This window comes from Vigna unguiculata, chromosome 2 (genome assembly GCF_037176805.1).
Source record: "Vigna unguiculata cultivar grain cowpea cultivar isolate G323 ecotype 2 chromosome 2, ASM3717680v1, whole genome shotgun sequence".
NCBI classification, from domain to species: domain Eukaryota; kingdom Viridiplantae; phylum Streptophyta; class Magnoliopsida; order Fabales; family Fabaceae; genus Vigna; species Vigna unguiculata.
In genome coordinates this window covers 8839529-8983707 of record NC_140793.1, presented here as the reverse complement: position 1 = coordinate 8983707, position 144179 = coordinate 8839529, and the positions used below count along the sequence as shown (strand labels likewise).

Genomic DNA, 144179 nt, shown 5'->3' with positions numbered 1-144179 from the left:
TATGAAATATATTTGCAGATGAATTGAATGAAAAAGAAAATGGTAAAACAAAACAATCATAAAAAAACAAAAGTTTAACTTACTATGACGGATTTTGCATTAGTTGTCATAGTAACTTTAAACGTACTATAACTGACCCAATTATACCTTTCATAGTAGGTTCACTTAAGCACAACATAAAATATAAGATAATAGTTAGAATCAATCAATACATTCAAATTATTGTTCACTATCATATTGTAATAATGATTTTGTTCTGAGTTGTTTTTTATGAATTAAAAAAAGAATGTGCTTATAAAGACTTTTGGAATAATATGTGAAAGCATATCTCTATTTTCTTAGCTCACTCTCTTTGTGCACTACCATTCACACTCAAGCTTTCTTTCCCATCATCCTAAAATGGAAGAAAGCATTCAAAAACAAGACCTAATAGAGAAAAAAATAATAAGGCTCAAACTCAAGTATTAATAGACTGAAGGAGAAATTTTTTTAGCAAAAAGATGAAGAGAGTAAATGCTTTGTTTGATAATGTAGTGATGTGCTATATCCTTAAAAACAATAGGTAAATAAAAAGAAACTTATTAAAACTCTTACAACTCAATTGAACACATAGTTAAGCTGAAGTTGTCTCTTACTATATGATGATAACCGAAGTAAAGATAATGAAAACTAACCACACCATATATATATATTTCTCATGATTGACAAATGCTAGGGACAAACAACATAGTAGTCCTCGTCTTGGAATGAAGATTTGTTGTCTTTGTAAGGACTAAGATTATTGTGACATTGAGAGGGACCAGAAGGTGGCACTGGCCCTTTTGCCAATTGGCTTTCAAACGTGCTTTTGAAGTCTCTTAAGTCTCTCATGCACTCACCTCTACTTGAAGCCCCCATGAGTACCAAAACTGCCACAAGAAAGAGACTCCAACAAGATCTCCCCAAACATGGCATAGCTAGATTCCTTTGCTTTCTTCCAATTCTCCTGAACAAGACAATGGCATATCTACCTATGTTTTGTGGAGGACAATATATATATAGAGAGAGAGAATAATATGTATGCACTATTGATTAGAAAACGGTGGAGATGGGGCATTGAATTTTTGTCCAACAAAGAAAACAATTTTCAACGCCCACACATCATAAAACATCAAAAGAAGCCTTTCAGGTATATTTAAATAACATTAAACATGAATTCATTCATAAATAAAAAATAAAAAATAAAAAAATTATAAAAAAAATTACAAATTAATTTAAATAAAGTGTCTTTTCTACGAGAGTTTGAAAACGTTGCGGTGATTGGAATATTTTAATGGCTTGATTGCAGCAGCCGATTTAGAAAACATGGCGATAGTTTATAAAAATGGAACTTTTGAAATTAATGTTCACCAAACGTAAACCATAGAGTGTGTGCTCTGGTATTCAATTTGAACATATTCAACATTTTTGTGACAAAAGTCCAAAATGATTATGTGATAAAGTTGCTTTTTTTTTTTATTATGATTTTTCAGAAAGTGAGGTGTCTTTAACTAAGATGTTGGAAAAGTGGAAAGGTGAAATTTTTGTTTAAAAATATGAATAATTTCAAATGATGTCGTTTAAATTGCAATGAATATTTATACAAAAATTTTGATACTCAAGTCAATAAGATATCAAAGAATGATGAGAAAAGAGTGACAATGAATTGTGAAATATAATAATCTCTTTAGTAGAAATGTTTTTCTATAGATTTTTGAGTTTCTATAAATAAAGATAAATAGCAAAATATAACTAGGTTGGGATTGAGATACTTTTTTCGTTAGTTATATACATATTGTTATTCATAATAATTTATTATAAAACTACTGATAGACTCTGAGAACTTATCCATAGATATTTATGGAAATGCTTATAAATAGAGATAAATTCCCCAAATTTAGATTATTAATAAATGTTATTCAGAGATGGAATCACTTCGTTAATTCCATTTTAAATAAATTATTTATTTTTTCATTTTATAACATTTTTAGCTTATATGTACATTAGGATGACTTTGTTGGTCGGATTGTCCTATTTTGATCCATAAAAAATGGGTCAACTTGTTTCGTATAAGAAATGTAGGTTAATTTTTCTATCCTATCTTATATAATGTTTAGTTTATGGGTTTGCGAGTCGATTTACAAGTTTGTCGGTTAGTCGTGGCCCACGTATGAATTTTAATAATTTTATTTTTATTTAATTAAATTATTAGAAATAATAATTTATGTAGGCCTAATTCTTAAAATAAGTAATATTCATAATTCTACAATTTATAATTTTTAAGTACAAACCTATTAAAAATAGAAATGACTTTGAAGTAGACTAAGACAAGAGAAGAAATGTGAATGAGTAAGTTACTTAGAATAAACACAACATTTTGTGCTAGAGTTGGTAGATTTTAGAAATTTAATTGGGCCAAATGTAGGCCAACAAGTCATTGGTCTGCTCGGACTACAAGTTATGCAAGGCAGGCCTAAGCAGACCAAAAGGCTAAAATACTTAGTCTACCTCGTACTTTTTCTTGCCAGCTTACGAGACGGTCCACATAGTCCATTCCGCGTTGTTATCCCTAGTCTACATAACCGAATTTTGCCCAAATTAGAACTCAAACTATAACTTTCATAATTCATTTTTGTTCTTTTACTTATACTCACTAAAGTATCTATTCTTCTCCAATTTTACAACTCTAACACAAGGGTTCACCTTTTTAATTGTATGTCCATAAATATTCTACTTTTAGTAAAACTATGTTTCATATAATACATGATAAAACTATGATTTGATAAAAATAAATAGGACAATACACTACAAGAATTTTTGGCGCTAGTTGTAACTAAATAGTGTTGGCTAAAAAAGAGACGTTATAAAGTTGATCAACCTTACACTACCGGAAGTCGACTTTCAAAATTGTCCAATTCCATGAATTAAGCCACTAGATGTCGACTTCCGGTGAATTAAACCTCCCGGATCTCGAGTTTCGTTGAATGAACCCCCCATTAGATCTTGATTTTTGGTGATTGGGTCCTGCATCTCCACTTCTGGTGAATGAAGAGGTTGTGAAAGCAATAGAAAACTTCAACCCCAAAAGGGTTGTAGAGAAAGGAAGCCATGGAATGGTGTAAAAAGGCGTTCTTCAACTCAAAGAAAACAACAACTTCAGGTTGGTCGTCGTAAAGAAGATATCACAAGGCCTCCTATCTCTTCACGATAACTCAAAACTTGAAAACAAAATATGAGTTCTATCTTCTCTACTGGGAAAATTCCTCTTTTGGTTCTCAACTTTTGGAAATCAATTGAAAAAATCTTCTTTTGGATCTCGACTTCCAAAATTCAATGAAAAAATTCCTCTTCCAAATCTCGACTTCCGGAAGTCACTCAAAAAATTTCTCTTCCAGATCTCGACTTATGAAAGTCAATAGAAAAATTCCTTTTCCGAATTTTAACTTTTGGAATTCAATTCAAAAATTCATCTTCTGGATCTCAACATTCAGAAGTTAATGGAAAAATTCCTCTTCTAGATCTTGATTTTCGGAAGTCACTCAAAATATTTCTCTTACAAAACTCGACTTCCGAAAGTGTATAGCCCAGATCTCAAACATTTAAAATCCTTTTTCGAATCTCGACTTCCAAAAGTCAATAAAAAAATTTATCTTCCGAATGTTGATTTTCGGAAGTCAATTGAAAAAATTCTCTTCATGATCTTGACTTCTGGAAGTCAATAAAAGAATTCCTTTTCTGAATCTCGACTTTCAGAAGTCACTCAAAAAATTCCTCTTCTGAAATTTGACTTTCGAAAGTGTATAGCTTGGATCTCAAACATTCAAAATACTCTTCTGAATCTATACTTCTAGAAGTCAATAGAAAAACTCCTCTTCCGAATCTCAACTTCTAGAAGTCAATTGAAAAAATGTTCTTCCGAAAGTCAATGAAAAAATCCTCTTCCGGAGCTTGACTTCTGAAATTCATTTCAGGGTGCATGAGTCGATAATAATCACCAAAGCACATTAAATAAGTTTGTTGACCCACCAAAAGCTCATAATTACATCATAATTATTGTCACCAAATACACTTTTTAATTTACATTTATTTTTTGAAAGGGCACTAATGAAATAGTGAAAAACTTTGTAGATGTGGAAGAAATCTTGCAGGTGCAAGAAGAAACCACCTAACAAAATTCATATACAAACATCTTGCCCCCAAACAACATTCGGTCCTCCAATATCATCATTTGAGCTTGGAAGGCCTTTAAGTGACTCTCTAGGCCCCTAACCTTGAGAATAGACTAAGTTTAGGAGTCATATGGTGTGATGGGACCAACTCATTCATCATTCTTTCATATTGCAAGTCGACCTTGGAATGACTTGCTCTTGACATGACCCACGATTGTGCATCATTTGTCAAAGCTCCTCATTAACCATTTGTCATGTATCTTATACTTTGACTACCTTTTCCTTTTTGGCGACGAAAGACTTCTACTTGGGGGCTTCTTCCTGCACTTCCAAACATTTCTTCTCTACCTCAAAAACCTTTTTAACTTCCCACTTTAACCTTTACTAAATATATATTTTATCTCTCTTATTTAATGCATGCTAACTTACCTCACCCCCAAATTTTTTCTCTTACGAACGTTGATATCCGATTCTTTCTTTTGTTCTACGAATGTCGACATTTGGTATGTTTATTTTTTCATTATGGATGTGGACATCCGGTAGTTTTTTTGTTACAGATGTCGACATTCAATTCTTCATTCTACGGATGTCAATTTTTTTTGTTACGGATGTTGACATTCGATTCTTCATTCTACGAATGTCATTGTTTTTTTTTGTTAATTGTTCTTCGCATCTAGTATTACACTTTTATATTTTTTTTATTTAGAACCAGATCTCCACATCCGGTTAGATTTTACTTTTTTTTAAATTGGACACTCATCTCACACATATATTAACACTTTAGTGAGGGATGAAAGGATTTTTATCCTCTTCAAGATAAAATTGAACAAGTTCAAAATTACACCACACATTAAATTAAATTCTTCTTCCCAAAATTCTTCAACTTAAAATTTATATATATATATAATAGTTTTGTAAATTTTATTTTTTTATAATTATTAAAATAGTTAAAAGATTAATAAAAAAAAAAACAAACAATTTCGATATTTAAAATTAGAAAAGGCATGTGAATATATACTTACGGATGTCAAAATCGGTTCTGAAAAATGGTTTTCGACAATGAATTTCGATATCCAATTCTTGTTAAACAAAATAAATTTGTAAACATTTTTATTTTTATTTTTATTTTAAAATATTTATTATTATGTTTAAGTTATATTTAAAAATAAAAAAATATTTATACATTTTAAATTTTTGTTTTTATTTGGTTTTTTATTGTTTATTAATTATCTTTAATATATCAAATATTTTAAAAAAAATAATATATAAAAACCATCAAATATTAGAATTTATTTAACAATAATCGGATTTCGAAATCCGTTTAACACAATTTACGGATTTTTACATATGTAAGTATAATATACATATATATATATATATATATATATATATATATATATATATATATATATATATATATATATATATATATATATATATATATATATATTCTTAATAATTTAATTGTATTTTTAATTTTTTTAAATACATTATTATTTTGTTAATATTTTCAATTTTATTTATATTTTAAATATTTTAGTAATTATGAAAAATAAAATAAAATTAATAATGTATATATTTTGGGATAAAAAGTTTTGAAGAGAAGAAATAAAACTTAAAATGACATAGAGATCCAATTCTAAATAAAAAAAAGTTAAAAGTATATCGAACCTAGAGATGTGATAAGAGAAAAAAAAACATATTGGATGTTGACATCTGTAGAACAAATCAAAAAATCGGATGTCGACATTGGTAAGCGAAAATAATTGGGGATGAGGTTAGTTAACGTGCATTAAATAGGAGAGAAAAAAAATGTATTTAGTGAAGGATAAAATAGGAAGTTAAAAGAATTTTGGAGATAGAGGAGAAATGTTTGGAGGTAAGGGAGAAGCCCTTTCTACTTCTTCTCGGCCTTTCTTGTTCAAATTGGGCTTCCTCTTATGGAGCTTGGGCTTTTTCTATGTACTTCCTAGCTTATTCATTATCTTGCATTAATTCCTAGATAGTTTTCAGGGGTCTTCTCCCTGCACTCCCAAGTCTTCTTCAGTACCCCCAAAATTTACCATTTTACCCCTAATAAATTTGTAGGTGCCAGGTTGGTGAAAGTGGGTGAAAGCAGTAAATGATATTTATTGCGGCAACAGTGTATTTTGCTTTGGTTTTTATCTGAGCCTTACACCCTCAACTATTTCCACAACGTTTCTTCTCTCCACCGCTTTTTTCTCTCCATTTTTTCTCTAGAGTGTTGTGCTTTCTGAGTGGTCCCTTGAAGGTGGCAGTGGTCCCTGCCTGTGCTTCATTCTCTTGTCACCACTTGTCCTTGAAGTTGGTCCGTGGTCTAAGCTCCGTGTGCAGTTTCATTAATTTTATTTTTGAAAGTTTTCCTCTTATCTTCTTTGCTCGGTTAGTCTCCTTCCAGTTTAATCATAATCATATTGAATGTTTTGGAATTTGATTTGAATGGTTGGAACCTTGTTTGTTAAGATCCGTTTTGTATTTTTTTTTCTTTTTTTTTCTGTGAAACAGATGTTGAGATCCGTTTCAGAGAAATGTGAAACAGATTTCAACATTCGTTTCATTAATTTTTTTGTTTTTTAATGAAACGGATGTCGAGATCCGTTTCAAAATTTTCTAAAACGGATCTCGACATCTGTTTCGCTTTTTTTTTTATGAAATGAATGTCGGGATCCGTTTCAGAAAAGTATGAACGGGTCTCGACATCTATTTCATTAAAAAATAAAACAAAATAATGAAACGAATGTCAAGATTTGTTTCATACTTTTCTGAAATGAATTTCAACATTTGTTTAGTGTTTTTTTTTCTTTTGCTTGTTACGGAGGTGGAAGGCAGTGGTTGAAAGTGGATGTATGCATGCATACAAGGGTTCTAGCTTCTTCACCTTTCTTTGGGTTAGTTACCCTAATCTTTTGGTTTCGTTCAGGAAATAAAATAATGTTATTTATGTGTTTATGTGCGTGTTCATGAGCCATCAGTGAGGTAGTGTGTGTTCATGAGCAAGTTGTGTGATATGTGGGTGCTGAGACCGTGCATTGAATGTGGTTTTAGTGTGTTGCTTAGTAAGGTGCAGTGGTGTGCGTGAGTTTGTGAGTGAGTATGTATTGTGTGCGTGAGTGAGGTGAAAACAATTTGTATGACTCTCTAAAGTAGTTTCTATCACCACCTTACATGGAATCAGTTTTGAATGTGATGAAACAGTTTTGAATTTGATGAAACGTTGGTAGAATTTGTGTGAGACTTCGTGTTTGTCTGAAAACTTTGCATATACACCTCGTGTTTGTGAGGTAGTGTGTGTTGTGTAATAGGTGAGACAGACCAGTGAGGTGCCCTGTTGCATTGCTTTTTCATGCTTATCTGTTTGTATGTGCTTGCCCTTAATGGGGTTGTTTCACGTATTAAAATATTTTCTTTTTTATTATAGCTCATTATGGAAGATCATCATTTTAGTTATTTGAGTTTCTTGGATTCTCAAGTAAATTGTAGTCTCATGTCAAACTTTTCTGATTTCGTTCATGATATCTGCGAACAAGATTATACATCTCACTTTACAACCGATGATATCTTCCCAACACGTGAAGATTTAATTAAGTGGGTTAGAGGGGTTGCTTTTAATCTTCGATTTGTTGTTATTATTCTAAGATCAGATAAATATAATGGACAACCAGGAAGAAAGACCCATGTATTATTAGGTTGTGAAAGAGGCGAAAAATATAAAAAATACAAATGTGATGCAGAACCGAGTTTATCTAGGACAAGAAAATGTGATTGTCCCTTTAGATTGAGAGGCAGACCCATCTCTCAAGGGGAGGGATGGGTGTAGAACGTAAAATGTGGTTATCATAATCACAATGTCTCATCTACTCTAGTTGGTCACCCCTGTGCGGGTAGGTTGAAGTCCACTGAACACTCGTTGCTTGTTGATATGACTAAAAGTCAAGTAAAACCTGCAAATATACTTCTCACTCTCAAATAAAAAGATGGGTGTAATGTGACAACTTTGAAGCAAGTATATAATGCAAGATCTTGGTACAAACATTCAGTAAGAGGTTCAAGGACTGAGTTACAACAGTTAATGTTGATGTTGGAACGTGATCACTATATCCATTTTAGTAGATGTGTTGATGAATTTGATGTGGTTAGCAATCTGTTTTAGACCCATCCTAATGCTGTGAAGTTGTTAAATTCATTCAATATTGTGTTCTTAATGGATAGTACTTACAAAACCAACAAATATCGGTTGCCATTGCTTGAGATTGTTGGTGTGACCTCAACAGGATTAACTTTCTCAGCCGCGTTTTCATTTTTATCCAGTGAAAAGTAAAATAATTTCACTTGGGCTCTTGAAAGGTTAAGAGGTTTGTTTATGACGTTTGAGGGTGGTCCATAAGTCATTGTAACTGATAGAGATCTGGCTCTAATGAATGTTGTTGGCATTGTGTTCCCTGAGTGTTATCATCTTCTATGTCGTTTCCATATTCAAAAAAATATGCAGGCAAAGTGCAAAATGTGAGTGAATTTTGTTGATGCATGAGATGTTGTACTGCAAGCATGGGAAAATGTCATGGACTGTGAAGATGAGTTAAAGTTTAATGATTGTGTTAATTGTCTCGAGCTTGTTTGCCAGTCATGGCCTGTATTCTTTGAATATGTTAATAACTCGTGGGTCATTCCTTACAAGAAATACTTTGTGAAGGCGTGGACAAACAAAGTTATGCATTTAGGGAATATAACATCAAACAAGTATGTTTGCATCTTCTTATTAATTCATTTTTTTTATTAATGGTTTATATGATTGCATGTATAAATTGTACTAGGGTTGAGTCTGCTCACTTGAGCCTCAAGAAATTTCTTAGAAGTAGTATGGGAGACCTTTGTTCGTGTTAGGATGGAATTCACAAAGTTATTATCTTGCAACATAACAAAATAAAGGCGTCTTTTGAAAGAAGTCTAGATTTAATGAGTGACTCTTACAAGGCATTGAGTTATAGAAGATTAGTGGGATATATTTCTAGATGTGACTTAGAATTCCTTGCTCCAGAGTTAGAAAGAGTAAAGAAAATTGGATTCGATACTAGTCGTTGTGGCTGCATTCTCAGAAATTCATGTGAATTAGCACGATATGATCCTGGGATGATTCCTCTCCAAGAAATTCATGTCATGTGGACTAGGTTGAGCTTCTCAAATGTGTCGTCTTCACAATCCAAAGGGCAATTATCTATTCAGAGGGAGGTTGATCTACTGCTTAATCTTTTCAAAGAAGTTGACATTGCAGGAAAAGTCACCATCAAACATAAATTACTTGATATAGTTTGTCATTCGATGACATCGATGTTGTCGCCAACGAGTAAAATTAAGACGAAAGGTTCACCTAAGAGTCATCGATCAAAGAAGTCAACCAAACGTGATCCCTCATATTTTGAGCATCTTGACGCCTTCATTGAGTCATCAAGACAAGACACAAAAACAGAAAACAAGCTAAAGACCAAAGGTGTAATTCAAGAAAAGGTAAACCCATGCTAGAACAGTTCAATCATGTTTTTCATCCTTATATAGTGGATGTTGTAGATGTAGTGGCAGATGGTCATTGTGGGTATAGATGCATTGCTGCATTGATGGGTATGGGTCATGAGTCATGGCCTCTAATCAAACATGATTTATACAAAGAACTTAGTCAATGGCGAGATGAATATGCAAAATTAGTTGGAGGCTATGATCGCCTGGAAGAACTCAAAAAGTTTTTGCTAGTTCATTCACCTGAGGGGTATAACTTCTACACACTAATGTTGAAACTTATGTATTAAAAGTTTTTTATGATTTTGTTTTATTATAATCTAATTAATTATATACAGACTAATCGAGACAAGTGGATGACTATACCGAACATGGGGTATGCGATTGCTAATCGATATAATGTAATCCTCGTGTGCTTGTCATCAGTTCAGAATTTGATGATATTCCCACTCCGTACATCCCCACCTATTATGCAAAGTCAACATCGACTAATTTGTATCGGACATGTTTACGGTTCTCATTTTGTGCAGGTATATATATATATAGATATACATATATATATATATGTATATATATATATATGTATATATGTATATATGTATATATGTATATATGTATATATGTATATATATACATATATACATATATACATATATACATATATATATATATATATATATTAAAGAACTTTATTTCTTTATTGACTAATTACATGTTTACAGGTTCGTCTACAAGAAGGTTGCCCATTACCGATGGTGGATATCATATCATCTAGCAATTGTTACCCAAAGGTAAAGGGGTGGGCATCATTTTATAAAGATAGGATGCAGACATTCATAGATTTACACGTAGTGGATCATAGTTATGTTGATCTCATTGAAGACTGATATTTGTTAATTGTATTAAACATTTGACTGTTGTAGTTTATTTTAGGAATTTTCATATTGTTTTGTACTTTTAAAAAATACGTTTGTAATTATTTTACTAATATATAAAATTCTAACTCCTCTAGCCAAGGGACAAATATATTTTGCCTTATTGCTAACAAAATAGACATTTGAATTTGTAATCATATATAGATGAAATAACTTAATATAAAATCCAATAAAAATGTAAATTGTAACATCAAATACAAATATAAAGTAAATTGACTATCCAGACGTAGATGGTCGTCGACCTCGAACTTTATGTCCTTCTCTAGTCTTTTCCTCTTTTGTGGCATCACGAGCTATCTACAATAACTCATGCGTGCGATCCCAAGCAACTGTGTCCTCACTAACGTCTCTACAATCTACCATCCGCTGAAGACCACTGACAATGCGTTTCATGACACCCTGCGATAATACCAAGTTAATGTCAAATATTTAAGTTACTAATAATATGAACAAATAAATTTGTAACATACTAATAAACCACCAGAAGATGATGACGTTGACGTCCTCTGAACTGGTATGTCATCTTGCAAATTCCGACGAAGTCGGGGCATAATCACAAGGCTAGGTCGGTCGGCCTCAACTCCACGTAAAATGTATGGATTGGAGACCCTTCTAAACCACTGCAAATATCCATTTGAACATGAAAAAGAAGCTGGCGCAGGGAGCACCTTAACTACGAAAAACTGCTCGTGGTTTCTCCACCGATTATCAATAGTCGCAAAGTCCAACATGGGAAGCGAACTCGACGGTCGTGGAATAGGCTGGATGAAGCCAAATTGTCGCAACACACACTCCCACAGATGACGGTGTACGAGGATACCAAGCCTCAGGAAGCAGAAAACATGGCAGATACAACAAGTGGTCGACCAACTCTATGTGCTATATATGGGTTCCAAATCATCCCATCATATGTCAAGGCATCCAACTGGATTCTAACATCAGCTATAGTGGAAGTAGCGCATCCAGTGACATAACGTCTGACACGGGGTTCGGTCTCAACATATGTATCCCGCAATTGCTTCCTTTCCAATGCAGGGAAGTGCTCGTATATCCAAGCTTGTATCAAATAACATTTCATTTAACTATTGTGATATAAAAGAAAAAACTAGTAAAATATTGAACAAAATGTAATATAAAAGGGTACCTATAGAAGAGGTAGATATCCAACTAATTGATTTGTATTTGCAAAGCTGATATCTCCTAGCTGCTCATATAAGTAGACAAAAGCAGCAACTCCCCAAGCATATCTACAGCATGTCGGGAGATCTCTAAATAGCTCAAGGTAATGTGTACGAAAAAAGGTGGTGTTTTCATTAGCAAATATTGTGCACCCTACAAGGTGCAAAAGATATGCACGTGCAGTAAACTTCCATAGCTCATTATCACAACAGTTATCATATAGCTCTCTCAATCAGTTAAGTCTGACCTGTGCACCCCGACTTTGATTCAACTCATCGCAAGCCATGGCCCGATCAACACCAAGAAGTGTCATCAAAATCTCAACTGAATCTTCATATTCAAGATTTTCAGGGAGCAAAACTGTCCATTGATGGAAAGATGAAGGAGTGACCAAACGTCATCTAAAGTGATCGTCATCTCCCCAATAGGTAGATGAAAGGTATTAGTCTCGGGATGTAATCTCTCCACGAAACCCAATATTAACCCAATATCGGGATATTCATATAAAATATCGCACAAAGGTGATAATCCAGAAGCTACCACAAAGGGGAGAACAGAAGGGTGAGAAGGTCCTAATTTTTTCACTTTTTTAATATGGGAGACTACTTTCACAACTTGGTCCTAACAAAAAATAAACATAAAAGAATAAAAATACATAACAATGATAAAATTAAACATTTATAAAAACTTCATACTTACCTGACCATCCCATATGATCCGTGCAACATGATCCTGGTACCGAGTCAATAAAGATGTATCAAACAGACCACCTAGAAATCCTGCACCATCGTTATCAATCTCATGCTCCTCGTCCTGGGGAACATCGAAAACCCCATGCTCAACAACATCATCCTGAACAACATCAGCCTCATGCTGACCCCTTCTACGAGCTAAAGCGGTCGGTCTCCTCCGTGCAGCACCCTGTGTAGAACTCTCGGGTGCATCATGAGAACCACGTCTAGATAAATTTCCTCGTGTCCTAACCATATTTATAATTCAAAGTTTAAAACATTACCATCTCTGAAAGTTCATGTAATAAAAGAATTTGAGATTGTATGTAATAATAAATAAACAAAAATTAACACAATTTGATAAATTTTCTTAACTAGAATATCAAACATAACTTAATCAACCTATTACATTAGTATCTTCATATTGATAGTAAAAACATTTAAGTTAACATTCATTGTCAATCTGAACTCCTACCTAATACACTAGTTAATACAATAGTTAATAAACATAAAATGACACACTTAAATAAATTTTATTTCATAGGTAAATTTTTCATTATTTAAATAAATCATATTATTATATAATTAAAATTTTTATTTTTGAAAAGATGGTTGAATATTTATTGGTTGAAAAGGGGAACTTGAAGGGTGGGTCGATGTGCTCTTGGTGGTGTTGTTGGTGCTCTGCGGTTGCGGCTTAGATCTACTCCACAAGGCAGCAACGACTGAATGCAACACAACAACGAATGAATGCAACGAGTGAAGGAGTGCAGGGCTGCAGCAAGGATTGAATGCTTGAGTGAAGGAAGCGTGAATGCAAAGGAAGAGAGAACACTAAATTTTAAATGCCCCTGTTGCTAGGTCAACGAGATTCATTTTTGGGGTGCAAGGATGCAGATTCGCTGGTGGGGTGTAGGGGTGTAGTGCGGTAACAATTTTCTTTTGGGTAATGATTAGATGACTTCTTTTTTATACCACTTTTATTACCACTCTGCGTGGCAAGTGTATTAAGCCATTTAAATATAATATTTAATTTATAAATAAATTTAAATTAAATTAGAGCAATTAAGTTTGTATATTCGCGCATGGGCTTTGAAATGAAAAGCTGGAACCCTAATATTCACATTTCAACATTTTCGAAACATCACGTTCTCATCCTTAGTGCTTCTCTACTCTGCTGTTCAAAATCAAATTCTTCCATCTACTCCATCTCGGAAGTCCAATTTTTTGGAAGCCAAAAGTTGTCCAACAAAACCCCATTTTGTAGCTTAGGTTTTAAAATGTCAAACTTCATCTTCGTGACCAATCTTCCATTGTCGAATCCTCAATCTGGAACCCATTGACGAGCCCCATTATCTTTCTGGAAGCTTGCGACCCTCTGCGAACGAAGCCCACCATCGTTGATCTTCCTTCATTTCCTTGTTCGTTGCTCACTGTCAAATTCAAAAATGGGGTTTGGAATTTTTGAACCCTTGTGCTGCCTTCTCCTTTCTCCCTTAGGTTTTATGAGCGCACACATGATTTTGTTGATTTGGTGTGTCTCCTTGTGTTGCGGTGTCCAACCGGTTATTTGGGGATTCTAATTTCACCCCTCCGTTGATTGATTTCAAATAATGTGATGAGTCGTTGTTTTTAACATTTTTTAGCATTTGGATTCTTGGTGATTTATTGTGCTGTTTGGGATAACATTTAATTGATAACGAAGGTGAAATTTGGGAATGAACAGTTGTGTCTCTGCCTCCATTTTTCATTGATCGCAAAAATTGGGTGTCCTAGTTATAAATTTAACCTGCAACCATGACAAGTTAAGTTGTAACCCAGCATACACGTTTTGGATAGATATAAAAAACATTATTTATAAAGGGTAGTTGCATACCCAATGGCCTCCCAAATGTGGTCGACCCTTCCAACATGTGCACACCAATAACATACCAAATACCATTTATGCTAAATCAAGTAATTTTTCATTGATCGCAAAAATTGGGTGTCCCAATTTAAAATTTAACCTGCAACCCATGACAAGTTAAGTTGTAACCCAGCATAAACATTTTGGACAGATATAAAAACTGTTATTTATAAAGGGCAGCTGCATACCCAATTGTCTCCCAAATGTGGTCCACTTTCCCAACATTTGCAGACCAGTAAAACACTAAATACCATTTATGCAAAATCAAGTAATTTTTCATTGATCGCAAAAATTGGGTGTCCCAGTTATAAATTTAACTTGCAACCCATGACATGTTAAGTTGTAACCTAGCATACACTTTTTGGATAGATATAAAAAACGTTATTTATAAAGGGCAGTTGCATACCCAATTACCTACCAAATGTGGTCCACTTTCAGAGCATGTGCAGACCAATAACACCCCAAATACCATTCATGCTAAATCAAGTAATTTTTCATTGATTGCAAAAATTGGGTGTCCCAGTTATAAATTTAACCTGCAACCCATGACAAGTTAAGTTGTAACCTAGCATACACTTTTTGGACAGATATAAAAAATGTTATTTATAAAGGGCAGTTGCATACCCAATGACCTCCCAAATGTGGTCCACTTTCAAAGCATGTGCAGACCAATAACACACCAAATACCATTCATGCTAAATCAAGTAATTTTTCATTGATCACAAAAATTGGGTGTCCCAGTTTAAAATTTAACCTGCAAGCCATGACAAGTTAAGTTGTAACCCACCATTCACTTTTTGGACAAATATAAAAAACGTTATTTATAAAGGGCGTACCCAATTGTCTCCCTAATGTGGTCGACCCTCCCAGCATGTCCAATAACACACCAAACACCATTTCTTCTAAATCAACTAATTGTGCATTGGTGGCGAAAGTTCCCTGGGGCAGTTTTAAATTTAACCTGCAACATGTGAAAAGTTAAGTTGTAACCCACCATACACTTTTTAGACACGTAAAAACTTCATTTATAAAGGGCAATTGCATACACAATTCCCTCCCAATTTTGGTCGACCCTCCCACCTTGTGCACACCAATAGGAGAACCAATAACCTATTCTTATAAATCAACTAATTGTGCATTGGTGGGAAAAGTTCCTTGGGACAGTTTTAAATTTAATCTGCAACTCATTCAAAGTTAAGTTGTAACCCACCATACACTTTTTGAACATATGTAATTTGCTTGATTTATAAAGGCCAGCTGCATACAACATTGTACCCCAACACCTAAGTACACACACAAATTTGAGTCTGGCTTACTACAAAGCTATCATTTTCACTTACAAGACATAACATAAAAAATTATAACCGTCAACAGAAATTGAAAAGTACTAATGAAATTATATTGTTCATGAATATAAAGGTCCCAACTTAGGGAAATAATATAAAATTTTAACGTGCTATTGAAATAACTACAAATACCAAAACTCTTTACAACTATTTTTTCAACCTCCTCCTTCCATAACTCGCAAAAGGAGTTCGAATTGAACGAATTTTGTACCGTGGGCGTGGATGATGCTTCATTCGCGCATACATATTATTTTCCTCTAATTGTACATTGTTTTCATTACTTTCATGACCTTGATGATGTTGATCAACAAAATTGCCACCGAAAACATAAGTATTACTATGTGCATAAGAAGGAGAGTCAATGTCTAAACCACTTCCACCAACATTGTCATAATCCTTGCAATGACCCTTTTCTTCATAAGTTCGACAATATCCCTTAGGCAGTTGTTTGCTCCTTTCCTTCATCTTTGTTTTTAAATTCTGAATTGATTGTTTAAGTTCCGCAATCATAGCTTCTTGTTGTAAAATTTCACGCATAAGTTCTTCTTGTTGCTCCCTTTGTCTTCTGAATCAACAAATGCTTAAAAGCCCATAACTGCAATTTTTTTAACAAAGTTAACTAATAATTCGTGACCATATATTATAAAACATGAAATGTAGTATTAATGCATTATAAATAATGCTTGATATTAATGTTGGGAGGTTCGACCACATTTGGGAGGCCATTGGGTATGCAACCGCCCTTTATAAATAATGTTTTTTATATCTGTCCAAAAATTGTAAGCTGGGTTACAACTTAACTTGTCATGGGTTGCAGGTTAAATTTATAATTGGGACACCCAATTTTTGCGATCAATGAAAAATGGAGGCAAAGACACACAACTGTTCATTCCCAAATTTCACCTTCGTTATTGTACTAGTCCAGAGAAGGTGGTTCGGTTTTAGGCCGAGAGGATAGATGGATTTTTAGCATATGGCAGATCGGGAGTGGTAGATCGGATCAGCATGGAACCGAGGGAGAATATTAACTGAATTAAATTTCGTGTTTGGTGGTATTTTTAGGAATTAATAAGGTTGTTATTATATTTAGAGATATTTTAGGAGTAAAAGATAATTTCATTTTTATTTTTTATTTGTAGAATTTAATATTTTGTCACTGATTATTCTATAAATAAGAAGGTTACTCCCATGGTCAAGGGATGAGAGATTTTTTACCTAAGTAAGTCTAAAATACTTTCTTTTTGTTTTGGTGAAGAATTATCTAGTATTTTTCTGAACCAGAACATTGACGCCCACCTTGGGGTACGGTAAAACTCGATCCTGACCCCACTCGAAGAACGAGCAAAGATAGACAGAACTGAAGATGAACAGAGGCAGAGGTGCAGCACGTGAAGGGCCGTCTAGGCAGTAGATAATGTAGAGCATTCTGGAGCTGCAACGACAAAATGAGGAAATCAAACTGAAGGCAAAAGCTGACTAGGTTCAGCTAGAAAAGGAGAGGGAGGAAACCCGTAAGAAAGCAGAGGAAGATCTACAGGCTCTTCGGGAAGAGGCTCTGGGAGAGAGAGAAAGACTACGTAAAGAGGCCGAAGAAACACACCGACGCCTAGAAGATGCACTTCGACAACAAGAACAGCTGCGGAAGGCAAACGAAGAGATGCAAAACAGACTAGAAGCCACCAGGATTGGTTACCGATATGCCAGTCGGTTAAATCCCGAGGTTGGCGACGCCAACCCTCTAGCAAATACGATCATGGAGGAGCCAATTCCACAAAATTTCGTGATCCCAAAGATCGCACCCTTCACAGGAAGCTCTGATCCAGAGTTACATTTAAAAGCATTTCAGGCCCGGATGTTGATATCAGGGGGGAATGACGCAATATGTTGTAAAATGTTTATGGGCACGCTAGCCGAAATCGCTCTTGAATGGTTCAACATTATTCTGAGATCCTCAATCAACTTGTTCGCCGATTTCAAACATGTTTTCCTGGAAAGATTTTCGGCTAACAGGGTCAAGCCAGTGGAGATGGCAGACATGTTTGACATACGACAGAATGCTGAAGAGTCATTGAAACAGTTCCTCAATCGCTTCACCAATATTAGCATGAGGGTAGTCAACCCTAATGAGGGCTTACTTGTAAAAGCCTTTGTGAAGGGGCTCTGAGCCAGTTCCTTCGGTGAATCCCTGTATCGGATCCCCTCGAAGACCTTAATGGAGATTAGGCAAAGGGCAACTGTGGAGATAGAGACCGAAGAGGCCATGCGTCATAAAAAAGTAGGGGACAAGAGAACACTGGCCCATACCAAGAGTGAACGAGATATCAAAACTTTTCGAAGAGAAAGGACTCCACCTCGGACTAGACCGGATCGTCGTTTCGTTCCTTACATAACATAGCAAAGGACTGAGTATCGACGAATTCGGAAAATCCCAAGTTTCAGGTTGGCTCTAGCCGAAATATTAGAAGATGCGGAAATATCTAAACATTTGCGCTATCCCAATATTACAGGGAGAACACTCGAAAGTAGACCGGACGCTTGGTGTAAGTTTCACCAGGCCAGAGGTCATGACACAAACTCGTGTTACGCTTTAAATAACCAACTCTCTACGTTGGCCGACAGGGGACTCATGGGGAAATATATGAAATCTGATACAGATGAGGAACCATCTGGAACTCGTCCGGTCCCCGATTTGCATAAGACACCTGTGCTAGGGGATTTCAATACGATAGCAGGAGGTTTCGCGGGAGGAGGACAGACAAGCTCGGCTAGGAAAAGATATGTAAGGAGTGTCATGACTACGACCAAAATCGAAAGGCCGAAGAAAGTTCCGGCTATAGTGTTTTCAAGTGAAGACTTAAAGGGAGTAGTTCCACATGAAGATGATCCTATAGTCTTGTCTGTTATCATGATGGGAAGGAATGTTCATAGACTGCTAGTTGATCAAGGGAGTTCTGCCGATGTGATGTTCTGGAACACCTATACAGGGCTGCAAATACCGACGGACCAATTAAGGCCTTTTGATGGAGTACTTGTTGGTTTCTCAGGAGATCAGGTGGAAGTTAAAGGGTATGTTGATCTTCGAACGACTTTTAGAGACAAAGAAGATGCTAAAACTATATTTATACGTTATATAGTTGTCAACGCACCTTCATGATACAACTTACTGCTAGGAAGGCCTTCTATCAATAAATTGGGAGCAGTGGTATCGACGGTCCATTTGAAAATGAAGTTTCCTACTGATGATGGGAAAGTGCTCACTTTATCAGTAAATCAGGAAGTCGCTCGCAAATGTTATGAAGATAGTCTAAGGTCAAGAAGGAAGGTAGCGTATTCAGTCAGCACAACGGAGGTGGTCATAGATCCCGAGTTAGATCCTAGACTAGTACATTCCGAGAGAAGACCCCAGCCCGTAGGAGAGATAAAGGAAGTACTCATAGAGGGCAAGAAATTAAGAATTGGAGGGGATTTGAGTTTAGAACAAGAGCAACATCTTGTACAAGTACTGAAGAAAAACCTTTCTTCATTTGCTTGGAGTGTAGCAGATATGACAGGAATAGATCCCGATTTTTTATGCCATAAACTCAACATTAATCCCTCGGCTAAACCTAAAGTTCAGAGGCGTAGACGGTTGAGTGGGGATCACGCCCAGGCAGCTACCGATGAGGTATGTAAGCTATTAGAAGCGGCTCATATCCGGGAGATACAATATCCGACTTGGTTAGCGAATGTGGTGATGGTAAAAAAGTCCAATGGAAAGTGGAGAATGTGCGTTGATTTTACTGACTTAAACAATGCATGCCCAAAGGATTCGTATCCTTTGCCTAATATAGATGCGTTGGTTGATAGTGCATCAGGTTGTGCTTTGTTAAGTTTCTTGGATGCTTATTCAGGCTATAATCAGATAAAAATGCATTCATTAGATGAAGATAAGACAACATTCATGGGAGGAACGACTAATTACTGTTATCGGGTAATGCCTTTCGGCTTAAAGAATGCAGGAGCTACCTATCAAAGGTTAATGGATCGAATTCTGGTGTCCATGTTAGGGAGGAATGTGCATGCGTATGTTGACGATATGGTAGTCACCTCGGTAGAGGAGAAAAAGCATCAGAGAGATCTGGAGGAATTATTTGTCACAATTAACAAATACAGGCTCAAACTTAATCCCGAGAAGTGTGTTTTTGGGGTTAAGGCAGGGAAGTTTCTGGGTTTCTTGCTTACCGAAAGGGGAATAGAAGCTAATCCAGATAAATGTGCAGCCATCATAAATATGAGGAGTCCAAACAATGTTAAAGAAGTACAGAGATTGACGGGGAGGATGGCGGCCTTGTCCCATTTTCTCGCTAAAAATGGAGATCGGGGTTTTCCTTACTTCCAATGCTTGAAGAAAAATGAAAAGTTTCAATGGACTGATCAATGCGAGGAAGCTTTTCAAAAGTTAAAATAGTATCTAGGTAAACCACTGGTATTGTGCAAACCCGAGAAGGGTGCTGATCTAGCGTTATATATCTCGGTGACCGAGCATGCAGTTAGTTCGGTATTGGTACGAGAGTCTGGTGGGGATCAGAAGCCTGTGTATTTCGTAAGCAAGGTACTTCATGGGGCTGAGGTAAGATACCCGACTATAGAGAAGGCCGCGTTGGCTATAGTGGTGTCAGCTCGACGTTTAAGACATTATTTCCAAAATCATAGTGTCAAGGTGATGACGGATTTGCCGATCAGGTACATACTGCAAAAACCTGATATATCAGGTAGGTTGGTTAAATGTGCAATAGAGCTCTCGGAGTATGGGATACAATATGAATCACGAGGGCCGATCAAAGCTCAGTTTTTAGCTGATTTTTTGGTAGAGTTATCTGAACCACCTGTTGCGGATCGGCGCGTAAAAGAAATATCATAGATTTTATCAGTGGATGGGGCTTCTAATTTGAAAGGAAGTGGTGCTGGTATAGTCTTAGGAGGACCAGAGGGAGTCTTGATTGAGCAATCTTTGAGATTTTCTTTCAAAGCTAGTAACAACCAGGCAGAATATGAGGCTTTGATAACAGGGATGCTTTTAGCTAAAGAAATGGGTATCACTAGGTTGTTAGTCAAAAGCGATTTTGCATTAGTAGCAGGGCAAGTGACCAGAGAATTCCAGGCTCGTGATCCGCAGTTAGCTAAATATTTAGAGGTAGTCCAATCTATTGCAAAAAATTTTGTTCTCTTTGAGTTCGTGCATGTTCCGAGGGAGCAAAATTGCCGAGCTGATTTGTTATCCAAGTTGGCTAGTTGTTCGAAACCAGGGCAACATAAGTCGGTGATAAGAGAAACGTTGGTAGCTCCTCGGGTAGATACACGGGAGAAACATCAAGTTTTGGAGATTTTGATGGCTGAAGAATCTTGGATGACACCTTTAAGAAGCTATCTTGCAGATAACAAGTTACCTGAGGATGTGAATGAGGCGCGAAAAATAAAGAAAAACTCAAGCTGATATACACTGATCGATGGCCATTTGTTTAGGTATGGATTTTCTAGGCTTTTGATGATTTGTGTAGCAAGGAGGGAGGCGTTTCGGCTCATGACCGAGCTCCATGAGGGCATATGTGGAAGTCAAGTTGGAGGGAGAGCATTGATGTTGCAGATAGTTCGGGGAGGGTTCTTTTGGCCCACTATGAAAAATGACTGTATGGAGTATGTCAGGAAATGCGAGTCATCTCAGAAACATGCAGATTGGAGTCATGCGCCACCCGAGGTGCTGCACTCTATTAATACACCTTGGCCCTTTCACACTTGGGGAATAGACATTCTGGGTCTGTTTCCTAAAGGGGTGAGACAGTTCAAGTTTTTTATTGTTGTAGAATATTTTACAAAGTGGATTGAAGCCGAGCCGATTGCTGTGATTTCGGGTAGTCGGGTTCGAGAATTTATCTGGAAGAATATAATATGCTGATTTGGTGTTCCACGCCGAATTATTTCGGACAATGGAACTCAGTTTGAATGCTCACAGGTGAGGAAATTATGCGATGAAGTCGGGGTTAAGCAGGTTTTTTCTTCGGTGGAGCATCCTCAAACGAATGGCCAAGCAGAAGCGGCCAATAAAGTGATATTAAGGGGTGTGAAACGAAGGTTGATGGCAGCAAAAGGAGAGTGACCAAATGAGATACACCGAGTGTTGTGGGCGTACCACACCACACCTCAGACGTCTACCCGAGAAACTCCATTTACCTTGGTATACGACACATATGCAATGATCCCGATAAAAGTTATGGAAAACACGAGAAGAGTGAGGTTGTTTGATGAGGAGGTTTCCGAAGTTGGGTTGCGGGCAAACCTTGATGTTATAGACGAAGTCAGATTTCAGGTGAAGCAATGAAGAGGCGGTTAGAGAGAAGTTACAAGACTAAGGTAATACCTCGGGGTTTCCAGGCATAGGATTTGGTACTAAGGAAGGCACAGTTAATTCAGATGGATAGTAAGTTGGCGCCAAAGTGGACCGGGCCTTATCGTGTTAAAGAAGTATTGGGGGAAGGAGCTTACAAATTGGAGACACTAGAGGGAAAGGAGATACCACGGACATGGAATGCGGCGAATTTGCGTTTTTACTTTAGTTAATACTTTAGCTAAATTGTTTTGTTCTGTAGAGATGTTTTTCTTGGTTTTAATTTTTTAAATATAATGTTATTCAGTACTACTCTTTTTTATTCCAAGCCTATGTGCTTGAGGTTTTAAAGAACCTTTGTGTTCTATTCCAAGCCTATGTGCTTAAAGTTTTAAAGAACCTTTGTGTTCTATTCCAAGCCTATGTGCTTGAAGTTTTAAAGAACCTTTGTGTTCTATTCCAAGCCTATGTGCTTGAAGTTTTAAAGAACCTTTGTGTTCTATTCCAAGCCTATGTGCTTGAAGTTTTAAAGAACCTTTATGTTCTATTCCAAGTCTATGTGCTTGAGGTTTTAAAGAACCTTTGTGTTCTATTCCAAGGCCATGTGCTTGAGGTTTTAAAGAACCTTTGTGTTTATTCCAAGCCTATGTGTTTGAGGTATAAAGAATTTTTGTGTTCTATTCGTATAAGTATTGGCTAAGAGAGATTAGCTAAATTGGTGTGGCTGAGAGCTCGGTTTATAACCGAGATAAGAGGTAGTAGAAGTGTAAGTATTGGCTAAGAGAGATTAGCTAAACTGGTGTGACTGAGAGCTCAGTTTATAATCAAGATAAGAGGTAGTAGAAGTGTAGGTATTGGTTAAGAGAGGTTAGCTAAACTGGTGTGACTGAGAGCTCGGTTTATAATTGAGATCAGAGGTAATAAAAGTGTGGGTATTGGCTAAGAGATTAGCTAAAGTGGTGAAATGGAGAGCTCGGTTTATAACCGAGGTCAAAGTTAGGAGAAGTGTAGATATTAGATATTAAGGAACTGATTAAACTAGGGTGATCGAGATCGAGGTTGTAGGGCATTGAAATCGGTTAGGGGTGTTGTAACATCCCTGGCGCACCACGCCCAGAGCATGTCAGGTTACTACAGCTCGATGCACCCCAACCCCTCACCCTTCTCCGTCCATTCATACTGGGTGGGTTGTTGCCAGTGGGAATCGAACCCCTAACCTGACCTTTAACACCTCTGGCACGCCAACAGATGCTACCAGTTAAAGGTCAGGTTAGGGGTTCGATTCCCACTGGCAACAACCCACCCAGTATGAATGGACGGAGAAGGGTGAGGGATTGGGGTGCATCAGGCTGTAGTAACCTGACATGCTCTGGGCGTGGTGCGCTAGGGATGTTACAGGTGTAGTATAGAACAGTTGGCAATCGGGATTATTTAAAAGTTGGTTAAATTAAGATTGATTGTATAAGTTAGAAGTACATAGTTTCTTAGTATCAAGTAGGGAGTTCGAGGGGAAAAATAAGCAAGAGATTTAACAACAAAAATATGGAGAAGTAAGGTTGAGTGTTTGTGCACAATGTTGAATAGATAGACAAGTAAGAAGCAGCAAATACAAAAAACCAAGTTCAAAAGGTAGTACAAAAAATAATAAGCCTAAATACAAAGTAGGGAATCTCAGTCATCGGCATCCACCAGTTGTCCATTGACCACGGACTTAGAGATGTCCGCTAGAGATAAATCTGCATCAGGGTAGAGAACTCGGACTTGATCAAGAGCAAGCTGGAATCCCATGTTCAGGGAAGAACTGATTTGGTCTTTGAGAAGTTCTGAGCTGTTAAGAAGATCTTTCTCTTTGAGAACCCAACTTTTCTTCTCGGCTTCCAAAGTCTTCAGTTGATTGTGTAAATCAGCAAGCAATTCGTCCTTTTCCTTTATTTGGTTGGCTAGCTCGGCAATTTCATTGGTCAAGCGAGAGGTTTCGATTTGGGAAAGTGCCAAAGCTTGGTCCTTTTGTTCTAAGTCAAGGGATTTCTGAGTGGATTGGAGGTTGAATTGGTCCATCAGCATAAAGCTGGATGCCTCGGCTTTATGGAGATTAGCCAGGATACTCTCGTGAAGAGTTTTGAGGTCTTGAGTCCTTAGTAGGTTGATATCGTGGCGGAGGTAGATGTGTTTCCGACCATGTTGAGAATGAAGGAATTAGGGGTGCCAGAAGCTCATCTCGGTGTCATCCACTGTCTGATGGGGGGCCAACTAAATTTGTGAGGTTGAGTGTTGTGAGGTGGCTTCAATTACTTTTTTGCCTCGGGATTTGAATTTTCTGGTCAAGGGCTCGAGATCGGGTTCTGATGTCTCTTCATGAAGCTCAATACGAGGAGGGGGAGCCAAAGGACTCGCACCAAGTGTTATGGTTTTTTGCTTTTTGAGTTGGCGAGCTCGTTTTAACATATCTTCATGGGACATCGCCATCAGGCTCTCTGCAAAAATAAGTAGAATTAGTTAAAAGGGAGGTGGTATTAAGTATAAGATAATAAAAGGACAGTAGTAAAGTAAGTACCGATGTGGAATTTTAGATCCACCACTCGGAACTCCAGCTTTAATAATTTTCGGGTATCAAAAATAACATCCAGTTGTTCCAGCATCAGGCAATCTTTTTTCTCAGAAGGGTCCAGGTCTTCTAATTGCCGAGGGGATTGAAGGTTGGGCGATTGGCACCAATATAAGGGGAAGCCTTCTAGGAGGGAAGGACTGTGATCGGGGGCGACTATTTTTATGAAAATACCCTTGAAACCTTTGTAAGAAGAGTTGTATAGGGTTAGGAGAGCTCGGCCACTAACACTACTAAGGGAAGCTAATAGTTGTTTATGAGGAGCTCATAATTCAAAGAAGTAGAGAAACATGTTGCTTGAGGGGGTAATACCAAAGTGAGTGCATAGAATTTGGAAGGCACGAATGAAAGCCCAACTGTTAGGGTGCAGTTGGCATGGAGAGACATTCAGAATGGTGAGGAGTTCTTTTTCGAAGGTGTTAAAGGGAAGTCGTAAACCTAGTTTCTCAAATAAGGTGACATACATATAAGTAAATTTTTTAGGGGAAATGGGAAATAAATTACCATCCCTACAAATAGGTTCATCACCATCGCATGCGATAACGGTTACATCCGTTTCATTGCTTTTACACAAGGTTTGGTGGCGTCTAAAAGCCCTAATTCTAGTGAGGGTAGTCATGGATGAGGTCTCACTGCGTAAGGCCAGGGGGGCCCAGGAATAGAGGACATTATAGTGGGTATTCATGGAGAGCGATTACAGTGGCGGTGTGATAAGGGTTTTTCAGAAAGTTATGGATAATCAGGGAAGGGAATACAATTGCAAAGCTAAAACACAATACAAAAAACAGAGATAATGCATAAGAAGCAAGCAAAGGGAGCAAGGGGATACAAGCGTGAAATTTGAAGAAGAAAGAAGAAGTACCTGGAAAAAGGAAATGGCGGTTGAGAAGGATAGGTGGGAGTCGAAAGAGCTCGAGTGTGATGAGTAAGAAGATGAAGGGATGGTTGAGTTGTGTAGGTTAAAGGGGGAAATAAGTGACGTTTGATATTCAAAAAGGAGAGTAAAGTGGGACCGTTGGATGAGTTACACGTGGTTGCGCAAATGCAGGGAGTAATGATGATTTTACGGGAAGTGGTGAAGAGCAGTTATTGACAAGACAACCTTTGCTCTCCTCGTTCTGAAGACGAGAAAGTGCAGAAGTTGGAGAGCTATGTACAGGTCCAGAGAAGGTGGTTCAGTTTTAGGCCGAGAGGATAGATGGATTTTTAGCATATGGCAGATCGGGAGTGGTAGATCGGATCTGCATGGAACCGAGGGAGAATATTAACTGAATTAAATTCCGTGTTTGGTGGGATTTTTAAGAATTAATAAGGTTGTTATTATATTTAGAGATATTTTAGGAGTAAAAGATAATTTCATTTTTATTTTGTATTTGTAGAATTTAATATTTTGTAACTGATTATTCTATAAATAAGAAGGTTACTCCATGGTCAAGGGATGAGAGATTTTTGACCTAAGTAAGTCTAAAATACTTTCTTTTTGTTTTGGTGAAGAATTATCTAGTATTTTTCTAAACCAGAACAGTTATCAATTAAATGTTATCCCAAACAGCACAATCAATCACCAAGAATCCAAATGCTAAAAAATGTTAAAAACAACAACTCATCACATTATTTGAAATCAATCAACGGAGGGGTGAAATTAGAATCCCCAAATAACCGGCTGGACACCGCAACACAAGTAGACACACCCAAATCAACAAAATCATGTGTGCGCTCATAAAACCTAAGGGAGAAAGGAGAAGACAGCACACGGGTTCAAAAATTCCAAACCTCATTTTTGAATTCGACAGTGGCAACAACGAATAAGGAAATGGAGGAAGATCAACGATGGTGGGCTTCGTTCGCAAAGGGTCGCAAGCTTCCAAAAAGACAATGGGGTTCATCATTAGGTTCCAGATTGAGGATTCGACAATGGAAGATTGGTCACGAAGATGGAGTTCAACAGTTTAAAACCAAAGCTGCAAAATAAGGTTTTGTTGGACAACTTTTGGCTTCCAAAAAATTGGACTTTCGAGATAGGGTAGATGGAAGAATTTGATTTTGAACAGCAGAGTAGAGAAGCAGAGAGTAGAGAAGCACTAAGGGTGAAAACGTGATGTTTCGAAAATGTTGAAATGTGAATATTAGGGTTCCAACTTTTCATGTCAAAGCCCACGCGCAAATATATAAACTTAATTGCTCTAATTTAGTTTAAATTTATTTATAAATTAAATATTATATTTAAATGGCTTAATACACTTGCCACGAAGAGTGATAATAAAAGTGGTATAAAAAAGAAATCATCTAATCATTTTCCTTTTCTTTTACTCTTTTTTCTCTCCCTTCTTTTATTTTTTACAATGGACAAAAATGAAAATAATAAAAGTTTGGGGTACAGGAGTAAGGGTTGGGGGATACAGGGAGAAACCCCCACTTGTGATTGTAGGATGAAGTTTTACATAGTCCCATGGACGACTAATGTTTTCAATCAAATTTATAGTAACTTTAAGTGTTCGTAACTTTATACTACATTCCTATTAATTAAATACTACCTTACCAAGATTCAGAAAAATAATAAATAATACAAATTAGTTATCGATATTAAGTTGGAGTTGTAAATCAAAATGTTGTCCACAAATCATATCATGAATTTTTTTTTCTTTGTTTTTATGTTTATTACATTTTTTATATCAATTATTATTAACAATAGAAAATTATATTAAAAAAATGTAATATTAATTTTTTATTTTATATTTAAATTATTTTTAATTTGATTCATTATTTAAAAAAATGAATGAAAAAATATAAACTACAATTGTCACTCTGTTTTAAAAAAATTTATTATTTTTTTCAAAAGAAAAGCTAGTTAAACATCTTATTATCGTTCATATTAAACAGTTGTGCTAATTTTGAACAAATTTCAATTTTTTCTGCTTCGCAATAATATTCTCTTCTATAATTTAAAATAATAAGAATAAAAAAAATTCCCCAGCATCCCAGAACAGAGTAGGCACATACATACACTACACAGTCACACACCCCCTACACACCCCAGTAGCTTTGCCACGCAAAGAATGAGCTTTTCCATTTCCGAATCAGAATAAAAATTTCAACTTGCCTTCATATCCTTTCCGGAAAAGAGTCCCAAAAGAAAAAGTTGATTCTAAAATACACAGACTTTTGATTCTAATGTTGCGTAAACACTACTCAGTTTTCGCAACTCATGAATCACGAGTAATTGAAGTTGAAGAAGAGAGAAAAATAGCCTCAAATCGCGTTTAAAAATGGCTATAAGTTTCAGCCTTCAAGGCTTTCCAGTGCGAACTGCTTTTCACACCGCAGCGTTTGCACCTGCAATAAGGTCCTTCTTCTTCTTCTTCCTTGTCCTGAAACAAAACGCAGCGTTTCATTTCATTGCTTCTGAATTTTTGTAAGAAACATGTCTCTCTTTTGAAACGTTCTCACGTTTTTTTACATAATTTGGTGAATTTGTTGCAGCCACTCACTTAAACTTCCACCGCAATCAAGTTCAAAACTCGGGTAAAAATGCTTTTTCTTTTTTGTTGGAAATATGTTTGGATGAACATAAGGACTTTTTCTAGAAACGTTAAGGAAAACACAAATATCCTTTGACTGAAAATAGCTTGTGCATGAATTAAAAGTAAAATCCTTAGAGACTATAGGTAAGAACTTTATAAATTAAGCGAATTATTTTTTTCCTTTTTTTTTTTCCGAACAGCCATACCCTCTTTATTATTCAATATTGTCTGTCCTTTGTGAAAAGGAACTTGTAATAGTCATTATAATTCTGGAATAGGGTAAGAGAGAAGTGTTGTGTATGTTGATATTTCAAAATGTTGATGTGTCTATTTAATTAAATTTAAAAAAATATTTTGAATCTTATTTAGGTTTTATCCTTAAAAACGTAGATATTTTAGTTTACTTGTACTTGACATGTCTTAGGTGGTTTTAGAAAGTCCATGTTTTCCATTATAGATATCTGTTTCTTGTGTTTTTAAGAGCTCTGGTACTGTTTCTTTTTTCTGGTTTTAGAAATTCTTAGCTTACAACTAGTATAAAAATAGTTTAATCCTATTCCCCGTTTGATTATTAAAACAACTTATACTGAGTTGTTTTACGGGATGTACTTGTTCAATAAGGCATTAATGCAAATGTTTTTCTAAACAGGTCCTAAATGCATGGAAACTCATTAAAGAGTGTGTTTGTTAATCATCGTAGATGGTAGTTTTTTCTTGTACCACTTTATACACATCATGTATTTTCTGATCAAATTGTTTTAAATCATGTACAACTGCAGGACGGTTGTTAAAATGTCTGCAACTGAAGTCACAGACTCTAGGATATCATACGAGTCCTTTGCCATAAAGCCTCCTGAGCACCCAACTTATGATTTGAAAGGCGTTATCAAGTTAGCGCTTGCAGAAGATGCTGGGGATCGAGGTTTATACCTGTACTTTTCATGCTTTATTTCTTTTACTAGCTGCCATGTTCCTTCCTGAGTTTTAAATCTATAATTCACAATTTGAATTGTTATTCTTCACTGATTATTATAAGAAAATGTAAATTCTTCCATGCTGTTGGGCTTGCGCAAATAAATGATACTGATGCACACTTTTATTTGGTAGATATAATGCCTTCATGGTATCTGTATTATTTCAATTGTAGGTGATGTAACATGCAAGGCCACCATTCCATCTGACATGGCAGTGGAAGCTTACTTTTTGGCAAAGGAGGATGGCATCATTGCTGGAATAGCGCTTGCGGAGATGATATTTCATGAGGTTGATCCTTCTTTGAAGGTATGGAAGCAATTCACAGAATGCCAATCATTATATGTGTGGTTGGCTAACTCACAATAATATTACTTGCAAATATCAGGTGGAGTGGTGTAGAAACGATGGAGATTTTGTCCATAAAGGCCTACAGTTTGGAAAAGTTCACGGTGAGATAATTATTAGGAAATCAAAATTGCAAAAGAAAGAGGAATGAAAACATTATTCATTTCTAATTAATTCATGAACGGCTTCTATTGATCCTCAGTAAGTTGTGGACAGGACGGGCACATAACATTGTTGTAGCTGAAAGAGTAGTACTAAACTTTATGCAGAGGATGAGTGGTATTGCAACTTTAACTAAGGTAATCTGTTGTTTACTTTATCCTTTTTCTTTTGTTAACTATTCTGTACTATGCTTGCAACTTCCTAACAGATTAAGACAAAAATCATATATTGAACTTAGTTAGCTAACACTATATTCTGTTAAAGGTCTGTAAGGCTATTGAAAAAATTTGATATCAATTATTGGCAGTGTAGTGAATATTGGATCATATTTTCAAAATGGCTGAATTGGATAGATTTCTGAAGATGATTTACTTGGGTTTGATGCTATGCTGTATACAGCATAGTTGCTAATATCATTGCGACTAATATAGTGTTCAATGGCATAAGTTCTTGCACTATGCTTCATAGTGTGGCAATTGGCTGATTGTTGCTTAATTAAAAATAATAGTCCAGAACATTAAGAGATGAAACAAGCCTTTCAGTTGTTGGCAGTTGTTGGAGATGAGTCCTTCCCAGTATGGGAACATAAACACACAAGAATAATTACTCAAAAAATTCGAGTGGCTATTTTGGGAGCATAGTTATCTTCTCTAATGGTATTATAAATATACATAACCACTATAGTGCTACTATGGAGCTATTGCATTGTGGGATTCTGAAAGAACTAAACAATTTTCTGCATATGCTGGCATTTATTTATAGCTGGATAACGGTCTCAGTATAATATAAATTCCTATATTCATCAACAAGAACAGAAAAATTAAGGTTTCTTCGTCAATGGCCAGCTACCTTCGTACCTGAGAAAAAGAAAAATTTCAGAAGAGGTTCAAGACGCCAGAGAATTACCAAACTTTGCCTAACTCCCCAAATCCTTCAGCCTGGTATTTGGTATTCTCTTTCTGTTTCTCCTCCTTGGTTCTATAAGATGTGCCTTAGTAGCCACTTGTCCTTTCTCTGTAACTAACTTGGCCTTTGTCCTATTGTGCACTATACTTTCCACGTCATCAATATAAGTTTTTCTTCCTTACAAATTCCTCCAATCTACGATTGACTCTGTTGCCTTCCATGAAAATGTCTATTGAGGGCACGATTGGTGTCTTGGTTGCAGCATGTGTCAAGGCTTTGAGAGATGAATGTGGGACTGCATGCCACTCAATCCCAGTGTCTCTTTACATCAGAAGGGAATACTGGATTGCTTGGAATTCCAGCCTTATGAAAAGAGAGACTCCCAGAGTGAATTCCAGCATTAGGTCAATCACACTCAACACATCCCTTTCCACAATTTTTTTTATGCGCTCTCCACTGCCTACCTTCCTTTTATCCTCTTGTCCCAGCCTCATTCCTTTCTTCCACATTCCTTGCCATGTTTGCCTTTGCAGCCCAAATTCTGTATTTACTTGTTACTCATATTGTCTTGATGAAGGCTAACAATTTACAAATTGTTGATAGTATGTCTGTTTTTTGTAAATGTATTGATCACATTATTGTCACGAATATGGAAAATAAGTTGACTTATGAATTCAGATTGACTATAAAATATAGCAATGTGTTACATTTTACTGGCCCAGTAATTAGAGAAATTTTCCTTTATTATCTTATAATTCTTGATTGCTTTACAGATTGTGTTTTTCCACAGGAAATGGCAAATGCAGCATACCCGGCATATATGTTGGAGACCAGAAAGACTGCTCCAGCTTTACGTTTAGTGGATAAGTGGGCGGTCTGGACTTTGGATCACTTCCTTGCAATTATTAATAATCTATGCTTTTAAGCATAAAGTTTACTCAATAAACTAGGAATATTTGCTTTTACAGGTATTAATTGGTGGAGGTCGGAACCATAGGATGGGCTTGTTTGATATGGTGATGATAAAAGATAATCATATATCAGCAGCTGGAGGTGTTACAGGTGCCCTTAAAGCTGTTGACCTGTATCTGAAGCAAAATAGTCTTCAAATGGAAGTTGAGGTAGTGTTCTCTCTCATTGTTTCACTCATTTCTTTTCCTTTTCCATTTATAGGTCTTTTTGTTCTTATCTCAACTTTGAAAGTTCATGGAATCTGTTTTGCCTGCCAGGTTCCAACTGACATTATTAGTGTTGTTGTGATGTGCTATAGGATAATTTAATAACTATTTGTGTAACAAATTATTTGTTGATGCATAAACAATATGATGGGGACATATTTTACTGATAAGTATTAATGGAGAAAAATTATTACAAAAGGGAAAATCCCTCTTTATCACACTGAAGAACAAAAAAAATAAAAAACATGGATAAAAAGAAAAACCTGGGGATTGTTCACGGTCTACTTCCTTCCCACCCTAGTGCCTTAACTCCTTATTGAATGATTGACCGGTTTCCTTTCTTCCCCTAGCCAGCCCTTTTGTCATTTCCCTTACCAGATTTCACACCTCTGTTGTCTCCTTTCCTACCTGTCACATGAGTAGTTGTTACAATTGAAATTCTTGTCCTTACTGCCATTGTAACTGTGTAATGATACTCCGCTAGGAACCAAAAATTTGAAATAAGAAAGAAAGGAAATATTTTTTATTCAAAGAGATGAACATAACAATAAATAGAGGATAAACTCTCCAACGGTTTTCCCTTCACAAAAAGTCAATGCTCAATTTACAATGACAACAAATCCGAAACTCCATTATCCTTCTTCCCTTATTTCTATCTAACTGACTCCTCCAACTGATTAACCAACTGTCTCATTTATATTCTAACTCCCTTAACTAAATCCCTGTTGTCCTTATGTTCGTTCTAACATACTGATAGAACTATGACCACAAAAACAAATCAAAACAGCACAGCAAATGATAGTGTATGGAAACTGTATTATTGAATGTGTGAAAATGAGCAAAACGGTGGTATGACAATATAGAATATCTCCAGAGTCTATGACTCCTCCAGAGAGATCACTCTCCTTACCCTATTTCATAACAAACTTCCCGTATCCCCCCTCTCTCTTTCCTCCCTTCTCAAATACTTGTCTTCTTTTGCCACGTCATTACCCTCCTAACTAATTAATATTCCCTGGGCCTGTTTTCTTCCTCCTAGAGTAAACCTTCCATATCTTGGGCCTTCCACTAACATGGCCTTCTTCACCATCTTTCTCATGTTGTATCAGCCCCTCCTCAAGTGTTCTATCATTATTCCCTCCTCCAAAAATCGCCTTGTCCTCAAGGCGAAGATGAGGAAATTGGCTCTGTAGCAACACTGTATCTGTCCAAGTGGTTTCTTCTGCAGATCTGCCCTTCCAACGCACCAGCCACTGCTCAATTAACTCCCCTTTTTCATAATTTTTCGTGTTGCTAAAATCGACTCTGGTTCCTCTAAATCTCCTGGCTCCAATTCCAATTCTGCAGGCAATTCAGGTGTTGCAGAATAATCTCCAATTGCCCGTGTCAACTGTGATACATGAAATATTGAATGCACTCTAGCTGTCTCGGGTAATTTCAACTTGTATGAAACAGCTCCCACCTTAGCCAACACAGGAAATGGTCCATAATAACGAGCTGCCAACTTCGGATTAATGCGTCGTGCCACTGTTTGTTGCCTATGTGGTCGTAATTTTACAAATACCCATTCTCCTACTTCAAACACCACTTGTTTACGTTTCTTATCTGCATACTTCTTCATCTGCTGTTGAGCACGCTGCAAATGATATTTTAATTGTTGCAGAGCTTCATCACGATCCACTAATTCTGTTGCCACAGCCTCCACATTTGTTTCTCCTTGTGTAAAGCGAACCAAAGGAGGAGGTGCTCTCCCATATACCACCTCAAAGGGTGTTTTTCCCGTAGTCACATGAAAAGTGGTGTTGTACCATAATTCAGCCCATGGTATCCAATCCACCCAATATTTAGGTTGTTCCAAAACAAAACACCGCAAGTAAGTCTCTAAACACCTATTCACCACTTCTGTTTGACCATCCGTCTCAGGATGATAAGATGAACTCATCTTTAGCACAGTGCCTTGTATACGAAACAACTCTTGCCAAAATAAGCTCATAAACAAGGGGTCTCGATCACTTACAATTGAATTGGGTATCCCATGGAGACGCACAATTTCCTTAGCAAATATTTCAGCCACTTTTCTTGCCGTATATGGATGCTTGAGAGGTATAAAGTGCCCATACTTTGACAATCGGTCTACTACCACAAACACAACATCAAATCCCTTTGAGTTGGGGAACCCCATTATAAAGTCAAGAGAAATATCCTCCCAAACACAATCAGGAATGGGTAATGGTTGTAAGAGCCCAGCTGGAGATGTTGCTGCATACTTTTGCCTGACTTATATCACATTGCTTAACAAATTCTTGCACCCTTCTTTTCATGCCAACCCAATATAGATTCCCAGCAACCCGCTTATATGTCCTCAGAAAACCCGAATGTCCCCCTGTAGGAGATGCATGAAATTCTTCTAAGATGAGTGGAATCAAAGGAGACGATGCTGACAAAACTAATCGTCCCTTATGCAACAATATGCCCTGCTGCCAACTAAAACCCTGCTTAGGATTAACATCTTGTTGAATGTTGTCCACCACTCTTTTAAGGAACGGATCAGATTGTTGCTCCCCCTGTACCTGCTGTCCCTGCAACCATATAGGAAAAGAAATAATATTTCTTAATTCGCCATCTTCAAACACCCGTGACAAAGCATCAGCAGCTTTATTATCGGGGCCCGATTTATAAACCACTTCGAATTGATATCCCAACAATTTAGCTATCCAATGCTGCTGTTCCGCTGTAGTTATTCGTTGCTGCAACAAATACCCCAAACTACGTTGATCAGAATAAACTTTGAAACTTCTGCCCAAAAGATATGGCCTCCAATGTTGTACAGCTAGCACTAAAGCCATTAATTCTTTCTCATAAGCGGATTTACTCAAATTATTTGGTGATAAAGCCTTGCTGAAGTAAGCAATAGGTCTACGATTTTGCATCAATACTGCACCAATTCCCGCTCCTGAAGCGTCACATTCAATCTCGAATGGTTGCGTAAAGTTTGGGAGAACTAAAACAGGAGCTTGTGTCATGACTTTCTTTAATTCTTCAAATGCTGTTAAAGCCGTTGAGTCCCATTTAAACCCATCCTTCTTAGTTAGTTCTGTCAAAGGCTTGGCAATCCTTCCATACCCTGCAATAAATTTTCGATAATATCCCGTCAACCCAAGAAAACCCCTCACTCCCTTCACATTGCGAGGAATAGGCCATTCTACTACACTTCGAATTTTTTCAGGGTCAACTACCACTCCCTTTTCTGAGATAACATGGCCTAAATATACCACTTGTCTACTGCCAAACACACACTTCTTTTGATTCACCACAAAAGCTTGTTGTTGTAACAGTTGCAACACTAGAGATAAATTCTCTAAGTGGTCTTGCCACCTTCGACTATACACTAAAATATCGTCAAAGAATACTAAGACAAACTTCCTTAGATAGGGCTTGAAAACTTGATTCATTATTGATTGAAAAGTGGCTGGGGCGTTAGTTAACCCGAAGGGCATTACCAAGTACTCGTAATGGCCTTCATGAGTGCGAAAAGCTGTCTTGTGCACATCTTCCTCTCTCATTCTAATTTGGTGATACCCGGACTTCAAGTCTAGTTTTGAAAAGTAAGCAGCTCCATGCAACTCATCCAATAGCTCTTCCACCACAGTAATCGGGTATTTATCCGGCACTGTTACCTTGTTCAGTTCTCTATAATCCACACACATCCTCCATGAAGCATCCTTCTTCTTAACCAGAATGACTGGGCTTGAGAAAGCACTTGTGCTATGCCTAATAGTTCCTTGATGTAACAATTCACTCACCTGTTTTTCTATCTCTTCTTTGTGATGATACGGATATTTGTAAGGTCGCACACTCACAGGTCCGACCTCCTTATACAGTTCAATACCATGAGAAATCTTTCTAGCTAGAGGTAGTCCTTTCGGTTCCTTGAAAATTTCTTGAAAAGTGGACAACACTTGCTGCACTTCATTCAATTGTGTAATAGACAAGCCCCTGTCAATACCTAGATAATTTTTCTGTGTTCTTTGGGCCATTAAACTTTGCAAAGAAGCCACCATTTCTATTTGACATCTCCTTTCTGTTTTCTGCCCCTGTAATTCCACTGGGTATCCCATCCAGTTAAAACTGATAACTCTGTTTTTCCAATCGAAAGTCACCTTACCAAATTCTTGTAACCAGGCTACTCCCAATATCATATCCAACCCTCCTAATTCCAACACATGCGGTATTACAACAGTATGAAAATTTCCAAATTGGATTTTCACGGGCTTGCATCTACCCAAAGTGGGTATCTTATAGCCATCACCCAACTGCACTCCAATAGGCTTTTCATTCTCCATTTCCAATCCCAAAGCTGCCACTACATGAGGAGATATAAAGTTGTGGCTCGCCCCACTGTCAACCAACACCACCACAAAAACCCCATCAATAGAGGCTTCCAAGCGTAAGGTCGAAGGAATAATCCTTTCATTTCCACCTATCTCCACTCCTCCAAACATTCCCATAGCTCCGCAGTCCAATGTGGACTCTTCCTTTTGCTCCATCTCCTTACTAGCGATAATCTCTCCTTCCTCATTCACGGTTTCATCATCACCCAACACAAGCAACCTCAACTGTCGTTCTGCACAATTGTGTAATGGATGATATTTTTCACCACATCTGAAACAGAGCCCTTGTGCCTTACGATTCATTAATTCGGAATGAGGGAGATGTTTAGTACCCCTATTTCGTTCTGATGGAGAAGATCGATCGCTATTAGCACGTTGTATGGGTGATCCAGCAGCTCTCGCCCCTCCTTGGGCCACACTTTCGTTTGAGAACCCTTTGGATTAGGCTCTAACACTTGGACCCACTCCTATACCCATCTTATTTGGGTTGTAACCCGACCCGATACCAGTTCTATCTGGGTTATTCGAAACCCATCCTTGATTTCCTCTTCCCATGCGTCCTCCGACTCCTCTACCACTTTGTTCCCCATATAACTCAATTTCTACGTTCCTCGGGATTCGCATAGCCTCTAAGCGGTTGATAGGATTGAAAGTGCGAACACGTCTTCGAATCTCCGGTCGAAGACCACCGATGAAATATCCCAAATATTGTTCTTCCGACAATCGTGATACCTGGGACGAAATGAATTCAAACTCCGACAGGTATTCCTCTATGCTTCCTGTTTGATTCAAGTCCTTAAGTTCCTCATAGGGATTGTCACTTCGACCACCTCCGTATCTCCCAATCAGCTCCCGTTTTAACTTCGTCCAAGTCAACCCCTCACCAGAGTCGCGGAGAAGATTGAACCAATGGATAGTGGCCCCCTCCATGCTTAACTTAGCCAATCGCACCTTCATTTCCTCCTTCGACCCCTGAACCTCGAAATAAGTCTCTGCGCGCGTAATCCATCCCACCGGGTCAGTTCCGTCGAATAAAGGCAATTCTACTTTCTTCGCTGTCATCCTTTCCTCCGGTGACGCTTCCATTTCTGGAGACGATGAAACCCGCTCTTCACTTCTTGCAGTATGCAATCTAGCAAATTCCTCCAACATAGATTGATGAAACTCCACCAACGATTGTCGCATTGAAGCCTCCATTGCCGTCAAACGCTCCTCCAATGCTTCCACTCTATCTGACATCTTTGGTGGCATGGAAAAAGGTTAACTCCGCTAGCTCTCCTCGCAGGTATCCGGCAGGTCGGACCAGTGATAGAACTATGACCACAAAAACAAATCAAAACAGCACAACAAATGATAGTGTATGGAAACTGTATTATTGAATGTGTGAAAATGAGCAAAACGGTGGTATGACAATATAGAATATCTCCAGAGTCTATGACTCCTCCAGAGAGATCACTCTCCTTACCCTATTTCATAACAAACTTCCCGTATCCCCCCTCTCTCTTTCCTCCCTTCTCAAATACTTGTCTTCTTTTGCCACGTCATTACCCTCCTAACTAATTAATATTCCCTGGGCCTGTTTTCTTCCTCCTAGAGTAAACCTTCCATATCTTGGGCCTTCCACTAACATGGCCTTCTTCACCATCTTTCTCATGTTGTATCAGCCCCTCCTCAAGTGTTCTATCACATACTCTCACCTAAAACTTAACCGTGTTATCAATATGAAGGTTTGGGTACATGTCTTGTAACAGTTGACGTAACTTCAGTGATGTCCCACCCATTTGTGTTTCAAGGTTTTTTGTGTTTTTTCCAGGTTGAGACCAGGACTCTTGAGGAAGTGGAAGAAGTGTTACATTATTCTTCCCAAGCAAAGACTTCTTTGACTCGAATAATGTTAGACAATATGGTTGTACCTCTACCTAATGGGGATGTGGACATATCTATGCTTAAAGAAGCTGTACAGTTGATCAATGGGAGATATGAGACTGAGGTATTTTCACGGCTAAATTTTCTTAGTTAATCTTTACAGTATATTTTGGATTATTTCTTAGAATAGACGATGAACAATATTTTGGTACTGATTTATATCCTTTTCTATTTCTATAATTTTTCTTTGTTTCTGTCAAGTTGTTGATAAACGAGCATGCTTACTCATTTGTCTAATAAAGAGGTATACGGAAATATGCCAACCGATATGTAAAACAAAATTAAGGGTTTACACTTATGCTTTGAGGTATTCTTTTATGGGTTCATGCAGTGAAAGATATTGTTTAGGTTGTCATCAGCTTGCTAAGTCATACTCCATTTTCACTTTGCACTAGTTAGCTTTACTTGCATTATTGGGATTATTGTTATTTTGGACAACTTAATCATTTCAGAATCTCAGGTTTTTTGTGGATACCATAAATTTGAATGAGGATAACTCTAGTTGCTAATTTCTTGTTTCATTTTTGTGATGTCAGGCATCAGGCAATGTCACACTAGATACTGTTCATAAAATCGGGCAAAGTGGAGTGACCTACATTTCTAGGTAAACTTTTAAGTTTGTTAGTTCCACATCATTTCACAGTATCTGGTATTATAACCCATTTACCTCATTTAGAGATATTATGTTTTTGGAACTTGTGTCCCAAGTAGTGATGTTTCAGATTGAAATGTTCACAATTTGTAAACAAATTGATTCCGTTAATGAATTCTTTTTACTTCACATCTGAACTATTTTTTAGTACGCAGGTTAGCCTAACCCTATCCATATAAATGTAGACCAAAACAAGATTGACCCATTTATTCAATCTAAAAAAATCATATTTGAAGATCACCATATCTAAGCTTAATATAAATAATATATGGGGTTCAACTCTTCAACAGTCTTGGCCAATGAGTCAAAAAATATCTTGTTTTTTTATAAATTTCAATCTTCTGCATAATGCATGTGGGAATCCCTTTCCTTCATTTTTCAAGTCAATGATTTCTATGGTTTTTTCTATTTTGGTATAGCATGGTTGTAATTTATTTGAGAAACTTCTTTTACCATTTCCCAAAAGTGAAAATTTACCATGCTTGTGACTTGTTCTGTGGCAGTGGTTCATTGACTCATTCAGTGAAAGCACTAGACATCTCTCTCAAAATAGACACCGAATTAGCACTCAAAGTTGGAAAGCGTACTGGACGAGCTTGATTAGTCTCTTCTTAAGATGTTATCTATCTATCAATGCATGTATGCTTTCTTTGAGCTTGATTATTTCTCACTCTGCTGCTTGTATTTACGGTATCAGTTTTTTTTCTTTTTCTATGTTGTGACTTTTCAACTAACGAATTGCTTCTCAAATAAATAATGTATCAGTGGTTCCTGTCCTGAAAACATCTGTGTTTATTGAAGATAGTTTAGCTTACCCCATAAAAAATATTATCAAAAAAGTAATTGAGATAAGTAGAGTAATTTCCGTATAGGTTAATATGTTTTCTGTTCTCAAAAGAGTATGTTTCATCCTTAAATTAAATTATAAGTAATTTAGTTCTTACATTTTTTGAAAGTCATCTTCTCAACATTCTCAACAACCAGATACGTGGAGTGTTTCACATATGACCAACGGAGCGGAGTTACTTATTACACTATATTATAATTTTTACATATCATATGTTGTGGAAGATGTTTTATATGAATTTTATAAAGTACGGGATAAAATACTCTATAATTTAATTTAGAGGGAAACGTAATTGTTTATAATAGTTTAGGGAAAAAAATATATTTATCTTTATTTTTAACCACATGTTTCAATTGAGATTTGGTATTCTCAAACATGTTCTTAATAGAAGATTTAGTTGCAAAATCAACGTAATAAGTGTATTGGTAACAATGTAACAAATAATAAATATTTTATCGTTCTCTTTCAAGAATATAACATATGACAACTTTTCCATTTCCAATTCAATTAAACAACAAAAATCACAATAGAAATTTTTTTTTTTTTATTAAACAACTGATGTGTAACAAGAATTTAACATTATGTATTTACAATTCGTCAATACTAGACTTTATTCACTTCATCTTGATGATTCATCAATGATCTTAATTCCATATTCATGTTAAAACCAACTTACAAATATACTCAAATCTTATTTCTAGTGACTTGGAGCCTATGATAACTCATCAAGTTTCATTCCTTTGAATCCCCAACAAATGAAATCATACATTAATTTTAGGATTCCAAGATTACTAATAAACTAAGTTCTATCCCTAGATACAAACATCCATTAGATATACAATTTCAATTCTAAATTCTAAAATATTTTCCTATATCTCAAGAATCACAAATCAAACATAGAAATAATTCACATAGAGCATAAAAATGGAAATCAAATACTAACTTGAATTGGATATATATATATATATATATATATATATATATATATATATATATATATATATATATATATATATATATATATATTTCCCAGTCTGGAATTAAGGACCAAAACTATAACTATGATAATTAATTGTCGTAAAGGAACTCCCTCAACTTTCTCTTTATTTTTCACTCACCCCCAAAAAATTCCCCTACTTTTCCTTAATCTCTCATGTATATATAGGGTCTTTCAGTATCTAGTCGTTACCTTATTACCAGATTTTTAGCTAACCAACCTACCCACTTCTCCACTATTCTCTCCTGAAATCTCGCTAGAGGCTGTTACTAAAATTCAAGGATATTTGCTTGTCAGTTACTACTTATTTTACGCATTCTTTCTGCATCACATTTCCTCCTTTGGGGCTGTTGTTGGGCCATATCACTAGGCCATTTGCCTGTGTACAGGCGCGTTTTTACAGTTTGGCCGAGCTGTCCGACTTCCATTGAACGAGCTATCCGACTTACCATTGGACGAGCTATTCGACTTACCATTGGACGAGTTATCCGACTTACCATTGGACGAGCTATCCGACTTACCATTGGACAAGCTATCCGAATTACCATTGGACGAGCTATCCGACTTACCATTGGATGAGCTATCCAACTTGCCATTGGACGAGCTGTCCGACTTATCATTATGAAAATCTTTGATGAACTGTGTATTACTTGAAAAACCATATCAGATTCTGACTTGGAGGCGAGGAGAGTACAATATACATACATACATATATATATATATATATATATATATGTATATGTATATACATATATATGTATATATATGTATATATATACATATATATATATACATATATATGTATATACATATATATATATATGTATATATATATATATATATATATGTATATGTATATACATATACATATATATATATATATATGTATATATATGTATATACATATATATATATATATGTATATATATGTATATATATGTATATACATATATATACATATATATATATATATATATATATATATATATATATATATATATATATATATATATGAACAACACAATTTTGTATAAAAATTTAGTAATTTATATCTAATTTCAATAAATAGAAATTGCTCTTTATGGTGGAGAATCTAGGGTTTTACAAAATTGAAGAATAGGTAAAAATTTTAAATCATAAAGTAGAAGCAATCTCTCTTCCAAGGTTTTTGACATTTGTTCCAATTGTGCCTCCCATTCACATCTCTGCCTTCAATTTCATAGTCCATCATGCTCTCCAACCCAAAAGGGGTAAAACTTCCATGGATGAAGAAGGAGACCTAAGAAGGAGAAGGGAGAGTTTTCCAACAACTCTAACAACCTCCAAGAGTCTCTCCCAAGCACCCAAGTTGTTTATATTCGTGCAAAATGAGAAATCTCCTCAAACTCTCATAAACATGATTAAATAACCATATTCATGTCTCAAGGTCGACATTCTTGCCAAATGAAACCTAAAAATCGATGCTTTCTCACTTGCAACTCGTTGGGCGAGCCATAATTTTTTCTCAACAACTCAAATACTGTAGGTTTAAGCTGTCATTTTCGCCTAGCAAGCCACCAGATCGCCCAACGATAGGTTTTTTGCCTTTTGGGGTTGATTCATGGAAGTATATACCTAGAGGTGAGTCATTTCTCCATGTTTGCAGTGCTGGGAGTGATTATAGTGCTTTTTGACACAACATTTGTCTCAAAATTATTCTTTCTTGTCCACTCATGCTTTCTTGAGTTCTAGCTTGTTTTCTTCTACCAGAATTGTTTCCTATTCACTTATTTCACACACCTCAAGAGAGATTAGAGATAAAAAAAACATAAACTAACTAAAACACAAGAAAACACAAAAACACACTTAACTTTAGGATAAAACAAGATAAAAGCTAGGAAAAATTAATTTTATTCACTAAAACAAACACCAAAAGTAGATAAAAATCACTCTTATGGAATATCATATACTTAGTATATGTAGAATATAAACCTGACCAAAAACTAAATTCGTAATTGACATAACACTTTCACAAATGGTGTTAATTAATGTTTTCTTCATGAAGAAGAGGTACGAAAGAGATTTAACATTAAAGAATTATAGATTAATTATATATACATAAGATCATGACATCAATTTTACATTAAAATCTCAATTTCTTTTATATATTATTTATTTATTTTTTTCATCTTTATTTAATGCAGGACTTTCGAGTTTGTTTCAAAATTTTCGATACAAATAAAGTAACATAGTAAAATAAGTAGAAAGAAAAAAAGTTCTGCAATTTGGACTTAGTAAGTTATATTGAATTTGTGAGAGAAGTAAAAGCAAGTCTTGCAGAATACCTTCTCAAATAAAAGTGAAAAATTGTAGATGTGATGAAAATTTGAAAGGAAGATTAGTCTTATAATACTTTGAAATTCTACATGAATCTAATACTTCAATTATAGTAGTTATAAAAAAAAAAAGAAGAAATAAAGATTGTGAACGACATGAACTATGCAATTAAAAATTTTGAGTATTGTCAATATTAGGCATTAGGTTTAGCATGTATTTATAAGCAACAGCATGACAAATAGTAAGCTATGTTTTTAATTTAGAGGAGTGGACTGTAGTAGAGAAAAATAAGGATATTGTAACTTTCTTCTGCTTAACGACTTTACCTTTAATGGTTGTATTGATAAAATATATATAATGTAAAAGTTTTTAAATTAGACAAGTTGATATTAATTCATATATGATAAGGGTTAGGTGAACTTTTTTGTATTTTTGTTATCAAGTCAAATTAAACAGATTGCATGTAAAATGAATATTTTTTCAGTATTAAGTATTGTGAATATTAAAAACAAATATTAATAATGTATTGAGAATATTAAAGTAATATAAAAAATTATTTAAGGGTTGTCTGTACTAAAAATATTTAAATACTTTTAATAACTTTTTTATCAGTCAGTCAGAATGTTAAAAGAGCAAAAACAGCCATGAATACACCAAGTCAACACCCCTACATTATAAGGTTTGAACATCATAATCTTATAATATATCTCATAATTCTATTATTAAAATCATTTAAAAAAAATCAATTATTCTTATTAAAATTGGAAATAATATAGAGTTTGTGAGATGGGAAAAAAATGGCATGTTAATGTTGTTTGACTAATATGTACACTTATAGTAAAATTAATTTGCATCGTTTATCTGTTTTACGATTAAAGCATACAGTTTCATTTATCATTTAAAAAAAAGTGATAAAAGATTAAAACGTAAAGTGAGATAAAATGTTAAATAAAGAAAAATTGTACATTGAAAACAAATTAAAATTTATGAATTTGACGTGAGGCGACTTAGGAGTGTTAACACATTCTAATATTATTTATCACTAATTGAAATGAGTAAAAATAACACAATTACGATTAAAAAGGGAGGCTCCCAAAATTTTACAACAATTTTCACTAAATTTTAGCCAAATTATAAAAATAAATTTAAAAGAATAAATTAAAAAGAATAAATGTTCACCAGAACATGATCAACAATCAAACAACTTATATATTATCAAAATAAATTTTACACGCAAACTAAAATGAATGTTAATTTAATAAAATAATAAACGTAAATTTAATTTTCTATATGGACTAAAGTGTAATGTTAGATTACAAGTAAAGTAAGGTCTAATATAATAATAATAATTATTTATCTGGTTCCTTTTCAATAATATTTTATAAAGATAGTTGTTTGTATAGACAATCTTCTTAAATTTTAAAGATCCCATACTTATGGAATTATATTTACATATTGCTTTTAATAAAAATAAATTCATTTCATTGAAAGTGAACTAAAACTTCACCTTATCAACTATCTTTGCACATGACAAACACAAATGAAAGTTGAAAATATACTTTAATTTTAGAATATTAGTAGTTTTAATTTAATCAGAAGTATATTTCTATATGTATAATTGTATTATATTTGGAGGAAGAACTTCACTTATATATATATATATATATATATATATATATATGGTCAAATAACAATTTTTTTTTTTGTGAAAAAAATATGTGGTCTATTAAACTTAAAAATTTAGTAAAATAAAGTATTGAATACTTTTGAAATAGATATGGATTGTTTTTTTCTTTCTTTCTTTCTTTCTTATATACGACGAGTTCATGATTCACAGATGTACATAAGTTAGAGTTATTCATGATGTCTCTTTATACAGTTCAACAAGGTTATATATACTTTTCCCTACATACATTTACACACAATAATTTAAGGATTAATGTTATTGAAACCTCATACACTGTTATTCACAACTACAAAGGTACTGAACTGCATTTTAAGGTACTGTTCAGTGAAACTAATATAAGAAAACACCCATATAATTATTGCAATAGTTTGTGACTCATGCACAAAAACATATATCAAGAAAATGTAAACAACATTACTCTTAATCATATTTAACTAATAAAGCACCATGAAGCTCATTCCTTTTGTGAGATACTCTCTCATATTTCAAGGCTAATTTATGTAAAATATCTGTTCATGAAGCCACTGCTATAGGACTCCCTCCTTCACTGATTGGCATAAAACTCACCCTTTTCTGCAAGAATTGATAATCCAAAGCCATCAATTTATGATTACAAACTCTTCTGATCATGTAGATATGGAACACATAATAAATGCTTACGGTCAAAGATTCTACATCAATTAAAGATATGATAAATTTACAGTATATAAATGATAGAAATATTAATTTACAAGTTAATTTTCTTATGTTAAATATTAAGTTTAAAGTTTATTTTTTAAGGTAGTTTGAAACCTATATATCATAGCGAGATTTGTTGTTTGTTAGACTTATCATACCATTTGTCATGAGACCACTATTTTAATAATTAGTTTCACATTCAAGATTTATATAACTTGGAGAGAGTATATTGAAAATCTCACATCCACAATGATTAAAGATAAAACAAATTTATAACAAGTGAATGCAAACCTTATTTTATAAATAAATTTTGTAAGATTAAATTAAAGTTGTGGCTTCTTTAAGACAAAGAAACAGGCAGGGAATAGTTTAATTTTGGCAACGACTTTTTCATAACCAACGATAGTCACCATGCAAGTTTGTGTTTATTAAACCAAAGATTATAGTGGAAGAATCTTTATTCTGTGCAGACCCAACAACTTGAAAAGGACATGGTGCTTAACCCTTTTGATATGAGTTTTTGTATGCATGAAATGATGTTTAAACTGTTGAGCCATTACATTTCCTTTCCTTATCCATTCTGTTTTGCTTGTCGGCAACTATATGAATGTGAATGCAGAGGAATCTGTTCCTGTTTTTCGTACAATTGTTCAAATGGTTCTTTCTTATGTCATTGCTCTTTCATTTATGATGTTAGTTCAATATATTACATAGCAGGTGGAGATTGAAATTTATAAAACAGGGAATATACAATGATCTTATCAAGTTGCAGATTATATATATATATATATATATATATATAGACTTTGAATTTGAATTTAGATTTAACCTTTCATATAAATTCTTTATGCCGAGAACAAAATAAAGTTATAGGTCTTATAATGGCTTGATAAACCTAATCATTCCAGTATCATCTTAGAGTTTAAATATTTCTGAACTCAATTTTACAAATTTGACAATTCTTTAATAAAATATAAGTGTTATCTTTCTTCTATAAATCCTTTTATTTGAATGTGAGTTTAACACTATAGTTCATTCTCACAAAATTGTCTTATCTTAATTTGATGTAAAATCATCTAGTGATCATTTTGTATCAAGACTTTATATGTACATCTAGTATAAACATAATCTCTAATACTATATTAGAAACTATGTTTAAGTTTAATTAATCCCCATAAAACTTATTTTGAGATTTACATGTTATATCTAGTTTGTGTGAACATAAGCTCAAGTTAGATGAAAGAATTTACCATAGTAATACTCTAAGGGAAGAAAAAATGTTAATGAAAATTTAATAGCTACATTGTTGTCGGCTTTGTATGTTAATAAAATATCTCAAGAACTTTCATAAGAAAAGCAAGTTCTGAAATGATTACTTGTGTGAAAAATTTATATGAAAAGCTCTTATTATGTTAGAGTAAGTACTATATTGAATACCATATACAACTTGTAACACTATTAAATTTACATCTTGTACATCTAACAAGTCCTTCATGGTCAATTTTGTATATAAAAATCGTAAATGTTTTAAAAGAAATTATAACTTTATATATATATACTAAAAGTTAAAAAAGTGTTTAACGTAAGAAATGTTCTTAATTATAAATAAAGAAATAAATACTAACAAATTTGTTTTGTGCGAAATATACATAATGATTGACAAAAACGTCTTTATATTTTTTTGTCCGTTTTACAATTTTTCTATAAATCATTGACCATGTGACCAGCAATAATGATATTTAAAATTAAAAATAAACCAATTCCATTTATAATAATATAGAAGGTGATTGAACCCGCTACGTCAACTTATTCACAGAATCAATTCGACTTCAACTTACAAGCATTGACTAAAACGTCATGGATCGAAATAATGTTCGAAAGTATGTTTCGTTTATGTTATGCAACTCCATTTTGTTTAATAAATAGAAAACTGGATTTTCTAAAACTTTCTAAGGTAACAAGATGATTCAAAACAATACAACATCACTTAAACATAAAAATATTGTGAAAACATAAATGAGATTGCTTTGTTCAAAAAAGATGAGACAGATTATTTTCATGTAAATTATAAGTTTTATTTCGTAAAAAAATATTGAAAACAGTTTATAAACACATTCTCCAAACACTTATATGTAAATTCTTATATGTTATGATATAAATTTAAATAAAGTAAAATAATACTTAGATATATATATAGTCACCTCTAGTGTCTCGTGTATATAAATATTTTGCCGATCAATAAAAATGGTTTTGTCCTTGACAAATTACCAAAATTTATTTTGGGTCTATAACAATATTTTTCAAATTTTTACTTCATTGTTTTCCTTAAATTTTTTCAGACAATTAAACAGTAAAATAAGGGAAATTTGGTCATGCTTACATCAGCAAAACAAAATAAAATAAAAATTATTACATTTCTTTTATCAGAAATCAAATACAATTTATGATAAAAAAAAATTATTTAAGTCCATTAGAATTTGATATGTTCAAAAAAGATTAAATCTTAAGATTAAGCAGTGGTAATATTTAATGATGCTGCTATACACATATACACATGTTAAGAATTAGTGCATGTAAAAATATATTCTTGCATGGTAAAGTCTTATGGTTGGAAAAAAAAAAAACCCATGAAGAAGCATTACTTTTTTATTAACGTAATTTTCTCAAAACTTATTATATTCTGACTACATTATTTTTTAATTATCCATAAAAATCAATAACTTATTTCATACTTACAATGACATCATCATGTAAAAGTCCTGAAATTATATATTCAGTTAAAAAACACAAACTGCTATTATTCAGTTAGAGTCAATCAACATTAATTAATGGTACTAATTAAATTAATTTAGAGAATTTCACATGAGATAAAAAAGAAGAAGATGCTTATAATAATTTTACATTTTACTTGCATGAAGAAACGTACCTGACGTGGTTTTGAACCTTCGCCGCTTTTGGCCATGCAGAGTCCAACGATCTTCTCCGCCGCCTCCGCCTCCGTTTCGCACCCTCGCATCGCCCTCTCCACCTCCGCCTTCGCCACCCGCATCCTCAGCCTCACTCCGCCGTTCTCCGCCCCTTCCATCCCCTGCCCTTTCATGATGGTGAGGTCCGACGCAGACCTCCGCGCCAGCACCAGGCTCTCCAGCCTGTCCTTGGCGCTCATGTTGATCCCCGACCGCACCCTCCGCGGCGCCACCATCGCCTCTCGCGGCAGCTCAACGAGAAAGTACAGCCTCTTGGGCGCCAACTCCCGGTTGGCCTCCAGCGGCCTGGCCCTGACGCCGTAGTGCTTGACCGCCTCGGATTCCAACAGCACCAGCCCCGGGTGGTCCTTGAGCACGTCGCAGACTCTCACCGGAGTCTTCAACTTGAAGGTTTCGCCGTCGATCTTCATCACCTTCGTCGTTTTCTTTCCTCCCAAGGCATTCCCCATTGGAATGTTATGAAGTGAAAAGCTTGATTCTTTGATTATGGTGATGATGATAACAATGGGTGAAGTGTGTGCAATGGAAGACTCACATGTGGGAGGTGGTGGTGGTGGTTGTGTTGAAAGTTGGACTTGGAGGGTGTGAGTGTGTGTGTTTGTGGGTGGTTGTGGATTTATGTAATGTTTGGTCAATAAAATAAGGCAGTCTTTGAAAATCTTATTATAATCCATAAATTAAAAACATGGTTGTTACACTGTAATTTTACACTCAATTATCTAGGTCAAACTGCCTTTCATATTAATCTGATCAAAAGGAGAAAAATTGAAAATGAAAACAATTTATTTAATACGATTATATGGAATGAAACTGTAGATCTATCCTTACTCGATATGAATAAGTATCTAAGTGTAAACTAATAAAGTTGTTAAAACTTTTGGATTTTGCCTATAAAACAACTTGAAGACTCAAAGTAAATATTTTATTATTTATATAGTCCAACTTGATTAAAAGTTTCAACTTCTTAAACCTAAAAAATGTGAAGCTTGAATTTCTCTTGTTTAACTCATTTTATTACTTTATAAAATACTTAAAACAATTATTCTTACTTTATCAACTAAAACGTGATTTTCTGTTTACTAAATTTTTATTTTAATATAACTTGTAAAAATAATGTAAAGATATACAAAATATGTTTTAAATAAAAACATTACTAGTAAAATTGAAATATTATAGATATAGAAGATGTTTTAAGTATTATACATATATTTAACTATTTCATAAAAAAGAAGTAAAATTGAAATAAATTTCTCCAAAAACTACAATAGGTTTTTGCATAAAATAATTTATAAAATTTCTCTTATATAACCTATTTTTTTTCATTTATGATGTGCACTAATTTTATCTCTTTTTTACTTATTGAAGCATACATATGTGACCCAATATATTAGCTCTCAAACCACTTTTATATATGGAGTTGATTCATGACTGGAAAAGACAATATTTTATGCTCATCTCTTTTTATCATACATTATTTTCTATATTTTATATTTTTATTCCTGGTTCTCTTTTAATTGTATAATTTATTGTATGATTGATTAATGTTTGTCAAATGGAAAACACTAAATTATGCAGAGAAATTTGGCTTTTGGAAGAGAAAAGTAGAAGAGCTGCTACAGTGACACTCTTCTCTGGGTTGGGGTTTGGTTGTTTTTCAACAACTCTTCTTTCATCTTCTTATCTCTTCGACCATGCCACAAACGCCAATCACGGAATAACAAAACAAATTTTCTAATAACACCATGCTTAGATCAACACAGAAAGATCAAATTTTATTCAAATGATGAAATATAATAATGGTGCTGTGTTTAGCTCTTTAAATTAAGAGGTTTATCTACAAAAATGAGTTGTTAGTTCTATGTATTGTCACCCAACTAGATTGTTCTTCAAAAATATATGTATATTTTTTAAGCAAATATATATAGACATAAAATATATGTCTTCGTCTCTTACATTAAATTTAATCTGTTTTTGGTTACTTAATTGAACGTTTTCCTTGGATACAAGGAACATTTTAAATGAAACAAATATATATATATATATATATATATATATATATATATATATATATATATATATATATATATATATATTTATAATTTGTTTGAAGTATAAAATGTAATCAAGTAAGCAAGTTTAAATTGTTTGAAACAAATTATTTTTTCTTATAATAACTATATAAATTTAGGATATTTTTTAGATGCTGTTAAGAATAATAATAAGTATATAGCTTTTAAAATAATTTTATTAAAATAACTCGACCCTCTCAATGCATTACCTTTTGAGATAAAAAAATGGAGATAAATTAACAGAAGATAACGTTTATCAATTTGGAATTTTCATAAAAAGTTAAAACTATCTTAATTGTGTGTGAGAAGAAATAGATCTTTAACTATACAAAATGACTAAAATAAACATTTTTCAAACTACATAAATTAGGAATAACAATTTTAAACTAAGTATATATTAACAAAATGACTTTAAAGTGATATTTTGTTTTTAGGATTTTAGATATAAATTGAAAGTTACACTTAAAATAAAAATAATAAATTTGAGTGAAATATAAGAAAAAAAATTACAAAGATAACTCGTGTACTTTAGTAATGTAAATCTCTCCTTTAGTAATGAAAATTACAAATATTTTTCATTTTAGAATAAGTCTATCAAATCTTATATCTTTTGTATTATATTTTTTAAGATACAAATTTGTTTATTTTCCGCATATCATATCTTAATTGAGTAAAGATTTCATTTTGTTATTGTTTCTCGCTCTCAACATATTTGTTTTCACAATATTGAAGTGTATGTTAAGCGCGTGAAAGTAGAAGCTAGAATTTGTCGCTTCTGCAAAACAAGATTTGACCTAATTTCATGAAACGTGTTGATTTTCTGAAAACTCAAACCAAACATCCACACGCAGAAACACAAATATTCCATTTTAATTGATATAATTTTTATGATCCAAACATGTGCAGTGAAATTGGTTGACCTTTTTCTTGCAGGTATCTTTGAAACACTCTAAATTTCACCACCAAAGGGTTTTGATGAGAGTAGTTGAAAAGTGATTTAGGTTCAAATCAATCTTTCTTTACATTATTCAGACAATGAGTGACTTTTTTTCAAAGTGAAACAAAAGATGTGACTCAAAACGAAGAAATCTTATGTATATATTAGGATAAATACTAAAATTAATATAATAAATATCAACATATTTATATTTTTAATATAATAAAAATATATAATTTTAGTAAAAGAATTCGATTTTTGTTTAAATTTTATTAGTTATTGAAATGATTAAATATCTCATTAATATTTAATAATTGTTATGTATGAAAAAAATATAAAAGTTGAAACACTTCTAGAATTTTTTTTATTGACAAAAAATGAAAAATATTAAAGTTAATATACAATTCATCTTAAAAAGAAAGTCTTCTATCTTCTATTTATTTTTTAAAATTTAAAATTCACGGTATTTCTTCAATTTTAATGACATTAAATTTAATTTTTTTATTAAACACACGATAATTATTGACCAAAGACTTATTTAATTATATAAGCTATTAATAAAATTTATATAAAATTAAAATTATTATATTAAAAGTGTAATTTTTTTACTATAACAAAAATGAAATATATTAGTATTTATTGTACTATACTCCTGGAAATAAAGAAATGATTTAAGGTTTGATTAGACACTAAAGTCCAAAGGTGAAGTCCAAATTGATGGGTGGGTGATGAAATTAGAAGTGGTGCATTTTCAAACACTACATTAGGCCAAGTGTGAATTTTTTCACTTCATGTTGAAAAGTTACACTTTTGCTTTCTTCTTTGGCTGACTCACTGTGCATGAAAACAAGCATATCTATTTATCATTGGAAGCTTCTAAAATGACAGAAACCCCCCTCCCTTTTTCTCCACAATATGCACCAAGAACTGAGGGCAAAACACAAGCACGTGTTTGGAATAAAATGCATCATTTTTAACTACTTTATTCAAAACTCAACCACGCTTAGTCCACAGTGTGTGAAGCCAAACACGCATATCCTGTAAAATTAATGCAAATGGACCATATCTATTAAAAAAAAGTAATTAATTATGTGAATATTTTATATTATTCTATATATTACATATTTGAAACATTTTCAACCTATTCTATCCACCTTCAATTTCGTTATAGTTTTAATTCCTGCCACAGTTTTATCATAATAGGATTGAGAAAAAGAAAAAAAATGCGAGTTTTTAAGATTTATATTAAGTATGTATATTTTTAGTTGAATTTCTATTAATTTTTTTATCCATCAAGTATTTAAGTATTTGATAAGTTTTAATTGAGTATCTTGTCATGTAATTAATTATTTTTACATGTTGTTTTGTGTTAATATTAAATGATGTAGGTTTATTGTTAACACGAGAGGTAGGTATCGTTGTTGGAGGAAACTAAACAATTTGGGATGAAATTGTAAAGGAAGTTAAAACAAAAACGAGTTGGAAGAGGATAAATGGAAATGAATAAGAAAGTAAAACAAAAACTTATGATGGAAGAAGACTGTAAAACGAGAAAGAGAGTGAACAACGTAATAAGCCATTCTTTAATACAAAAGATTAAACAATTTTTATATTTTATACTCAAACTATGCTGATTGAATTTTGTTCTAGTATTATAAATATGTCGTTTTTTTTTAGGTTGTGGGTATACCAAAATTAGGTTTTTTTCAAGCATTATTAATCAGATTTTAGTTATACTGCTTTAATTCGTGAATATACAAAGGTGCAATCTTAGTCTTTGTCAAGTGGGTGTACGTGATATCAATAAATTTCAATTAATTGAGGAACAAATTAGTACAACTACTATATATGTTAGGAATAATTGACCTAATTAGAATAAGAAGACTAAAATTACTACATAAGAAATAATAATCATAATATAATTATAATGCTTATAAGACAAAAATAAAACATATACTTGTCATTTCTTCTAGATACTCACACCAACAACAACCGATTTTCACACCTCACCTGCTTAATTTGTTGGATTGCTGGTTTTTAATAGCATCAACATATCATGCACTAATTTAATGCTTAGCAATGGTGTCTCATTAATGAGTATTTATTAAACATCAAATTGAGTATAATGGGAATCATTGAAAAATCGAATATTAAATTATATTACTTGTTTGGATCTTCCATAATGGGAATCATTGACGAAGAGCAGTTTGGGTATGCATTTTAAACAACCCATATAAATTACTCGTATAAGCGTCGCATGAAATTTTGACTAGGAACATTTGTTGTCACAGTTTATTCTGTAACAAACATTACAGAAATTGGATAAACTAGAGTCGGTAGAAAAATCACATAAAAGTAGAAAAGTTTATACTAGGTCGATATTAAAAACAGTAGTTTATTATTTATTTTGACTATGTCCTTTTATTTGTATTTGTGTAACTGTCACTTCCAGAATTTGTATTACAAAATTAAGTAATTCAAATTATTCCAATATATTCTTACGTTATTGTTGGGTTTTGGTAATACATAATAATAAAAAAAATATATTCAAATGATAATTGAAAAAGGTAAAAATAGATCATAAAATAAAAGTACGAAAAGTACATATTCAATTGATAATTGATGAACAACTCCTAATTATAATTTATTATAGACCTATTTCTTTAGTTAGACTTATATAAGATAATATTTAAAATTCTATCTAATATTACGAAGCAAGTCCTATATAGGATAATCGATGGGTCACAATATGTATTCATTTCAAGAAGATGATTGTTTTTTATAGTCTCCTAGTTGCTAATGAGATAGTGGAAGAAATAAGACAAAAATAAATAAATAAATTGAAATAGTAGTTAAGATAGATTACAAAAAGCCATATGATTGTAAGTTGAGAGTTCTTCTATTAGATTATCGGTGGACTTGGATTTTGTATACAGTGGATTGTTGGTTTAAGACGTGCTTAAAGTCATCCACCATCTCAATATTACAATATTAGTAATTGATAGTCCAACCAAACAATTTAATCCTTCAAGAAGGTTGATACAAGGTGATCTTGTAGCACCATTTCAATTTTTAATAGTGGCGGTGGCCTATATGGAATGGTAAATCAAGATGTGAGTGAGGAATTATACACAAGAAATTGATGTAGGGAGAAACAAGGTCAAGATTAATCTCCTACAGCTTGCTGATGATACATTATTTGTGTGTGAAGCAAACACAAAAAATATATTGGTTATAAAAAGTATTCTTAGATGCTTAGAATTAGTTTCATGTCTTAGGGTTAACTTCCATAAAAGTGAAATCGGAAGTACCACTCAAATACTTAGGTATGACTGTTGGAGGTAACCCAACAAAGCATTCTTTTTGAAACTAGAGATTACTAAAATTAAAAATAATTTGTCTAGATGGAAAGGGGTTTTTTATCATTTATTGGACGAATATGCCTAATAAAATCAATGATCATTGCCTTACCTCTATATTATTTCTCCTTTTATAAAGCTCCAATAGGAATATGCAAGATCATCATAAACCTTCAAAGAAATTTCCTTTGGGGATGAGGACATGAAAGTAGAAAGATTGTTTTGGTAAGATGGGAACAATTATGTAAAACCTAAACAAGAAGGTGGGATTGATATTAAAGACATTGAACTGTTGAAAAAAACATTATTAGCTAAATAGAAGTGGAGCCTAGGTATGAAATACCAAGGATTATGGAAGGATATCCTAGAATCGAAAAATGGATCTAGGAGAGGCTTGAATGAGAATACTAGAAAATAATATAGGTATTGGAAATATTTAAGTGAGGTAAGTGGGGAAAATGAAGAAAGGAGGTGGTTTGACCAAAACATAGAATAGGAAGTCAATTCTAGGTCCAGGATAAACTTTTGGAAAGATACATGAGTTGGAGAAGCTCCTTTACATATAAAGTTTCTTAGGCTATACGAGAAATCTATTATTAGGGATAAAATAATAATGGAGTTTGGGAGACGAGCCACTAATGGATGAGAATGGACAATCAAATGGAGAAGAGATTGGTTTGAGTGGGAAAGGATTCAATTAGTTGAATTCATAAGAGTAATAAATCAAAATTTCATTTAGAGAGAAGTCAAGGATTTATATATGTAGAAAGAGGAGGAGTAGATATATATTGTCAAATCTTCATATACAAAACTACAAAAGTTAAATATTGGTGAACATTCATATATGTATAAAATATTAATATTTAAGAAAGGTTAAATTAGGTAGAATGACTTGCATAGAATATTTCAGAAGGTACATAAGAGTAGGAGCAAATCCAAAAATAGGGCTTTATTTGCAGTTCACATCTTTTATAAATTTATTCTTTTGACTTCAAGAATGGTATACCCATTATTATAGGGCTTTATGTCATTAGTGGGTTTAATCGACTAACCCAAAATACAAAGTGATACTTAATTACTATAGAAGCATTTAACACCTCAAATAGATATTACTACATTCAAGAGGTACAAGCTTTCACATGGGAATGAATGACAGTATTGAGATACCTAATTTTTTGTCCTCCATTGCCCCATGTTCTTGTGGAAACAATAACAGAATATCAGGGAGCACAAATCATATCTTACCTCAATCATTGACTTCGTGGGATGGCTACTCCTTGGTTTAGATGCGTCTTCTTTTAGTGTTGACAGATTGGACCCTTAGAGGGTTACCTGCAGAAAGGACTCCAACTAGGTAGAGATAATATAAGTGGTATATAAAGTATACAAACACAACTCAAAGTTAGGAACAATAATAGAAATTAAATCTACATTTAACAACCTAGAAAGTACACATCTTAACAACTAATTAGAGGAGAGTAATAGGATAACCATAAACAAACAACCATAATTTGTGTAGACTACTTCCTACAAGTTTAAAAGTGTCAAAAAAGTCTATAATGAATACTAACAGCTGAAAAGTATGTAGGAGGCAAAATAATAAGTTTCCAAACCTAGAAATGCTCCCTAAAATAGGCTAAAACTACAAATTGCACTAAATATGACAATAAAATTTGGAGGTAACTAGCTTGACAAGTTCTAATATACACTAACACTAACACTAACACTGTCAAAATGTATTGATTTCTTAAAATTGAACCTTACAACCCAATTTCCCCAGCCAAAGCTAACACACCAATCTAGAACTACTCTACAAATCTAGAAATGTATATGTGCACGAAATGTATGTAAAAAATGTGTAAACAAATTGTGCAATTAAGTTTTAAGTGCCAAAATAAAGCTATGGATCAACTCAAGTTTTTAAATCTGCTTAAAACTCAAAATTTGACAAACTAAGACATAAACTTCAAGCTAGACTCATCCCAAATAGGCTAAAAGTTAAAAATTGAACTAAGCTAGAATTTTGGCATGCTAAGGAACTAGGTAGAGATAATATAAGTGGTATATAAAGGATACAAACACAACTCAAAGTTAGGAATAGTAACAGAAATTAAATCTGCATTTAACAAATTATACATCTTAACAACTAATTAGAGGAGAGTAATAGGCTAACCTTAAACAAGCAACCATAATCTGTGTAGATTACTTCCTACAAGTTTAAAAGTGTCAAAAAAGTCTATAATTAAAACTAACAATTGAAGAGTATGTAGGAAGAAAAATATCAAGTTTCCAAACCTAGAAATGCACCATAAAGTAGGTAGAGACATTATAAGTGGTATATAAAGGATACAAACAAGACTCATCCAAAATAAGACAGTGATGACTTTGATCACTCTTCAAAAATCTTACTCAATAAGTGAGATATATCCCCCTAATATGATGCTTTTAGGAGCATCTCTCTGTTTTACATTGCCTTCCGTGTGGGACTTAAGTAATAATAGGTTTATTACTTAATTCCCATGTTCTTTCACTATCACAAATGTAACATTGTCCTTCTTTGCCTTGTCACAAAACATGGGTAAAGTTCCTAGCCACCGTCGTTGGGTGTATAATCATTGTTACAGTGATAGGAGAGGCTTGAAGGAAACTTTTGTGATAGGAGTTTAACAGTTTATCCAGATGACTCGTCAATATAAATATAATGCTCTTAAGGAAAGGATTAGAAGTCCATGCATCAAGTGTGAATGTACTCATATTTTGAAAGACAAGGAGGTTAAAGTTCATCTATACAAAAAAGGATTCATGCCAGATTACTGGATTTAGACATTTCACAGTGAAGAATGGTCCTTTGTTTATTTGGCTGAACATGAAAGACGTCTTCCTACTTCAAGCACGGTTGTACCTACCTCTAAGATCAATCAAGCAATGTATATGAAAGAGATGTTGCATAATGCTCTTGGCCAACATGCTTCATTTGAACAAGTAGACGATAGTCGTTTAGAAGAGTCTCCAAATGAAATCACTCAAAGGTTTTACAATTTATTGGCAGAGGCAAATGAACCTGTATTTGAAGGGGTAAAGGTGTCAAAATTGTCAGTATGCATTAGACTTTTGGCCTTCAAATCCAACTGGAACGTTCCCAACCAAGCATTGGACCAAATTGCAAAACTAATTTTAGATCTAACACCACCAATTAATCCTTTGCCCAACAATTATTATGAAGCAAAGAGATTAGTTTCAAAGTTGGGATTGGAGTCTAAGAAAATTGATTGTTTTGTGAATGGTTGTATGCTTTTTTACAACAATGATAATGGAAAAAATGATGCATCCTTGCTCCAATGCAAATTTTGTGGGCAACCACGATACCGCACGATACATCCAAGATAAAGGCAAAAAAACTAATTCCATTGAAGTCCATGTTTTACTTGCCTTTAGTTCCAAGACTACAAAGAATGTTTGCTTCAATGCAAACAACACAACATATGACATGACATGATGAGAACAAAACACAAGGCATGCTACGTCATCCATCTAATGGGGAAACCTTGAAGCACTTTGATCGAAAGCATCCATCTTTCGCTATTGATCCCGTAACGTTCGACTTGGTCTATGTACAAACGGATTTAATCTGTACATTCAAGCATCGTCATCCCCCTATTCTTGTTGGCCTATGATTGTTACTCCATATAATCTTCGACCTGAGATGTGTATGACTAAGCCTTATATGTTTTTAATGTGTCTTATACCAAGTCCATCTAATCCAAAGGCATCCATAGATGTTTATTTACAGCCTTTAATTGATGATTTGAATAAGTTATGTAGTGGTATTTGGACGTATGATGTTTCAAGTAAACACCTACGAGTATTTGGATCTATCTGCTACATACATGTTCCTGATCAAAAGAGGCACAAGCTTGAAGACAAGACTATACGAGGAATATGCTTAGGATATAGAACACAATAAAAAAGGTATCGAGTTTACAACCTACAAACATAAAATCACATCATTAGTCGAGATGTGGAAGTTAATGAAAATGCTTCTTGGAATTGGGAAGAAGAAAAAGTTGTTAAAAGCAACACTTTAGTTCTAGTGCAACAATCTCAAGAAGAAACTCAAGAAGAGGAAAAAGCTTCAAGTACACTTTCTCCACCTCCACAAGAACTAGAAGATTCTTTACTAGAGTCCACTCCAAGACAAGTAAGATCTTTGGTAGACATATACGAAACCTGCAATATGGCCATGATTGAGCCTAACTGCTATGAAGAAGCATCAAACCAAGAAGTATAGGTCAAGGCTATCGAAGAAGAGGTTAAAATGATTGAGAAGAATAATAGTTGTGAGCTCGTAAACTGTCCTCAAGGATATGGGAGAAAAACAAAGTGGACTTACTACAATCAACTGTGACAATAAATCAACTATTGCAATGACAAAAAACCTAATGCATCACAGTAGAACAAAACACATAGCCATTAAATATCATTTATGTTAATTCAGATTTGTCTAATATAACCCAACCAAGAGGGGGGGGGGTGAATTGGTTATTCAATCTTTTACTAATTTTAAAAGAATCTTGAAATCTTCTTTAATCTGTAAGACCCCAAACAACCAGTTTTCCAATTCTGAATTCATGGACTGAATCAAGCAATTAAGAATGGCATAAAAGATGAAAGAAGCAAAGAACACAACAATTTTTATACTGGTTCGATTTAAGATGAATCTACGTCCAGTCTTTTCCTAAGCAACTCGAGCTTAGGAGGATTCCACTATATCAATAGAGTTATAAGAATTACAAGAGCATCTATATAATTCAAGACCCTAAATACTATGGAGCTTGATCTACAAATCAAGAACTCCCCCTAGATGTAATGCCTCCACACAATTGCACCCAAACCTTCCATCACATAGTGCCTCAATTGTAAATAGAAATACAATAAAAAAGAAGCAAGAAACCAATACAACTAATGGATGTGCAAATGTAACACTTGATCCTAGATCCAAGCTTGACCCTGCAAGATTGAGTCCATTATCAATCTTTTTGAATGCCCAATTGAATGATCTCCAAGAAAGAAAAAAAATTGTGAATCTCAATCTTAGAAAGAAATCTCTCAGAAAAGTCTCTTCGAGATTCAGTTACTCTTAAAAAACCCAAACTGATTTCAAAGTTGTTTTTAAACCAGAGTTCTGCTACTGAGATTAGTGGATTAGGAATTTACCTAATAGATTATCGTGGGTGAATTTTCACTACATCAGTGCAGTGCCCACATATAATCCATTAGTTAAATATCTAATGCATTAACGAGTTCTGCATTTGACACATTTAAGAGTTTGACAGGTGATCTAATTCAGTTCAAGCCTGGTTTACATGTAATCCTAGATATACAACACCCACGCAAATGATAAGTTCAGGACTAAGCCTAAAATAGTGATACAAAGGTGTTTGTATGACTTTGGACATCATCAAAATCATCTTCATTGGGTTGAGCAGGCTCCCCCTCTCAACAATTTCATTAGAGAAGTAGAGACAAATATGAAGATTCGACTCCCGTACTACACAAATGAAATCCAAATTGCAAATATTTTTACAAAGGCGTTACCAAGATCAAGGTTTGAACTTCTACGTGCTATGCTCAAAGTTATCGAATTTGCATCAAGGAGGAGTATTAAAGTGTAATGCAAATTCTAGAATAATCTAGAAAATCCTAAGACATAGTTATTGAAATGTAATGAAAATTCTAGAATAATGTAGAAAAGCCTAATAGGAGAAAAAAAAATCAAGAACATTCTACATAGGTAAAAATCTAGAACATTCTACATAAGTTCTAGTTAGAATGTTCTAGAATAATCATGTAAGTGAGATAGGATCTACAAATACCCATGTACTCCACCATTTTATGTATGACAACAACAAGTAAGACAACATCTAACACACCACTCATAACTACATAACATACTACTTTCAACTACTACTTCCACATTCTATTATCTCCACAATTTTCTCTATCCCATCAATTATTTCTTTCACAACCTCAAAATACTATCACTAACGATGATAGCCACTTGGGGAACCCAATAAGCTTTTCAATTCAATTCTCAACTATCTTTTTTGTTCATTTATTCAAATTATGATACGATCCTATTTAGGAAAGTGTACAACCTTTTCTAAATTTGAATCTTCTATAGGAACAACAAAAATAAATCAGAGAAGAATGCGGAATAAGATAGAGATGAAGGATGCCATAATCTAGAAAATTGATAAGTCAAGTGAAGATTCGCCACAAAGATGTTAATTTTTGATAAGAATCGATAATAGAGACGCCATAATCAATAACATTGATATGTCAATGAATATTCGCTATAAAGATGTTAATCTTTGATAAGAACCTGAGGCCTAGGCCAAGACAAAGAGAATCATCTCTTTAGTGAAGTAAAATTCAATGTATGACTAAAAGTGTTTACATAAGTTTTTATCTCTATATATAAGCACATAACTTGGAAACTCTACAATAGGATCCGAGCCCGAAAACTTAAAAACATAAATTAATTTATAAAAGAAAGCCCAAAGACCAAAAACATAGAAACATAACTAATATGTAAGAGAAATCCCAAAGTCCAAAAACATAAGCTAATTATCCTTAAAATGTGCTCTAAGTCATGATCTTCATATCCTTTGAATGTCCAATTGCTTGTAGCATCAAGAGCCTTGAATAGATTGTTCTTCCAATCTTTTGCTTTTGCCCTTGTCATAGGTTTTCTAAATTTTAAAGGTTTATATTCAAGTTCTTCTTGTATGGAATCCAAGGATAGTCCTCTGTCATTCCCTCCTTCCTGAAGCGAAGTTGTCCCCAAGTTCGAACCTACATCAAATGGAGACAAGTCATTAATATTAAAACGAGAGCTTACCCTGTAATCTTCAAGTAGATCAACAATGTAAGCATTGTCATTGATTCTTTCAAGAACTTGAAATGGTCCATCTCCTCTTGGTAAAAGTTTAGATTTTCTTTTAGAAGGAAATATCTCCTTCCTAAAGTGAACCCACACTCAATCACCAAGTTCAACTTTGATCTTCTTCCTCCCTTGGTTAGCCTTACAGGCTAACTTCTTAATCTTCTTTTCTATTTGAGCCTTTAGCTCTTTATGCCAGTTCTTGATAAAAGTTGCTTTGACAAGTTCATCTTTGTTAGTCATAGAATCAATATCAAGTAAAGGTAAGGATTAAAGCCATATACTACCTCAAAAGGAGGCATTTTATTAGTAGAATGAACTACCCTTTTGTAAATAAACTCCACATGAGGTAACCACTCCTCCAAAGTTTTCAATTTTTTTGTTTACAAAATATCTAAGGAGTTGTGAAAGAGTTCTATTTACCACTTTAGTTGGCCCATCTGTTTGAGGATGACAAGTTGTAGAGAAAACAAACTTTGTTCCTAACTTACCCCACAAGACCTTTCAAAAATAGCTAACAAACTTGACATCCCTATCTGATACAATGCTCCTTGGAATGCCATGTAATTTTACCACTTCTTTGAAAAATAAATTGGCCACATGATTGGCATTATCACTCTTGTGCAAGGAATGAAGTGGGGCATTTTTGAGAACCTTATAGTGATATTGTTGATGGCTCTGCACCCACTGCACAACCTCCATGATCCATCTTTCTTAGGTACCAAAATTATTGGCATAACAATGGACTTAAACTTTCCCAAACCCATCCTTTTTCCATAAGTTACTCCATTTGCTTTTGTATCTCTTTAGTTTCTTCCGGGTTACTCCTATAAGTTGGCATATTAGAAAGGAAGGCACCTAGAATGAGATCTATAGTATGCTCAATACCCCTTTTAGGAGGTAAACGATGATGAATGTCTTTAGGAAAGACATCATCATACTCCTCTATGCAAACATTTGAAACATTTGTTTTGAACTAGAACATGAAGAATGATCATTATTAGATTAAGAAGTTACTTTACCATTTGAAGACTCCTCCACCTTAGATTAAGGAATGGTAGAAATAACTCTCTCCTTCACATGAGGTGGATGACTTCCTGTAGGCACTTCTTCTCTTGAGTTGTTGTTCCACTTTGGTGGTTTGGTGAATAAGATTCTCCAAGGTCTCATAATGGGGAATTTCCACCACATCTTAAATCTCCCTATTTAATCCATTCAAGAATCTAACCATTGTAAGCATAGGTGTTTCTTCTACTTCAACTTCATCAAGGTGACCTCCATCTTTTAAACATACACTTCAACATTCATATTTCTTTGTGTAAGTCTTTGTAAATTTTTGAACATCTACTTTTCATAATAAGGAGGCACAAATGTTTCCTTCATAGCTACCTTTAATATCTCCCATGTAGAGATTGACAACCTTCTTCTTCTAGTGATGTCCACGGTAATTTGATTATACCAATTCATAGCGTAGCGTTCAAACTACAAGGATGCCATAACAACCTTATCATCATCTTCATAATCGTAAGAGCTAAAGATTTGGTCAAGCTTCATTTCCCATGCCAGATAGGCTTCTGAGTCATTAGCTCCATTAAATTAGGAATTATAATCTTCCTCCACGTCTTATCTCTTCTAGGTGTGTGGTTCCCAAACTCATGCCGTCTTTGTCCTTGCCTTGGTCTAAAACCATGCTACTCTTCATCATTATACCTCCTAGGTGTGTGGTTCCTAAACTCCTCTCGTCTTTGGCCTCTCCTTGTTCTAAAAACATGCCATCTTCATCATTATGAGAAGAATGGTCTTAATCATCATGTCTCCTTCTTCTTCTGTCCACCCCCTCTAATCTCACACTCATATCTTCATTAGACTTTTGAAGCCTTTCAAACTGTTGTTGATTGTGTTGTTGCATTTGATTCATTTGTAATGTGAGCTTATCAAGTGCAACCATAATTCTTGTAGTCTTAGGTGATGGCGTATCACTATTCTAGGAAAAATCCATTTCCTGCAAAAAAATGTTAGTAATAATATTTTTTTTTTGTTTGGACCTCACCACTCTTCTAAGTGTTTCACTCAATTTTCCAACTCGTGTATCACACTTATACGTTTTTTCTTGAATGTACTCTCGTCTTTTACCACTCAAATTCCTTTTAGGGCTTAGCAAAGTACTATAGTAGCTTAAGATAAGAGTGAACAAACAATGTGAAAAGCGTTGCGAGATCAAAATCTTGACTTAAAAGGTCAAAGAAAATACAAAACCCTAGACAAAACTTTTAGGAATTTTAAAAACAAAAAATTAGAAAATAATAAGAGTACCAAAGAGAGTTAAAAGAGACAACACATAGACTCTAAGAAAAAGACTGATTGCAATTAAATATATCGATAAACCACAAACAAAATTGCAACAAAAATTTATGTTGAACTCCTTTTTTTTTCTTGGATCCTTATTTGCCTTTTCTTTTTTTTTTTCTTTCAATATATATTTGTTTCCCTTTGACTTTGATCCATTATTCTTTCACTTCTTTTCAATTTTGTAATTCAACACACAAACAAACTAAACAAATTGTCCTTCATGTAAATCAATGTAATTGCACTTGCAAACCCCCAAACACAACAACAAATAATTTCCATGAATCAAATGTAGAAATATACAATTTAAAGGAAGAACACGAAAAAACAAGACAAATTTCACCCCTTACAAAATTCTAAGAATAATGAAATAAATAGAATTTCAAAAGAAAGCACATAAAACTAACATTCAAAAATTTAAGTTTTTTCTTTAATTTTTTTTATTTCACATGACAAAAAGAATAAGATAGAAAGGGAAATTTAAACCAGAACCTTGTTCTAGATACTAGATGATATGATCCTATCTAGAAAAGAGTATGTTCGTTTCTGATTTTGAATCTTCCAAAGGCATAACAAAACTAAATCAAACAAGAACCCGGAATAAGACAAAGATGAGGATGACACAATCTAGCAGATTAATAAGTCAAGTGAAGATTCACCACAAAGATGTTAATCTTTGATAAGAACCGATAATAAGGACGCCACAATCAATAAGATTGATAAGTCAAGGAAGATTCGCCACAAAGATGTTAATATTTAATAAGAACTTGAGACCTAAGCCAAGAACAAATAGAATCTTCTCTTTAATGAAATAAAATTCAATATATGACTAAAAGTGTTTACATTAGTTTTTACCTCTATATATAGCCACAAATGAAATTTTCTTGTTTTTTTAACTTAAGTTAGAGAATTGACTGAGGTACAATAAAGTTCCATTTGCATATAAGAATAAGAATAAAGTTAAATTCATCGTAGTGTGAGAAAAACAAACCTCTAGGGTTAAAGTGTAAGACCCGAGAAATTTAATAAATAATAAATAATGAATTACCAATAATTGTAGGTTGGAAGTACCTTTAAGAGAATTACTTTGTCAAGTCATGGAAGGAACAATACTAGCTCTAGTGGTTGAGAGTACTTGGTTCTGTTGAGAGGACTTAGGTTTGAGTCCTGTGTATGGCATTAGTGCGGCGTTTTAATTATTGCTTTATTTTGCACATATTGTAAGACCCGAGAAATTTAAATATTTAAATAAATAATTATTTAATAAATGCGGGGCGTGGGAGTCTTTATAGAATTTAATGTAGTTAGTTATGACGTGGAAAAAGTACTTGCTCATGTGGTTGAGAGTACTTAGTTATGTAGAAAGGGCTTGAATTTGAGTCCTATGTATGCTAATTGCATGTTATTTTAATAAATGTATTATTTTAATGTTATGTTTGAATGTGCTTAGTGATAATGTAATCCTAAAATTATAAGAATTATCACAAAACATGTATTGGTTGAATTGGTTGTGCACTGACTTGGTAATTGAGGGGTTGTGGGTTCAAACCTTGCTAAGAACGAATTTAACTTTCTTTTTGCCAAATTTTCTTTTGGCATGAATATGAAAGGGCAGAGAAAAACCTAGCTGCAAGAAGGGCAACCTAGTGGGCAGGGAAGGCACCTAATAATAGTCTTTCAATGATTATTGACACCTAATTGAAAGCATTTTCGTTTTCCCTAACATTAACAAGCATTAAGGCTTAGTTAATGGTCTAATTAGTGTAGTTTTGGAGAAGAAAGAAAGGAAAACGTGAAAGGGTAGTGGACAAACGAATTTGATAGTGGAAAAGAGAGTCTGAAGGTGAGTTTTCGTGTGGAATTGATAAGAGCATCAAGTGCATTGGGAGAAGGCAAAGGTGGGACTATTGGTGACATAAAAGAAGTCTTGATTCTTCAAATTGAGCAAGGATTAACAGGTAAGGAGAGTTCCTTTATATGTGTATATGATCTGTACTTATTTTTGTGTTATACTATATGAATGTGATGCCTTTGTATGATAAAAATCTCTCTGTTTACGCGTTTCTGGAAAATCCCCAGAAACCGCCTGGCGGTGTTAAATGTGCCGCCTGGCGACGCATGAATATTAACCCAATTCTGAGTTTTTTGTGATGAACCGCCTGGTGGCAAGTGTGGCCCCGCCAGGCGACATGAAGACTATGCAAAGACGTGTTTTTCGTACTTTTCGCGCAATAGGAACCGCTGGGCGCTGGTTTTATACTGCTAGGCGCCAAGCTTTGATTTTCTCCACAAATTTTTCTGGTTTGCGCAGTTTTCGTAAAACTGCGTTTCTGGATTCGTTAACCGTCCGATTTAGGTGAAATTTTGACAGATGAGTCATAACATGTTGTTATTCACTTTGAACGGTGGAGATCGGCATTGGATGTCTGCAGCTAGAGATATACATCACTCACAATTGGTTGTTTTAATTCCCTAATAATATGAGTATTAATGGATGATTAAGTGTGCTTAAGTGTCGGTATGGCCTTGATTGGTGAATGTAGATATATAATGTGATTGATGAGTTTGTTTTTAATAGTGCTTGCTGAGCCATGTTGGATATATGAACCTATATAAGTTAGCTCGAATTTATGATGTATAATAATGAAAATTGTATGATTTAACTGTATGACAAAGTGGTGTGGAAATGATGCGAAGATAACCATGGAATCATGAGTAGAGTTGGATTCTTGAGAGAGAAAAATGATGAATAGAAGTTCCTTAAATCAATAATTATATGACGCGAAATGAAGGATATTGCGCTGTGTTGTTTTGACAAATTTTATGTAAATTGGTATGGTTTAGTTTAATTGGAGTGTGTGTCAAATTAGGGGGAATTAGATTCCTCGAAGGTGCAAAAAACCTGGTTTTTAACCAGGGACTGATGTGCCGTTTGGCGGCATCATATTGTGCAGAAAACCTAGTTTTTAACCAGGAACTGATGTGCCGCCTGGCGGCATCATATTGGCCGCCAGGTGATAACAGTGAACCAGCACTGTTTAGAAATTTGGTTAGTGACTGTGAGGAAGGGTGCTGGTGAGTTGAGTCTCAAGGTCATGATTATGGATTTAGATGACAAGAAGAGTACATTAAAGTTGGGAATTGGAAGGATGAAATGAGGAGAAAACAATAGTGGTTATTCTAAATACGTAAGGAGTAACATTAAATGGTAATTGCAAGGGAATTGTAAGGGATAGTTAGGATCCAATGAGATGTCCAATATGAATTGTAGGAATTTCATATTCTAATTTTGGGTAATTTTCCCATAAATAGCCTTGTGAATGTTAAAGTATAAACCATAAAATTAGGTAACCTTGAGGGGAGATATTAAATGAACGGATAATATCATTTCAGGAGGGAAGTTGTAGATAGTTTAAATTTCATGTACTGGATTGGTAGTCTTTTCCATGAGCTTGATTGAGGTATTATGAAATGTTAAAGTGCTCGATAAAATCATAGGTTTGGAATGAGGGGAGTTACAACTATGAAGGATAGGCACTTGAACCTATGAGAGTTGCATATTACCAATAATTTAACCTTTCTTGAAAAGTGTATAACTGGACTTTGGGAGTGATTTAGACTGCAAATCAACAAACTATTTTGGGTGATGAAATAGTAGAAGTTTGCTACTAGTATAGCGCCTGACGGCACGAGTATGTGTGCCAAGCGATTGGACTAACATGAGGGGTCCCTGCACTATGTGGTGCCTGGTGACAAGGTGTGATCTGCCAGGTGATAAACCTTGCAACAGTGGGTCTGTGAGAGGCCTGGCGCCTGGCGACAAGGACGTCCCGCCAGGCGGTCTGCACAGGTTTCGTCTGGCGGCACTTAGGTTGTGCTAGGCGAAATGCTGCAGGTATGTGACTTGCGTAAGTTGTTATACGCAATGATGCAGACTTGGTTCAAGAGATGTTGTGCCATGAGCGGGTAGGTTCATGGATGGTGGTGAACACATGATGATATGAGCAGGGAGGTTCATATCCTGTTACTCTTGTGTGGGGATACGAGCGAGGTAGGTTCGTATGTTCTGCGCTCACACTTGAGAGATGTTACGTGCGGGGAGGTACGTACCTGGTGGATCACGTGTGTTGGACTACTGGTGGGCAAGTCTATAGAGTAGGACTACGAGCGGGGAGGTTCGTAGAGGTAGGACCACGAGCGGGCAGGTTCGTGTGAGCATTATAAATCCTGAGACCAAGAATAACTATTTGTGTGATTTAAGGTTGAAAAGCTTTGGGGGTTAAGGTCTTGGCCGAGAACTAACTAGACTAAATTAGTTGGGTAATTGATATTATTAATGTATGTATTATTTTTCATTATGAGCTCACCCTTTCTGTTTGTGTTTGGCGATGATCGTGTGATTCGTTACATGGGAGCAGATGATATTACAGGTGATGTTGGCGATGCATAGAGACAGAGAGAGGGCTAGCTTGGGGACTTGAGTTAGGAAATAAATTATGTTTTCTTCTATTTTGTCGGATTTTGGAAATTGTAATGCTTTTATTACTACTTTCTATTAAATTTTGGCTCGTTGTTTAACATTTTAATTCTTCTCGCATTTGGGATTAATAATATCGCGACATTTGAATTTTATTTTCTATTTTTATTTATTAATTCAGTAATAATCCTTAGGGATGTTACACATATGCTTTGGTTGTGGGACATGATTTATCACTATATGTGTGCATGAATTGGCATGAAACATGTATTGGTTTGTTCGTTGTGTATATGCTTAATGGGTTGGAGGGATATGAGTTTGAACCTTAGCTAGCCATGAGTAGTTCCTTTTTACGTTTTAGTATTTTGCTAAGTAGTGGAAAATTTGGAAACTTTAGAAATTCTTTGAAAAACTAGAAGGGTAGAGTGGTGGCAATTGTGGTGCTGTAAAACTTCAAGTAAATGGCCATTAAACCTTAATTTTTATTATTTTCGTTATTATTATTATTTTTAATTTATTTTGGGCTAAAAATGGGCGAGAGGGAAGTCTACGTGAGAAAACAGAGGTTCATTAGGTGTGGATTCAAGGAGGGTAAGATAGAACATAAAAATTGTGACCTGGAGTGCTGGAAGGGACTTTTGGAGTGGAGGCAAGGATTGAGGCTTTGAGGGACAAAGAAGATCACTAGGATCGAACATGAAGAAAGGAATCCAGGTAAGGGGAGTTATCCATATGTGCTTTCGCTTTAAATAATATGTCTTGGGTGATACTATTGTCTGGGTGCCTAAATTCCCCTTAATTATGTGTTGTTTTTCGAAGTTTTTGGGCTTCTGCCCAGAAACCGCTTGGCAGCAATGAAAGACCACCAAGCAACTCAACCTATTTTCACCCAATTTTCTGGGTTCTATGATGAACTGCCTGGCGGCAATGAAGAACCGCCAGGGGACACGAACTAGAACAGTGCGTTCCTACATTTTTTGCGTTTCTATGATATGTTTGGATGTTCTGCTAAATTCCTTTGCTCATAGTTGCTTGTTTATTTGTATAATTGACTGAAAATATTCACTTCTGATGCTAATTTGATGATTGGGGGTTATATGCACGTGATGGTTCAATAAGGGCTTGGAAATGAATGCGAAATGTGGTGTGCAGATTTCAAATTTGGTTACTTTGAGATTGTCTGGTTTAATTGGATACGTATGCATGCTGGATATATGATTGAATGTGGTTTACTTGCAACAGGAGGATTGAATTGTGTTTTAGGGGGTTTTTTAGGGTTTTTCAGTAGATTCAAGAGAATATGGAATTCCCAAAAATCTGATGCACCGCCTGGCGGTACATGTATGCTGCCAAGCGATGGATGGTGGCCAACAACCTAATTTGGTTGGTCGTGTGGGAAAATGAATTTGGGGTTGATGCGGACTATTCTAGCTAATAAAAATAGCATGATGGCATGATGTATACATGGATATGTTTAATGCATGAGTTAGGGATATATAATTATATTAAACTTGAATTAGTTTGAGTTATGGAAAGGAAAAGATTAGAACAAGTGTCATTGACATCATTAAACCTCTTGCATGATTTAGAAGTTTAGAAGATTTTTGTTTGAAAGTATTTTAATTGCTTATATGATCTCTCAATAATATAAAATAGCTACTAAGGTGAACTTATGTATGGATATGCGATCTTATGGCTTGATTAATCTTAATTTTGGGTGTGTTGCATTAGGATGACGGAATATCATAGGTACTGTGGTGGTTTGTACAATTACATGCATGCTTGGACTATTGGTATATAGATTCACATATTCAATATATATTCTTGACTACACTCAAAGGATGTCATACTTCCAAATTTTGAATGCATGAATGATTATGCTTGTTTGGTAGTTAGGAACTATGATGATGCAATTTGAGGCATGTTGAACTGCAATAATACTTAAATGGTATTCTGGATGTGTAACTACAATGCCTTGGTGTGTTAGAAATCATTTTGTTATGCTTAAACTAGTAGAATTTGTTTTACTAGTGTACTGGTTAGCGAAGTGGGGGTACCCCCAAGCAGTTTGCAGCACAGTATCGCCTAACGGCGCTTAGGCTGCTCCAGGCAATAGTGCAAGGCTAGGGGCTTTTGTGAAGGGTTTTGTGTGGGTGGTTATGATGGTTTGGTTTGGGATATGCTTGATTAATACGAGCAGAAAGGTCTGTGTTGGTTGTACTCTTGTGTGGGGATACGAACGGGGAGGTTTGTATGTTTCATGCTCACACTTGAGGTTATTATAAGCAGGGAGGTTCATAGTAGGTGTTCACGAGTGTTAGACTAGGAGCGAGGATGTTTGTTGAGTTGTACTACGAGTGGGGAGGTTTGTAGAGTTGGACCATGAGCAGGCAGGTTCGTGGAATCATTGGAATCCCTAAAACCATAGTTGGATGTGCATTCTTCTCATATAGATTATGAGATCAAGGTGACATGGTAAAAAAGTGACTATGAATAAGCAAATGGTTAAGTTATTTTGGGTGGGTGTCATTACTAGGGATGGACAAAAAAAACCAAACTGCACTGCACTACCAAAAACTGCATTGAATTAAAAAATAATTCACATGAACTACACTGAACTGAAAAACAGTTCAGGCGAACTGAACTAAATTAATTTTCTTAAAAATAAACTGGGCTGAACTGCACTGCACTGAACTGCGTTGTACTATAAGATGGACTGAACTGTTATAAAATGAACTATTTTATGAACTACACTACGTCAGAATTGAACTACACTATTTTTTAACTGAACTGTACTATATTTGAACTGAACTGCACTATTCTTGAACTGAGCTGCACTAATTTTTAACTTAACTATACTATTTTTTAACCATTTTTGAACCGAATTGCACTGATTTAGAATAAACTTCACTATTTTTGAATCGAATTGTATTATTTTTGAACCGAATTGCATTGATTTTGAATTGAATTGCACTATTTTTGAGCTGAATTACATCCAAATTGCACTAATTACATATGATTTGTACTATGTAATAATAATCTAAAGTTTATAATTTGAAAGTGCTTAGGAAATAATGCTTGAAATATGCATCATACTTCAATACACCAAAATCAAAATATTTATACATCTTAATACATCTTCAATCATCTAAATTAATTTCACTTGAAGGTCCCACTTCGTCTTGAGAAGTTATATCTACAAAACAAAATATATTTCATCATTTTTGAAAACTTTTCTAAAATAAATTTAAAAATATCAACTAAAAAGTATATAAAGTTTTCATAAACTCACGTTGCTCAAATTCATCAAGCTCTTTAGGATCCTCATTAAAAAGTATAGAGAAAGGTGTTCTTCTTAACCAATCTTGTGTGCAAACAGGTACTTCCACTATTTTAGGCGTTAGGCAACTACGATAAGGATTAACCACCCTTCCTCTTGTATTGAATGCACATTGTGATGCTACGGTAGAGATGGGAATGTCTAACACCTCTCGAGCCATGTTTGCAAGGATAGGAAATCTAGTTGAGTTGACCTTCCACCAATGTAAAACATCAAGCTTAACTGACTTTGTATAAGGTTTAGGATCCTCTCTCAAATATTTATCAAGCTCTGATATATAATCAAATCTACGTCCTATAGCTCTTAGGTAGAAGCTCATGCCATGAGGATCATCATCTTCATCATCTAGTTGGGATTCTTGTTGGCTACTTTGAGAACCCTCCTCAACCCCTTAATATTGATCATAAAGTGTTTTTAAAGATGACAATAATTTTGATTTCAATCCACTGGCCATGCTAGATTAAAATATATAGTCAATGAAGTAATTAACAAAATCCAACCTACTCCTAGGGTCAAGCACAACAACAATCAATAATAAGATATTAATTCCATTGGGATTTCCCCAATATTTGTCATACTTACCCTTCATCCTCATTGCCATCGAACTTATGCTCACATCACTACTCTCAAAATATTGTCGAATCTTTTTACCAATTCCAAACACTTCCTTCATATACATATGACTAATGACGTAAGAAGAACCAGAAATGTGCATGGTAGAGTCATAAAACATCTTTAAGAATGCTAGAACAGACCTCACACATTCTCAATCCTCTTCTAGTGGCACACCACTACTTTTGGCCATTTCAGCACCAAATTTCTTATCTTGCATATTTAGCAAGACAAAGGCATCTTTGTACTTCAAGCTTGCCTCTAACATTAGATAAGTTGAATTCCATCTTGTTTCAACATCAAGGCAAACAAGACCTTTATAAGAAATTCCCTCTTGTTCAACACAAGCCTTGAATCTAGCAAATCGAGCTGGAGAAGATTTCACATATTTAAGTGCACTCCAAATTTTTGAAATTGAATATTTTATCTCTTTTAACCCATCCTTCACAATCAAACTTAATATATGTGCACAACAACCCATATGAACATATTCTCCCTTTAAGACAAGATAGTTCCATGATAACATCCTTCTTTTGAGGTATTAGACCTCAACATCATTTGTTGTAGCATTATCCATAGTGACACTAAGGACTCGCTTCAACTCCCAGTTATTCAAACAAGCCTCAACATGTTTAGCAATGAACTCCCCTAAATGACCTCATGGTGTTTAGGTTTTGGATTGAAGTCCATGTGTCTGTAGTTAAGCAAACCCTCCCACACTGCTTTGATAGAAAAATTTTCAACTTTGCTTTTTCCTCTTCATAGAGTTCCCACATTTCACGCCTCAATGTAGTGCGGGATGGGACCTCAAACCGTGGCTACAAGGATCGTACAAAGTCACGGAAGTCTTCATCTTCCACAAATCAAAAAGGAAGCTTGGACTTCACATACATCTTCACCAACTTCATTCGAGATGCATTTTGGTCAAACTTAGAAATAGTTGGTGAAGGGCCAACACTAGCCCCTTCTGGAGTTGACGATGACAATTTTTTCCTTTTGAATGCTTCTCTATTAGGATTTTCCTTGCATCTTATCAAATGATTCCTCATCCCACATGTTCCAGCCAAATATTTAATCAAGTCACCACAGTAATTGCACTTAGCCTTCTTCTCAGAATAAGGATTTTGTTTGGTAAAATGCCCCCACACATCTGACCGACCTTTACTATGCTTAGTTGATAATGTAGCCATACAAGGAGGTAACGGATCAATCCCAGAAGTAGTTGGTGTGGGAGTTTCGATGGTTTCTGGCAATGTAAAATCCATTTGATTCGTGTGATAATTGCTGAGGGTTTGAGAACCGCTAAAGCTAGAAGATCCCGTTTAATAATTTCCTTAAATGGCTTTTCCTTTTAGTTTGTCAGCAGTCAGAATTGCATGCCATTGCCGACATGATCCACTGTCACTACACCAAATTGAGTAAAAAGATAAATCAGTTCTGAAGAAATCAACAACACAACACCATGCACTACTAATGAGTTCAGCTAGCCACATAACTTTTTCATTTACAACCATGTTTGACTTTTAGTATATAATTGAGTGCAGTAAAATAAAATACAGTCTAAAATGAGTTAAATGGTTAAGGCTTTTTGAGAGTACTAGTCTAAAGTTAGTAGATAATAATTCCTAGTCCTAGTAATTAATGGAAGAATAGAATAGGAATGACTGAAATATAGAATATGCCACCGTCAGTGCTCTTGAAAATCCTTTAAAATATATGTTAACATTAGAATTCATTATTATGCCAGACATAAAAGAAAATCACAATTCCAAAAGGATAATGTAGATCCTACACCTTTTTCAGATCAACCAAAATCAGAGGGTTGCCACTTCTGCATATGACAGATGTTCCTTTGAATTGGCTATGGCGAGCTGATTTAGTAATGAACCCTGCACATCCAATCACATTATTTGAGGTCAAGACACGTGAGTATTTGAAAATAAGTCAATCAAACAGGTAAATCACTTGGCCAAACAACAATAAATTGATATATGTTTGAATTGTTTATAATGAATTATTCATTAGTTCGTTGAGAATTGTATAAGGATGGTTACAAGACAAGACAAACCAATAACATATGGTAACACTAGAATCTTACCAATTTATCACTCCAACCAAGAATTAAAGTATGATTTTGCTCAAAAAGGGCTAACCCTCCAAGTAAAATTAGCAATCTTTTTCTTACTAATAATTTTTAAGCCTATATAAGTCTATAAGCATTCTCAGTGTATCACAGAAAGTTCTCTCAAATCAAAGAAATAAAAGCTCATAGATGGCGAAAGCTATGGATTGTGAAGCCCAACAGCAATTGAATGTCACTTTTCTTCCATACCTAACTCCTGGCCACATGAACCCCATGATAGACGCAACAAGGTTATTTCTCTCAAATTGTCAGCATGGCGTTAATGTCACCATTATAGCAACCCCTGCAAATGCTTTAACTTTCCAAAATGTCATAGACACTAACTTCACCCATGGCTACCATATCAGAACCCTATAATTGTTGAGTCGAATCAGTCGTGGAATATCAATGCTCAAAGGTCACATTGAGCATCTATTTCAAGATCTTCATCCAGATTGCATTGTGAGTGATATGTGTTATCCTTGGACTGTGGAATCCGTAGCAGAACTTGGTATTCCAAGAATCTTCTTTTACAGCTCAAACTACTTAGCCGACTGTGCTAATCATTCTATCTTGAGGCACAGGCCTCATGAGAGGTTAGTGTCTAATACTAACAAATGTTTTGCATTTCCACTTCCCTTTTCCATTCACATATACATAAAGTGGAATTGCTTGTAATCAATCCCTTTAATCACAATCACCCTAACATTAAACTTTCAGATCAAGCTCAAAAATTTCACAACTTTTTATGCTTCACAATTCTATGTGTACACACAAAAAACAAGCAAAGGTACAGAGTGAGATCATGCATAGTCAAAATGAACACCTTTTATTTTACCCCCAATGAATTTTGGAAAAGAAAAGGACAATATATTCCACGCATAGTATGTTGTTTTGTATTTTATGACAATTCACGAGGTCATAGCTTCAAATCAAAATCAAAATTCAAATAATATTATCAACGAGGTTGTTGCATTATGTAGCATATTTATTATAAATTGCTTAAAACCCACCTTAAACTAAGCACTACCCTCCAATTTTGTGACCAAATCAGAGAAAAAAAAAGTGAAAATATGGGTTCAAATGACACTCTAAAGCTTCCAGTAATCAACTTCACTGACCTGAAACTGGAAGCCAAAAATCAAATTTGTTCACTGATGGGTCAAATCGAATTGGAGAAAAAAGAGAAGTGAAATGAAAACCTAAAGCTATTAAGAGATGAAGAGCAATAAGAGATACCTCAGGAAGGACGACGCAACCTTCGCTGGCGGCACAACCTTCGACGACGACGAGGCAACGGAGACAATCTCGGTGGTGGTTGAATCTAAGTGGTGATTGAATCAAAAGTGTGTCACTCTGCTTGTGGACCGAATGTGATTCAAGAGACCGCATGTGATTCAAGAGAAATGAAACATTACAGTTCAGTGCACTGGTCTAAACAGTTAACTGTTTGCAGTACAATTTTTTAAACTTTAACTAAAAAACAATACAGTTTAATTTTACTATTAATAATTCAGTTATTTGTAGTTTAAAACAGTACAGTTAACTTAAGTACAGTACAATTAAGTTATTTTTGCCCAGCCCTAGTCGTTACCATTATTTATGTATGATTGATTATTTCAGGCCACCCTTTCTATTTGTGTTTGGTGATGATCGTGTAACTTGTCACACGAGAACATATGTAAATCTAGGTGAAAACGGTGATACGTAGAAATAGAGCTAGGCTAGCTATGGGGATTGCTTTATAACAATTTTGAATATTTTGTAATTTTTTTTTGTTTGAATTTTAGATTATGGATTGAAGTAAGGTTTTTAGGAATATTTCTATTTTACGCTATTTAAGTTTTGAATTCTTTTCGTGCTTGAAAACTATGAGTTATCAAATTCTATTTTAAATATATAAATTGTCTTATCAAGTAATATTCGTGTTACATAAAGTAACTCTAAAATTTTAAAATCCACACCATGATCGAGGTATGTTTCTAACATGTTCAGTGGAAAAAATCATGACTCAGCATAATGAGGCCATATCATTGTCATTTTGAGAAATTATACATTGATCACAGTCTACAATCACGACAACTATCAATGTTCAGGGAGTCTGCAAACAAAGTTATCATGAAAGAGTCACTTCTTCATGTTACTAGAAGCTCCCGCCACAAACGCCAATTTCACCAGGAGCTAACCTTGGATTCTAGTGGAGATTAAATTGATGACCGAGACTAATTAACCTTTTTTCTGTGATGTTCTTTTTCTTTCACCTTTGAGACTACGTTAAGAGAATATGTACAATTTGCATACAAGAAAAAGAAAAGAAAAGAAAACTAAAGTTGTAATTTAAGGGAAGATAAAACAATGAACCTTGGAGGGTTGATTTTGTTGCTGAAGTTCTCATACTTCAGATCAAATCATGGCCAACAAAATTATGCCATTTAATCAACTTCCTCATTCAACAAAATTTTCGTGTTCTTCATTTATCAAAGTGAAAAGGTCTAGTTAAATGGTGAAACAGAACCGTTAGTTTCTTGTTTCTAAAAAAAAATAAATGTTTCTTTAGTGGCTAATTTGAGTGATTAAAAATTATTAATCATTGTAATGATCAATTTATATATTAATTTACAAAATAAAAAATTATTATTTACTAAAATAGTTATTATTATAAATAAAAGATTATAATTAGTTGTTAAATTGATTACTAATTAATTAAAGACTAATTTAGAAATCAATTTCTTTGGTAGCAAAATCTTGATAGTTAATATTTAGTGATCAATTTCTTTGATAGTTAAAATTATGATAATTAAATTTTAGAAACTAATTTAAAGTTCTGTATAATTTTTTATTCATAATAATAACTAATTTAATAATTAATATTTTTTTATTTTGTAAAATGGTATCTAAATCATTATAATGATTAACATTTTTTTATCATTAAAATTAGTTATTAATAAAACATTTTGTCATAGGATATATTATATAATAATTAGAGAAAATGGATCGCAAATAATTAATGAAACCGTACAAAAAAATAAATCAAATGATTTGTGCAAATCCTTATGTACCGAATAATCATTAAACTGCATGAATCGGAGGAGAGTGATAATTGGAATCAGAACGGAATGCAGAAATTGAGAATTGAAGAGAGAAAAAGTATCTTTGCGAAGAAACTGGAGAGGATGCAAATGGACAGACAGCTCAATTTGGGCTGATCACTTCATATAATAATTCTTGTTGTATTCCTATTTTCCCCCCTAAAATAACACTCTATTTAAAATATTTCAAAAAAATCCATTCTCAATTTATTAATTTGAATTTGTTTAAATAAAATTAAAATATTATTTCAAAAATGTCAATTTTAAATTAATATTAACTAGTTTCCTATATGTTAAGATTAATAAATTAATTGTTAATAATTTAAAATATCTTATATCTTATCTTATAAGTTTACAAATGAGACAAAAGAAAATTTATTTATAATTTTACAAAATTTAGATTCTATAAATTCAGTATCTAAATCTAGAAAATAGAGACAACAAAATTAATTAAAAATTAAAAAAATAATTTTCAATTTTACTATTTTTACTAACGAAAATTCAATTTCTAAAATAAATTAAAAATGACTAAAAGATGGTTTCTAATTATATCTTAACTAAAAATTGAAAAATAAACTATCTCTAAATAAAAAATATTTATGATCACTAATTACTAAAACTATAATATCTATGAACTTTTATTAACAATAATTATTTTACATAATGATAATTTTTAGTTTATAAAAGAATTTTTAATTGAGTCACTAAAATAATTAATTATAATTAGTTTTCAAATTATTTTATATTTAATTAACTTTTTACCGTGTTAGTGTCATTTTATTAAAATAATATTATACAGTGAATTAATTTATCAAAGACAATAAATTGTTTAAAAACGTTACATTCACTAAAAAAAGCTAAATTGTGGAGGTTTTAATTTCGTTTAGCGGGAATTTTTATCCTCCAAATAATTTGCAGGAGTTTTTCAAACCTCCACAAATAGGTTTTCCACAAGTTATTTTTGGAGGTTTTCTACCACCCCTGGTACCATGTTTATATTGTGAAAGTTTTTTAATGGAGGGTTATAACCTCTCCTATTCATGACTATTATTTTGTGGAGGTTTAAAACCTCCTTTATTTTTATAAACCTATTTGATTCCAAAATTCCTATTTTTCATTTTTTTTTGTGAGGGTTAATACCCTCCTCAATTCGAGGATTATATTGTAAAAGTTTGAACTTGTTTCGTTTGTATTATTTAATTTGTGGATTTATTACTGTATTTTTCTTGCGTTATTCAAATCTCATAAAAAACAATATTTTGTTTGTAATTAGAATTTCCTACTATACTTGACAACGTATGTCATCATTTGAGGTACTTATATTTTTACATCAACAATATTTTTTGTAAACTTCAATCAAATACTTCAACCAAAGTGCTCAAATATATATCATTAGAACTTTTGATTCTCAAAATCAACATATTAACATAAAAGCAATTTAAATTGAAACAATTACAACTTAATCCATACTTACTCAAAGTTCATAATACACTAAAATAGTTTCATCCTAAAAAACATCATCAACACCCTAAATGTTGCTACTACCAAATGATCCTCTTGTACCTATAGAAGACTCAGGCTCATTTGCATCACCGGTTTGCTGAAATTATAAAAGATAAATATTAGCTGCAAGAAGGACGTCAACCTCAAATCATGAAATCAACATGCATATACTAAAATAGTTTATTACTAGATCATTGACCTGCACAAAAATCATGATTATTTGGTATCGATGATTAACTCACACCGATACAGTATAATTCTTGTATCAAAAATAACATCACAAATAAGTACCAAGATAATTAGTTTCCAAAGGTTGGACATAACTTACTTGTGGTTGAGGATCAAAGAAGGCAGTTAATTCATTAGGGATCTTTCCTTCCTTCATTATCATGTAGTCTTTTAGTGCACCCAAGGTGGTTTGAATTTGGGATTCTAAATTAGTGTACTTTTGTTGCCACTGATCAGAAGATGTTGATGATGTGGCAGCACTAGATGAAGCAATGCTTAAATCTGAAAGTCGAAATCTTGTATTTCTAATGAGTTAGTAGGAGCTGCTCCAAAACCCATGCATCGCACCCTCCCAGAATGCTCTGAGCCTAACACTCTACCAACAACATCATTAGGGGAAACCTCTGATTCATCATTAGTGCTTTGAGTCAAACTCACTTCAATTTGTTCCTATAGGCATACAACAATATGTAGTGAAAACTCTAAACATTGAAGGAAAATGCACGAAAATATCATATTATGGTACAACTAACCGATATAGCCTTTGTCGCATCATTTACAAATGATCCATCCTTTCTTTTATGAGTATCAATGTATAACTTTCCCCGACTAGGTAGCTGTCCAGTTTCCAAACACTAAATAAAAAGAGAAGTTAAGTTAAATGGTAAAAGTTAAAAAATAGTAAAGTGTCATGTTAACTAATATCATTACCATCACATGTCTTCTTCTTGACATAGGTTTCGAACCACCAGTATGAGGAATTACTTGCTTTATGCGATTTTCTCTATTTTTTTTTACAAATCTCCTATGAACAAAAAAATTGTAAGTTCACACAACAATACAAAAATATATACACAAACAATTCACAACATTCAAAATAATGTAACTTGTACCAATGTTTCCGGTTTTATACGATAAGTAACAAAATGAGTCCATTGAGTTCTGTCTATACCATTTGGCACATTACTTATGATTTCATTTTTGCTTTTCGTTGGATCATAGAACTCATTCCATAAATTATGCCTATGTGCAGCCCACTTCCTACCAAGAGTTAGTTTGCAATACCGTTGTGCACTAGCTTCACCAGTCTTAAAACAAAATCGAGGCTTTTAAAAAAAGAAGACATAGTTAGTGTGTAAACATTTGAGTAAATGTAACATTTACAAAAGATATAAGGTCAAACATGCATAAAGATATACCTATAATATTTCCTTAAAGCATTCCAAGAAGTAAGTGTCAGACATGCCTGTTTTCCCAGACCATCTTTCAAAATTAATTGGAAACAAATTACAATCAATTGCCAATGTACCACAATATCCTGCAAGCACGCCTTGTCCTTCACCAATTGCCATGCCTAACTCATCAAACTCCACAATGATGTGTTCCACACGAGGTAAGTTATTTACTTCTCTGACCTTCACCTTAATTTTCTTGATAACTCCTTCTAAGTCTTTAACCATAAAACAACTTACTTAACCATAAGTAAAATTTTAAAAATTATGGTCGTGTAAAAATAAATGACATATACCTATTGCATGAATAGTCCAATATGATGAAGATTCACGTTGAACATGTTTTGTAGATGTTTCGGGTTGTTGTGAGTTCTCAGTGGGCAATGAGGAATCTATTGGTGGTGTAGTGCTCATTGAAGTGTGTGATGAGGTTTCATTTGTTGGTGCAGGATTTGTTGATGGTAAAGAATTAGCTGGAGGCTGAAGTGATGATTTTTGTGGATTTCAGAAATGTTTCACCTTTAGCATGGCTACATATATTTATGAGAAACCAAAAGTGAATAACAATGAAAACTAGATATAAAGAATGCATAGGGAGAACTGTACCAATTCCTTAAAGAATCATGGTTTATTGAAACTTAATTACCTTCTCAGAAGTGACTGCCAAATGTTGCTCCTTCAATTTCATATTAATGAGAACTCACTAACTTGTGATTCTTGTTTATGAAAATCCATACTGCACCAAATAAAAAGAACGCATAAATTACAAATCAGAATTAAACAAAATTTAGGCACAAACTTTGAATCTAACATTTAGTTGTAGCTGTTGTTGTTTAAGAACTCAAGGTATTATAAAGTACTTTTCAAGATAAAGTAACAGAAGATGAGATAGCATAAAAGTCTTAAGGTTTCTTAGGTATGCAGGTTTAAGGAAAGAAGATGGGATCTTAAGCAATTAGTTGGGTCTGGTGGAATGCCATCATCTCATTCAGCTACTGTCACTGCTCTTGCATCTGCCATTGGGTTGCAAGAAGGCTTTGAAGGACCTCTTTTTGCTATTTCCTTGGTTTTTTCTTATACTGTATGATTTCTCCCTTTACTTCTTCACATAAATCAACACTCAATATCTCTTTGCTTAATGTTTTATTTACTAATGATTTTTTAAAGACTTAACCAGAGTCAAATCCAAAATTTTAGTCCATTGGATGTTCATTTTACTTCAAAGTCATAATTCTAACATTGACCTTCATGACTATTTCACTTCATCAACATTGATGCGGTGATAGTCTTTTTCTCTTTGATAACTTAACTTACCTTTCTCTTATTGATTTTGCACCTTAATCCAATTTATGGATAGCTTTTTCTACGCTCCAACTCTCAATACAGAAACTAATTACAAAAGAAGAGTCTAAATTAAAAGTCTAATCCATTAAGAGAGAGCCTCAACACTTATCAACTAGTTTACTTTACTCAATGTAATGTTTCAAACAATTAAGGGTTCAATGTTATTTATAAGAGGTGTGTGCATACTAGGAACCATGAGTTGTGAATGAAGTAAATGATTATACACTATAAATTAGAATTTAATTTGGCTGATTGTGTTAAAAAAATATGATTAATGAGTTACAATAGTTATGGCTACATATATTTATTGGAAAAAGTTACCCCTCAAGTAGCTATGTCAGCACTGGGAGAAGCAGCCATGTCAGCATAATAACACTCAGTGGAAAGCTAATAGAAGGTGCAGAACCAAATGGAAATGGTGTTGCAATTTGTCCACTCTAGGGATATCTCTTTGGAACAGCTATTGAACTGTCTGAAACAACTACTGCAGCAAAGAAAGAACACATGACTTCACTTGGGGAGTTGTTTCAAAGAAGCAAATCAACTGAGGAGAATTTCAGTGCAAAATGTGAAAAGGAGGAAAAAAGAACTAAGAAGGAACTGGACAAATCTGCCATGAACCTGATGAAAGAAAAGCTGAAAAAAAGAATGCTCCATGCTTATTCTAAATATTTTATTTATTTATGGTCATTTCTAGATTCTCCATATGTTCCGAAAGAAAGTTCACCTCGAAAGTTCTACAGTTGCACAAAAATCTGCTAAACACCACAAGAACATGAAGAAGAAGAAAATACTCAATGATTGAGGCTACAACAAAAATGATTTGGTGCATCTAGAGGAAGAAGATTCATCTGCCAACAGGGAGTACTGGATCAAAACGGATGCAGATTGTAAGCATGCAACAACTTTTCACAACTCTTATATCTATGCATTCCAATTTAATTATAGAATTTGATGATTCACTTGATGAAAGTACCACATGACTATAACAGAGAAAATCATTTACAGCATGTCTATTTTCAGTTTCAGTTCTGTGTATTGCTTCTTCTTCCCTGACTCATTTTTTCTTAATGTGCATTGCAGACTTAGTTTTAGAGTTGTGAAGGACTGTGAAGAAAATGTTGTGTTCATAAGATGTCTTTTTCTATTAGTGTTAACTAATGTTGTGTTTGTACCGTGAAAACTTATATGTAAGAAACGAATAATTGAGGTACTTATATGTAAGTAACACAAACTCATCAAAACACGATATGCTTAGATTTTGTGAATGCTGCTACTTTCATGAATATCAAACATCAAATCATGATGGATAACATAAAAGCACTACAATTTATAGGAAATTAATAAATACTTCCTTAGGAGTGAACCATTTCAGTTACAGTGCTCTTAGATCAGAACAATTGGTAGTATCATTCAAAGCACTTTTGATTTCCAACAAGGTCAGACCTAACAGATGAAAAAAAAAATGAGGATTTTTTATACTTTTCTAGAAGCTAATGAAGTGCAAGAAACTGTATATAAGTTATTACCTGTGAAGAGAACCAGAGAAGAAAGAGAACTAGAGAAGAAAGAGAACCAGAGAATAAAGAGTACACTTTTTATTATAGGTTCTTTATATATGTCCTTCCTAACCTGAAATTGACAAGAGGAAGCAACATATAATCACCTTAAGAAAATAACATTAAGAAATCAAACATGAGTCAAGTATACATGCATTGAAAATAACTTTAAATATAAAAGAGCATTACCTTTAAGAAAAAATTTATTACTAATTGTTTTTTCAACTCATACATTTGAGTCAGGGATACTATCATCTAAATGGTTTGTAGCCAATTGCACATATTCATTGTCATTATTATAAAATTTCTCTAGCTCTTGATCTTGGTATGGCTCATTTTCATATACCTCTTCTACTATTTCTCCCATTTCATACAAATCTCTTGGCTTTAAATGCACAACAACACTCCATCCTTTATTGACCACATCATCTACATAATATACCATTTGTGCTTGAAATGCCAAAATATAAGGTTCATGTTCTTCACGATCTCCAATATGAATTAGTCTATCAAAGTTAACATAATTAAAATTCCATTGATCCTTTTTATATCCTCTTTCTTGTGTAATATCTGCCCACTTACACTTGAAAAGAACAACTTTGAATTGACCATAATAAATAAGCTTAATGATATCCTCCAACTTTCCATAATAGGATAAGTCTGCTTGTCGTAAGTTCCTGACAACACTGCTTGATACACAAGCTGTATTAGATGTTAAAAACACACCACTATTTTGTGTTCTCAATCCCTCATCTCGAGTCAATGTTCAAAATTTAAACCCATTGATGTTGTACGCAGTAAATCTGTTAGCATTTTACAATGGACCTTGTGCTAGAAACTTTAAGTCATTAGACATTGTATTTGTTGTTTCTGGATTCATAATCTAAATAAAGAAGTTATGTTAACCATAATTGAAAGAAAATATAGTAAATAATAGAAAGTGTACTATTTGATAACCCACCCGCCTTTGAAACTTATCAACAAACTCTTTAAACACTCTAGTTTCAATCTCAGTGGTTGAAGGTCGCCTTCCCCTTGAACTTCTTTTTATTAGTTGTCTAAATTCACTACATATATAATCAAACAACATGACTAATATAATTTAATTAGTTTAAATACAAATCACACACTTAATGTAGATTACTCACTCAACAAATGGTATGACTATTGCACAATTTAAAAGCACATATCGATGGGCTTGTAGTTTTTGCATCTGAGTTAAAGTAAAATTCGAGGAACCTCCTACTGGCTTCCCACCTTGTGGGAAGATAGATGACAGAAAAGGCTCATTATCACCTATTTTATCACAAACACGTCTTGGTCTATTGAACCTTGTCTCTATATCTTCAATGTATCTAGAACAAAAGGTAAGAGACTCTTTAGCTAAGTATCCCTAAGCTATAGAACCTTCTGGTTTTGCCTTGTTTCGTACAAAGGTCTTTAAATGACCTAATTCCCTATAATAATGAGAAATAATTAGAGTAAACAACTTGGATATTTATGATAATGATACCTTAATCTAAAAGTACTAAGCATTACCTTTCTATAGGATACATATATCGATAATGAACTGGACCTCTAAGTTTTGCTTCCTCTACCAGATGATCAGTTAAATGAACCATAACTGTGAAGAATGAAGGTGGGAATAACATCTCTAAGTGGCAAAGTGTTAGCACAATGCGATCTTGAAGCATTTCAAGTTCTTGTGGATTTAAACTTTTACTACAAAGGACTTTAAAAAATGAACAAAACTCCACCAAGGTTGCAGTGACATGGTTTGGTAACAAATTACGTATTGTCAGAGGTAGTAGTTGCTCCATAATAATATGGCAATCGTGACTTTTTAGCCCGAATATTTTTTGTTGCACCTCATCAACACATCTAGAAATGTTACTTGAGTAACCATCCGGTACTATAACATTTTTCAAAGTTTTGAGAAACAACTTTTTGGTATCACGAGTTAGTGAAAACAAAGCAAGGTGATATCTTCCATTATCATCTGGCCAAAGATCCTCTCTTATGCCCATTTCCTTTAAATCTTTCCTAGCATTTACATTGTCTTTGGATTTAGGCTTTTCATTTAACAAAGTATATACCAAATTGTCAAATACATTTTTTTCAATATGCATGAAATCTAAATTATGGCGTAACAAATTAGACTCCCAATACGAAAGTTCAAAGAAAATGCTTCTTTTTTTCCATTGTTTAACTTCTTCTCTAGATCTTATACAAGTTAGAACATAGGTAAACTATTTAAATAGATTTTTAACATAATAAATATAAAATAAATATTAATTATCATACTTAAATATAATATTGATTCATTAAAAATCTGATCCAACCACTAACATGTTTTTTGGTAGATGGATATCCAATCTGGATATAGATAATATTTTTATTTTTTTTTTCAAAATATATTTTGCTTAACTTTCAAAAATAAATTTTGTAAATTAAATTTTAAAATGTGTGTTTCTAAATGTTTTGGAAACTTACATTTAAGAAGATTTAATTATGAAACTGTTAGGCTAGGAAATAATGAGAGAAAGTGGAATGTGTATTATAGAATGAAATTTTAAAATACTAGTTATGCAGTTAGTTGTTTTGGTGGAAGGGAAGGGAGTCTTTCTCAAGAAGTCTATATATAGTTGCCTTTAGGGAGGTGTTGGGGGAGCTTTTTGAAACGGGGAGCCTTTGGTTGTGTAAACAGGGAATACCCTGTGTGAAAAAAAATACCTTCCTTTTGTATGCAAAAGTTGTTGTAAGTCTACGTCTTTTTGGTTTGTGTTCTTTCTTAGTTATCTTAATGAACCTAACAGAAACACTAATTGGATTAACTATGATACGTTAAATAAATATTGATAGGAGGACCAAAATAATGAGTACGTCATTACTCATCTGTGAAATTAAATGGATGGACTTGATCTAACTCATTTATTTTATATCTTGGTAATAGATGTATTGACTGGTGGATGGACCAAATGGATGATGGATAAATGAATTGTTTTGCCATCCTTAGATGTAACATATATGTTACAATGTTAAGAATTGACAGAAAAACTTACGTGAATAATAAATTTCATCCCTTTTGTCTACGTCACCTATTTTTTTAATTTCAGTTTCAAGAACTTAATGGGAGAAAAGAATCTATCATGGAACATCAAATTAAAAGAAGGAATGGAGGGGGAAGTCTTCACTCACAAAGTGTTGCAACCAGAACAAAATTTATTCACTTGTTAGATGCATGACACATGAAAAGCTCTGGGATTGTTTACACAACATTTTTAGGCCTATAAACCCAAAACATTTGAAGGGAATAGTATGCAATGCAAATAGATCAACAATTGATTACATTTTATACCAATTCAAGCAAACTTTCACAAGAGTCTCAAATTAATTAACAATTACTTTTTCCACCACTGGGCACTTATTACAACAGATAACACTAAAAATTAAATAACCCATTAAAATATCATAGTCATTATTACTTCGAAACAGTACTGTGGATAACCAAGTTGATCAGGAGTGGACTGGATTAATCTTACTGATAGAGATAGAATTTGGATTAGTTCACCAATTCTTATTAAAAAACACTAAAACCAACTAGAAAAATTACCGAAGTTTTGTTCTATGTGTGTGTGTATAATATATAAAGAAAAGTCCTAAAAATCAAGCAATATTTGGACTATGAGCACCAATTCGCCGACTAATGAGTAAGCCATTTCTAATCGGCTCCCATTGGATTAGACAAAATCAAGAAAAAAGGGTCCAACTCAAACCATTACCAAGTGACAATAATGCCTATTGTGAAAAATGATGATTAGTGTGATTGTATTATTGAAGATTCCATACCCAATATAATTGCACGAGCATCTTTTTTTTTTTCTATTTACAGAAACATGTACATAGAGTACAAAGTAGAAATACAAATACGAGAGAAATGGGGGAGAAGAAGAAAAGCACATTCAAAAGGACCCACACCATTTCCTCTCAAAAGACCACAAGACGGAGCTGGCGCGACGAAGACCTCGAGACGGAGCTGGCGCGACGGAACTGGTGCGACGGAGCTAGCGCGACGAAGATCGCTGCAACGGAGGCTACGACATGGCTTAATCACGGAGCGGAATCGATTGGCACTCTGAACTTAGGTTTTTGACGGAGTTGGCGCGACGAAGACCGTGGGACGGAGCTGGCGCGATAGAGCTGACGCGACGGAGACAGCGCGGCGGAGCTGGCACGATGAAGATCGCTGCAACGGAGGCTACGACATGGCTTAATCGCGGAGCGAAATCGATTGGCACTCTGAACTTAGGTTTTCGAGTGAAAGGGAAAGATTCATTACTTTTCTGATTTGGGAGGGAACACGTGAATTAATCAAAGAAGAATGTGTTGCAATCTGCGGAGGTCATAAACCTCCTAAAAGAAAAAATAATCCCCTATATTATCAGCTTTTATAAAATCTATCATAATCTATCCATATGATCTTTATTTGTGGAGGTCTTTTTAACCTCCATAAAATGACCAATGCTATATATCTTTTTTTTGTAGTGATTGTTTGTAACATCCTAATTTTAGCATATTAAAACTAATAAAATAAGATGTTTCACCTTAGAGATTCAAAACAGATAAACCAATGTATAAAGTATATACAATCTTACAAATGATAGGAGTATATAAATATATCAATTATACAAATCAAACGCTTCTAACTCTAAACACAGACTAACCACTTACAAGATCTTCCCACCGACAGACCTCCCTCTAATCTAATAGATGGATCCTCATCCTCCTGAGGTGCCTCTAAAACCACAACCATCGTTGCTCCCACAAAATAGGTGATCATTAAAGGAAGACAAGTAACATAAGATAGAAACACATAAGAAGGGTAAGCTAATGACTTTCAAAGAATTATCTCAATCTATATAATATTGACATACAACTATAGACAAGTAGATATTCACATACTTACATACATACATACATATATATATATATATATATATATATATATATATATATATATATATATATATATATATATATATATATATATATATAAACTACGACTCAACTAATCTAGATACATGCATTAAGGTCAGATCTAGGCAGTTTTGCACTTGTAGTCGCATCTCATGCTCTACATAGTGATGGATTAAGAGGGAAACTCTACCACATACAAGGTTAGTCTGTTAACACCTTTGGACAAGGAAAAACCCCAAGGCTAGGACCTCCTGATCCTCCCACCATATACCTCATTCCTCTCTAATTGAGAATTTGAATTATTATTAGAGCGTCGGGATAACTACCAAGACAATCCCTACTTCAATGCATACATACACTACCACAATTCATAACTAATTCACCTTGAATTATTTAACACATCTCAGTCTCATGTTTAGATGCTAGCCAATCAAACATAATTATAAAACTACCAACATCAAAGTCAAACAATATCCAAACAGATGTTGATATTCTTGCTCATATTACATAGTATCTCGCTTAAGCGAGAAGCACATTCTCGCCCAGCGACAAACTGATCACCTAGCGAGTATCTCCTTGAAGCTCCAAAGGAAAATAAATCAATTAAATCACCAAATGAGTAAAGACTCACCTCGACCAGTGACAGAAGTTCTCTCGCTCAAGTGAGACATTCTTTCTAGGGCAGGAACTTGAACAGAGGATATTGTGATAAATCTGTGAGTTCTCACTTATGCTAGACTTCCTCGCTTAGGCGAGACTGCTCTTGCTTAAGCGACAATTTCCTCGCTTAAGCGATAACTCTAACATATAGCAAAGATGATTTTCTACTATTTTCGCTTAGGCTAGAGCCTCTTGCTTGAGCAAAAATAGTATATTCTCACCTGCTTACAACATGCAAACCAGAAATTCAAAGCAACACCAACCAACATTAATTTTAAGCTAATACACACATCAAATAGAGAAATTACATGTAATCAAAATCAAAACAAGCAATACATTTTCAAATTATAGAAAAATAATCTAGCTTCCCTTACTTGATATCTTGTTTAAATAGCTCTATGAACGCCAAACACCTCTAACTCCATAGAATGCTATATCTACACATAGAAACATCACAAGAATGATCAGGACATATCGTTATGATCACTAATTAGCATAGACTCATACTGATGAATAAAATGATGCATGTAAGCAAAAGAGAGCTCACATGCAACAGAAAACAAAAATAAACCAAAAAGATGGCGGAAACCCAACTTACACGAACGAAGACACTAATCGGTCCAACTTGAAGAGCTCGTCGAGAGGATCAATCCTATGGTCTTGGTTCTTCAATCAAATGACCAGAGAGACAGAACTCCTAGAGAGAAGTCAGAAAACTCTATTAAAGTGGTTTAGAGAGAGATAATGTATTTTAACAAAATTAAACTCATTCATAACAATTCTATTTATATTAAAAACTTTTAATATTAAAATAATCGAGTTTCGCTATTTTTAAACCACTATCACTTCTAAACTACAATTTTCTAAGGTTTTACATTGTTACTGTTAATATTATTTATAGTAACATTTTTTAAGAAAATACAACTATTGTCATATCATTTTTAATAAATATGACCATGAAGCCAATTTCATCTTAATTAGGTGTTTCACTGATAAAATTTCGTGTTGATTTAGGTTTTTTTTATTATTGTGGTTGTGGCCAATTTGAATATGAATTTACGAAAATAATGCAAGTTTTAAAAAATTTCCACCCAACACAACTAGCACAAGTTGTGCAATGTTAGTATGACTTCATGATAAAGAAGTCATTCTGATATGAAACGATTTTATTTAGATTACCATGCTAATATAACTCTATTTTGTGTAATGATTAAAGTCGTTGCAATTAGGCAAGATTTTACTTAACGATAATCTATTTTAAATTTTGACAGAAAGAAAAATTATTATTGGTGTGCGTGTTCAAATATGTGTCGTGGATCTTGCTCCTCACTTCCTACATATATACATATATTGAAAATCAAGGTTTTACTTCCTAAATTTTGAGAATTTATAGTATTTGTTTTCAACTTTGCAACGTAAAAAAAGTTAAGGTCTAATATTTGCATAATTTTTAGTTTTAGAATATTTTTTAATATCTTTGTTATATAAATTAGTTTTTAGAAATCTTTTTGTGTTAAAAATACTATTGATATAAAGATTTAAAATATTTAACATACATATCCGGTCCAATAGATGATACAACCCATTAAGGCCCAATGAACTTTACCTCTAAAAGTGGTTACAAGAAATTACAAGATACATCTAATGTGACTGATATTTTCATACTAACAAATCTCGTTAGTATGATTACGATCTTATACTAAATATTCTGTATATCTGATAAGCTATCACATTGTAATTATTATTATTACTATATCATGGTAAGTTATTATTTCACTGATATTGGTTAATATCATGTTACCTATTATAAATACACCTAGTATCCTTTATGGAAATACTCACTCTAAAATATACTTTCACATACTTGTACTCTCTCCCTAAATCATTTACTAACTTGAGCGTTAGAAAATTTTTTACATGTGGATCTTCTCTTGTCTCGCAACCCTTAGAGGCATCTCGTCAAGGTCTTTCAAAGCTCCCTGATCTTGCCACCTGTCTAAAGGCTCGCCTCAAGATCCTGGTATGAACATTTGATTCCCATCATGGTTCCGTTAAAACTTTGCCCCAGCCTCACACATTTATGGTCATTACTAGGAACCAAGCTCAACTCTAACACGAGATGGATTCCAATCCAGTAAGCAACCTCATGGTGGCTTTGCAAGGTCAGATCCAACATCTGATCTAGTTAAATGAGCAACAGCGCAATGAGATCGTCGCTATGCGCGCACAACAATAGGTTGACCTCCAGACGCTGAATCAAAAGTTGGTCAATCTGGAAGAAGGACAAGTTCCTCCCTAGCCTCGGAGGGAACCTTCACCTATCATACGCTCTTGGTACTCCAGCAACGACTCTCCTCCCCGCAAGCAGCCTAGGAGAAGTTGATCTTGGACAATCCGAGAGAGCCCTCAGGCCAACGACCCAATCTGCTCCCAGACTAGCAAAAGCTTGAAACTCAGAAACAAGTCCCCTAAGAGTCGTAGTCGGTCTTCTCTACACAAGACTCAGAGGTACCGTAGTAGGGCAACCAATCACGAGGAGGAGGAGCACCAAGGTCGACCTTGCCGATTCAGACGAGACCACGGCTCGAGAAGGTCCCACAACCCCGCGAAAGAGGAGCATCGGCAGAATCACAAACTCCACTAGGCATCACCATCGACGAAGGAGAAGCAAAGATCGCCGAGATGGCAAGTCGCGTTGGCTTCACCACACCTACATGGACAGGGTCGACCTCTTATAATCCCTAGAGGTGGATAATTTCCACCCCCTCACTGAAACATGACCACACATTCGCCATCAACATCTGCAAATACGATGGGACCACTAATTCGACAACACACCTGAAGGCATATTTGATCCAGGTCCGTATCTTCACTCAGGAAAAGAAGGTGTTTTGCATGTTATTTCCTACCACCTTAGACGGTCAAGCCCTAGATTGTTACTATACGCTACCCCTATAGTCAGTGGACTCTTTCGAAGTTCTAAGCTCCGTGTTCAGAGCCCGATTCGCAGACCAAAAGACAATTCATACTCTATGGCTGCTCTGAAGTTCGTAGAATACAAAGAAGGAAAAACCTTCAAGCACTTCATGGAGAGGTTCATGGTTGTTATTGCCCCCATCCCAGGTATCACTCCATCCATGGTCATGCACTACCAAATATGTGACCTCCAACCCAGACCATTCTCTGACTCCCTTTTCACAAAGAGACTGACAAACATGAACAAGGTTAGAGAATGCGCAACCCAGTACATGGCCATAGAAGAAAACAAGTTGAACTCTTTACTAAGAGCTTGTCATGCAGCACACATGGGATTCCCTTCTTAAGCTAGCTTGATTAACATAATTAAACATTAAAGAGTAGTTTAAGTAGGCGCATCTAATGCTTCCTATTTAAGAAAGACTATTTTTAAAATCCTACACTACTTGGTCTTTAACACAAGGCCTAAAAGAAACCTACACTACTTGGCCCTTAATACTAGCCCTAAATATTCATAATCTACTAAAGATACTCCATTGTGGCCTAAAAGAAAAGAGTTTTACTTCACCTTGCAAAGATAACTCTATCTCTTCATGAAAGTGTTTTGCCATGCTAGGGGGTATGCCATCAAAGGGAGAAGAAGATAACGAGAGCAACATCTTGGAAGAGAAAAAGGATAGTGGAGGGCACAAAGGAAGAAGAGTGTGAAGTGAATAGGGTTTCACGAAGGAATATTTGAATGGTTGTTCATTTAACCGATCTAATATCCTCATATGAGATTGACTGTCTATTTAACTAATCTAATATGTAAATATTAGATTGGTTCTCTTATAACTGATCTAATATACTTCCTTTTATTTACAAAATAGCCACCACATTTTGCATTAGATCAGTTTCGTTACAATTGATTCAATATTTTGTTTTAATATGTCTACTTTACACTAATGTCACCCAAACGTTAACTATCTTATAACATGATACAAACTTTTAAACACATCCTATTTTCCACCAAGCATACTACTTTTAGGAGTATTAAAGTGTCAACCAAGTCTTATTGATCTTTACTTTACAAATTCACCCGTTCCAACAATAATCCTATTGGGCAAAGCAACAATAAGTTAATAGTTATCCATTCATGAATAAAGCATAAAGATGTACACCTAAAAAGAGTAATATTTTAATATTGTAAATAAATATAAAAAAGTCATTTAGTTTAAAAAGATGTATGCAGGAGGTGATGAGTAGCTAGAGGAATGAATAGTTTGAAATTTAAAAAGCCACAGTTTTTTTTCTGAAAAAAATCCAATCAAATTGATATATAATGATCCAAGTAGCATATTAAATAAGAAGTTACATATTACAAATAGTAAAGGAAAATTAGAAAATATAAATTATCACAAGTAATTAACACATTGAACTTACGAACAATAATATAATAAATGTCATTTACTATATCTCTGGAATTATTTTGTTATCTTCTTCCTTTTTTGTTGGTGACATCAAATATTGTTTATTTCATTGGGTAAACAAGTCAGTTGTTAAATAATTGTGTTAATGGGGAGTGGGTTTAACTATGAATTTATTTTTATTTACAAGACAATTAAATATATGCATAAGAACTAAGATGTGTTGTTTCCTATGTAAGTACTTAATCTGTCAAACAATAGATTATCCCTATTCTTTGTCTAAAATGTGCATCTAAAAATAAATACATCATGGACATAAAAGGTCAAGAGAAAACTCAAGGTAATGAAGAACATCTTAATAGCAACCATAGTGTTCTCAATAGCGACCAACTCTTAATTAGGCTAACAAGAACATCTTAATAGCAACCATAGCGTTTACATGTGTTGGTTGATGATACTCGTCACATTATTTGCATGAATTAAGTTTCTATGATCCATGAGGAGAAGAAAAACCCTGAACATGCAATATTTTAACAGCCTAAGAAGCCAATTCATAAACCATGTTTGGGTTTGCATAAAGATCATGGTCACACTAATGTCCAAGAATAGTGTAAGAGAAAACCATGGATATCTAGAAAGGTTATTGTTAGAAGTGCTTATTTTCAACACAAACAAGTGGAAAAGAATGCTTGTGACGAGAAACATGAGTACCAATCCTTTGTCATTGTCACTAATGAGAGAAAAAAGCCATATCTCATTGTGATTTATGTAATAACCATTGCCATTGTCACAATAATGGTAAGAGAATCCACTTGCACAATTAACTTGGTTCGTAAATAGATGTGTTCCAACTTCGACATCAATGTGGTTAATTTGTGGTGATATAATTGCAGATTTTGCATCTTATGCCCTAGAAGGAGAGATACTCATGAAGCCTGCAGACCTGATGTGCGTAGTTGTTCTTGTTTTTGCTTCATCAGTATCTAACATAGTAAGAACAAGATACTTGAAAGGTGAAAGAACTCCATCATCTCTTTTCTTACTTGTTACAATATATACATTTAAGTTTAACAATATTCTAAGTACATACATTCTTTGTTGGTACTGAACATATTCTAAAAATAAATTCTATTCATTAATAGTTTGTAATTTTGGTTAGCCTTATTAATAGATGTTATCTGTTAGTTTAATTATTACTATCATATACTTGTAATAAATTGCAAGGCTTTAATCTATTTTTAAACATAAACAGTCTTAGTGTATGATTGATATATCCTTTAATTATTAATGAAAAAAGTTAATATATATAACTTGAATGTTGCATCTATATATTGGCGTTGGTTCTTAATCTGAGTTTAATTATGTGTATTGTAGATCTTGGGAACACCAACCAGAGAATAAATAAGTACATGAATCCAAATTGCATAAGAAGTTATGAACCTTGTTGAGCTACAAGGTATCTGATTAAGGAAGTGTTTGTAATGAACAAATTATATCAAACACCGCATTTGAAGGATGTTATTTAATTTTTTTGTTATGTATAATTTTTTGATTAAAGCAACTAACACTATAATAATGACTTATTAATTTTAATTTTTACGCTTTGTTATTTACATTGTTTGATATTAAAATTGTAGACTTTATTTTGTTCCTTTTATAAATGTTATTTGTAAATTATAAATACCAAAAATCTAAAATTGTTGCCTTTTATAATTTTTCTTTTATTTTAGGATTTATGTATTATTAAACACTACTAAAGAAACAAAAAAGTGAACTCCAATGAAAATTATTTACTGCTGATTATCGACACAATGTGGATTTGAACCACTGACAACAATGGGAGTTTCAAACCCCAAATAGGGGTTCGAAAACCCCAAGGAGTAGCGGGGGTTCCAGAAACCCTAGACAATAGTGGGGGTTCCAAAAACCCAGACAATACTAGAGGTTTTGTAAATTTCCGATAAGTTGTGTTTTTCCAGGGGTTGATAAAATCCTCGGTAATATGTTAGTCATACTGGTTCTCCTAGAGGAATTCCAAACTCTTGGTAAAATCATTAGTAGGGGATAAAACCCTATAAATGCCAAATATAACCCCACTAAAATTAATTATTTTTGTAGTGTATATTATAAAAATAAATTAAGAAGGACAATGATACAAAAGAATAATTTTTTTTATATATAATAAGAAGTTATAGATGATAATTAAAAATTAACAAAGTAGTTTTTATTTATTATTTTTATTGATCAAAATTTAATTTCTAAAATAGATTTAAAGTGAATAATTTCTAATTAAATATCAATTAGAGAGTAAAAATATTATTTATAAATAAAAAACATATATGATCATTAATTACTAAAAATATAATATCTAATTATATTATACAATTTTAGTAATAATTATTATCATTTTAAATACTAATAATTTTTAATTAATAAAATATTATTTTACTATAAAATTAATTATAATCAGTTGTCAAATTAGTCTATATTTAATTAATTTCTTATAGTGTTAGAACATTTAATGAAAATAATATTACACGGTAAATAAATTTATCTACCATAATAAATTTTAAAAATTAATTAATATTATTTATAGTAACATTTAAAAACATTATTATAGGATATACACAATAACATATTTAATAAATATAATAAAGAAAATGTTACTAAAATTTGTAAATTTATGTAGTTAAACTTTTCTTCTTGCCTCCAAAGAAAGAAGTACAAATGTACCTCTATTTGAATATAGATGTTTCACTGTTATAATTTCCTGTTGATTTAAGGAATACAAAATAGAAAATGATTGGTTGACATCTTTTTTTTACTACTTTTTCTACCACCTTACGTGGAATGAGCAATGACATTCTTATTTTAATTTTTAATTTAGTTTTAAATTGCTCACACTAGCACTTAAGAAAGAAATTTTCTTCCGCGCGTGGGCACCAAAATTGCATTCTCTTTCCCTCTCTTCCAACCCCATTTCTCAATTACGAAACCCCATTTTTGAACTCTCGAACCCCATTTTTGAAACCATTCTCACATTCTTGAACCCCAATTTGGAACCCCCGTTCTATTGCTATTATCCAACCTCATTGTGGTGTCATTCTCTTCCTCCGAACCACACACATATAACCTTTCCCTTGTAGTCTGAAAAATTGCCACCGTCAAACATCGAAAGCTACCATTGAAGAACCCCAACCCCATTCCTTTGTACCCACGAACGCTTCTTGCAAGACCCGTGAAAATTAATTAATTAAATAATTAATTACTTAATAAATGCGGGTAGAAAGCGCCTTTATGACATTAATTATGGTTTAATGTGGTGTGGAAAAGTATTAACTCAAGTGGTTGAGAGTACTTAATTGTGTGAAAGGACTTGGGTTTGAGTCCTATGTATGTCAATTATGTGTTGCTGTTTTATTATTAATTTTTAATAATATGTATGAGTAGGGAATTGATACTATAAACTATTATTGATTGGAGTGTATCACCAAATGTGTATTGGCATAGTGGTTGTGCTTGGCATTATGAGTGGAGGGTCACAAGTTCAAACCTTGTTAGACGAAACTTAACCTTTCTTTTTACTAAACTTAGCTTGGGATGAGTGTAGAACGGTTGTGTACATTCGAACTATGTTATGGTTTCTATTTTTTTGGTTTTAATTTTCCCGTGTTTTTTTTTTTTGGAACGGTATCTTATTAAATGAGGTATTTTATTTTAAATTGTTATTTGATATGTTATTTATTAAAAACCAGTAATATTCTTTAGGGATGTTACAATTCCAACGATTGTGGGCATTTAGGTAGGTTTAAATTTGGTTTTCCCTCACCTTTTCTTGACAGCCCCTCCATATTTGTGTGAAGTATTTTTGCGTGGTTCTTGCATGGCATAGGGGTTCTCGTATTCATCTTCTTCCTCTACAGAGATTTTAAATGTATGTGCATATGTGGAAAAACTTTCCTGGCCCATTTTCAAAATTAACCTGCAACCCAAGACTAATTACGTTGCAACCCACAAGTGACTTTTTGCACAAAATAAAATCACAGATTTGGAAAGTGTAGTTAGAAACACAATTCCCTCCCATACTTGATAAACCCAAACTTGTGCACACCAATAACACACCCCCTCCCAATGCTTATAAACCAATTATATGTGCAATTTGGGGAAGAACTTTGATAGCCCATTCTTAAATTTAACTTGCAACCTAAAACTAATTAAGTTGTAACCCATAAGTGACCTTTTGCACGAAATAAAATCTCAAATTTGGAAAATGCAGTTGGAAACACAATTCCCTCCCATACTTGTTAGATCCCACCCTGTGCACACCAATAACAAACCCCATCCCAGCACTTCTAAACCAAATGTATGTGCAAATTGTGGAAGACCTTATGTGGCCCATTTTTAAAATTAACTTGTAACCCAAGAGTTAAGTTGTAACCCACAAGTGAGCTTTTGCACGAAATAAAATCACAGATTTTGAAAGTGCAACTTGAAACACAATTCCCTTCCATACTTGGTGGACCACAGCCTGTGCACACTAATAACACACATTTTTCTCTATTTTTGCTTAGGTTTTATGTGTACACCCATGATTTGGTCGATTTGGTTGTGTCCCTATAGTTGGTTGAATAAATATAATAAAGAAAATGTTACTAAAATTTGTAAATTTCTGTAGTGCAACTTTTCTTCTTGTAGGAAAAATAAGCATAAAATAGATAAAACCATAAATAAAAGGAATTCCTGAGACGTGTAGAAAACACTGCCCTTAAGGATTTATCCGCAGTATATGTGCAAACCCCCCAGGGTACAACAGGAACATCTCAGATATATTCCGAGGATAGCAGAAACTAGCAAGATAAGTAACCCAGGATATAAGAGAGAATGAAGAAATAAGAAAAGGAGAGATGAGAAAGGTTCTGTCTTGGAAGAGTATTTAAGCTCCTATTTATAGGTGATGAAAAAATCCAAGCTCTATAACTGAAGTCTAGTGTGGAAAATAATATCCCATAAAATGTGGATGTGGGATCAACATGTGGAGGAGATCTCGCTGCAACAACATGCACCATCCTAAAAAGGAGGGAGACTTGCTCACATTGCAACAACTGCAAGGCTATTATTTTTGCAATATTATTATAAATATATAACAATCCCCCACATATTGCAAAAGATAAGAGATAGAAAGAAAGAAGATCCTGGATCTCAACTAAGATGTAATGCATTAGAGCTGGTATAGCAAGCTATATGAACCAGTCTTAGATTGAGAAACTTAACCCACAGTGTAGTTGGTATAGCAAGCTATACGAACCAAGGACACTTGATGTGTGTTAGCGGTTTTATCAATCACAATACACCCCCACAATTCTTGCTGTTATCTTTGTGTTGCGCTACTAGGCCATGCGCGTGTCCGGTATTCATGAGTGCTCTAGAGATCATGCCAATATCTCATACAAGCGGCCCCACTCGACACTCATATAGGTGATTTCATCAAGTGTATGCTGCAAATCATACACCACCCGTAAGGGATATGAAAATCATTAAAACTTTGTTTCCACTAAAATTCTTACACCACATAGAATTTTAATTATAAAGTTTAACCTCTCAATAATGCAGTCTCTAGAACTTTCACACACACACCATAGGAATGGACATAATTGATTTAAAATCAATCAATTAATTTAGTGCTATCAGAACTAACAAGTGATTTGTTCTTACCCATATGAACCTTATTCATGGGATCTCCAATCACAAAGGTTGGGTTACCATCACTTGTTTGTTTCAAGTCGCTCAAGTCTCATTTCCCTCGATGTTTCTATAATCATATTTCATCCTAGGATTTTGTCAAAGGATCTGCTAGATTCCATTCCGACTTCACATACTCAATGGAAATTGTTTCACTCTTCAGTAGCTACTGCCGATTGACAATCACAATGTATTTTCATTCCTAGTGGAATGTTAGCTAAGAAGTTCGTCAACTACTCAACTTCACTATCAGCCCTTCTCAAGAACAACATACTTATATTTCTTGTTGATTTAGCTATATCATTTGCCTGGCTGATCTCCAAGGAATCACACTACCCCTAAGTGTGAATTTATTACCACTAATGGATTTTGTCTCGTCTGAATCAGAGGTTCAGTTAGCATCATTGTACCCTTCTAGTACAATGGGAAAATCCACTATATTCAATGACATATTCCATTGAATCTCGTAAGCATCTCATAGGTCTCAATATTCCTAATTAGAATATTAGGTGTATCTTCTCAGTTTATACTGCATAAACAACACCTGGTCTAGAAAAGACCGTCACAGGTAGTAAGCTCCCAATTATCTGAGCATACTGAGATTGAGAAAATAATTCTCCTTTATTTTTCTTTAATTAGTATCATAAGGGATATTCACTCATTTATAATATCTAAACTTCCTAAGAAGTTTCTCAAGAACTCTACTGGGATAGTAATACTATCACCCTTCCTTATGATTCTATCTTAAAAAATTACATTGTTTCACCTAGAAACAATTTATATTTCAAAATTAGATTCTAGAAACAACTTAGTTGTAGAAACTATTATCCCATTGCATGCATAGATTCTATTTGACTTGTATTACAGTCGCATTGTCCATCAATAAAACCATTCCACTATATACAACGCAGTAATAACTCAGTTGTAGGTGAAAAAGAAATGATAATAATAACCATCAACTCAGTTTGTGATATAAACAATAATTCCAAGGCATAAGATATATTTATAAAGTAGATCATTTTCGGTATGCACCTCATAAAATGTTTCTCTTCACTTAAGAATAAATTAGACAAATCAATGATTATATAATAATATTATTCTTCAATTATATATATAACTCACTGATTTTTCATCCTTAATATATAATATCATTTTTAAATCAAACTATACAGCACATAAAAAGGTTAATAATTATAATTAGTAATTACTTATAAATCCTTCCATATATAAGTAGTAATTACCAAAACTCACTCTGACACATTCACATTGACGGAAGGGATGCATATAACAATGGCAGCCAACATGAGGCCAAAACATATCAACATTTAATATGCCAATTTTGCCTATACTACCGTTACAGCATGTCTCCATTTCACAAATAACATCACCTTTGCACCTTTAGAACAAACTGGATTCCATGATTAAGAACAAAACCTTCTATTATCAGCCATTTACAGAACGCACCATCTCCGAGGATATGCGCTCATAACACAACTTTCATTGGAACCACCGCGTGACTCCTCCGCCAACCACCGTTATACGTCTTCGCCGACCATCGTCACTGTTCGCGCTACGACCACACTAGCGACGTCGCGTGCGAACATCAGGAACGTTGCGATGGGAAACATTACGCCCTTGAAGACTGAACAACACGAAGCGGTGCTCATTTGCGCTTTCCACTATTTCAATCAAAATGGCAAGAACTCCTAGGGAGAACCCTTACTTGGAGAAAGAATCGCGGTTATAGGGTCCCAGTCAGAATCTTTGCAATGGTTTTAGGTTGTTTTGGAAGTAAAGAGAGACCACCGTAAGCTTGCACTACCCATTTTTTCTTTCTTAGTGGTTTTCGAACAAAGGAAAGATTAGCAAAAAAGGAATATCGGAGAAACAAAGAAGAAGCTTTCAGGATTTTCTATGTGTATTTCCATGAATAAATCCTTAAGATCGTAGGCAAAATATGCATAAAATAGATAAAACCATAAATAAAAGGAATTCCTGAGACGTGTAGAAAATACTATCCTTAAGGATTTATCCGCAATATATGCGCAAACCCCCTAAGGTACAACAGAAACATCTCGGATATATTCCGAGGATAGCAAAAACTAGCAAGATAAGTAACCCAGGATAAAAAAGAGAAGGAAGAAATAAGAAAATGAGAGATGAGAAAGGTTCTGTCTTGGAAGAGTATTTAAGCTCCTATTTATAGGTGATGAAAAAATTCAAACTCTGTAACTGAAGTCTAGTGTGGAAAATAATATCCCATAAAATGTGGATGTGGGATCAACATGTAAAAAAGATCTCGCTGCAACAACATGCACCATCCTAAAAAGGAGGGAGACTCAACAAAGCTATTATTTTTTCAATATTATTATAAATATATAACACTTCTTGCCTCCAAAGAAAGAATTACAGATGTACCTCTACTTGAATATAGATGCTTCACTGTTATAATTTCCTGTTGATTTAAGGAGTACAAAATTAAGTAATATAGGTCTAGTGACTCCTTCATTTCTTTTCATTTTATCACAGAATCCTGGGAATTTAAAAGAACTTGTTTTAAAACAAACCTTATTTTTTTCGAAGTATTTCAGGTGAACAATAAACACATAGAGAGTGGAACATAAACAGCAGCAAAATCAATTGTTTAAGTTATTGTGATCTTGATTTTTTGTACCAGACTCTGTCTGTGATGGAACAACATTTTCTTCATCCAACTTTGACTCAGACAAGCTCTCCACTCTCTCCTTCTTCAGCATCTGTGCCATGTCATAAGAGGAATGCAATCCCACAAACAGGTAATACACCAGCAAAATCGCAGTCCACAGTCCAAATCTCCTGAACGAAGCCTTATCCAACGACCCAAGAAGGAAAACGTTGATGCCAATAGAAGCTGATGGCAGGAACGGCACCAGTGGCACACCCCAAACCTTTGGCTTCTTCGTCATCGGGACCAAAACCCAAATCCCCACTGTTCCCAGAAGCCAAAGCGGCACCATGACGGTGTAACCAACCCATTTCGTGGTGTTGGCCCAGTAAACAGCTGAGGCAACAGAAGAACCCAATATGAGAGCAATGCACAGAACGAACTTCACAATGTTGGGTTGTGTAGCCACCCCTCTTGCACAGTAGCGGCGAACCAACAGGGCCAGTGCCACAAGGGAGAACAAGAAGAGAGTGGAGATTGAAAGAAGGTTAGCAAGAACATCAAGGCTTGTGAAGAATGCAACAATGGCGGTGGCACCAAGCATGACAACCGTGGCATTGATGGGTGTCCCAGTTCTCTCATTTACCTTTCAGTATAAAAAGGGTTTTTGTCAGACATGTCTGTGTTATTTTGGCAAGATTTATTTGTTGTTACGTACCTTAGCAAGCCATGGAGGTAGCAACTGTGTTCTAGCGATGTGAGTGAGATACCTGGCTTGTCCCACAGCACCAACAAGGAGAACGCTCGTCATTCCTTTCAACGCCCCAAATGCAACGATGTACTTCGCCCAACTCATCCCTACCGCTTCAAACGCCACAGAGAAAGCAGCATTCTCGTCAACCTCCGAAAACCTCTGCATCAAACAGAGGGTAACCGACAGCATGCAGTACACAAGCGTGGTGCAAGTCATCGACCCTATCAGCCCCAACGGAATGTCCCTGCCAGGGTTCTTCGTCTCCTCCGCCATCGTGGAAACCGCGTCGAATCCCACGTACGCGAAGAACAACACCGCCGCCGCCTGCAAGTAGGGATGGATCAGATTCATCAACTAATCAAACTCAACTACTCAAACTGATTTTGAATCATGCAAATGATTCAAAGTTTTGTTTACCTGGAAGATGCCACGGGGTCCGAAGGGAAGAAAGGAGGAGTAGTTAGCGGCGCGGGCTTGGGTGAGGCCGGCGACGATGATGAAGAGGAGGACGAGGAGGTGGAGGATGGAGGCGAGGTAGTTGAAGCGGGAGGAGCCCTTGGTGCTGGAGACGGCGAAGAGGCCAATGATGAAGAGGACGGCGACGGCGATGGGGTCGAGGTGGCTGTAGTCGGCAGAGAGGTGGTGGATATGGATGAGGAACTTGTCGGAGTCTTGGTTGCAGAGAGTGGCGAAGTAGGAGGTCCAGGAGCGTGCCACGGCGGCGCCGCCCACCACGTACTCCAGAAGGATGTTGCCGGATGCTATGTAGGCCACGAAATCGCCGAGCTCCACTCTCAAGTACGCAAACGAACCACCTAATAATCATCCATTTCTATACCTTGGTGAGGTTTGAAAAACACATGTAAAGAAGTAGCAGAAGAAAGAAAGATACCAGCGACGGGAATTTCGACGGCGAATTCGGTGTAGCAGAAGACAGAAAGCATGGCAGAGACGCCGGAGATAACGTAGGACAAAACGACGGCGGGTCCGACGTGGTTCCTGACCTCATAGCCGGTGAGGACGAAGATGCCGGAACCTATGACGCTGCCCATTCCGAACCATATGAGATCCCACCATGTGAGCGTCTTCTTCATGTCGTGGTGGCTGCGCCGCTTCATTTCCACCAACTCCACCTCCTCCATGGACCGACCCGTCACTCGATCCACTAGCCTCCATGGCGTCTCCAACAACGCTTTCTTGTACTTTGATAAGCTCTCGAACGACTCCAACGTTATTGCCTCAGAGTACCTTCTGTTCTCGTCGTTTCCCTCCATTATTTCTTCTGCATGCTCCTCAATAACACATAACTTAGTGCACCATAACCAATCCTTGATTGTGTAGAACTCTTTTAGCAACCTCATTGTATTTTCTTGAGATATTTTTTGCTTAGAAAGTGATGTGAGTGACCCTACATAGACAAGTTGCAGCTTTGGGAACATTTAAGATAATATAAATTTTCAAATTTAGGTTCTATCGGTAGTTGATACTTCCCTCTCATCTGTAGTTTAAAATTTTTATAACCCTTACTTGGAGACATGTTAATGGATCTGTTAAATTCATTTTCTATTTTGTACCCGTGTGTACCGTTACATTGGCTCACCTATATAAGGGTTAATGTTGTTTCAATAAAAGTGTGCTTCTATCACAGTTTACTCATATATATGCTTTTGTTTCATTCTCTGATTCACGTTTAATATGGTATCAAGATCAAGGTTTGAGTGAGTGGCCTGTGAAGTGAAGGGTAGCTATCTTGATAGTCCAAGATCGAGTTTATTGGAATCAAGAACAATGTGAAATCTGCAAGATTCACTCAGCAAACAATGTGAAATCTTCAAGATTCACTCAGCAAACAAAGGAAGATGGTTGGTAATGGAAGCATCATCCCAGGGGCAATACCTGTGAGGGGAAGTTGTTTGATGATTGGAGAATCAAGACGAAGGTAATCTTTGGGTATCAGGACCTGTCAGAGGTGATTCTGGTTGGTCTTGAAGATCCAGGGCAAAAGGCTAGTGATGAAGAGAAGAAGGCTTTCAAGAATCGGTAGAAACTTAATGATAAGGCCAAGTTTTTGTTGTATCAGTGTGTGAGTTCCAAAATCTTTAACAAGATCTCGAAGGCAGAGACTGCTAAGGAGGCATGGGGGATTCTTGTCAAAGACGTACGGAGATGATGACAAGAATAAAAAGGTGAAACTACACACGATAAGAAGAAAGTTTGAGCTTCTGACGATGGAAGAGAATGAGACCATTGCAAAATATTTTGACAAAATTCAGGAGTTGGTTAATGCAATGAGGGCATGCAAGGATAGCATCACAGATCAATCTATGGTTGACAAGATCTTGAGGACTCTTCCTCAACGATTTGACCATCTGGTGGTGACCATTGAAGAAACGTGTGATCAATGGACTTAGAAGATTTGCAGCATTCATTGGAAGCTCACGAGTGCAGAATCAATGAGCCAAAAAGGATTCAAGAACTAGCTCTTAAAGCAAGAACTAGATATAAAGAAAGGAGTAAAAAGGATGGTCAAAAGAATAGCAGAAAATTGGAGGCTAACAAGACGAAATGGAAGTCAATAGGTGAATCAAGAGAGGGTAATCGAAAGGAAAACTCTTTTGGGAATGATGAAAAGGAATGGAAGTTTGACAAGAGGAAGGTGCAGTGTTGTCAACGGGACACTTTGCCCGCGAATGCCGTAACGGTGGAGTGAAAGGCAAGAAGAGTCAGGTGTATCTTGCTAAAGAAGAGTTGTCCGATTCTGAAGTAGTAATACTGATGGCACAGACAGAGATAGTGAGTAACGATGAGTCTTTGTGGTATCTGGATTCGGGTTGCTCAACTCATATGATCGGGAGGAAGGACTGGTTTGTGAACATTCAAGAACCACCCTCACATGGGAGGATCAGGTTTGCTGATAATAGTAGTCTAATAGTAAGAGTGGGAAAAGTTGTTTTAAGGGATCTTGATGGAAGAGAAATTATAGTAGAAAATGTACTATACGTGCCAGGTTTGAAGACTAATTTAATGAGTCTTGGGCAACTTCTTGAAAAAGGGTTTTCAACGAAGATGGAGGACAGTTGCTTAAGTGTGTTCGATCAATACAAAAGAACAGTAATTCAAGCCAAACTGTCCCATAATCGAACTTTTCAGATTGGGACGAAGACTTTGAAACATCAGTGTTTCTCTACAGTAGAAGCTAAGGCAGAATGGTTGTGGCATCAAAGATTTTGCCATCTCAATTTCAGAGATTTGCATCAGTTAGGAAGCAATCAAATGGTTTCTGGTCTACCCAAGATCAACGTTCTAGAAGAGGTTTGCAGAGATTGTGTGCAGTGCAAAAAAACTCGTAAAAGATTTAGCAAATGGTTACCCATAAAGACCACCGAGAAATTGGGGCTAGTTTATTCTGACGTTTGTGGTCCCACACAAGTCGAAACACCTGGAGGTAACAAGTACTTTTGTACTTTTATCGATGATGCTACAAGAAAGACACAGGTGTATCTTGTTAAATGGAAGAGTGAAGTGTTTGATGCATTCAGAAGATTCAAGAAAATAGCAGAGAAGCAAAGTGGGATGACTGTGAAGGTGCTACAGACATATGGAGGTGGAGAATATGCTTCCAATGAATTCATAGATTTTTGTGAAGAAGAAGGTTTGGTGCACGAAGTCACTCCCCCTTATACGCCCCAACATAATGGTTGTGTCGAAAGAAAGAATATGAGCTTGATGAACATGGTAAGGTGCATGTTACGTGGGAAGAAGTTACTTTAGTTCCTCTAGGGAGAAGTAGTAAGCACTGCTTCATACGTGTTGAACAGGTGTCCCACTAAACTTTGCAGAAATTGACACCTGAGGAGGCTTGGACAAGTGTGAAACCAAGCATGTCACACCTTAGGACTTTTGGTTCGCTATGTTGGAAACCGGTTCCTGATCAACTAAGGAAGAAATTGGATGATAAAGGGGTACCACAAGTACTGGTTGGGTATCATTCAACAGGAGGCTATATGCTTTTTGATACATAAACGAATCAAGTGAGTATTAGTAGAGATGTGGTAATCGACGAAATAACAAAATGGAACTAGTAGTAGTCTACGACTAGTGAAGCACAATCTAAGGTGATTTTTGCAGATAATTCTAGATCAAATGTGGCTGATAGCAATGATCAGGAAGCAATAAGACGTTAATCTCATGTTAAGAAACCACCAACACATAAGCAAGATTATGATTTCCTTCATGATTCTATGGTTTCCTCTAAGGGTAATCTGATTCATTTTGCCTTTATTGTTGAAGCAGAACCACTCAGTTTTGAAGATTCAAAGACAGATGGGAAATGATGGAAGGCTATGAAGGAAGAAATCAGATCGATTGAGAAGAATAACAGTTGGAAGTTAGTTGATTTACCAATTGATAAGAAGCCAATTGAGCTAAAGTGGTTTTATAAGACAAAGGTAAACCCAAAAGGTGAAATAGTGAGACTCGCTTGGTTGCAAAAGGGTATTTGCAAAGGGAAGGAGTGGATTATGGAGAAGTATGTGCTCCCGTGGCACGCATTGAAACAGTTTGTTTAGTAGTGTCAGTGGAAAACCAAGAAGGTTGGAGCATGCATCAACTGGATTTTAAATCCGCATTCCTAAACTATTTTCTTAGGGAAGAAGTATATGTCTTACAACCTCGTGGTTTCGAAGTTAAAGAGCAAGTACACATGGTCTACAAAATTAATAAAGCTTTATATGGCCTAAAACAAGATCCAAGAGCTTGGAATAGGAGAATTGATGAATTTCTTTGTTAGATAGGGTTCCTGAAGTGCACATCTGAATTCGGGGTTTATGTTAAGAATTTAAGTGGTGAAGGAAAACTCATTATTTGCTTATGTACTGTGTGGTCCACCGACTCCTCGGCACAGTAGTCTTTTTCTAAAAACCTTCGCGTTTCACCTTCGTCATCGCTCAAGGCTGGGAGGGCTTGTGTACTGAACGGCCTATCGGTGCATCGGCCTAACAAACCAAACTCAAGCAGCCACAGGCTGCTAGCTACGGTCTATAGCGGACCTTAAGGCGACCGACCCATCGGTCAGACGAGTTAAACACCTTTAATCGTTTAAAACTGTTCACCCATAAAAGATAACCCGCCAGGCCGTGCAACCATCGGTCGATCAGCCAGGTGGAAAACTGGACCAATCAGCCAAATTAATTAAAATAAAGCAAGTCAGTAATCATAGTTAAAAAGCTATTGGGTCGCGATTAAGGAGCCCTATTCACAGGCCCACACCGGAAACTATAAACAGGGTCTCGAGGTAAGGTGGTGAGGATCTTTAATGCGCATTTATTACAGTGGTTATAATTATCGACCGTTCGGCCCTAAAACTAACTTAAGCATCGGAACCTTTTAGACAGGTACACCGATCGTCCGCCCGACCGATCGAGGAAGAAGGAAGATTGTGTGCAACGGAGGATACAGCAAATTACTTTAGAAGAACGCATAGAGGAGAAAGAGGGATAATTTTAGTGTTAATAGTAGGTGATTGGTCCTTACACCCGAAACATTTTGGCGCCCACCGTGGGGCCGAGCAGCCGTTAGCAGACCTTATACCCTTATGGTGACCACAAGAAACAGGACAAGCAACGCAGACGGAGGAAGGATGGCGGATGATCAGGCTGATACGAGAGAGATTATCAGGGCAATGCAGCAGCGGATGGATGAGATGCACAGATGCATGCCCTGCGGGAGGAGAACGCCGCTCTTCGGCAGAAAGACGAAGCCATTCCCTCAACCCCAACTGTACCCGACCCTCTTCGTTTGAGCAGGGTGCAGCAACACCGAGAAGCCGAGCGGATGGAGAGTTGACCCCCCCCCCCCAACGGGAGCTGAGCAGTCGCAGCCAGTGCAAGTGGAGAGAACATAAGCATCCAGGGGGAATGCATCCCATACAATGGCCGAAAGCTCAGGGGCTAGCAGAGGAGGTCACCCTTCCAGACAACCGATCCACGTTGCGGGAAACTTCCCTTTCACTCAGTTTATTCTGAAGACTCCTCTGCCCGAGCGGTGGAAAATGCCAATGTTTGATAAATACGATGGCACGACCAACCCGGATAATCACAAGCGAGTGTTCACGCACTAGATGATATTTCATGCGGTGAGCGACCCGATCTGGTGCCGCGTGTTCTCAACCTCCTTGACGGGGGAAGTGTTAGAGTGGTTCTCCGAGTTGTCGGCCAACAGCATCGACTCCTTCGCCACTTTGAAAGCCAGGTTTAGCACGCAGTTCGCCCCCTTGCGACTGGCTATACTGACAGTGGACAATTTGGTTAACATTCGCCAAGAAGACGGGGAATCCTTGAGGAGTTATCTCGACCGGTATAACTGGATGTCAATCAAGATCAAGGACCTCAGTGACAAGATCGCCCGACATCATTTTTCGTACGGCCTGCAGTCGGGCGTCTTCGCGGATAAGATAAGCCGCAAGAAACCAAAAACGATGGAAGAGATGAGGAAACGAGTGGCTAAGTTCATTCAAATGGAGGATATGCAGGAGTTTCGGGTGAAGAAGAGAGAGAAGGAGGACGCGATCGCACAGAAAAATGCCACCCGACCGAGCAAACAGCTCGCTCGGCCTAGTGAGAAGAAAATGCCCAAGTTCACCACGTACACTCCGTTGGCCGTCCCAGGGCAAAGATCTTGCAGGAGGCCTTTAGCGCCGATACACTTCCGGCTCCTAGAAGAAAACCCCCACCCCTTGATGCCGACGGCAGCAAGCACTGCCAATATCACCGAACTATCGACCACACCACGGAAGAATGCCACACGCTCCGGGACAAGATAGAGGAGCTGATCCGACAAGGGCACCTCAAGAAATATATCAGGCAGGATCGTCCCCCGCAAAGCCAGGCGAAGAATAGGAGCCCTATCCGAAGGCAAGCCCCCCCAAGGCGTGAAAGGCGGCAAGAACGGGAGCCCGACCGGCGAAGGGGGGAACTCTCCAAAGAACACCAGAGCCCGAGAAGTCGTAGTAGGAGCAGAGACAAATCCTTAAGGGGGTATATAAACACTATCTTAGGAGGATTCGTGGGAGGAGGATCGAGCTCGTCCGCTCAAAAAAGGCATGTCAGGGCGCTCAAGTCGGTCCATCTTGTGGAGAAGAAGGTGTGATCGATGCCCCCCATTACCTTCACCGATGAAGACTTTAAGGCGCCCGACCCGGATCATGATGACCCGATGGTGATCTCCATCGAAGTGGCGGAGTACGGGATCGGGAAGGTCCTGGTTGATCAAAGAAGCTCCGTCAACATCCTATATTGGAAGACTTTCCAGAAGATGAACCTCTCCGAAGACTTGATCGTCCCCTACAACGAGAATATCGTCGGATTCTCGGGCGAGCGGGTAGATATGAGGGGATACTTGGACCTCCGCACCAGGATCGGTTCTCGTAGAGACGGACGGGAGGTAAGGGTCAGGTTCATCCTAGTTGAAGCTAACACTTCCTATAATGTTTTGCTAGGAAGGCCTTGCCTAAACGTCTTTGGGGCTATCGTCTCCACCTTACACCTAGAAATGAAGTTCCCGTTAGACAAGGGGACGATATGCACTGTACATGCCGACCAGCAGATTGCGAGGCAATGTTACGCCGCTGGGCTGAAGATCGCCTCGTACAGCCGCCCCAAGAAGAAACATCGATCAGAGGTGGCAATGACTGATATGAACCCCCGAACTAATACGAAGGATCGAATACAGCGGGCAGAGACACCAAGGACATACCGATCGGGAGGCAGCCGCATCAGTAGGAACCCCTTGGAAAGTTGGTTTGAAACTTGAGAAAAATAATGTAGATGAGTGTTTTGATCCTACTTCATACAAGAAGATTGTAGGAAGTTTAAGGTACTTGTGTCACACCAGACCAAACCTTAATTACAATGTTGGAGTCATAAGCAGGTTTATGCAGGAACCTAAACAATCACACTTGACAAATATGACAGGAAAAGCACAGTTGGCTACTTGTTTTTCTTTGGGGAAGCACCTATTAGTTGGAGTTCAAAGAAGGAATTTGTGGTGGTTCTCTCCACCTGCGAAGCAAAATACATTGTTGCATCGGATGCAACATGTCAAGTATCCTAGTTGAGGAATCTAATTAGTAAATTGCAAATTGGAGATAGTAGAACAACAAAACTTATGGTTGATAACAAATGAGCCATCGATTTGGCTGGGCATCCAGCTTGTCATGGGAAGAGTAAGCACATAAAAACAAGGTTTCATTTCCTATGTGAACAAGTGAATTTGGAAAAGCTGAAACTGGAATATTGCAGGTCTGAAGTTCAACTTGCACCTTGTTTACAAAAGCTCTTAAATATGTTAAGTTTAAGCTACTGAGAGAGCTTATTGGTTTGGTTAATGTGAAGTTTGTTTCTGACTTGAGGAGGGATGTAAGAAATTAAGTTAGAATTAGTTAATGGATTTGTTAAATTTGTTTTCTATTTTGTAACCATGTGTATTGTTACATTGGCTCACCTATATAAGGGCTAATGTTGTTTCAATAAAAGTGTGCTTCTATCATAGTTTACTCAGATATATGCTTTGGTTTCATTCTCTGATTCACATTTAATAATATATTGTATAATATATCTTAGCATAAATAGTTTTAAAATATTTTTGAGAATTTTAATGAAATTAAAAGAGACCAGTTATTACTCTACATGGCCATCATTTTTAACTCAAATTTTGTTTTCATCATCCTACATGAACATGATATTGAGTTGAGATTTCTTTTAAGTTCTCGTGCCTTGTTTGAATTGTCGTTTGCCTTTCACAGTGTTTGATCTACACTGTCCTTCACATTGCGAGTATGTTTGCAACGACCATGATTTTTTGGCCTAAGTATTTTTCTTTGAGTTAGGAAATTTCTTGATATTTTTGTCTCCAATTAGAAACCTTTGGTTTTAGGCCGGAACAAATGTGATGGGATTATTCCTATTGTTTAACTTATTGGAAAACATTTGGGTTTCCATGATTAATGTTTCCCCATATGGTTACACTTATTATGAAATGCCAAAGACAATGAGGAGATGAGATTGAAGGCTTATAGTACTTCACCTCTATAAATAATAGTTATTATTAAAAATAAGGGAAACAACCATAAGAGTGAACTAAAGAGTGGTAAAGATAAAAACATAAGTAATTTCAAGTCTACGTAAAATTCAAAATTGTGCAGTGTCTTCATTGCATAAAATGGAACAAATAGAGAGAAAATGCTTCCCTCGAAAAAAACTATAACAAAGATGAGAAAAATGTGATAGAATCCTTACATGATAATAACACGTTTTATTTGGTGAAGTTGTAAGAAGGCCTTGAATGATTGGTGGACTTATCGGAGTTAAGTATGAGAGGAATTCCATTACTCCTTCTATGTATAAAGCTAAATTAGTGACAAAGGGTTTTAGTTATAGGGTGTTGATTTTAGTGAGATTTTTACCACATGTAAAAGTGTCACCCATCATAGAGTTACATTAAGTTGAAATGCTAATTTTGGTTTGAAGGTAGAGAAAATGGATCGAAAACTACTTTCCCTTACGGTGCTTTGAGGGAAGAGATTCACAAGAAGCAACTTCATTTTCTTGTCCAGGGTAAGAAAGAATTATGTTAGGTTGAGAAAGAACATATACATTTTGAAGTGAACTCCAAGACAAGGTTATAAGAAGGTTTAGTCTATTATGTGTCAACAAGACTACAATAAAACTATTATTGACCATTTATCTGTTAGAAAGTTTGGTGATGATTCATTATCATGTATGTTAATGACATGTTTATTGTTGGAAAAGATATTTTCACAATTGACAAGTTAAAAAGTGGTTGGGTGAGTCATTTGTCATGAACGACGTGGAAGGTGATAAATGAATTCCTGGTATAAGAATGTGAGGTAGGAAAGAGAAGAAGCTTTGTTTATCACAACAACATTATATCAAAAGAGTATTATAGATATTCCATATGGAATAATTCAAGGTAGTGAGTACTCTTTTTGTTACTCATCTTCATTTAAGTTGTAAACAAAGTCCACAAACTAAGGAAACAAGTATGAAATAGGTTCTTTATGGATTTGCAATAGGTAGTTTGATGCATGCAATGGTGGTATATAGCACACGTTGTTACAATTAGTATATTTTTGTTAAACTTTAGTAGAGAACATTGCAATGTAATGTAATGGATTTTGTAGTATCTTTATGGTACTACTAATATTAAACTTTCTTTTAAACGTACTTTGGTAAGGTGCTTAATTTCATATATGATTATAGATATTGATTCAAAAAATTCCACTTCATGCTCTTTCATTAATTTTGCAAAGAGTGTTGTCATAAAAGCTTCTCCTACAAATGTCACTACAAGAAAATTCCTAAATAATGATCAATTTTAGTGACTAAAAATACTTAGTTACTATATTGACCAATTTAGATACCAATTTATAAACTAAAAATTATTGGTGATTAAAATAATTTCTTTTGTGATTAAAAAATTATAATTGATTTCTAAATTTATAATTTTAATAGTTTCTATTATGAATTGGTATCTAAATTGCTCACTAACATTAGCTACTAAAGTTTTAGCTATCGAAGAAATTAGTCTCTAAACATACTTTTTGTTACTAAAATGGGTCATTATTTAAAAAATTTCTTGTAGTGTGTGTAGCTTTGCCTACTAAAGAGACATCATTCATTCTCATTACTAACACATTAAAGACTTGTTATGGTGAAACAAATTCCTTCAAAGACTTTGGTCTTCCTCAAGAAAGATATATATTATTTGTAGATAGTCAGATAGTTATTAATCATGGTAAGAATTTAACTTTTTTTTCTTTCAAAATTTAAACATATTAATGTGAGGTGTCAATATATACAAGATGTTTCTGAAGTTATGTTGTTTGAATTAGGTAAATATTCATATTGATGATAGGGAAACCAATATATTGACTAAGACTTTACTACGAGGAAAGTTTTGAGTTTGTTCGCGTGGTTAGTTCTACGTAATTAAGGAGATGTTTGTTAGCTTTAGGACTCCCTTTACATGTGAAAAATATGCTCAAATATGTAAAACTATTTTGTCTCACTTGAGAGAGGACTTAAGGATACTTAATATTGGAAATAGTGACAACAAATAAGGAAAGAGTAAGAGAAGAGTGCAAATTTTTTAGTTATAATCGAGAATTCATTCACTTTTTTGGAATTGAACTAATTGGTGAAAAGATCATAAAAGAATAATTCTATGATTTCAGCATTAAATGAATTAAAGACTTAAAAAGGTTAATAATTCGTAGAAGCGACCCTATTTAGATTATTCATATTCTTGTTTATTTATGATTGTTGTTTGTTTTGTTTTGGCTAATTGTATTGATTGTATATCCCTATATTAAACACTCTTTTATAGTCTTTATTCACCACAATGAATGTATATATTTGATTTGGACAACTAATTAGTGATTTTTACTTTGATAACAGAAAATTTCTTTTATACTCTTGTTCTCTTATTGTACTTATTTTATTTTGTATTCCTCTTATATTTTTTTAAGTTTAGAGTGTTTATCACACTACTTTTTGCTTTACTATTAAGTTATTATTTTAATCTATTCAATATTAATATTTTATTTTACCTAGTCTAATATTATGATCAAGGTGTTATTTATTTATTTCATGTCTCCTATTTTACAAAAAAAAAAAAAAAATTGTTTTATGATTACATGACCTCTAAAAATAAGTTATTTGATGAAGTTGATGTTTTAAATGGACTAAAAAGTTTAACCAAGTTTTATATTAGACTAAATGAATATTAGACTAAATGATTTTTACTTTGATAACAGAAAATTTCTTTTATACTCTTGTTCTCTTATTGTACTTATTTTATTTTGTATTCCTCTTATATTTTTTTAAGTTTATAGTGTTTATCACACTACTTTTTGCTTTACTATTAAGTTATTATTTTAATCTATTCAATATTAATATTTTATTTTACCTAGTCTAATATTATGATCAAGGTGTTATTTATTTATTTCATGTCTCCTATTTTACAAAAAAAAAAAATTGTTTTATGATTACATGACCTCTAAAAATAAGTTATTTGATGAAGTTGATGTTTTAAATGGACTAAATAATTTAACCAAGTTTTATATTAGACTAAATGAATATTACTATGATCTGATTTTAAAAAAAATTATAAATCTTAAAAGTTGAAAAGTACTGTATTTATTCAAATTTAAGTCATATTAATGAAATTAGTTTTAAATTTTAGATACAATAATTTAATACATAAATTTTATATATTAAAATAATATTATTTTTAACATTTTAAAATTACCTTATTACTTTTAAAATCACATTTGTTAATAAATTGAAGGATAAATTCAATACTAACTAATCCATTCTATGTTGATTTTTTAACATTTTATTTCTATCATCATCAAAATATATTGATTTTAATATGTTCAAAAATAAATTTATCTATTTTAAAACATTAAAATCAATATACATATATTTTGAAATTATGATTAAAAATAACAATAAAATTTAGAAGGGAATCTAAATTCATGGAAATCTAAATCTATTTAGATTCCAATTAGATAAACCGAGACAAAATTGACCTATTTCGGTTTAAGTCAATAAAACACTCTTTCTTTTAACTCTAAATCCAATTTCCAAGTTATTAAAGTCAGATCATTCAATCAGCCCTATTTTACGCAACTCTAACTATCTCACTCCGAAAACAAACCAACAATTTAAAACTCATTCAATGCCTTCCACCTCAAAACAGAATTTCAAAATTTCCTCTCACCGAATATGCTCTTAACTTTATCAATTGTATTCGTTCATGCATTTTACATGGTAACTTTGTTCAGGCCTATGACATTAACATATAAAAATTAGGCTTCAATGCTCCTTATTTTTTTTTATTTTATTAAATTTGGTTACCATTTTCGTTTTACATTCATTTAGGTTTTTATTTTTGTCAATTTGACCATTTTTACTGAGGGTGTATAAATAGACATTAATGAACATTGCATGTCACATTTAGCTCTTGATTTTTTATTTAATATTTGTAAATTTTTTAATTTTTTAATTTTAAAAAAAATTGTTCACGTATCAAGTCACAATTGTGTCATATGTCAATGTCACTTTGTGGTTATATTATTTCTTTTTATTCAATTTAGTCTTTATATTCGTTATTTGTATTTAATTCGGTCTATTTTTATTCAATTTAGTCTCAATTTTGGTTAAAATTGAATAATTTTATCCTTTTTGAGACCATATTTATTTTTTTATAAATATTATATATTTTTATTAAAATTATTTTTATTAATTATTTTTTTAAATTCATCTATAAATTATTTTTTTAAATTCATCTATAAATTATTAAATTTAATTATAATTTGAATATAATTATTAGATTCAATCGTAAAATAAAATATAATTATTTAAAATATTATTCAAATATAATTATTTAATGTTTTAGAAAAATATATTAACATTTCTAAAATTAACATTTAAATCTAAAATTTGTAATAATTTTATTGTGTTTTAGATTTTAAATCTAAAATGTTTTATATTTAAATGTCAATTTTAGAAATTTTTAGAAATGTAAGTATACTTTACTAAAATATTTCTAATATTTTTAAATGTTAATTTTAAAAGTATTAATATTTTATAATATAATTATTAGAAGAAAACATTTAATAATTATATTTTAATATTTTAAGTAATTGTATCTTATTTAATAATTAAATATGACAACTATATTCAATTTATAATTAAAAAATTATTTGTATAATGTGTATAAAAACATTAAATTTGGCATAAATTTGAAAGAGACAAAGTTATTTCATTTTAACCATAATTGGGATTAAGTTGAACAAAAATAATGAAGATAGAAATTGAAGTGGAGAAAAATAGCGAAAAACTAAATTGAACAAAAGAAAATAACACAACCAAATACTAATATGTGACATTGACATGTGATATTGATATTGACACATGTTATGATGTTTGGCTTTTGTATTTTTTTGTCCTTTTGACCAGCTATTTGTAAAATGGGGTCGTTTAAATTTTTTTTTGTAAAACAGGGTTAAGTCGTGGTAGGGGAGTACGACATTAAAGGTTAAGTCGTCCTCCCTTCAACCGGTTTCAACTTTTTTTTAAAAAAAAAAATAAAGTCGTCAGGTGCAACAACGGTTTATGAAAATCTAAGGTTGAAGTCGTCGTCTTCATAGCTGACGACTTCTCATGCTCTTTCTCTCACCCTCTCTCACTCTCCGCCATGGAAATAGATGAGAGCTCTGCCTCCACATCGGAGCCAGACTCCGATGACAACCACCGCATCCCGACCAACCACCACCTCAACCCTCCCTCCGGCCTCACACCGCACAAGTTCAGCTCCCTCGTCCCCTTCATCACGGAGCACCACACCTACCTCGTCGGCGCCGGCCAATGCCCTTCCCTTCTGGCCCAACGCGTCCAGGCTCCACCAGAAGTCGTCTGGTCCGTCGTCCGCCGTTTAGACAAGCCCCAGACCTACAAGCGCTTCATCAAGAGTTGTGCCGTCAAAGACCCCTTCCACTCCCCGAAGTCGTTAGCAGTGAAGACGACTTCAATCTCAGATTTGTACAAATCGTGTTTGCACTTGACGACTTCGTTTTTTTTTTAAAAAATGGAACCGGTTGGGAGGAGGACGACTTCACCTTTAATGTCATCCTCTCCCTTAACGACTTAACCCTATTTCACAAAAAAAAAAAATTCAAACGACCCAATTTTACAAATAACTAATCAAAAGGACCCAAAAATACGAAAAAACCTATGATGTTTACTTGACATGTGGAAAATTATTTTTTAAATTAAAGAAATTAAAAAAATAAATAAAAAAACAGGCACAAACATGTGGTATTTAGGACGTCAATGGGAAGGGTAGGGTACGGATAATAGCTCCATCATACCCTACCCGATAGTTAAATATCCGTCTTACCCGTACCCATATTCGTGTGGGTATCCGTTATGCGGGTATCTGTATATTTTTTTAATATCCACGGATATTCACGAATACTCGCAGGTATTTAAAGAGGAAAATTTTAATATTTAACAACATATTTTAACCATAAATTCATATAAAAATATAATGCATAACATTCACAAATTTAAAACAAAGTGTAAATAACCCATTTAAAGAGTGTTGAATGAGAATTTACAAAAACAATGTAGATTTTTGAAAATCAACTAATAAAAATAACTCATTCAAACTTAATATGTTAATGTCTTAATCATGATTTTTTATTTTATTTTTTATTTAAATTAGAGTATAGCGGATACAGATATCCACTAGTACGAATACTATGATATTCGTACCTGTCCTGTTAACGTGTGGGTATAAAAAATATATGTACATGTTATTTACGGATATCCATTTACAGTATTCATTTCCTACTTATTGCATGTTTTATTCATGGATATCCGTAAATATAAATTTTTTTGGCATCCCTACGTAACATGCACTACATTAACTATTTAAATACCTTTAATAAAAAAAACAAAATTGACAGAAATTAGGAGTTAATTAAAAGGTATAACAAAAAAATGAAAATCAAATTGAACAAATTGAACAAACATAATGAAAATAAAAACTATTTAAATCTAAAAATTAAATTAAAGTGTTTCGGAATAAACTCTGTCTTCCTCTATTTCACAACCATTCCCAACAAAGAAAATTGTTATTTTTATTTATAATAATTAGGATTATGACAATATTATTAAAAACACATTTAGAATTTGTTATTTGTTTGCCTCCGGTGTTGTCCACCCTAAGAAAAATGATTATTTTCCATTGAAAAGTAAATTAAGAGATGAAACAAAAAGTCCCCATGATTCAAAATGAACGTAATTCATGTAAACTCTCTTAATATATATTTAGAATATGTATAAATATAGATATAAATATAGAATGCATACCTCTTGTTTTTGTGACTTTGGATCCGAAGATGAAAATCGCAGAGGCTTCTTCTATGCAACTTGTTCTCAAGTAATGAGAAAGAAAGAAGAAAACCAAAAATCAAAAACCTTCCTTTATCACAAATTTATTATAAATTAATTTGTATTGAATATATAGGAAAAATCGAATTTATAAATTAATAAAACAAAACCCTTGACTTATAAGGTCCTGCCGGCACCAAGACAACCCTGACAAATGCTTCCGATGGAAACAATTTTGCATATTCAAAATATCCATAAGGTAAAAGTAAACCTATTACAATGACCTAAATATTAAAAAAAAAAAAATCTGTTACGTTTTAATAAGAAGAAAACTCGGTCATGTTTTATTAAGAAGAAATATCTGGCATGTTTTAGTAAAACTAAAGCAAAATTCTCCGAAGTATTTTCAAGAGAGAAACATTGAAATATTTTCTTCACAAATTAAATTAATTAATTAATAAACAATTCATATACTCTCTCTAATTTTCTGTGTATGAATTAAATTTAACAAGGAAGACATTTACTCATTTCTTTTTCTTTTTCTTTTCTCTTCTAAAAATGATTATGAAAATACAGTTTCAAAAATACCCTTAATAGCACCGTTTTAAAGAAACACTTAGAATTGATGGAATCTTTTATGCACAGCTAACAAACATGGAGAAAAAATTAGACTACCTCTTTTGATAGTGTTCATACCTTGATGTAGTTGTAACACTTATACAGAGTATAAATAATTTAAAATAGGTGATAGGAAAGGGACATGAAGAAAGTGAAAATAATTAAGACACATATATTTCTTTGTTTGTAGTGAGTAAGTAACTGGTCATTTTCTTCTTGAGTTGAGGTTTCAGAGGGTTTGCTTCCCTTATATTTGGACATATTATTTGTTGTATCTGTCCTAAGAATCTTTTATGTGCACAACTGTGTATCTATATATTATTTATCTGTTTTCCCAATGCTCATTTCTTTTTATAAAGAAAAATTCAAAATTTATCATCATTTAAGTGAGTTTTTTATTTTAATTTTTAAGAAAGTGTAAAAAAAACAAATTGTTTCAGAAAGTATTGTGTCTCGAAAAATTTCATACATAGGATGTTTTGAAAAACTCATTCAAAAAGTATTATATCTATTTCGGAAAGTGTTTTAGCAATTTTATTCCAAAATGCAGAGATCTTATTCCAAAAATGCCATAAAACTTGTTCAGGAAAGTTTCGGAAATGTATGATTCAGAAGATGCTTTTACAAAAGGTAAAATAGTCATTATGAAAACTAAAGGAACTGCACAAAGAAATTATGGAGGTTCTGAAAATAAAAGTAGGTTTAAAATGAATCGAGTCATCCTTTATAAAATTGAGATTTTGTAAAATGGCTTTTTCTTTCTGTACTCTTCTATTTTTACATACACTCCCATGAGTTTTTGGAATACCCATCTTTTCCCTTGAACTTTTATTTGCAACGGTCTCCTCCTTGGAAGAGACTGTGTTCAGATTCTGCCAAAGGTTCAAACTTGGAAGAGAAGAAATCTGGCAAGGGGTGGTGGTGTTTTGAATTCACTTAGGCCGGTAAGTGGAAAAGGGTATGCGAAGGTGATTTTTGTTTTGTTTTATTTCTTGCATTAAGATTGGTTTACCTGAATTTGGAGTTTGGAAATAAGTTTCTAGAACACGTAATCTGAAATGTGCTTTTTCTAGAAGAGAAAAATGCATTCTGGATTTGTGTTTCCGGAAGCATGTCTTGTACATTCTGGAAAGCGCGTTCCATAATTATTGCTGAAGTGTTCCTGAATGAGAAATCCACATTATTTTCAGAAGTATGCAGTGGATAATGAATGTAAGCTACATAATTGTGGTAATTTTTTTTTCAACAAATTAGGTAAAGTTTACTAACGCATTAATATTTATATACTATGTAGTAGTCAAGCACTTTTAAAATTTAGTTTCCTTTCATGAGTTGAATTTAATTAATGCATTTTGTGTATCCCTACTTGGGACTGCCTGATGCATGCTTGTCTTGTCTTGGAGGCCATGGTTTTGTAAACCATAGTGGGTAAAACTTTGATTTGGTTTCCCTAAATTTTCTGTAAATTATGTTTAAGATTAACACAAACTATTTAATTAAAAAAATTAACACCAAATATAGTTTTTACTCATCCAATACTGTGATTAATTAGTATCTATATACATTTAGTAAGTTTCAGAGTTGAAAGTAAAACTAAGTTATATAGATCTTTTGGTTCAAATATCATTAAGCCCACTTTGCTTGCTTATTTTTTTAAGATTAATGAGTCTTAGACTTTGCTTCCATATTTAGACATTATGGGTATATATTGCTGTGTAGTCTTGAAAAATTACAGGTGTATATAGATGAGATTTAAAATATTTGAACAGGACATAAGCAACTGCAAAAGAACTGATTTTCTATTATACATTTTCCACCTACATAGTAATGTCTCCTTGTGCACTTCTACCTGTACAAGTAGAAGTGAAAGGTGCCATCTATTCTTTATTTCTGTATATACTTTCTCATAATGAAAATTTACAGATTTATAAAAATAAACATAAAATTATCTGTACAGAGCATGAGCAATTTCAGAAGAACTTGTATATTGTACATTTCTGATCACTTTCATAGGAGGTGTCGGCAATGTTCCCTTTGCATTTCTATCAAGAAGAATTGAAGATAAAGGCTCCACAATCCTTTATTTCTGTCACAATGTTCCTTCAAAAGTGTTTGCGATAGATCTTTATGCTGGTTTCCAAATGCATCTTCATAGGTATCATCTCTATGTCTGGATAGTGTCACTTGGAGGGTCAACTGTGATCCAAAGCAGTGCAATGGTAATGGAGAGAATTCCTGACCAGACATAAATAATTGTGGGCACCCTTCCTCTCTTTCCCATCAACCCTTTAGCAAAAGGGTACATATGAGACAGCACCCAGAAGCTGAAGAACATGCTTCCCAAGAGCTTATTCCACTGTGGTATCACACTGAACACAGTCCTTAAGAATCCCATGACCAAAGCAATGATGTTAATGATGATAATTGTTAGTGGCATGATGAAGAGACTTGTCCATTTGACAATGTAAAGATCAGCAAATTCGTCTTGTTCTTCATCACCTGCTGACTTAGAGGTTAAGGTAAAGGAAATTTCTATGCCAGCCACAACCTTTAGCAAACCTTGTATGACAGCAACAAGGTGAGCACTAGTGCCACCAATGACCCAAAACTGCTCATTGCGCCACCATTCCTCGAGGGCAATGCCTGACCACTTCACTTCAAGGAGGGATATGAGAGTGAGGCAAATGGTGATGAGCAACAGATAGGTCAAGAAAGCCACATTCAAGCCTTCCACTATGAACTGTCCAGAGAAAAGAGAGAGTGCAGGAATGAAGCAATACACCACCAGAAACAGTGAGGTGAACGGGTAGATGCCAACATTGAGGTACGAAATTCTCTGCAAGAACTTGAGGCGCCTGCTAGCGAAAAAGGCATTGTTTCTTGAGAAGAAAATCTCCACAGAACCTGTGGCCCATCTCAGCACTTGATGCAGACGATCAGTGAGGTTTATTGGTGCAGTGCCACGAAAAGCATCTCTCTTTGTGATGCAATAAATTGATCTCCAACCACGGTTGTGCATCCTGTAACCAGTCACCACATCCTCAGTCACTGACCCGTAAATCCAACCTACCCTGTCCCCCCATTCGGTCTTGTCCTCATACCTGCATTATCAAAACATCCAAATCATTTCCTTGGTTTTCTCTCTGTGCATGATATCATGAAAGGAAAAAGAGGATAAGTTAATTTTTCCTTATACACAAACATGTTTGTGATGGATTGTTCTATCCAACAACTCTTGAGTTTAGCTGTGAAAATCATTATTAATATTTTTTTTTTCTTTATGAGACTTGTGAGTAGAGAGGTAACAGTGAAGCAAATTACCAGCATGAGATGACAGCAATGGCCTCAGCAACGGTGGGGGCATCCAAAGGTGGACGTGGTGCGAGAAGTGCCCCAGGTGGTCTTCCATTCTTCACAGATTTGTGATCAGCAAGTGGCCTTCCGTTGTATTCAGCCACAGTTATGGAATCTGTGAACATAGTTGAGCTTCCAAATTTTTCTGGATAACCCATTTCTGAATCAGATGTTAGGGGTTGCGTGTCATCTTCAGCTTTTGCATGTGGTGCTTTAAGGTTCACCTTGGTTTTCACTCTTCCAAACACACCAGTGTGCTCAATGAATCTCGGTGGTTCAAATCCATACAGTGCATACCTCCTAAACATGCAACCTGTTCCCACATACATTGGACCTTGGAGACCATCCAGTGCTCTCATATTTCCTGATGAATTACACATTGTTAAATGCTATGTACATCCTAATAAAGGAAAGGAAATCATGCAAGTGACAAATCACTATGATCGTGTCAGAACTAACTTCTTCAAAAAGAATTAACTTATGTAGAAGTTAAAATTCAAATTTTAAAATGTGGCTGCATATGAGAGAGTTTCTTTATGGAGAAGTCTATCTAAACCTAATGGTTTGCTTCAAATGAATAATGGCTAGCAAGATATATGTGACAGGCTTGTTTTTACCATCAAAGAAGACTGTGTTGTGATTTGCATATCGATCAGAAGGATCAATCCCTTCAAACCTTTGTGGAAACTGTATGTAACATACGCGATCACCACCACGGTCCATCATGAAGCACATTCCCTCCTTCACAGCAAGGGAATTGTAGAAGTAGTGGTCACAATCCAAGTTGAGAATGAATGGTCCATTAGACAATATGGCTGAGGCTCGAACCATAGCATTCATGGCTCCTGCTTTCTTGTTATGATCATACCCTGGTCTCTTCTCTCTTGAGACATATGCAAACATTGGAATCCTGATGTCTACACCTGTGAAATCTAACTTTGTCTCATCTGCAACGCCCATTACTGGATCATGATCCGGGACCTTACTCATTATCTGTATATAATAAACATGCACATTCAGTATTAATTCTCTATGACCAACTCCATGTAATCAAGTTAATCTGAATACAAAGTACACCGAAGAAAGAAGGTTTAACTACGTTTTACTTATAGTGTTTCTCAAAGTGTAGAAACTGTAGAAACTTGAAATCAAACTTCCTAAAGTGTATAAATCAATTCTGAAGTTTAAAAATATATTTGAACTATGATTTCTTCGGTCCATCTATTTGACAAATTTTCTTTCAATTCTTTTTAAAGATACTGTTAACTATTTTGGCATGAGTAAACAAGCCAATGATGTCATGCCATCATATAGCCAATTTCGTACTTGTTAAAGTTTATCAGAATCAGAACTAACAAGTGAAAACATAATATGATAAAAATCAAATTTCACCCAATTTCAATTGATTTCAAACACTGAAGCAGAAAAAAGTAAGAACTACATACCTGCAAGATTCCAGCATGGTCACCCTTAGAGTGATCAGGTATAGGGTTATACCAAGTACCTGGCCAATGAGTGCCATCAGCCATCCATGTAGCTTTAGGGACATCACAGGTGTAATCTGATGGTAGAGTTCCTCCATTTTTGTCCTTAGCTAACTGCTTTGCTTTCTTTTCCTCTTTAGAGTTCTGCGTTTTACTTCTTTGACGTATTACCTCAGGAAGTCCATTGATTCTGACCTTAAATTCATCGTACTCTCTCTTGATCCATCTACGGTCCTTCACAAAATCGTGCCGTTTCTTGTTCTTGGTGGGGTCTTTCTTTAAATTGAAGTAAGCATCAGGATTCCTGGGTTCAATGTTGTGTTTTCTACAAAAGGGTACCCAAACCTGTGTATATGCATATCAAGAACATAGTTCATGTTGTCTCATAATCAACCTAAATTGAATAAAAATTTGTTTGATCATGTTTGATGTAGCATCCTTAATTCTATTATGTAGCATAAATTCAAAATTTTATGACAAACTATTATAGTTACAAAAGAATTATAACTAAAGCACATCTCTCTCTATATATGTGTCTGATTTCCTTTTTTTTTTTTTTATTTTATAAAAGTTCTACCAACTGGGGTGGCTTTAGTTTATTAGATTAACTATTTTTTTTTATCATTTTTCTTATATATCAGCCATCTTATTCTTTCTCTATTCAAGGTACACCCACTCATGAAACCCAATATCAAATAGATCAATTCAGCACCTAAATTATCTTTATTTTTTATCCTAAATCTTCTGCTTCAAAATTTTAAATCTTTGAAATACAAACATAGACCTTGCAAAATCTAACTGCAAAAATACTATATTATAAACTAGAAAAGTTTACATCCACCCTTAATAAATGATGGAAGTTTATTTCAAGTCAGCATTATTTCTTACTTTAGACATTTCCTGACATGAGATGAATCAAAGCTTCTTGGATGTTCAAGTTTTGAAAACTAAAATACATTTTACTAAAATGGTTGGAAAAAAAAATTTGTTTTGGAAAAAACAAGTAAACAAAAAGTGCAGAAAACAAATTGTAAACTGACCTCAGCAAATTTGATAGCTTCAGCCATGGCTTCAAATGTGAGTATGGCACCACCATCATCTGAAATGTAGCATGATATTTTTTCAATTGGATAGTTCACACCAAGAATGGAAAGAATGGTGTTGGCTGTGACAAGAGGTGGTTCCTTTTCAGCATCAGCAGTGGACACAAAAACATCAACCCCTGGCAAGTCTGAGCGACCAGTTGGGTTGGTTTCAGTTGCTTGATCAAACTTGTCATGCAATGCACCAAGGTCTACACTTCTGTTTATTGGGTTCATTTTGGGTAAGACATCAAGAAGCCAAGAGAAAGCAAACCAAAGCTCACACACAATTGATATCCCCCACAACCACATAGCTTCATGGTTAGGGTTCCGAACTCGCCAAGTTAAGAACATAGCTAGGATTACTATACGGATAACCACCAACAACCTGTTCACAGAACAAAAAATAATTCATATTGCAGAAACTTTTATAAGAACTCCAAATGCAACTAATTAAGGTCCTAATATTGAGCAGTATCAGCAATTAAAGTGCAGCAATTGCTGATACCATGTTCATACGAATGAAAAATCAAAAGAAGGTCATTTACAAAACTGGTTTGAAGTAGTAGACTTAATTAATATCACATACAGTTAGAAAAAAAAAAAAAAAACTGTTTTAAATTGGAATAGGATGTCATAAAATGAAAATTATCAAAAGTCTCCACCCCACAAGTTCCTATAAGATTATCACTATGAGAAAGGTTAAATTACTCGTATGATTCTTTCAATTCCCTTTATTTTGATGTTTTATTCCCTGCACAAGAAAATAATAGGTTTTAATGTCTAGACCTGCATAACAGTTCATTTTTTATCCTTGTTGATAACACCAATGTGAAACTCTCACAAAAGTTTTGTACTGTAATGAAAATGTATGTAAGCACTCTCAAAAGTTTCAACTTTTCTTACAAATTAAGGACCAAAATTTAAGAATGAGACACCTATAAGAATAAAATAAATAGCTTGTAAAATCTTCTGGAAAAGGAAAGCAACATTATGAATATGAAGTCACAATCTGCTGGTATGAGGAAAAATGGTAACATATATGTGATTCATATGTATACCTGTAAGGGCTAAGTATAGCCCCTGGGATTCTAATCTTCCTAGTTAGTGGCTTCCAAGGTTTGTCCATGAAATTTTCTTTGCTGACTCCTTCTTCAAAAGTGTTCTGATCTTCCTGCCAAAAAGCATTCCCTATGCCATAAGTCCCTTTGGTCTCAAACAACCATCGGTTGTGATCAAAATCTTGAGTTTGGCTCCTCAACAGCATGGACTTGTTATTCCCTGAATTCAACCCATGCCTTCCTTCCTGCTGAGATTCTGCAGCAAACCTTGAGGTCCCAGTTGCACCACCTTCTACCTTGGAATCAGAGGCTCCAGGTTGGTTATCTGGGGTTGGAGGCATCATCACAGTGTAATTGATGTAGTCATTTGACCCTGAATTATCACCAGACATGTCATTGTCATCATCTCTTGAAAGGCTCATAGTCCTCCCACTTGAAGTTCGTTTTGTAAATTTCACTCCTTGGGCTTGCTTTGCACCCGCAGAGGATGGTTTGTTTGAAGAATTTGATGAACCTTTCATCTCTGCCAATGTTTTTCCTTCACATTTAAGTGTTTGATCTCTGCCAATGCACTTGTTTTTTCTTTTCTTTTGTTGTTATTGTACGTGGAGAATTATGAGTTTCCATGCATGCCTGCATGCAACCGTGAAAGGGGTTAATTAGATTGGATAAGAAAAGCAAAAGCATGAAGGAACATTGTTTTTGGAGGAGAGAAATCTCATGGCTCCAAAATGGCTTCTGTGAGATTTTTGCATGCAGTCTGAAATTCTAGCTTTGGGGGATGCATGTCATTGCCCCTTAATTTGTGCTCAACCTCTATCACTATCTCCTTTTTCTCTTTCCTCTGCCTGTTAGATTGTTTAGCACAAACACAAATTTTCTCAAATTTTGCACCCTGCCTTACAATTACGATCACAAAAATTTTAACACTCTTTAAAAGGAAAACATGTGTCATATACACAAAACTGTATAGTTGCTTCTACCAACCTACAACATTATCGTTTAAATTACGAATTGTTTTACATTTGTGTGCAATGGTTTTTAAAAGTTACATGTAAGCAAACAAAATTAAACTTATCCGAATTTGTTATGATGAGATATTTAAAAGAATAGTGTTACCTCTTTTTTATCTAAACCTATATAATATATAAAGAAAAACCTTTTTTTTGGTCCACATTTTATTTTCAGTTTTATCCTTTAAATAAAAGTATTTTAAATTAAAATTATTATTACCCTTCAAATGAATTTTTTTTTTAAAAAATTTAATAGTTTTTCTTAATTTGACATTTTTTAAATTTAATAATTTTTAATAAAAAAATTAACTACAATAATATTATAATAATAAAAATATTTTTTTTTTATTATAGAACAAGTGAATACGCATGTGTTTCACTAGTTCAACTAGTAATGGTGGAGTGATATATAAGATGTATAAGACATTTGATATCACTTTAACTTCAAAACCTTAAGACAATGGTATTACGAGTCTTTATTTGTATATAGTGTTTAACTTTGTCTATTTTATCCAATATGGAACTTTGACTCAAACTTGAGCTATTTCCAACAATCTCTTCTCAATAGTGAGTCCTTGTTTTTTCATATGGTATAACATTTAAAGGTTTGTTCAGTCATTTTGATTAATTTGTCTTTATACTTAAAATAATTTGAATGCATAATGTTCATTTAGTTGAAGAAATAAGTGATTGAATTAAGTCAGATAATTATTTATTTAAATACTTTGACATGTATTTTTTTTTTATTAAATAGAAAAAGGATTATTGGCACTAAGTCTAAAATGTATGCATCACTGGATATATATATATATATATATATATATATATATATATATATATATATTTTAGAACATAATATATTGTTCATTAGAGTGAGAAAATATTTAAATCTATAAGGACTTGGAAAATATTCGAGCAAGAGTAAACTACTAAAAAAAACAAAGAATATAGGGTGATTGGATTATTAAGTAACGCGTGGACTTGTTAGAAGATATTTGTAAGACAATACTTTCGTTGTGTGAGTGTATATGTTCGTTGGAGGAAAGAATCTAGCTAGAAATTTTCTCTCTATGTCTTCCTCGATGTTTAGACTTTGGTTAGGTTGGGGACTCCAGTCAATTCTTTGTCTTACCTATTAAAGAAAATGGAAATAGTTTGGGGTAGGCTGCTTCCTCATCTTCTGAAACTCCCATGGTTCCACAAAGCTCATGACAGGTTGAAAGATGGTTAAGGGTTTTCATTGTCTAAACCTATAAATTGATTAGATGTTATTAGAGATAACAAAGAAGGTTTCATTTCTATCCCCTTGACAGGTCTGACAATGCTAGAGAAACATCTAGGTCCTTGCTATTACGTATAATCTCCCAACAACCTCCTTTGCTAAATCCTTTCTGCCATTATTGTTGATTGAGTGTGAAAATCAATATATGAATTAAAATTATCCATTTGTTGATGTTGTTGCTGCAGCTTTGCCTGTTGTTTTTGTTTTCTAGTTTTGCTATTATTCCTTCTTGTAGTCCTCTCTATTTTAAAATCAAATAGCAGGGCCTCTTTTTGTTTCATTCTTTGCATGCAACACATATCTTGAAGCTAATAGTAGGGCGAGATAACAATAGAGTAAATAAATAAATTTTTTAGTAATATGCACAATTTATATAATAATCTAGTTATAAATACTAATTTATCTTAGCCAAATTCTTGGCAACGACTCCAAAAACTTGATGAGATGCTATAGTAGCAACAAATTCTAGCAAGTGTATTGGATGCATAATAGTATCAAACAAGTGTTGTATCCACATAGATTTGTTACGACTTTCAATATTTACTGTTAGATTCAATTGACTAGTGTTTGTCGAAGTTGTGTTGATCATAAAAACAAAGTTAAACTAAGATTTGAAAAATATAATGATAAATACGTGTTGAGGTTGGATTTTATCTCCTTTACTCCTATTATATGCCACTTATCTTTTATATTTAGTATGTTATTTATTCAATGTCTTAAAAGTATTCTAAGGTAGATTTAAGCTCATTCCTACAGCCTAGACCCTACGAACTTCAGACCCAATATGATTCTTTCAACTCACTGTTTAGATCATGTATAAACGTCTAACAAGAATGAGATGATTTGATTGGACCATAGTTTTAAACTAGTCTTCCAACTCAATCCAAACTAGTAAGATAAGATGAGTTATCAATTCATCCAAACAATAAACATAAATCAAACCAAAAATAATTGAATAAAGTCATACATAAATATTAAAAGATGTAGCAATTCAGAGAAATAGAATCAATTACATCCAACCTCTACAAAGAAGAGTTCACCTACTCTTGTTGATAGGAAAAGTTAAGCTATATGAGTTGTTGTTCCTCTTTTATGCCTCTCACTTAAGATATTCTAATTTGTTACAGAGAGATCGTCTAAAGAAGCTAAGAATGAGATGATATAACCATAAGCAAAGCCATCTATTTATAAATATTTTTCGGGTGGTGCTCAACTTCATTTTGTATTGCTCAGCAACATGGGTTTCCTTTCATGGTAGGTTTTCTCTCAGCTCAGTCCTATGTTCTAGTGATCAACATTTGAGCTTTTGTTCTTTGAAAGGTTTCTTTAATACTTTATCCCCCTTTCTTTAGTGCTTTAGGTTTCCTTCTTCAAAAGGTTTTCTTTTGTGGCTTAGCACCATTCTATTCCGCTCAGTTGGAAGACTAAAATTCATGCTCTTTTTCTACTGCCTTCAATGCTCAACACCAATAGTTTTGACTTAGCTACATCAATGCTATTTTCCTCCAAAATCATTTCAATACATCAAAATATCATTAATTTCAAGCAATTCTAATTCTCCATACCTCATTTTGTTACTTTAAGCTAAAAAAAAGTTAGTTACTTAAAATATACATAATTCATGCATGATAAGTGTCAAATTCATGTAGAAATTAAATTATTCTAGACACTTATCATACATATGAAATATCATACATATGAAAGTGAAGAGTACAAGAGTAGAGTCAACGAAGTCAATAAAACGAGACAAGACAAAGAACCTCACTAGATGAGTCAAATTTGATAAGGAAACTTATATTGACAAGATGAATGAAGTCAACCAAGACGAGTATGTTGACCAGATGAATCAAGATAGACTAGACTACGTGGTACTCAAACTAAGTGACTAGACAAGTATACTAAGTAGACGAGTCCCATTAATTAGACAAGTAAAGATGAAGTAAGACTAGACAAGTTGAAAGCCAAAGAAAATATAAACAAGCATGTTGAGTAGATGAGTCAAGTATGAGTTGACCAGATGACACAGGAAAGTTAAAGCTAACTGAACTAAATCTACTAAAGCACCATATGACACATAAAATGAAATAAGGATTTAAGTCTAATACATTACTTACCAAAAGAAATCTGAACGTTGAAAGGAAGATTAAATCAATAAAGAGATTATCAAATTCCTCGTAATGCAAATCAAGAATCTGAAAAAATATTATTTAAGATTTGATTGAAAAAGAAGATTATTTGAATATCATTGACGTTGATTGAAGATTGCACATATTGAAGAATCTCCCATGTGATTGATTACGAACAAGCAAATATTCTAACGATATCAAGGATGAAAAATTATAAATTTAGAAATATCTATGAAGAACTTTAAATTGAAGAAAAAATACATAAAGGAAAGAATGGATAATTTGAAGATGCAAATACTATGAAAGTTATATCAAAACTTTCCTTATACAAAGCAAGGTGAAGATATTGATGTAAAGAGCAAATATTCAAAGATGGAAAACACCATTGATCATATTCTTCAACGAGAATATACTAAGACCTAGATGAAGATAAAAAGGTAATTGAAAAAATAGAGAACGTACACAAACAAAGTTGCAATATTCAAGTGATCAAGGAGATTCAACGAAGAAGCATTGAGCCTATAGAATCAAATTCTATTAGTTGTGAGTGACATTGGGTAGCCGTTGTAATATTCTTCACATTGTGAAATTTATCTTGTGAGATTTAATTGTACTCTCTTACTTTGATAATGACTTTGATATATTCCATTGAGAGTTCTCGATTTCAAGGGGAGATTTAGAAGGATACCTAGAGAGGTTAAGCTTTTGAAACTTGGAGAGATTGTTACTCGTGATACTTCGAGAGGTTGATACTCGTGATACTTAGAGAGGTTGATACTTGTGTTATAATCAAATTGGGATATTTGATTAATGGAATATCTTAAGTGCATTGCTTAAAAGATTGGACGTGCCCTTGCCTTGAAGGTGAACCAGTATAAATTTTGTGTGAGCAATTTATTCCTTATACTCCTGCTTTAATTTTTTATATATATATTTTTGCAAAATTTTTAAAATGTCTATAAGCTATATTCACTCCTCCCTTTCTAAAGCCACCTTGAACCAACAAAAGTTAGTGTTATCAAGTTTGCAAGGATCGACCTAAGACATTAAATTCTTCATTATAGGTGGAATAATTAATGCAACTTCTCTTCACTTTATAACTAAAATAATTTGTGGGGTTACCTTCTTAGTGTAAATTGGCTCCAATACTCATATTGAATGCATCACACTTTAATCAAAAGAATTTGAAAAAATTTTGTACGAGAAAGAATATGAGCATTGACCAAATATTTCTTATGTTTATGAAAGGCATTTTTTTCTTCCCATATAACTAATATTTTATGAACACATTTATAGTTTTATTGTACGTTGAAAACACTTCCAATATTAATGAAGCTCCATGGACGAAATTGGTGGATGAATGAAGCTTCCTTATAGCATGAAAGAAGATGCACTGAGGTATAGATGAATAATGGTAGCGGAATGTAGTATGGAAGAGATTCCTAAGAGGTTAGGCCAACTTAGGGAGGAAGGCTAGAGGGGAATTCTAGGTGAATAGCTTTAGCAATTGGACTCTCAAGGCAAAGGAATCATGGAGTGTTATCAACATGTAGCTTTGCTTTAATCTCAAGAGTAACCTTATAATGAGTGTGGAAGCTTGCTTATATAGCCTAGGATTCGGCCAACCACACTAATTAAGCATGTGCACTCTTAATTCTAGATCTAGATCTAGATCTCCTTATTTGGTGGATCAAAGGACATGTGGCACTTCACACCTTCCACATTGTAGCATTTTCTTAATGTGCTAAGTGAGGAAAGTGCTAAGGCTAGCCACCCGGCCAAGGATGAGTTCAAAGAGGTCGAGAGCCCAATTGAACTTAAACTTGGTGAATTTTGATCCAATATATTATACTAATGCACACATTATTAAAAGATGACCTAATTACATTGGCAAAATACAATCTAGACAAATTTATCTATCTAAATCTTAATATCCTACTTGGCCTATTTGAATAATAGTTAAATAGCTTTGGGCTTCAAAGGATTTTGACAATCACCAGCTTCTTGAATATTTTTAAGCATTTCCCTAATGATTGGGCCTGGTGGGCTTGTGCCTGGTGTTGGGCTTGATGGGCTTGGGCCCAAGCCATCATCTCCTCCTCCTAAGAAAGGATTTTTTTTCTCTAATCGTGATGCTCAACATCATCATCACTTATGCCTAAAAGAGGAACTAAGTCTGTAAAATTGAAAGTAGCATGAACACCATATTCTGGAGGAAGATCTAATTGATAAGCATTGTCATTAATCTTCCTAAGAATTTGAAAAGGTCCATCACCATGAGGATTAAGTTTGGACTTTCTCAAATGTAGAAATCGTTCTTTTCTTAAATGAATCCAAACTAAATCACCTTTATTGAACACCCTAGCTTTATTACCTTTGTTGTCATATTTAACATACTTTTCAGTTTGAGATTGAGATTGATTTCTCACCTGTAAATCCTTAATGAATTGTGATTTAGATACCCTTTCTTTATGAACAAAATCAAATGAAGTTGGAAGAGGTATTAAATCTAAATGTGTAATAGGATTGAAACCATAAACAATCTCAAAGGGAGAAATCTTGGTGGTACGATGGACAACTCTATTATAGGCAAACTCAATATGAGGAAGATACTCATCCCAAGATTTGTGATTACCCTTCCAAATTACCCTTAACAATGTAGATAGAGATCTATTGACTACCTCATTTTGTCCATCAGTTTATGGACAACAAGTGGTAGAAAAATTCAAGTTAGTCCCTAATCTAGCCCATAAGGTCCTTCAAAAGCGACTAAGGAATTTAGTATCCCTATCCAAAACTATAGTACAAGGTAATCCATGAAGTCTAACCACATCTCTAAAGAACAACCTTGCGACATTGCTTGCATCATCAACTTTGTGACAGGGTATAAAGTGAGTCATTTTACTAATACGATCCACTACCATAAAAATTGAATCAAACCCCCTAGTAGTCCTTGGAAGTCCTAGGAAAAAGTCCATGCCTATGTCCTCCCAAGGGATAGAAGCAATAGGCAAATGAATATAAAGACCATGAGGCAAACATGTAATACACTTATAATAATACCTTTGGACATCTTGTCTCATATGGGGCCAAAAGAATTTTTCTTTAAGCATACTTAAGTTTTGTCTACTCCAAAATGCTCCATGAGTCCACCTTCATGCATTTAAATAAGGAGTTTCCTATGCGAACTTTGGGGTATACAAATGTGACCTTCTTTAAATAAATACCCTTCATTCACATGGTAACCTCCTTTTGGTTTATGCAAGCATTCTTCATAAATGGTGGAGAATTCAGGATCACGTGAGTATAGTTTCGAAATGTTATCAAACCCAAGAATTTGGGCACCAAGTTTAGCAAAGAGTGTGTGCCTTCTAGATAAAGCATCAACCACTATATTTGTTTTGCCCTTCTTATATTTGATGACAAAAGGAAATTGCTCAAGAAACTCCATCCATTTAGCATGCCTTTTGTTGAGCTTATGTTGACTCTTCAAGTATTTAGTGACTCATGGTCCTATGAATGACAAATTCCTTGGAAACAAGATAATGTTTCCAAGTTTGAAGAGCCCTCACAAGTGCATACAATTTCTTATCATAGTTTTTCACAAGAATATGTAATGAGATGACCTTCATGCAATAATATCGTACCTATACCAACTCTTGAGGCATCAATTCTAGTTCAAAGGTTTTGGCAAAGTTTGGCAATGCTAGAATGGATGCCTTGGTCAATCTTTCTTTTAATTCATCAAACGATTTTTGTTGTTTTTGCCCCCATGTGAATGTAACATCTTTCTTCACTAACTCATTGAGTGGTGAAGCTAGACTAGAAAAATTAGGAACAAACCTTGTTTAGAAACTTGCCAAACCATGGAAGCTCATAATTTCTCCTACATTTTTAGGGGTAGGCTGATATCGCTGTCGTTAGGCGATCAAATTACCACTACTTTAGCAACTTCAGTATTGCTAGTTTGTAGTGAAGAAAATAGTTAGGGTTAAGATAACCCTGAGTCGTCTCACAACGAATACGGAATTGATCTCAAATATTTGATTCTCAAAAATGCAATTTAAAACTAGCAACTATAAAAATAGGGGGGTTTTGATATGCAAAGAAAATGACACAGAAGATTGTAAACACAGTAATAGTAAATAGGTCAATTCCACTGCTTTTTCTAAATAAGATACTTCATTGGTTATCTAGAGATTATTGTTAAATTAATTATTGTTGTTGATTTACAAATAAATCAATGTAAAGACTCAATTCATTTGTTGGCATCCTCACTTTTAATCAAAGTACAGTCTCAATTAAAAGTGAGAATTATTAGATTGTCCATAGTAAATTCAATCAAAGTACAGTCTCAATTAATTTTACTATGCCTAATCATGTCTATTCCTTTGTTTCTTTACCAAATAGAAAACTTAATTAATCAAAGTAAAGTCTTGACTAATTTTAGTTAAAGTAATTACCTCTAATCAAATTAAAGTCTCAATTATTGGCAAAAACTTATTTAATCAAATGAAAGTTTCTAAACAAAATCAAAGTAAAGTCTCAATTTTATTTAAAAACCTTTTAACTCATATGATTAGCATGTATGTAGATTTAAAATCATTATTTTCTATTCGATTAAGAAGCAAAGGACATAGATAAACAAAAACCACAACAATAATTAAAATAACAAAACATATAAATTCATCTAATCTCAGAATCCATTTAAGAAATTACAGTGGAATCAACCCTTAAAGCTTAGCCCTCCATGGCTTTGATGGAATACATGATAATATGATGAAGAGAAAATAAAAGAAAGAATGAGAGATGTGGTGGAGACGGTATCTGCCAAAACCAGAGAGTTCTAAGTGTCTAAGCTGTCAGCTGTAAATTGTCCGTTCTCCGTTCCTGCTCCTTTAAGTCTCTTTATATAGGCTTCCACTGGACTTTGGGCTTTATCTGTCAGTTGCTAAAATCATTTATTTTTATTTAATTAATTAGCAACTTAATTCCTGTCCAATTTCCAATTCTGCCCCTCTTATTTAACCATATTTACAAAATTGCCCAGAGTTTGACCAGTTTGACCAGAGTTTGACTAGTTGACTGCCTATCAGACGTTGACACGTGGCGCAGAGTACACTTTCCAGAATTAGGGTTTCACTTTCACACTCTCCTCCCTGGCTGCGCGGCTGACGGCGGCTGCTCCGGCTTCTTCTCCGGCGAGGTGGTGTTCGCTGCTAATCTGGTCCGCTTTGACGCAGTGCAGATGCGTGGTGCGAACTGTGGTGGTGCCCATCGTGTGTTTTCGATCTGTTCCTCGCTGCTGGTGGTGCGCGAGGGATGGTGCTGCGTTGTTGTTGCAGATGCGGAGGCGTGGTGGTGGCCGGAAGAGGTGCTGCAGGTTCGTGGCTGCTGGTGCGCGGTGGTTCAAGCGAAGGTGGCTCACGGTGATTCTCGCAAGCGCAGATCTGTGAAGATGAAGGTGTTGTTGTTCTGGTTGTTGCTGTCGCACCGTGAACGAAGATGGTGGTTCAAATCTGGCTCGCAGGTGGTGATTGTGCGCTATTGCAGCGGGAACGGTGATGACGGAACTGTGGTGCTGTTTCCGGCGTGCAGAGCTGCTGTGAAGATGGAAAACAATGGTGGTGGCTGCCATGGCTGAGGATGATGGTGGCGCGAACAGGTTCGTGGTGGTGGCGAGAACGGTGGCGCCGCCGTTGCTGCGCGAATGGAGGAAGATGGTGGCGCTGTCACGGTGAGGCGCGATGATGGTCGGAAAACAAGCTTCCATGGTGGCTGACGGAGATGGCGGCGGCGGCTGCCGTGGAGGGTGGTCATGGTGGCTGAAATTAGGGTTAGGGTTTCATGAGTGAGATGGAGGAGATGATGACGTGGCAAGATCTGAGTGGTCAATTGGGTGAGTGGAGGATTATGACACGTGGCGGCTTATGGTTGGCTAATCTTAAAAGGTGGGGATTGCCACATGGCATGATCTGGTTGAGTGGAGTTTAAGTGGTAGGAGGGGTGCAACTTAGTGAAAACTGGGGGTGCAGAACAGGTTTTTGTGGTCCACTTTAAAAGGGGTGTGCAAATAAAATCTGGGGGTGCATTTAGCTCCTGATTTATTCTTTTTCAGAATTTCTTGATTTTGGACTTATTTTGTAACTTTGAATATTTCAAAATCACATTATTAATTGACCAAAAATAAATTCCAGCTGCATTAACAAACGTTAAAACATCCAATAATATTTTATGCAACTAGAATCAATTTTTACGCCACTTTTACCAAACTTACTCAATAAATCCAATAATCACAAATCCTAATTAAATCAATCTTTAAGCACAGAAAATTCAATTAAATCCCCAAATTTAAATATTAAATGAGGGCAAAAATTTGAACTCATCACACACCCACACTTATCCTTTTGCACTCCTGGGCAAAATTTAACAATTTCAAAACTTTTTTCTGAGGTCTTTTATTCCATATTTTCAGTGGATTAAAGAAATGAATACCAATGGAAACAGATCAATCTTCTAGAAATCATGTTGTCATGCACAAACAAATGGATGAAATTCTGTTTTTCACACATGAGTTAATCTTTTGAGTTTACAAGATAATCAAATATGAAAGAGAAACACTCAAGTCAAATATATATTTTCTCACCAAGATTCGCTCAAGTGTTTTGGCTTGTGTTTTCACTCAAAATACCCATGCAAGTAAACACTCTCAATGCTTAGCAAAACTCTAATATTCACAGCTTTCAGAAAACATGCATTCAAAAATCATGAGGACTTTTCACAGGTTATAATGAGGCCAAGGCAAAGGTAGGAAAAACTTTAGGATTTGTGTGTTTTTGAAATAGTAAGGAAGAAAAAGTTATGGAGCATAGTTTCAAAAACAATCTCTCTCTCTCTTTTTTTTTTTTTCTTTTATCCTTTGTTGCTCTTTTTTCAGACAGCAATCATTTTTCATTACAACACTTTGTCATCAACAATTATTTTCTTTTTTGCCATTTTTACAACTTTGTGGGGGAAATACACACCCCCACACTTTATTCCTCAACCAATCTCAACATAATCCACTAGCTCCTTCTTTCTCCCTAAGGTAAGGAAAAACATGGTCTTTTTCTTTTTAAGGTTTAGCAATATGCTCAAAACAAGAAAAAGAGGTTTAAGCTCAAGGGGCTACCAATGGATCAATGTTATGGTTAGCTTATTTGGCCAAGTAGCTAAAACAAGAAATGCCTCAGTCATATCAAATCATGCATGTTCACCTAAGATGCAAAACAACAGAATCAAGCTAAACATTTGAGTATCAACAAGACATGAGCAAATCACACAAGAAAAATAGGAATGACACACGGTAGTTCATCCTTACAATAAAGCTCAAAACTCACAAGGTCAAAAACTCTTTCACAAAAGATTTATTCCAGAAACTCTCAAATCAACATCAAGTAAATCACAGAAACAATCCATTCATAGCACATGACTCTTATTTTCTCAGAATTATGACCGTTCCAATTAGTAAATCAAATCCAAAAATCCAATGTCAATATGTTTTATTGAAAACAGAAACTTTTTTTTTTAAAATAAAAACAAACAGAAAACAAAATTAGAAAAAGAAAAACAAAACAAATAGAAAACGAAAACAGAAAAGGGGGAAAATCTCCCCACACCCCCACACTTTATCCATGCATTGTCCTCAATGTATTCAATATGTATAAAATGCAAAGAAAAAGTATGAAGTGTACTTACCTCCTCAAGGTGGAAGGTATGAGGGAGAAGTCAAGTTCATCCCATCCATCGTCTTGTTTAACATATCTTGATTTTCATTGAATATCCGAAGACGATGCCCATTAACTTTAAAAGTTCTTGCTGAAGATTCTTCCTTGATCTCCACTGCTCCATAAGGGAAGACTTCTGTAACAATGTATGGTCCTTCCCAAGTAGAACGCAACTTACCACTCATGTGACCAAGCTTGGATTTGTATAGTAACACCTTCTGGCCTACCTTGAAATCCTTTCTAGCCACAAGCTTTTGGTCATGGAACTTCTTGGTTTTCTCTTTGTAGAACTTTGAATTTTCATAGGCTGCAAGCCTAATCTCCTCTAGTTCTTGCAACTGAAGCTTTCGCTCATTTCCTGCTTCTTCCAAATCCAAGTTGCATGCTTTCACGGCCCAATAGGCCCGATGTTCAATCTCCACAGGTAGATGACAAGCCTTTCCAAAAACCACCCTGAAAGGTGACATACCTATAGGTGTTTTGTAGGCTGTCCTGTGTGCCCAAAGTGCTTCATCCAATCTTGTGGCCCAATCCTTTCGACTAGGCTTCACTACTTTCTCTAGTATCTTTTTAATCTCTCTGTTAGAGATCTCTGCTTGTCCATTGGTTTGGGGGTGATATGGTGTAGCAATGCGATGTATCACCCCATACTTCTTCAACATGTTCTCAAGTAGCCTATTACAGAAATGAGTCCCCTGGTCACTGATGATGGCTCGTGGTATCCCAAATCTGCAGAAAATGTTAGACCTGACAAAACTCATAACAACTCGAGAATCATTAGTCCTTGTAGCTATGGCTTCCACCCATTTGGAGACATAGTCTACAGCAAGCAAAATATAAGAAAACCCAAAAGAAGGAGGAAAAGGACCCATAAAATCAATACCCCAAATATCAAATACCTCACAATATAGCATGGGTTGTTGAGGCATTTCATCCCTTCTTGTAATGGATCTGGCTGCCCTTTGGCACTGCTCACAATTTTCATATACCCTCTGTGCATCTTTAAAAATGGTAGGCCAATATAATCCACAATCCAACACCTTCCTACCTGTTCTTTGTGTGCCATAATGTCCACCAAAAGGAGATGAATGACAGAACTCAAGCACATGAGGTATCTCGATATCTGGAACACACCTCCTTATGACTTGGTCACTACCAATGCGCCATAAGATTGGGTCTTCCCAGATATAGTACTTTGCCTCACTTTTTAGCTTGATTCTTTCATATTTGGAGAAGAAAGGAAGAATAGCAGAAACAACCAAATAATTAACAATGTCAGCAAACCAAGGTTCAGGAAACATACCTTTCACAGCAGTCAATGCTAGGAGGACTTCATCAGGAAAGTCATCCTTAATAGGAATGTTATCTTCTCCATTTTCAATCCTGCTAAGATGATCGGCTACTAAGTTATGTGCTCTACTTCTGTCTAGAATCTCAATGTCAAACTCTTGGAGTAGTAGCATCCATCTGATCAACCTTGGTTTCGAATCTGCTTTCTTCAGAAGGAATTTTAATGCTGCATGATCAGTATAAACAATTACCTTGGAACCAAGTATATACGGTTTGAATTTGTCCAAGGCAAACACAACAGCCAATAATTCCTTCTCAGTCGTGGTGTAGTTAGCCTGCGCTGTGTCCAACGTTCTGGAAGCATAATATATCACATGTGATAGCTTCCCATCTTTTTGTGCAAGCACCGCTCCTACTGCAAAGTTTGATGCATCACACATCAACTCGAACGGTAATGTCCAGTCAGGTGGCTGGATGATAGGAGTGGTGGTAAGCGCCTTTTTCAATGTATCAAACGCATCTTTGCACCTCTCTCCAAAGTCAAATACTACATCCTTTTGCAACAAGTTGGAGAGAGGGTTGGCTATCTTGCTGAAGTCCTTGATAAACCTCTTGTAAAATCCTGCATGTCCAAGAAAAGATCGAACCTCTTTCACAGAAGAGGGGTAAGGCAATTGTGAAATAATATCAATTTTAGCAGGATCTACAGATATACCATTCTTGGAAACAACGTGACCTAAAACTATACCTTGTTCTACCATAAAATGACATTTTTCAAAATTTAGAACAAGGTTAGTTTCTTCACATCTCTCCAAGACTCTAGCAAGATTAGACAAGCAGTGATCAAAAGATGAACCATATACACTAAAATCATCCATAAAAACCTCAATACAATGCTCCAACAAATCTGTAAAAATACTCATCATACATCGCTGAAATGTTCCAGGAGCATTGCAAAGGCCAAATGGCATTTTCCTATAAGCATATGTACCGAATGGACAAGTAAAAGTAGTCTTATGTTGATCCTCTGGGGCAATACAAATCTGAAAATACCTAGAGAATCCATCAAGAAAACAGTAATGAGACTTACCTGCCAATCGGTCTAACATCTGGTCCATGAATGGTAAAGGAAAGTGGTCCTTCCTAGTGGCCTGGTTTAGTCTTCTATAATCAATACAGACCCTCCAGCTATTCTGAATACGAGTAGGAATCAACTCGTTCTTCTCATTCTTGACCACGGTGATCCCAGATTTCTTGGGGACCACATGTACAGGACTCACCCAAGTGCTGTCAAAAATGGGATATATAATACCTGCTTGTAGCAACTTGGTGACTTCTTTCTTCACAACCTCCATCAGTTGAGGATTCAGTCTCCTCTGAGGTTGCCTCACTGGCTTAGCATCCTCCTCCAAGAGTATTCTGTGCATGCAGAAAGAAGGACTAATACCAGGAATATCTGCCAAAGTCCAGCCTATTGCTCGCTTGTGATCTTTGATAACCTGCAATAGCTTTTGTTCCTGCTCGTCAGTAAGCAAGGCAGATATAATAACAGGGAGTTTCCCATCCCTCTCAAGATAAACATATTTCAAATGAGATGGTAAAGGTTTCAACTCCAAAGTGGGTGGCTGTTCCACAAATGGCAACATTTTATTGCCTAAGGTAATTTCAGCCACCTCAGCATCACACTTGGACGCCACAGAGGTATCAAATAGTGACACCGCGTCCTCAACATCACCTGTTTTACAATTTTCTCTTTCATCTAAAATTGAGCCTGAAATATTCGAAAGAGAAAAATCCAAAGAAGAAGAAAAACCAGATAAAACGTCCAAAAGTCCAAAAGCATAATTGTTCACTACATTACTCAATAAATCAATACAAAACAAAGAATGGTCTTCAATTGGGTGCTTCATGGCTTCTAGCACGTTGAACTGCACCTTCTCATCTCCTATCTCCATAGTCAAGGATCCTGCATGCACGTCTATCTTGGTACGTGCTGTCATCATGAATGGTCTTCCCAAGATGATTGTGGTTGAACTCATTCCTTCATCATCCTTCATATCCAAGATATAGAAATCTGCAGGAAAAATTAACTTGTCCACACGGACAAGCACATCTTCTAGCACACATGCAGGGTTAACTGTGCTACGGTTGGCCAACTGAATGACCACACCAGTAGACTTAAGAGGTCCAAGATGAAGTGAAGTAAAAACAGATAAAGGCATTACATTAATGGAAGCTCCTAAATCTAACATAGCATTGTCAAACTTAGTACTTCCTATAATGCAGGGAACAGAAAACATACCTGGATCCTTACACTTTTGCGGCATTCTGACTGCAGGCTTCTTAATTAAGCTAGAGACATTTCTTCCCATGTTCACTACCTCTTTGTCCATAATACGCCTTTTATGTGTACATAATTCTTTGAGAAACTTGGCGTATTTAGGAATTTGTCTTACAGCATCCAACAAAGGGATGTTTATCTCCACTTTCTTGAAAGTATTCAGGATTTCTTTGTCTAACTCCTCCATCTTTTTAGTTTTTGGTTTCAAACGGTTTGGATAGGGAGGAGGAGGAGAATAAGGAGAAGGATTTTCAGAGGAAGTATTAGGGGATACCAACCTGGAGTTATCACTGGGTGCAGGCATCTCAGATGTTACTTGTGTTGCTTCATCTGATCTTCCTCTTTCATCATTAGGTACAACTCCATTGTCCTTATCTTCATCTTCTTGGGCATCCCCAAGACCTTGTATTTGCTTACCCGATCTTAAAGTAATAGCACTTACATTTCTCGGGTTGATTACAGTTTGTGCAGGCAAATTGCTTGAGCCTTGTTGAGACTTCATCTGATTTAACTCATTTGCCATTTGTGCAATCTGATTTTGCAAGTTTTGATTGGTTGCTTCCATTGTCTGTTTCAACTCATTGATTTGTCCCTTCATCATGTCAGCCATCATTTTCATCATTGCCTCCATGTTTGACTCACCAGAGGTTGCAGCTGGTTGTGGTTGTTGCCTCTGTTGAGGTGGAACATAGACTTGTTGGTGTTGAGGCTGTTGATTTCCCCATTTCTGGCTGGGATATTCCTTCCAATCTGGGTTGTACTTGTTGGAGGACAGATCATGGTTGTATTGCTGCCGAGGTGGTCTATTATTGCCATAGATGTTTGCAGCATATGCCTGAGGTTGTTCATTATCTAACGTCCCTGTCTCTTTTAACATAGAACAAGCCTCTGTAGGATGATTAGTAGAAGCACAAATTTCACATAAAGTAGAAGGGATAGGCTTTTTCTGTAAGTCTGTCAAGGTCCTTACCATGGCTGCTAAGTCATCCAACTTCCCTTCTAATTTCTTGTGATCTGCAACATATGAAGCTTCTACTCCATGGGTTCCCTTCAATAGAGTTATAGAATTACTCCTTGTGGAAAATTGTTGATGGTTCGACGCCATAGTTTCAATCAATTGTCTTGCATTTGTTGGCGTTTTGTCCACCAATGACCCTCCACTTGCAGCATCTATCATTTGTCTATCCATGATACTCAATCCCTCATAAAAGTATTGAATGAGGAGATGCTCGTTTATTTGGTGATGAGGACATGAAGCACATAACTTTTTGAATCTCTCCCAATACTCGTGAAGACTTTCTCTTTCTTGTTGCCTTATCCCATAAATATCTTTGCGAATAGCAGCAACTCTAGATGCTGGAAAAAACTTTTCCAGAAATAATCTTTTCAGAGTCTCCCAAGTATTGATGGATCCTGGCGGAAGGCAATATAACCAATTCTTAGCGGCATCTTGCAATGAGAATGGAAAAGCCTTAAGCTTGATATGTTCCTCTGTCACTGTTGTAGGTCTCATGGATGAACAAACAACATGAAATTCCTTCAAATGATGGTACGGGTCTTCTCCTGCTAATCCATGGAATTTGGGTAAAAGATGGATTAACCCAGACTTAAGCTCACATTCTCCATCTGGATATTGGATGCACATGTTTTGTGTAATTGCTGCATCCGGTGAAGCCAACTCTCTTATTGTTCTTTCTTCCATTCTATCTTCTTGAATTTCTGGTTCAGGTGATGGATCAGAAGATATGTTAATCACCGGAGGTGATTCTAGCGGTACACTTTCAGTGGTAGGTTCAGATGATGATGGTGCTCCTTCAGTAGAACACCTGAGTTCAAGTCTCCTACGTGATTTACGCAAGTTCCTTTCAAGTTCTGAATCAAGTTGATAAAATTGACCCGAATTGGCCCGAGTCATGCACTATGCAAGTCCACCTGAAAGTGTTTCCCTGTGTGTTTTTTTTTCTTTTTTTCTTCCTATTCTTGTTTTGGAGAAAGATTTCAAGAAAGAAATGAGTTAAGATGTCGTTGGGTCTACTCCCAGGAAAGAGAGGTGCGTCACAATGGACAACTTAAATACCAAGTCTTTCCTAGACAGAGTTTTCCAAACTAGTCTCAAAAA

At 34.7% G+C, this 144179-nt stretch overlaps 4 protein-coding genes, 1 long non-coding RNA gene and 3 pseudogenes across 7 annotated transcripts; 2 read left to right on the top strand and 6 right to left on the bottom strand.

Moving 5' to 3' along the window:
- The first annotated feature begins 27804 nt into the window (after positions 1–27804).
- QPT (quinolinate phoshoribosyltransferase) lies at positions 27805–39618 on the top strand. Of its 2 annotated transcripts, XM_028058828.2 has the most exons (11): positions 27805–28122; positions 28260–28301; positions 29080–29222; positions 29448–29581; positions 29661–29724; positions 29837–29919; positions 31479–31562; positions 31657–31809; positions 38071–38247; positions 38720–38787; positions 39339–39618. In XM_028058828.2, exons 1-11 carry the CDS (start codon positions 28046–28048, stop codon positions 39433–39435), a joined length of 1122 nt encoding a protein of 373 aa, XP_027914629.1. In that variant the 5' UTR covers positions 27805–28045; the 3' UTR covers positions 39436–39618. The 2 variants fall into 2 exon arrangements, with proteins under 2 accessions (XP_027914629.1, XP_027914630.1); XM_028058829.2 differs by lacking the exon at positions 28260–28301.
- A 5291-nt stretch (positions 39619–44909) lies between these two features.
- On the bottom strand, positions 44910–48959 carry LOC114172292 (uncharacterized protein At1g66480). Its single transcript, XM_028056866.2, has 2 exons — positions 48287–48959; positions 44910–45255 (listed from the first exon to the last, which is right to left on the bottom strand). The coding sequence occupies exons 1-2, from the start codon at positions 48794–48796 to the stop codon at positions 45196–45198; spliced, it is 570 nt and encodes a 189-aa protein (XP_027912667.1). The 5' UTR covers positions 48797–48959; the 3' UTR covers positions 44910–45195.
- A 30057-nt stretch (positions 48960–79016) lies between these two features.
- On the bottom strand, positions 79017–79821 carry LOC146888309 (uncharacterized). Its single transcript, XR_014985240.1, has 2 exons — positions 79473–79821; positions 79017–79241 (listed from the first exon to the last, which is right to left on the bottom strand). It is a non-coding gene; the product is annotated as an uncharacterized LOC146888309 (long non-coding RNA).
- A 63-nt stretch (positions 79822–79884) lies between these two features.
- Positions 79885–81128, bottom strand: LOC114171563 (uncharacterized; annotated as a pseudogene). The gene is made up of 4 exons (XR_003601584.2): positions 80572–81128; positions 80266–80478; positions 80084–80177; positions 79885–80007 (listed from the first exon to the last, which is right to left on the bottom strand). The product of XR_003601584.2 is annotated as an uncharacterized LOC114171563 (transcript).
- Positions 81129–81577: 449 nt separating this feature from the next.
- Positions 81578–83051, top strand: LOC146888308 (protein LAZY 1-like; annotated as a pseudogene).
- Positions 83052–83733: 682 nt separating this feature from the next.
- LOC146888307 (uncharacterized) lies at positions 83734–85671 on the bottom strand (annotated as a pseudogene).
- A 16145-nt stretch (positions 85672–101816) lies between these two features.
- On the bottom strand, positions 101817–104184 carry LOC114173002 (cationic amino acid transporter 1-like). The gene is made up of 4 exons (XM_028057184.2): positions 103556–104184; positions 103081–103478; positions 102628–102987; positions 101817–102555 (listed from the first exon to the last, which is right to left on the bottom strand). The coding sequence occupies exons 1-4, from the start codon at positions 104100–104102 to the stop codon at positions 101902–101904; spliced, it is 1959 nt and encodes a 652-aa protein (XP_027912985.2). The 5' UTR covers positions 104103–104184; the 3' UTR covers positions 101817–101901.
- A 16486-nt stretch (positions 104185–120670) lies between these two features.
- On the bottom strand, positions 120671–126995 carry CSLD1 (cellulose synthase-like D1). The gene is made up of 6 exons (XM_028059271.2): positions 126243–126995; positions 125140–125569; positions 124061–124444; positions 123233–123608; positions 122583–122979; positions 120671–122362 (listed from the first exon to the last, which is right to left on the bottom strand). Exons 1-6 carry the CDS (start codon positions 126761–126763, stop codon positions 121426–121428), a joined length of 3045 nt encoding a protein of 1014 aa, XP_027915072.1. The 5' UTR covers positions 126764–126995; the 3' UTR covers positions 120671–121425.
- Between the last annotated feature and the right edge of the window lie 17184 nt (positions 126996–144179).

Coding starts and splice junctions, on each gene's coding strand:
- QPT (XM_028058828.2), top strand. CDS start 28,046: ATGGCTATAAGTTTCAGCCTTCAAGGCTTTCCAGTGCGAACTGCTTTT. Junction 28,302..29,079: donor CAATCAAGTTCAAAACTCGG/GTAAAAATGCTT, acceptor GTACAACTGCAG/GACGGTTGTTAAAATGTCTG. Junction 31,810..38,070: donor GTCTTCAAATGGAAGTTGAG/GTAGTGTTCTCT, acceptor TGTTTTTTCCAG/GTTGAGACCAGGACTCTTGA.
- LOC114172292 (XM_028056866.2), bottom strand. CDS start 48,796: ATGGGGAATGCCTTGGGAGGAAAGAAAACGACGAAGGTGATGAAGATC. Junction 45,256..48,286: donor AAGGTTCAAAACCACGTCAG/GTACGTTTCTTC, acceptor CAATTCTTGCAG/AAAAGGGTGAGTTTTATGCC.
- LOC114173002 (XM_028057184.2), bottom strand. CDS start 104,102: ATGTTCCCAAAGCTGCAACTTGTCTATGTAGGGTCACTCACATCACTT. Junction 102,988..103,080: donor GACCCCGTGGCATCTTCCAG/GTAAACAAAACT, acceptor CCCTACTTGCAG/GCGGCGGCGGTGTTGTTCTT. Junction 102,556..102,627: donor TACCTCCATGGCTTGCTAAG/GTACGTAACAAC, acceptor TTATACTGAAAG/GTAAATGAGAGAACTGGGAC.
- CSLD1 (XM_028059271.2), bottom strand. CDS start 126,763: ATGAAAGGTTCATCAAATTCTTCAAACAAACCATCCTCTGCGGGTGCA. Junction 124,445..125,139: donor AAGCTATCAAATTTGCTGAG/GTCAGTTTACAA, acceptor GCATATACACAG/GTTTGGGTACCCTTTTGTAG. Junction 122,363..122,582: donor ATTGCTGTCATCTCATGCTG/GTAATTTGCTTC, acceptor TTGATAATGCAG/GTATGAGGACAAGACCGAAT.